Source organism: Electrona antarctica, assembly GCF_951216825.1.
Source record: "Electrona antarctica genome assembly, chromosome: 18".
Classification (NCBI taxonomy): Eukaryota; Metazoa; Chordata; class Actinopteri; order Myctophiformes; family Myctophidae; genus Electrona; species Electrona antarctica.
This window is the reverse complement of record NC_136799.1, coordinates 34,326,896-34,471,074: the sequence shown is the minus strand read 5'-3', so window position 1 is coordinate 34,471,074 and position 144,179 is coordinate 34,326,896. Positions and strand designations below refer to the sequence as shown.

The 144,179-nt window shown below is 42.3% G+C and overlaps 6 protein-coding genes across 16 annotated transcripts; 2 read left to right on the top strand and 4 right to left on the bottom strand.

Annotated features, from left to right (window-relative positions):
* Positions 1 to 7,332: 7,332 nt before the first annotated feature.
* Positions 7,333 to 27,808, bottom strand: exoc5 (exocyst complex component 5). Its single transcript, XM_079528054.1, has 18 exons — positions 27,619 to 27,808; positions 27,070 to 27,164; positions 24,070 to 24,217; positions 23,587 to 23,781; positions 22,137 to 22,201; positions 21,899 to 21,927; positions 21,655 to 21,764; positions 19,693 to 19,737; positions 19,444 to 19,584; positions 19,273 to 19,355; positions 18,777 to 18,986; positions 17,176 to 17,323; positions 15,943 to 16,051; positions 15,088 to 15,208; positions 14,897 to 14,983; positions 14,129 to 14,234; positions 11,749 to 11,964; positions 7,333 to 8,484 (listed from the first exon to the last, which is right to left on the bottom strand). Exons 1-18 carry the CDS (start codon positions 27,643 to 27,645, stop codon positions 8,296 to 8,298), a joined length of 2,124 nt encoding a protein of 707 aa, XP_079384180.1. The 5' UTR covers positions 27,646 to 27,808; the 3' UTR covers positions 7,333 to 8,295.
* A 384-nt stretch (positions 27,809 to 28,192) lies between these two features.
* ap5m1 (adaptor related protein complex 5 subunit mu 1) lies at positions 28,193 to 34,927 on the top strand. 2 transcript variants are annotated; one of them, XR_013792252.1, is made up of 9 exons: positions 28,193 to 28,448; positions 28,604 to 29,264; positions 29,549 to 29,776; positions 29,997 to 30,136; positions 30,607 to 30,692; positions 31,150 to 31,262; positions 31,878 to 31,974; positions 32,079 to 32,827; positions 34,807 to 34,927. XR_013792252.1 is itself a non-coding variant. In XM_079527993.1 (8 exons), exons 1-8 carry the CDS (start codon positions 28,381 to 28,383, stop codon positions 32,159 to 32,161), a joined length of 1,476 nt encoding a protein of 491 aa, XP_079384119.1. In that variant the 5' UTR covers positions 28,193 to 28,380; the 3' UTR covers positions 32,162 to 32,975. The 2 variants fall into 2 exon arrangements, 1 of the variants encoding a protein (XP_079384119.1); XM_079527993.1 differs by lacking the exon at positions 34,807 to 34,927 and having other exon boundaries at positions 32,079 to 32,975.
* LOC306941863 (E3 ubiquitin-protein ligase TRIM39-like) lies at positions 33,142 to 34,928 on the bottom strand (the record flags this gene model as incomplete). Its single annotated transcript, XM_079527500.1, has 2 exons — positions 33,142 to 33,249; positions 33,292 to 34,928. The coding sequence occupies one exon, from the start codon at positions 34,926 to 34,928 to the stop codon at positions 33,339 to 33,341; it is 1,590 nt and encodes a 529-aa protein (XP_079383626.1). The 3' UTR covers positions 33,142 to 33,249; positions 33,292 to 33,338.
* Positions 34,929 to 37,735: 2,807 nt separating this feature from the next.
* On the bottom strand, positions 37,736 to 41,073 carry LOC306942347 (G2/mitotic-specific cyclin-B2-like). The gene is made up of 7 exons (XM_079528198.1): positions 40,881 to 41,073; positions 40,225 to 40,554; positions 39,720 to 39,878; positions 39,382 to 39,624; positions 38,709 to 38,849; positions 38,482 to 38,592; positions 37,736 to 38,053 (listed from the first exon to the last, which is right to left on the bottom strand). The coding sequence occupies exons 1-7, from the start codon at positions 41,028 to 41,030 to the stop codon at positions 37,880 to 37,882; spliced, it is 1,308 nt and encodes a 435-aa protein (XP_079384324.1). The 5' UTR covers positions 41,031 to 41,073; the 3' UTR covers positions 37,736 to 37,879.
* Positions 41,074 to 68,084: 27,011 nt separating this feature from the next.
* slc35f4 (solute carrier family 35 member F4) lies at positions 68,085 to 102,708 on the bottom strand (the record flags this gene model as incomplete). 3 transcript variants are annotated; one of them, XM_079528325.1, is made up of 7 exons in its annotated part: positions 68,085 to 68,967; positions 72,899 to 72,988; positions 73,146 to 73,338; positions 73,873 to 73,998; positions 74,304 to 74,523; positions 78,410 to 78,710; positions 102,398 to 102,708. In XM_079528325.1, the coding sequence occupies 7 exons, from the start codon at positions 102,621 to 102,623 to the stop codon at positions 68,726 to 68,728; spliced, it is 1,398 nt and encodes a 465-aa protein (XP_079384451.1). In that variant the 3' UTR covers positions 68,085 to 68,725. The 3 variants fall into 3 exon arrangements, with proteins under 3 accessions (XP_079384451.1, XP_079384452.1, XP_079384453.1); XM_079528326.1 differs by lacking the exon at positions 102,398 to 102,708 and adding an exon at positions 84,065 to 84,140; XM_079528327.1 differs by lacking the exons at positions 78,410 to 78,710; positions 102,398 to 102,708 and adding an exon at positions 75,196 to 75,648.
* Positions 101,154 to 136,977, top strand: LOC306942446 (uncharacterized protein). 8 transcript variants are annotated; one of them, XR_013792294.1, is made up of 6 exons: positions 101,154 to 101,453; positions 106,046 to 106,168; positions 127,000 to 127,090; positions 128,429 to 128,456; positions 133,646 to 133,757; positions 135,652 to 136,977. XR_013792294.1 is itself a non-coding variant. In XM_079528330.1 (5 exons), the coding sequence occupies exons 2-5, from the start codon at positions 106,136 to 106,138 to the stop codon at positions 135,772 to 135,774; spliced, it is 336 nt and encodes a 111-aa protein (XP_079384456.1). In that variant the 5' UTR covers positions 101,154 to 101,453; positions 106,046 to 106,135; the 3' UTR covers positions 135,775 to 136,977. The 8 variants fall into 8 exon arrangements, 3 of the variants coding, with proteins under 3 accessions (XP_079384456.1, XP_079384455.1, XP_079384454.1); XR_013792295.1 differs by having other exon boundaries at positions 106,046 to 106,172; XM_079528330.1 differs by lacking the exon at positions 128,429 to 128,456 and having other exon boundaries at positions 106,046 to 106,172; positions 133,673 to 133,757.
* Positions 136,978 to 144,179: the final 7,202 nt, after the last annotated feature.

Below are 144,179 nucleotides of genomic sequence, written 5' to 3'. Positions count from 1 at the left end.
ATGTGAAATTGCATTGGAAATAGGTCAAAATCTCCATTCTAAGTTACACTTTGGGCTTTTGCCTCATCCTAGCACTTTCCCTTTATTGTATTGTTGTCTCCACCAGGCCGAAGGCATGGGGAGAGAGTATGTTTTGCACTCCGTCCGTGTGTGTGTGAGTGAGTCCGTGTGTCCGTCCGTCTGTGTACAGCTAATCTCCGGCACCGTTAACCCGGTCGATGCCAAATCTTGCACACACACTCCCTGGATGCCAACGATGAACCTCTGGGTTCGGCCTGTTATAGCGCCACCAGGAGGCCGACTTTTGAGATTATGTCCAAACATCCCGCAAATCGTTACACGTCATATGTTCAAAAAGCCTCAAATCATGAACGCAGCGTGCAATTTACGTGAAATCTTTTACAGACTTTCCTACTAGGCTGAGGAATATATCCCACCCTTTTCACATTGGCCTGTTATAGCGCCACCAACAGGTGGATTTTTGCTAAACACATTTTTGGAACAAGAAGAAATCGCACCCTTTTCACATTGGCCTATTATAGCGCCACTAGGAGGCCACAACCTGACCTGGCCTGGTGGAGACCTGTGAGAACTTTATCTAGTTTTTATACTGTGGCCGTGCTAAATAAAAACAGGGCAGGTCAGGTTGTGGCCTCCTGGTGGCGCTATAATAGGCCAATGAGAAAAGGGTGCCATTTCTTCTTACGCCTTGGATGGCAATTGGATGATTTGAGGCATTTTGTTCCAAAAATGTGTTTTGCAAAAATCCACCTGCACACGGACTCACACACAGATGGAATGCAAAACATACTCTCTCCCCATGCCTTCGGCCTGGTGGAGACAACAATAATGGTAATGGATGGTGACATATTGCTTTTTTGACCGGCGTATCACATTTCTCTTATAATAATGTATTATTGTCATTCCCCTATAAGTGGACTCACACACATTAAACAGAGAGCCTGTTCCTTTCTACCTGGTTTAGGTGACAATTATATATTTAAAAAAAAGTTTTCCAAAAATGTTATGAATTGTTATAATAAAAATATCTGATCTACAAGCTCACAACGTGTCATACAACAGGCTGTGAGCTTGTAGATGGGCCATATTTAAGTATATAGGGCTTAAGTGGTTAACCAGGCACTAAACACACTAGAGATAAGGGGAGATTATCAGACTGTTAGTGCTCCAAAGGGAAGTTCTCTGTCACAGGGACCTGACCACGACCAGGCTCAGTCAGTCAGAATGGATGGATGGTTAAATACATTGGTGATCACTCAAGGCGGTGGGGAAATCATCGCTATCTACTCCCTCTACTGTAAGCACTTGATAACCTGAGTATCTTTGTCTCAGGGATTCGAATGAGATAAAGGGGGATTATGACCTTGTGACATTTACATGTTGAATGGCACCTTTGTTATACAAATGTGTGGTACGGTAACACTGTATATGAACAATTTGAATCATTGATAGCGAATGACTGCTATGTTAAGTCCTTGGCTTTATGTATTCACTATATAAGCCAGTGTCTGAAAGAAAATAATGACATTGTGACATCTTGCAACAGTATAATTTGACCCAAGATGATTTGTTTTCTGTAATATCATATAATATATGCCATTATATTGATAATAATAGGAGTACGGTAAGCTAAAGAATGAGAATGTCATTCAAAATGTAGCCATTTAGATGTAATCATACATTCTTTTTGAGGACCCCCCCCCCCCGCCACACACATCTATATTAATCAGTGATATTTTATAGAGTTCATCTCTCTCTTTACAAACCCGCACACACAAAATAAGTAACAATTTTAAAAGACTATAACAGAAATGTTGATATGTAGCATTAGCTGTTATCATAGAACAGAAAGGTTATTGTTTAGATAGTAGTTCTTTACCTCTCCGTGTGTGACCCTGCTGACCCCTGAGCTTCACTTCTGTCCCACTCCCATAGTAGATAAACGGGATGGATGAGCGCTCTCTGCGGGCATAGCAAACAGGAAGCATTATTTGATTCAGACTCCCTTGGGTGTTATGACTGGGAAATAATTGTACGTATTTTTATTTGTCTCTTTTTGCTGTGGTGTGCTCTGGGTAATTCTTAATACCTTCTAGAGATTATACGGTAACTCCCAAACTCCCATGATTATAATTAAGCCTGACTTGGATATAAAATGAGCAAATACCAATTTAGTTTTGCAACGTGTGAGGGAGCATCTCTGTGTGTTCCTCCCTGTCTCCATACATCTCTAAATAAGTCTTGTTTCACTGCATTTCTGCATATACTTGCATTTACGCTTGAGAGTTTGTGTTTGCATTTGTGTATGCGTGCATACAAAATGGTTGTGTGCGAGCGGGCACGCTTGCCTGTTTGTGAATCTCTGTGTCAGGGGAAAGTGTTAGAGGACAAGCAAAATCTTGAGTGTTTAACTTGGAGTGTAAAAATGGACCTAGCCGTTTTTACTCGCAAAGTGAAACTAACACTCAGGATTTCGCAGCCTATAGAGAAGGTTTGGTTAGGTATGAGACTGCTATCATCTTCCTTTTGGAGGAAAAAAAAAACAAGAAAAAGAAAAAATATATTATTTTTCTGGATTCTACCATCCATTCTGTCTTTCCGTCTTAAAGCCTGATTCAGACTTTGTCACTCAACGGTGTTGCGCACCAAAAGAAGCTGACCTACAAGATCACAAGGCATCACGGATGCGACATCTTGTGAGCTTGTAGGTCTGCCATTTTCGGCGTGCGACACTGTTGTGCGATGGAGCCTAAATTAGGCATTATTCTCAATTGCACGCACACTCTTCAGTTCTCTCTCTCTCTGTATCACTTACAAAGGCAGCCGTTTCCTGCAAAATGAGGCCACGCACGGTAGGTATGCAAATGAAATCATTGCTCGTGGATTAGAATGGGACACCATATACCCTAAATCATGATTGTCAATCATGGCTAGGGATTAAGGGATATGGGCTCACAGACCTAAAAAAGCAACCCCCCCCCCCCCCCCCCTTCCCTCCCTCAGGCAGAGCCCCATTGTGAGGAGCTCTAAGGAAGAGAGGGCTCCACAGGGGACGACAGCATCACTGGAACACTAGTGCCCCCTACTTGTGTCCGACGCTCTCTGCAGAGTTTCATCATCAAGCAGCCAGCCAGGAGGCTGGCTGACACACACATGCACACATGCACACACGCACGCACGCACGCACGCACGCACTCATTTACATTCAATGCAGCTGGAGGCTGAAGCTTGATTAGACAAATGCACATGCTTTGGTGATGTAGTGTTTCATCTTCAGCGGAGAGAGAGACCTCATTTGTTTCTCTCTGGTAAGCATGCAAGGCTTGGCTCAACATCAGTGGGTTAGACAGGCCACTGACCATATTCACATGATGGACATTTTCCCCTTACCACACTCTCTTGCTCTACATTAGTGATTATCAAACATTTTCATGTCAAGGACCCCCCAATTGAAATGTATTTGGCCACGGATTTCCATCTGAAAATATTTTTCTGCCATGGACCCCCATAAGAGAAGATTTGTTTAAAAACAAAAACATTGTTTTCACAATAGCTAATGTACAAGCTCAACGCATCACGATGTGACGCATTGTGAGCTTGTAGTTCGGCAATATTTTAATACCTTAGGTTAAACTGCTTAAACTGTTCCTCATTTTGCCGGGAACCCACGTCACCCACTGCTATACTAAATCCTGGTCTCTAAACCACCTCCCCCTGGCCAGCCGGGGCGCCTGATGGAGGGGAAAGGAACTGGTCGGAATAACGTGTTCCTTCCACGCGCTACGTCCGGCCGGGGAAAGTCTCCCCTGTCAGGTGAAAAGAAGTGGCTTGGACTCCTCATGCATTGGAGGAGGCATGAGGTCAGTCCGCTGCCCCGCCAAGTTGGCAGAGGAAGTGTAGCACCCAGGATTACATTAGATAATTGACACTGGGTGAAAAAATGGGTTGCAAAATCGTGGGATAATAATTATATTAAAAAAAATGAGCTGACAGTAACTAGATATGTCTGATATTGACTTTTGTGCCAATATCCGATATCCCGATATTGTCCAATTCCTAATTTCCGATACAGATATCAACAGCGGTTAACAGATTATGCCTAATTTTATTGTGATGCCCCGCTGGATGCATTTATAAATGTAAGGTTTTCCAAATAAAAACAAACTTCGGAATTTCTAAATTTAAATTAAATAAAACCGATAACGATACTTTCCGAAATTACATGTCGTTTTTATTACATGCAAATATCGGCCGATAATATCGGACATCCCTAGAAGTAAAGGATGTTTTCCCTGCGAGTGTTCAGAACCTCTTTCAATTCAGTTCTGAAAAATGTATTAATAAATGACATGATAGGGATGCCAGGTTGGAAGTGGTTAATCCCCTTGACTAGTTTCTTGCTCTACTAGACTGTGACACTCACTGTGTTGATGTGACCGTAATATATATTTTTATACACAGACTATATACTTTTAAGGTATATTGTGTATGTACTTAAACTGCATCTGTCCATTTAGCAGTGTGCATGTACTGTTGTGTGTATGGCGTCGGCATATAGTATGTTTAAGTGTGTGAGTGCATATGTATGTATATAATATATACAAAGAAAGCGATGCACTTATGCACTGCAAGGCGGTACTCTTAACGTACCGTGTGATTTCTTGCGAGGAGGAAGCAGTCCGATTCCTCACACACAGACGTGTTTAGTAGGTTACATGTGCAGGCCCCGGAGTCCTCAGCTAGAGTGCCAGTCTGTTCCTGTGGAGCAGTCAAACAGACGAGCCCGGCCAAGAGTGAACATGGCAGAGGCATGGAGCCAGGAAACGGCTCCGGAAAACGCTCCACAATGGCAGTGTATTAATAGAGTTTTTATGGGAGAGAAGGGACAGGGGAGGAACAAGAGTAGCACATTGGTTTAGTCATCTTCAAAGGGGAGGCAGTGCATCATGAATCAAGGGAGGGCTCCGTTTAGCCCCAACGGACAACCAGACCTTCATAATGTAAAACTGCAGCCCTGGAGGAGAGAGTCAGAGTTGGCACTATTTGCATCCTGCTCAGCGTAGCTCCCGGCTGCCCAAGAGCAAAGGTGGCATGGCACCTGTGCCATTTTGGCCCCGACATGATATGGGCAGGAGGTCATGGCTAGGGCAACAGCTGCATCACACAAAGTGACATTAACTTAATTTTGGGGACACAGATGCATGTGACACACCTTTACAGTCTATTGGCCGGAAACTCAACTGAGGTGTGCAGCGTGAATACAAAGTACTCTGCAATGGGAGCGATAATTACTACTAATTGAAATGGAAGGGTATTGTTAAGTGCTCCCAGGCTGGCTGGTGTAGCCAGACCACCTGAGTCATCTTTCTAATGGCGGGTAAAATAAACCACTGAAATTGATACAAGCCACCGGCAGACTAAAGAGCAAGTGCTGATCATTATGCATCATTAGGTGAAGATTTAGCTTAAACGTGTTTAGCAGGAATTAAGCAAAGCTGTTGTTGACATGGATTGACTGCTGTAATGCTTTATTGTCAGTGCTCCAGGAGGCGGAGGGAGGGCCGGCCTAGTCAGGGGGCGTGATGTGCCGAAAGCAGGGATTTGTGGGATGGTGGAGGACTTGTAGGTTTTGTAGAAAGAGTGGACAAACAGGAAATGATGCTTGATAATCTGTTGTAGGGGAGACAGACAAGGCAGACAGCTCAACAAGTGGGGATGGAAGGCAGAAAGGAACACTCTGAATGGAATATGGATATATTGGTGCTCTGCTCAGTAATGAAAACATAATTTTACTATTTACTGTAAGTGTCATAGCTTGTAAGCAATGAGCAAACTGCAGCTGACCAACTGATAAAAAAGTACTTTAACTGCAGGAGTAATCCCATGCTTCTATCGTGCACCAAATAGCCGATCTAAAACCTCACGTGTTGCGATTTATACTTTGTATAAATCAGGCTCAACAGCAATTATTCGTGTGACTCAAACAGTACACTGTAAAAATCTAACCACGGCCTATTATATTATGCAGACAGGGAAACGAATGCCTACAATACCAACCTGTGAGTGAGGCTATAATGACAGTGTTCAATGCCACAATACTCGGATAAATGGCACAAATGCAGGATTAACAAGGCAACCTAGACTTGTGCATAGTTGACCTGCTTCAGCACAGTCTGGTGGACAGAGTAACGTACAGCCTTATTGCACAAGTTTTGCATTGCTTCATGACTTAACTAATTATATTATGGTACTGAAGGTGTTGTGAGGTACATGATAATTACTATGGTACTCAAAGGTTGGTGCCTGGTACTTTTGCCTACAGGCAAACAGAATGTTGTGAAACATAAACAGCAGCAGTCATTTCAACCCCCAGACAAGTTCGCTTCTCCTCTCCAGCTAGACGATGCCCCTGTGTGTGTGTGTGTGTGTGTGTGTGTGTGTGTGTGTGTGTGTGTGTGTGTGTGTGTGTGTGTGTGTGTGTGCGCGTGTGTGTGTGTGTCATTACACGTTTGAATGTGTATATGAAAGAGCCGCTCAACTGTGTTCGGGTTGACGAGTAAGAGAGGACAGTCTTATCCAGCTATCCAGTGTTGACAGTATTACTAATCCCCTCCACCTGCTCAAACACCCCCCGCAAAACACCACATACCTCCCCCTCTTCCATCTGCCTGGGCTGGGAGTCCCTGGGGCCAGACTGTGCCTCTGCCTTCGTCTCAACACCAGTTATCGTCCCTGGCCGGGCCTCGCTTCCCCAGCCCCTTCCTGTGCTGCACACATTAATCACGGCAAAAACAAATAGTTTTCAAATGTTTGGAAAAGAACCAGTGTTTGCATCAGGGCCTAACAAAATATTTTTTACAAGCTATCCAGTTGTGATTAGGGCTGGTAGAATTGAATTTATGTGGCATTGATAATATTAATATTAGCCTAATTAATTATGTTGTTTGACTTTGCACAGTGCCGTGTGTACCTTCTACACAACAGCAGCCAGCCGGAGCTGAAGCAGAGCTCTCAGCCGTCTCTATCTCCCCAGCTTGCCTCAGTCCATGACTACTGCACACATTTCATCAACCAGTAGATATCTAATCCCCTCCGCTCTGTTCACTTCCTGAAGACTCACAAAGAACTTTACTCTGGTGGCAAGAATTCCCATGAATACTTGATGACTTCCATAGAAAAGGAAGTTGCACATTTCGTCTCACTTTGAAAGTGACACTCGCCCAGAGAGCGGGCGGAACTTTTCAATTTCCGGATCCCGGCGGTTTGCTAAAGGGAGAGGGATACTAGGATAAAAAAAAAAAAAGTACCGTGATGAATCACATCTTTTTAATGAGTCATTGATTAAGGTAAACAGCGGTACACTGGGAACAGGTTAGCATAGCACGCGGTTTCAGGCAAATGAATGGTCTCCATGCTGAGAACAGAGACGGTGACAGTGAACCTTCAATAATCCCTGTGTGAAGAACTCCACACAAGTTTGATTCCTTAATCAGCAGGGGCCAGCATTTCAACGAGCCTTGACCCAGAAACGCCGCTGATCCAGTAAACAATGGAGGACATGGGAGTGCGGGCACCGCTGGATGAGCAGGTGTTGATCTGTGCAATTACAGTGACAGATATTCACTGACCCATCACACCAGTCATCTCAGCCTAATTTGGGACCACCCAAATCTCCCAAGGGGGTTCTCAGACCTGCTTACGGCTCACATCACAGTTCTCTGTAGTGTTGACCTCTCGAACTCCGCTCTGAAGTCAGGGGTGGAGGGTTAAAGAGGTGGTCATGTGTCTTATCTCATGCTCGGCTGAGATGTCTACAGTCTGTGGCTGTCCCAAGACAACAGTCATAACCTTCCTTTCACAGCAGCTTTACAGTCTGTTCCTGTGCACAAGTGCAACCACATTTTAAGATTCATATATTTGGCACAATCAAAACAACAAGTCTGTTTCTTTGTGTTCAAGGAAATCAATGTTGCCCGTTTACTGATAGGTTAAATTATAACCCATGTGGATTGGTGTTGGGTTAGTATTTAAAAACAAATAAAGTTCAGTCCATAGACATTAGACATAAAAATGCACAAATCCCAGATTGAAGGAGGCTGCGGCCTTTGTCTCGTTGAATGGACAAAGCAATCCTGGAAAATTCCATATGCCTGAGAGACAATCCAAAATGAAATAATGCTCTGAAGCGGGGAAATGAGCTCTGAGGTGCATTGTCTGAAAGCACAGGGGCAACAATGTGATTGGACGGAGGGCAGCGGACGGCTGAGTCGGTCATTAACTGAAGTGGCGACCCAGTCGGGCCGAGCGGTAGTCTACTCTCAGCTGGACGAAGGCATGCAAGAGGTTCCGGTCCAGGTTTGTCAGCTGCTCGCCCGAGCAGACCTGCTTCAGGTTGTCGGGGGCGACCACCAGGAGGTTGCAGAGAGCGTGGAGCGTGTCGAACAGCTGCAACACCAGAGGCACCTGTTGGGACAAATACAAAATGAACAGCTGCAGCACCAGAGGCACCTGTTTGGATAAATACAAAATGAGCAAAACTCTTGCAACCTACTGTAAAACTTCCAATTAGGGACGGCTACTAGTATCGGCCAACTATCCAGATGGGCAGCTCAATTTGGTCCTATCGGGGGGCAGTTTCCAAAGCACCGATAATCTAGACCCCCATACTGAGATCGGGATATTCCTGGAAACCCAGAATATAAACGCATTCTGGCTCCAACTGTATAACGATTACTGTGTAAGAATGTTGCAGTACATAATGTATACCGGTAGTTCAAATTGTGCTCATTCTCAGCACACTCTGTCAGGTGAAACCTATCAATGATTATTGTTTTTTGTCAGGTGAAATCTATCAATGATTATTTTGTTTCTTTTTGTCAGGTGAAACCTGACATACAACAGGCCCATTTTTATTAGTGACCTAGTCATGATTGACTGCCCCCTAAGCCAATGGTATACTCTGAAACGCTGCCTAAGCCTATGGGAGTCTGCACCACTCATCTAGCCAATCTGCATGCCACAACAAAACACAGTGATTGAAGCACGAACAGAACGACGGAAACGGACGCAGACAACGGCCGCGAGGTTGTAACACAGAAACATACACGTTACAAAAATAATAATATGTGGGGGGGGGGGGGACAGGGGACAGGGGGACAGACAGATGCACAACGGAGAGCGCTTGTTTCACCTGACAAATGACTATGTCATAATTTCTTGTTTAGCAATGATTACTATGAGAATATAGACTAGAGATTCAACCTTTTCACAAAAAGGTGTTTTAACCATGAAATACTAATTAAAAAGTTATCTTTATTTTGGTAAAAACAAGTTTGTTGTTAAAGTTCTATATTGTGATAGTAATTATTGCACTTGGAATGGGAAATAGAGCAGGATAAATGGAATAGGTACGGTTTTTATTTACTTTGTAATGCTACCGATGTTTGTGCACAGCAACACTCTTGAAAACAAAATATTGATGATTAATCAAGTCACCTTAATTTTTTAATATTTAAATTAAATATTCTTTAGTCATGTGATCTACCTGCACATCCTTTGTGATGTAGGCTACTGGTAGATTGCGATCTATCTTTTGGGCACCCCTGCTCTATAGCAACGATTACTACCAGAATAGAGCCATTCATTATTCAAGTTCTAAATAGAGAACTAGACCTTAACTGGAGACATTATTTTTAATAAGTTTGAAACGCTGAGGAAGGCCTGTGTGCCGAAACACGTTCGTTTCTCTAGGTGGACTGCTGCTGCATGTGATTTCATGAAATAAAGAAACTCAAACTTTATTAAGAGAGTGCGGATATTCCCCTTTTTCCATTTATCTGTGTACCCGTCTCCTCAGAATTAGACCAATCACACCTCGCTATGTGCATGCCGTCACAAAACAGAGCCGTCTCTGGCCATAAACAAATGCAGCATGAAAAGCCTGCATGTGAAAGTGAAACTCATGAAGAGCGTGGAACTTGTGTACATAGTTAATCAGCATCACCACTGAACACTGAACACAATGTGATTTGTGCAGCTTTGTTCACAATCTGCAACACTGACTGCCAGGATTCAGAGCGTTTTTCACCAAACTTTGAAAAATCATACAATATTCTGTGTCGCTCCATTCCACAAATGGGTGTCCTTAAATGACGCACACAGGTCCTAGAATCGGAATATAATCCTGATCCATACGCAATGATCTGTTTGAAAGCTACAGGCTCTGGTGTAGAATGAGTGGTGCACGCAGAGGTCCCATAGGAATGCATGCTTTTCCACCGGCTCCTACAAGCTTGGGAAAGCAGTTTGGCTCATGTGATCAATGTGTCCCGGGAACGCCCAAAACCAATGGTGACCCATAGGTTAGCGAACAGCGCCATCCAGTGTCAAAAAAACAAAACAAAACTCGTGTTTGGCAGCCAATGATATTTATAGCTAAAAAGATTTACAGAGAGTAGAGGCCATGCCACAGGGAAACTTCAATTTCAATTACAAAATTTTGTAATATTTAACCCATTCAGGCCTGACGTCGAAATTTAAAAAAAAAAGTTTTCTAAATCATGACAATTTTCGGAAAGATTTGAGGCACATTTTAACGATTTTTCAAAAATAGCAGACCTACAAGTTCATAGCGCGCCACTCGGTGGCGCGCTATGAGCTTGTAGATCTGCTATTTTTCAATAGCTAAATTATAACATAATGTTTAAAACGCTAACGCTAACGTGACATGGATGCGTTCCAGGTCTCAATGGATTAATACCAACAATGATGAATATATATTGAGAGTCAAATGATTACATAACTGGATGGTAGTTACTAGCAGAATACTCATCCACCATGGCGGATCAAATACTTTGTTTACAACTGTATTGCTCATTATGCCCTGCTGTCGGCCACAGAGGCACCCACAGCCACAGCCCGACTACCAACAACTTCCCTTCTCTCTTTTGCTCAGTTTCTATTGAAAACCGAAACTGAGCAATGGCGAGTAGTACTATGAAGTTTGAATGTTGTTGTACATGAATTCCTACTATGTAAATTATGGTGAACTGTCCACCAGAGCCCTTAGGGTAATTTAATATGTTTTCTTTACCTGGGCTTTTACTGGGGCCAAGCCTTTATTTGTACATACACACAACAACCCATGTCTGACTATGTTACCCACCAGTCTTGTAACGCAGGCTTGTACATCAAATGTACTGTATGAATTCCCTTTGGTGTGACTCGAGTGTACACAGAATACTGTGTTCCCCACCCCTTGCACACATTTTTGAAATGTTTAAAATGAATAAATAAACCAATAATAATTTAAAAGCTATTCATTAATTAACCCATCTCCCCTCCTGAGCCTCATCTACTAATCAAGGCAGAAACGAGGTACAATTCACAACTCTCCCCTGGACTTACCATGTTGTTGTGTCGTCTTTTTTTGTTTTGTCATCCACCGCTAAATGGCAGTAGCAATAGTTCAGCACAGGCCACCATAAATTTGTTCTATTTTTTTAGAACGAGAGTTGTAAGATTTGTCTTAAGTCATGATTATAATGTTATCAATTTAAGACCCTTTAAAAAGAAGTTAACGATTTTGGCCTGGAGGGACTTTGTGAAAAATCTGTCAAATCAGCACTTGACCTTCAATGAGTTAAAGGATTTGGAAAAGGTTTGACGTGTGTTCCTTATGTTTTGTACATCCATAGAAGTCACCATGCCCCCCCACCCCCGCCGCACCTTGTAGTCCTTGGCGCATCGTCGGTATTCGGCCACGTCGCAGATGGCCAGCATGCCTCCCATGGAGCTGTAGCTGTATTGCTGTAGGTGCTCGTGAATTAGCCTGTGGAAGCGCACGCCCAGCTCCGTCAACACCGTGTCCACGTTCTTTCCGTCCATGGACTTCCGCACACGCTCCACCTGTCGGCTAACGTACAGACACACCTTGGAGCAGGCCTGCAGAGGAGCACGGGGGGGGGGGGTCACGTAACATAATCATCATATGGTAATAAACAACGTTGAAGTTGCTTTAAACACTTCCAACACAGCGTCACTATTTTGGGCAGATCATACATAGGCATACACAGGCATACACAGGCACACACACACACACACACACACACACACACACACACACACACACACACACACACACACACACACACACACACACACACACACACACACACACACACACACACACACACACACACACACACACACACACACACACACACACACACACACGACTCTGAGTTCTGATTTAATGTTTGTTTGTTTCTATCAAAGGTTCATGCATGGCCCACTGGTATATTTTACTTATGAGAATGTTCACCTATTATGACATGGTTTAATAAGTGGTTAACACACTTTCGGTTTTGGACCACCAAAACCAAAATTATTATTGCTTAAATTATTGCTGTTGCACATTTATGGTGAGTCCACTGCAATGCAAAAGCCTCAATCACTGCAGAGATGTGCCGAATACAGCAAAGGTGGGCACTAGGGAAACTGGGAACCATCTTTTTGGGAAGACTGGGCACTAGTAGGGAAGAGATGGCTCCAGGAAAGGTTGTCACCGGGAGAACTGGGCATTAGAAGAGTGGGCATTCTCACTGCCTGTAAGACTGAATTTCAGTGCCGTCACACGCTCAGTAGTCTGTGTAGTTTCACCACAATCCTACATACAGTATCTCTGTATGTAGGATCTGATGTATCTACACCTCTGTCTGTCCGTCAGTCAGTCACACATAAGTCTGTCCCGCATGCTTCTCCTCAGCAGGTTGACCAATTGATCATGGGCATTGACCATTAGCATATGCACAAAATGACAACGCCCGTTTTTTCACTTTCCTGTGTAAGCCGTTTATTAGCATTTTGTGTCACAAACACCGGCGATTGGCAGTTCGGCCTATGGGATCTGTGGTCATGGTTGCAGCCCTTTGTCGTCATGGTTATGGCACATACACAAAGAAACTTATAAAAGACTTCCGTAGTTCCGTTTAGGGCGTTTAAAAACACAGTGTACACACACTGCGTTTTATGAGCAGGAGGGCGCTTTGGATATAATCTCCATAGCACACACACACACAGACACGTGCACTGTTCGAATCCACATTGTGTTAGCTCTTGGTGTCAATAGCGTTAGTGTGTAGAAGATTGGTTGCTCAATGATGCAACGGACCAGAGCATCACTGAGCGCTGCTGCGCCGACATTCCACAGCTGTATTGTGCCATCTCGCTGCGGTTCACATCAACGAGGCGAGCCGACACCGGAGAAAAACGTCTCTCTCTGTGAATGATGAGCTGCACCGTGTGTGTATATATATGCGTGTTGTAACTGTCGGCGATAGGCAGAGATCGAGGCATGGAAACACATGCCTGTTTTATTTTGTCAAACGACTTTTGAAACTGGACATATTCAGAATCAATGTGTGACCTATTGAGAAATGTATTATCACCACTGGATAAAATCTGATTGATCAGCAGCACATTAGAACAGATGCAATATGCAATACTGCAATATGCCTTTCGGTGCGTTCACACGGGCAGATGAAACGACGCGTTTATTTGGAGCGGCTACATGCATCGTTGCGCCTTTGCAACGGCATGTCGCATGGCTTCCTTTGACAATGAATGGTAGACTGCATAGTTTAATGTGCCCTGTGTGAACGCAACATTAGTCTCAGTCAGAGAAGAGTGAATGGAAGAGGGATAGACAGTCCGGATGCTATATTTTAAATCCTGACTCTACAGCACCAGTGGTGGCCTACCATGCACTTTTATGGCTGTGTGAGTGCTCACATCCCTGGGTATGGACTAGTTCAAATAATTATTATTGTTTCATTGGTTGCATAGATGCAACATTGTCATGTTCCGTTCATGCTCACCTAACAAATAACGTTCCCACTCTTGCAGGTGCCCACATTTCCCTAGTGGCCACTTTTCCAGGTGCCCACTCTTCTAGGTGCCCACTCTTCTAGGTGCCCACATTTCCCTAGAGCCCACTCTTCCAAGGTGCCCAGGATGTTGTGATGCCCACCTTGCTTTCTCATTTGTTTAGTTGTGCATGTGAGCCAAGTCAAAGGAGAAGCTACAGTGTGGCTTTGCGTTCCCTTACTGCAGTGTACTGGATCATGACGTTGTTCTCATCCTCTGGCCTGAAGTCGGTCTTCTTCTGCTCCGTCAGGATGTACTTCATCTGGCCCACCATGCAGTTAATTGTTCTGGATGAATGTATAGAGAATATGAACTAGTGTAGTGGGCGCATTCATTTGAGTCTACATATAAATGCAGGACGACACATTTGCAATGTATGATCTTCTCTCACATCGAGTACCGTTTCTGGTATGACGACATTTAAGCCCCTAGAACAGTTAGCCATAAAGGTATATATCTAAAAATAAAATAAAAACACATCACTGCAGCTTCCTATTTTTGATAACTTTGATAACTGGAAGCTCTTAAATCCATTGAGACCTGGAACGCATCCATGTCACGTTAGCGTTAGCGTTTTAAACATTATGTTATAATTTAGCTATTGAAAAATAGCAGATCTACAAGCTCATAGCGCGCCACTCGTCTGCTATTTTTGAAAAATCGTTAAAATGTGCCTCAAATCTTTCCGAAAATTGTCATGATTTAGAAAACTTTTTTTTTTAAATTTCGACGTCAGGCCTGAATGGGTTAAAGGATTCCTCCCATGGAGGAATTTATAAAACGGAAGCCCGACACGGGCATCAGTACAAGGGCTATCATCAGAGGGGAATGTGAGGTGCAGTCCTGACACACTTTGTGCAAAATTCCTTTGATTGTTGAGTCGGACTACGGATGGGAATTAGCATTCTTGCTAAATCCGTTATATTAACTATATAGTTGGAAAACTGACCTGTCAATGCCTGTATCCAGTTTGACTTCCATTTGTTCGATCACTTCTTTCTTCTTGTGCAGACATTCTGCCAACTTTGGGGAGGAGCTGTGGACAAAAATGTCAGAGGTTCCTACTTTTGACTGCAAAAAACAAATCTAGGTGAGGAGCTAACAGCTTCCAGCAGGAAGCACTGATTTGAATGATCTGACCTTATGAGAGGCATAAGGTGGTCGTTGAACTGCTTGTCGAACAGGTGGAAGATCGTGTTGGCCTGCTGGACCACATCCAGGAAGTACAGGTTGGCGTTCTTGGCATCTGCTGAGGGGATAGCTGTAGTTCAAAGCAAGAGGAACAGGATGAATGATTAGCGTACACAAAAAGGTGGATTAACAGGGTTTGATCCCCGCTACTGGCATCATGTCGAAGTGTCCATGAGCAAGACACTGAGCCTTAACTGCTCAGTCAAGCAGTGCCTTGCATTGCTGCCTCCACTGTACATTGACTCCATGAATACATTGTAACGTGCTTTGGAAAATGGTGCTATATAACAGTGGTTGACACTAAGGTCTCAGAGGCACTTGCCCGTCGGGCAAGTACAGGTCATGTTCTACTTGTCCAAAGGTCATGCCCACTTGCCCGAAAAGTAAATTGTCCATTATAAAATTGTAGGTAGAATTTGAATAACTGTGATAAAAAATGTCACATGAATATGACTATTTTATGTTTGTGTTTAGACAGATATCTCGTGTTGTGTTTATAGATTGCTGCGTACCCTCTCAAACGAGCACTTGCCTGGTCGGGCAACCTGAAAGCAGACTCCACCTGCCCAAACGTTTTATTTACCTGCCAGGGGCCTTAGTGTCAACGCCTGTATAAATGCTGTCAGATTTCTCAATAAAGAAAGTCTTTTTGTACCTGTGGTTGTGTGGGCTCCATCTATCATCTGCTATATAAATCATCTGCTATTTATTAGTGAACTTTGTTCAATACCAATCAACAACCACTTGCTGAGACATTCTTTGATGATGGCTCTGTGCTCCACGGAGGAGTTGAGATAGACATACCCGAGAGGCCAATCTCCAGGGCGTAGTCGATGTGATCCATACACAGGTGCTCCACCAGTAGCAGGAAGATGGAGAAGGCATTCTTGGGCAAGTCTGCAGGATCTGACAACTGGATCACAGCAAAAAGAAAAGAGAATGGTGATGCAATTTGCACTCAGCTGAAGAGGGTTTCTTCACTCGGCAAAGGCAGGATTTGCCCTTGCATATACTGTATGTTGACTTGACATAAATGCACGAAAAGAGAGCGGAAAGAGGTGCTGAGATGAGCAGTATGAACACCACTGAGGGCTCCATTGCGACAGATGTGTATTTTTGAGTGGTGCAACCACTCCAAGGAACAGCAATGTCCGTGTTCACCTAACTATGTGACGTTCACCCAACTATGTGACGTTCACCTATGTGACTATGAGCACGAGTACCAATGAGTACCAGTAGGGGCGCTGTTGTGCCAGAAACAGAGAGAGAGTGTTGCACTGTTGCCTGCTAATGAGAGAGAGAGGGAGAGAAAGAGGGGGGGAGGGGAGAGGGGAGTTGCACCACTCAGTTCACACGGGTGTGATTTTATATATATTTTTGGGGGGCTGTTTGCCTTTTATTGATAGATATAGATACAGTAGCTTGACAGGAAACGGGGAGAGAGATGGGAGGAAGACAAGCAGCAAAGGTAATCGGGATCGGGACTCGAACCCACGACACGCAGTCACTAGTTGCCCGGAACGCTATGCCAGTCCGGGGCTGACAGATGCTTTTTTTTTATTGCACCAAAATTATGTGACGTTTCGAGCACAAGGCTCTTCTTCAGTCTGTAGTACAGTTGGGTGCCACCGATATTGTCCCTTATCATTTGACCCATTTAGGCCTGACCTCAAAATTTAAAAAAATCCTTCTAAATCCTCCAGTTTTCTGAAATAAATATTTTCACGATTTTTCAAAAATAGCAGACCTACAAGCTCGTAGCGCGCCACTCGGTGGCGCGCTATGAGCTTGTAGATCTGCTATTTTTCAATAGCTAAATTATAACATAATGTTTAAAACACCAAAAGGGGTTCCCGCCCAAAATGGGTTAACTGTCCTTTTGCGCAGATCACGCAAACCTCAGCAAAAAGAAAAGGACAATATCGATGGCCTCCAACTGTAGCTCTGTGCTCGTGTGCGAGCGTTTTATTTTGTCTGTTTTATTTCCTTTGACAAAAATACAGAATACTCCCATGAACAGGACGGGGGGATTTTCACCTTGTTGCATCTTTCAAAGGCATGTCGTGTCTCCTGCAGAAGGTTAACCACCACCTCTTGGGACAGGAAGGTCTCTCCATGGGTGTCAATGCTCGGGCCCAGGGGCAAGTTGGTGCGCTGTCTTATTCGCTCCTTCAGCTCCTGGATACTGCGGGAGGGGACAGCGAGAGAAGGAGGGATTAGACTCGCTACAGACTTTAAACTTTAGTCTTCACTTAGACCTTTATCCAACAATGTCAGGTGTGTAGCCGAAAACATTGGTTTTATTTAATCCCAACCTAAACTTTGAGAGCCACATTAACGGACTCATTCACACATATTTTTATAATCTGAATATCGGATCAGATCGTTTATATGACTGACTGTCCAGGGAAGAAGCTATTTAGCAATCTACCAACAGTGGCTTCGTATTTGGTTGTGCAGAAGGCAGGTGAGCTTCTCGGTGAGGTGCATGCCAAGAAATTAGAAGTCGCTAACCCTCTCCACTGCTGCGTCATCGATGCAGATGGGGGTGTGCTCTCTGCCCGTCTTCCTGTCGCCACAATCAGCTCTTTGGTCTTGTTGACTTTTGAGGGCCCTATTGTGCTCTTGCCACCATTCTTTAAGATTTTAAGATACTCCACCTTTCTTGTGTAGGCCGTCTCATCATCATCAGCCTATCGCTGTCAGTGAACTTGACGCACAAAGTTAGAGCTATGCGTGGCCACGCAGTCGTGGGTGTATAGAGGTGTTGGAGCCCATCCTTACCACCTGGCGTCATTCTGAAAGGTAGTCCAGGATCCAGCCGCACAGGCTGGGGTCCAATACTTGGTGTCCAGTCTGGAGGGGTTTAACTCTGAGCTGTAATCTATGAACAGCATCATTCTCGCATAGGAGTTCCTTTTCTTCAGGTGGGAGAGGGCAGTGTGTAATATTGTGGCTATGGCGTCATCTGACGTCTGTGGATCCGTTTGGTTTGTAGGAATATTGGTGGGGTCACTTAACTAAAACCAGGACAAGTGAACGCATTACTCCTATTTTAACGCTACACTGGCTTTTAAGATTTGACTGATTGTTTTAAGCTGTTTGACTACATGTGATTACATTTGAGTCCTAACTGGAACCTGCTGGTTGTTCCTGAATGGAGGCTGAAGACAAGTGACCGTGACTTTGCTGTCAGAGATCCACGGCTCTGGAATGACAAGGCTGAGGAGCTCAGGCTTGCAACTCACCATTTTCTTTTAAATCCCTTAAAACTTTTATCTAAAAGGCCTTTCCATAATTTAACATTTTGCAATATTGTTTGATTCCCTTAATGCTGTTATTTCTCACTGTATGTTACACCCAAATCAAGTTTTTATTCTGTGACTTTTATCTTCAGATTTATGTAAAGCACTTAATGAAAGTGTGCGTAATAAAGTGCTTAATAAATAAATAAATACATCATAATAATGAATAGATTACAGAGCAGATTCAGGAGGTTTGGTGAGCCAAGTGTTGGCGGGTTCTCACCCTACTTATGTGGGAAACTCAACCGTACTCAACTGTACATAAAAGGACCATTGTCAGTGTATTTTGGGTTTCACACTCCAATGGCATTAAGAGTGAAACCTAAATCCCACCTGCCGCCGCCAATGGGGCGCTTCTGGTGGTTCTTTGAGTCGTAGAAGCGTTGCAGGATCAAGGCACTGCGAGTGCGAAGGTAGTCTCTCTCCATGTCGATGTAGCTCTCGAGGTAGGAGGAGAAGATGCTCTTGATGAGTTTGGACAGGAAGGTGTGCTTGTCTGAGCCTAGGTTGAACTCCGTCAGCTTGTTTGTCAACGCTGTGGTCCTAGAGGGCACAAACATTGTGATAAAGTCACTTTTTACTGTTGATAAATATATGTCATTGTTTGTCGAGTGACGTGTCAAGCAGAAATTAGCCAGAAAAGAGTGTACTGTTGCCTTGTTGCAACAGTACACTGTTCTCTTGTTCTTTGTTTTCAAATTTAAATTATTGTCCCTTATTGTCCCCCCCTTAGTAATTGACTGTGTGCCCCTGCCCCCAAATAAAACGTTTTACGGTTTGCTGTGAATTTGTGTCAAGCAGACAAAGTTTGAAAAAAGACATGAATTACTTTGTGTAAAGGTCATAAAGGTGCTTGAGGTATTGTTCCACGTTAGAGTGTCGGGTCTCGTCCAGTTTTTCTCTCACGTGGGCCTGTAAAGACAAAAGCTATCAGTCTAACAGAACAACACAGTTATGGTGGGATCTAGCCAATACACAATGACAATGGTAAATAGTACACCTGTAGTTTGTTCTCAAAGATGCTTTGGATGAGTTTGGCCATAACGGCTTCTGGGCTGCTGAAGACCTCCCCCACTTGCTTGTTGACACTCTGGCAGAGAACTGCGGTGTCTTCAAACACATCGTTCCTCATGTATGCCCCCTGGGAAGAGAAACAGAAGGACTAACTCGAGGCCTGTGCATAATACTGGCTATAATAAGAGATAATTGGGATATTATTTGAGAGTATGGGGAACACTGTACCACTCACTTCCTGACACTGTTTGATGTAGACGTCCACACAGTGTGCATAACCCTGTTACAGAAAGAGACGCGTTACCTCTCCATCAATGCAACATTGACACTCCACTTCCATATTAGCTCATTCAGTATGAATTGACATTAACCACAAACTCTGACGTCCACAATATTTAAAGGTTATATATTATATTATATATATGTTTTTTTAACCCATTTAGACATGAAAAACTTGATGCTACTGTACATACTGTACATAGCAACAGCAATCCCAAAAGGGGTTCCCAGATTGAAACTAAGGTATAGAGCGCCAAAGTCCTGACGTCACTCGCTCATCCCTCGGTTCATGGAAGTTTTTCTCTATGGAGAATAACATTGGGTCATCTTAAAATCGTCTCATATAAGAATTGTTGTCCAAAAATAAACAAACTGTCTCAGCGAAATTGTCAGGGAGGTGTCTCTGTATCGTTTACAATAGTCAGTCAGTCATATTTCATGTCTGTTTCTAGCGAAAATGTAACTAATTCAGCAGCAGTAACAATAGCGTTTTCTCTCAGTCAGTTGATTCTTCATATCCATATGAGTGAAACGGCCGGGATGATTTGTTTATTTTTCAAACACAGTTCTTATATGAGGCGATCTAAAATCCCCCTATGGGGATTACAATGCAAATAGAAAGTACATGAACCAGTGGATTTAGCGCCCTCTAGCGATATTGACGTCAGCCTTCGGTGCTGTATAGAGGTTCCCAGTCTAAATGGGTTAAACAGTGAAACTAGCCGATCTACAATCTCACAATTAGCCAATGCTATTATTGTCTCCACCAGGCCGAAGGCATGGGGAGAGAGTATGTTTTGCACTCCGTCCGTGTGTGTGTGTGTGTGTGTGTGTGTGTGTGTGTGTGTGTGTGTGTGTGTGTGTGTGTGTGTGTGTGTGTGTCCGTCCTTCCTTCCGTCCGTCTGTGTACAGCTAATCTCCGGCACCGTTAACCTGGTCGATGCCAAACTTTGCACACACACTCCCTGGATGCCAACGATGAACCTCTGCCCCACATTTTCCAGAACGGCCTGTTATAGCGCCACCATGAGGCAGCTTTTCACATTTACCTAAAACTGCACCGATCTGCGTGAAACGTTGCATGCACACTCCCTAGAGGCCAAGGACAAACCTTTGACCTGCATTTTCTGCATCTGCCTTTTATAGCGCCACCAGGAGGCCGACTTTTGTAAAACAATTTTTTTGATATTACTCCTCCAGATTCTGTCCAAAGATCTCACAAATCGTTACACAGTATATCTATGGTCATGTGCTCAAGTCGGATCTGTCCGATATTTCATATTCCATCCTAATTGGCTATAATTGGCTTTCACAGTTTGCAAGATTGCCCCGTTTTCAACAAAAGCCTCAAATCATGAACGCAGCATGCAATTTACGTGAAATCTTTCACACATTTTCTTACTAGGCTGAGGAATATATCCCACCCTTTTCACATTGGCCTGTTATAGCGCCACCAACAGGTTGGTTTTTGCAAAACACATTTTTGGAACAAAATGCCTCAAATCATCCAATTGCCATCAAAGGCACCCTTTTCACATTGGCCTATTATAGAACCACCAGGAGGCCACAACCCGACCTACCCTGGTGGAGACCTGTGCCCTGAGGGGCACTTTTTCTAGTTAGCTATGTTGTCTGGTTATGCCATATTTTATACTTTGACGTACGACAGTGTTGCATAAAACTGTATTGTGCTTTTAATTTACACCATTCTAGTTTGTCTTACTTTATTTGTATACATTTAGGATTCATCTTTATGTGGAAACAAAAAAACAGGCCGTTTTAAAATGTTCTTTAACAACTTTTACCTATAATGACATGCTCAGAATAGGGATGCTAGGGTGAAAGTGGTTCATAATGTAATGCTGAAGAGAACAAAAGGATCGAGTAATGTAATGATTGCAGAATGTCTCTGGATCACCTTGAAATGTAACAGAACCGCTGCAACCTCCCGCATACGTCCAATTTCACCCCTGCGCTGGGCGGCGGTGAACTCCTGGATCAATTGACGCTCCAGGTCATGGTACTTACCTGGAAAACAAACAAACAAACAAACAAACAAACAAACACACACACACACACACACACGAAAAGTTGTATTTATTTCATTTCTTGTGACCTTGTGCCCTGGAGAATTTAATGACTATAGCTGAAATACAACTCACTTGCAATCTTTGCCTTGACATCTGCAAATCTGTAAAATGAGAACAAAATGATTCAGTCAATTGCATCTTGCAAATGTATGCATTTTTCAGTAACTTACTTTTACAATGTATTATTCTAACACCAAAGCATCGTTGATCCGTATTTGGCGATTACACAGCACGCTATTGGCACTTTCAACTTCCACCTTCTCTGACAGTGCTAGGATGTCTAAAACTGCCTCTAGGACACCTGACTCACCTGTCGAATGGCAGTTCTTGGGCAATGAGATGCAGCTTCTGAATGATATCAGCCGCCTCCTTAATCTGATGAGGAGCGAGGTGAACAAAGGAGAGAGAGAGAGAGAGAGAGAGAGAGAGAGATAGATAGATACACCATGAGTGGACACTGAGAGATGGACATCCAAACAGGCAGAGCAGACAGGCCACTGGAAAACGACTCATTCATCATCTTAGAGCAGCCCTCCTCCACCTCCCCATGTTGGCCATGGAGCTGATAACAAGCAGACGCTGCTCACCTGAGCATCGGCAGAAGCAGTGGTGGCAGCAGCAGCCCTGACTTAGCAGCACGTCCAACTCTTTATTGGCATGCTTTTTTTCTGAATAGGCTGTAATCCCACAGGAGTGTAAATCGCCTTCAATAATCTGTCCGGCCAGGGATATCGGTCTAAAAAAGAGGCCCCTGTCGAGAACCCTCCCCACGCCCCCCTCCCTCCCCATGACATACATGCTGGCTGAAAAAGCTCCGGACCTACGAAAGGCCCGCCGTCCGCAACTCCTCTGTTCCCGCAGATGCCTGCCTCAGCTAACATCATTACTCTGCTCCCGTGAGGAGGATCCAGTCTTTCTGCTCGGCGAAGGTTTTCTAAGTATCTGTCCCCCAGCTAAGATTAGCTAAATCCCATGTAAGTAATGTAGCCGTCTCCCTGCAGTCAGGGTTTAGCAGCACTTGTCTCCACGCTGGCGGCCCAGCCCTCCCTTTCAGAAGGATTAGCAGAGCCATCCCCCTTCAGCTATTCACTTGCAGCTTTCCTCTTTTCCCCTCGTCTGGAGGTATGCTCAGGAAAAAGAATCTGGTCAGATATTCCTGCATGCCTCTCCGAAAGCCTAGCCCCATCTACAGCTCTCGTCTCTGGGATTGACCCCCCCCCCCTCCCCCGCTCTGCTCCAGCACCACTAGCGATGATTCTCCAAGCAGGAATTCATCTGGAGCATCCCAACCTCTCCACAACTAATTACAATATTCCAATGTCAATGCTTTTAGGGGTCAACAACAGTAGGGTAATTTGTCTAATATAAACTTGGTCTGCATTTAGCAGAGATTCACATTGGAGTACCTTGTCTTTAATGTGACGTACTGTAAGTTGAGAGAAACAGGCTCACTCCGACTCTACAATTAATGCAATTAGGCTTGACATGAGCATGTTGACACCCATGCTAGTCAATCAGCCAGCTATTATCAGAAACTTTGAAAGCAACTGACAGTTTATTAATCCAAATTAGCCGAGGGATCCAACTAAAGGGATGAACTTGGCAAATTAATGTAAATCATTTCCATTATAATCCTGTTCACGTGCGTTTCACCTACAGTAACAATCACAGTGGGGCCTCCACAACAAAACAAACAAGGCACCCCTGGTGGTGGATGGATGGTAGGACAGTAAGGTGTGTGTGTAGTGCAGTGTACTAACCTTCTCGGGATTGTTGAATACGTCGCTGCGAAGCTCCCCGTCCAAGAACTCGTTGAAGTAGGTCATGAGACGCTGAGCCTCCACGGCCCTCTGTCGAGGTGTGTTCACTCCCTCCAGCTGGTCTCCCAGGTGACACACTTTGGTGGCCACATAGCTGATGTGCTCGTCCAGTTCCTGGAAATGTTGAAAGGCCACCTGAAGGGACACAGAGCCTGACTGTTTGTAAAGTAGTGTCTGTGCATAAAGATCAAGTGTCAGGATGGCCGACAAAGTGAAAGCAAACATATGTGCGTGCCGGCCGTACAGTACAAGGATTTGCACGGATTGTACAGGACACGTTAGAATCTGATTCAGAATCAACTTTATCGTCACATCACAGGTGTAAAGAAGTGAGTGAAATTGATTTTTGTGCTAGCTGAAAAATCATCTCAAGGAGAGGCGAAGATGGAAAGATATCTACGGTACATTATCCATCCACCTCACCTGATTGCTCCTCTGTAGGTCTTGTACTTTATGTGCAAATTCCTTCGCCTCGCGGTGACACTGATGTTCAAGCTTCTCCACACGGCGCTGGATCTTCTCGTCCAGTTGCTTCAGCTCTTCTATGTGATTCTCAAACTCCTCCAGCAGCCTGTCAGTGTGGGAAATAAAGAAACACATGTGTTATAGGCAAAAATCATCCAAAATTGTCTCTCACACACATCACACACGCACACACGCGTGACAGAGACACGCGTGACAGAGACGCGCGAGACACACACACGCGTGACACACACTTTATTTATGTCCACACAAAGGAGATGCATACAAGGACACAAATAGTAAAAGGTGCAGTAGAGTTACACTTACAAAATCATGGCATGTGTTTTTATGGTACAATAGGCATGTCACTCAGCATCTATCTATTGGTATAAGTAGCAGCGTCTCCGTCATATATGACGGCTGCCGATTATAGCAGAGACACTAAAATACTTTTCCAGCCTTTTTGGGCATCCCAAGTTGTTGGAACCCTCTAACAACTAGTCTGTGGGTATGCCTGCCTGCGGGTACTCCAATTTCCCCCCCACACCAAAGGGCATGCATGCTAGGTATACTACTGGCCGTGCCGTTGACCAAGGTTCTGGAGCGCTGCTCACTACTCATTGGGATGGGTTAAATGCAGAGGACAAATGAAATAAAATCAGATCAAGTAAACTAAGATCCATGACAAACGTCATGTAAAACACAAAACAAATTCATGTAAATGTTAAGTCAGGAGGAGAAATTGGGGAAAAGCGGGGTTAAATCTGTCCCACTGACCCAACACTTACAGTTAATAGTTACAGAATGGTGTGTAACTGGGTGCTTTAATTCCTGGGTCCCTAGACTTAAGAAGCTCTGAAAACTAGGAGCCTCGTCAGCTGCATTTTAAGTGCCATCAGGACGGCCGAGCAAGAGTTCTAAGTCAGCACTACATTTCACGAGTGGGAAACATCCTAAAATGATGAGTATATAATCTCTTGACTAATTCCCTCTGCACTGGCTACAGATTAAGGACGTCTCTCTTCCCTTCTCGTTCCCTGGTTGGTGACTCACAGTATGGTGGCCTCCATACGTCGTCTGACTCTTCACTACGGTTTAAATAGAGCTTGATAGGAGGTTGTGGCAACAGTTTTGTGGAGGAAGCAGATAAGGCTGCATGGATCGACATAATAGTTAGTTGGGGTTCTTCCAAAGGCCTACTGTGTAGTATTTGTGATTAAGAAAGTATTAAGAAAGGATGGATGGATGGATGGATGGAAGTTGGCTACCAAATGTAAACATAAGACCAAGCAACATTCTCACCAAACTCAAACTTTATTCCAACAATGTAGAATGATTCCTGTCAACTTCAAACCCAGCAAGCTCTCTCCAAAACAGAACAAATGTTGTATTGGTCCATAAATCAGTCACGCCCCAAAAATGTTCTCAGACTGAGATCCCTTATTCTGGGATTTTATTTTTCAAAATACAGTTTATAAATACTAGCTGATATCTCTCAGAATGAATAGTGAGTGCAATTAGGATATAAAACACAATCAACTAGCCATGTTGTTATTGCTTCAATCACACAATTGCGCAAAAAAAATCTCCACGGAGAGTGGGTTCCTAAATAGGGCTGTATCAATCGACAATTTCTTGTGATAATTTTAACATAATATTTTTCTATTAATCAATATTTTTGTTGTTACTCTTTTATATACATCAATGAATCAACTATAGATCAATTAATCAAATATTGGTTACCCTATCACGGCAGAGTCCGTCCAAATGCAGTGAAGATCACCTTTTTCGCAACATCGTATACAAAAAGTAAAGGTGGTCCCAGACACCTAGATGTTTGAGGTTTCACCGGAAACTCATTTGTTTTACAACGGGGGAAAACAAACGCTTAAATTGCTTATTTAGTCAGTACTGCCACCTGCCGTTGGGGGGTCTTCCAGGTTGAATGGGAAAACATGGCACAGGCTGACTAAATCTATTTACCGGTAGTCAATTTATTTATTTTTTAACCCCGTCGTAAAAATGTTACTTTCCAGCCAAACCTCAAACATCTGTAGGTGTCTGGGACTACCATGGCTTTTTGTATATGATGTTGCGAAAAAGGTGATCTTCACTGCATCTAGATGGGCTCTACCTCTGGGATAGGGTAACGCAGGACATCATCTCGGAGCTAATACTGGAGGGTGAGGTTCCAAACGGGGCAATATCACAAGTAGATATATCACAAATAAAGAGGCATAGAGATAATTACTAATAATCTGGGAAAAACAAAATTAATCCATAATAGACTGCCCTCTGAAAAGTTGAGTTTCTCCAGAATCCATTGAAAATAGGATGTAAATACGGATGATGTTAACTAAACAATGATTGTGACTACTCTCCCTGGGTTAGTGTCAAAGTGCCGTTGACACTGAACCCTAACTGATCCTGATGAGGAGGTTGGTGTCTTGCATGTTTTCCTCTGCCGTCGGTCGGGGTGTGTGTGTGTGTGTAATGCACATTGTAAAGCTTGTAAAGCACTTTGGATAAATGTGCTATCAACCCCTTTTCTGATAGTAAACAATAACATTATGATGTTTTTCAGTGGGCGCTTCATAAGTGGAGGCAGAACATATTGGTAGCCACTCAATACATCCATCCCAACTGTGCCTATCAGTTGGATTGTTTTTGCTACGCTGCCATCCATAGGAAAATGAGACAAGTCTATGAGTGGTGGGTGTAAATCAGTGGCATTCTCAAACTTTATGCATAGCCAAATGATTAGGTCACGGACATCACTTGGGAGAAGAAATGTGTACACTCTCAGATGTACAGACCTGTAATAAGGGTCCATTTAGTTGCTATAAATATCTCACATTTACCTGGGACCCCCTGAAACCTACTAAAGGACCCCTGGTTTGGTGTCCCCTACTCCCCGCCCGAGAACCACTGTCTACTGGTGTGAACAACACTATAGCCTACCTTTTAGGATCAAAGGCCTCTGCACCTCCTTTGGATCCTCCTCCAGGTGTTCTCCATGCCAACCTCTCAATGTACTCATCTGCATCAAAAGGCTCCTGAAGGGAGGCAAGTGCCAAGTAAACAAATGTACAAAACTGCCATGCAAAAAACCAACACAACACCACACCCACATAAGCGACCTTTAAACCGGATTCTCGTTATGTTGCTCACTTAGGACTAAACACTAAACTGTATTATTTATTACCCACATTTTTTAGATTAAAGAACCTACGTTCATTCTAACATTAGCTAACACCACAACTCAATTAACTCATAAATATAGCACTGTTACGTTATTAATTGAGCTGCGTGATGCAAATTCTACGGCCGACAATAATTAATCTGCAGGTAATTTTCTCATTCACCTCTCTCCACACTGGACAAACAACCTTGCCCAGTCTGTAGTCAGAGTGACATTATTCAATATTCCTGGCTGATACATGAAGCTAACGACAACTAGCCACCTAGCTACCCTGCTAACACAGCACTTTAGTGCACCAGTCATTTCACCTCGAACAGCTGAGCTGTAGTTGCCATGTTCAATCGTCGGCTAGCAACGCAGGGAGATGCTGTTTAGACTTGAGGGATGGTGAATCGGCAACACTGCCGACCTCCCGATAGATTTGCTGCTTTCCCTGCAGTGTTGCCCTTTGTTGACAGCATAGATCCAGCTAGTTAGCGACCCCGCTTCCTGTATGGGGAAAAGGGTGGGGATATGCTGCGTTCAACATGTCTCGGGAAGTGGGAATTTGCAATTGCTCAGTCAACATTGGAACGGTTGTAGTCTGAATAATAATAATCATAATCATAATAATAATAATAATAATAATACGATTATTATTGTTAAAAACGTGGGAATGTCTACATGCCAAGCAGCCAACTGTAATTTGCCAAATAGATATTGTTTAGTAAGTTGTACAAACAGTTAGTAACAGTAACTGTAGGCTACTAGCTATATAATGTTTTTAGTCCTGAAACTGAGAATAAAATAACGAAAATAACTTAAGCCATGCATAGGTCGATTAAACTGGTTAGAATAGAATTCCTACTCTCCGTCGTGTCTGGAACGCAGCAAGAGCTGATCGCAAACACGCATGCGCACAAGTCACCTGATTGGCTCTGGCTGTCACATGAAACAATAGGAAGTAGCTACTTGAAGCAAAAACATGTATCTTTAAAGTCGTTATATATTAACATTTGACAGCATGAGAATACGTTAGGTTACTGTTAAGCACAGACATTTCATCAGTTGAAATCAGTGTTTCTGACCAAATGAGTCTACGTGCATTATGGATTATTTCTCACGAGAAGGGAGAAAATGTGTCTGTTCGTTTCTCAAGGTTTGTAGCTTTGATTTTCACTTCACTTCACTTCCCCCTTTATTTTCTGAATTGGTGCGGACATTGCCCAATAGCTTGTCATCCACTACCCTGTTGTATTGCTTTTTGGTAATTTTCTAATCAGATTATATTCAAATCATTGTGTTATCCCACAGGAGGTTCCCTACAGTTGAGCACCGTGCAAAGTCTCTGGCAGGTTCCTTGCATGTGGTAGTTCCAGAAGACAGAATTTTGCTCCAGCTCCTATTAACTGAGCTGGGTTTGGTGGACTTAGACAAACCTTTTGTAGCTTCGAGAGATGACTGCCTCCACCATCAGCGCTCACCAGCTCTGGAGCTGCACGTGGATCGGCCGGGAAGGGGAATCCTCTGGCCAGTGTTGGCCATTTCACAAGGGCCACTCATCCTTGCTTGTCTGCCTCTGGTAGAGGCCCCCCCAGATCCCCGGCCACCTCTATCCAGCCTGCTCTCTGTCTCTCAGGGCCTCACTCTACTAGCCGGCTTACAGACATTTCTCTGTGGCTCGGGGACTAAGCCTGACAGTGAGGGGCTTGCATCTCGTCTGGCTATGATGCCCTCAGTCCTTCTGCAGGTTTGTCCACTTGGCACCCCACTGGATGTCCCTCAGTCTGGGGCCCCTGCTACATCAGCGGTACCAGCTCCTGCTGGGACCCAGAAGCAACCGGCCTGGAAGACAGGGCTACACAAGGGTCGAGCTGTGGTGAACGTGACACTGGTAGAGATAGTCCGCTCCATGCAGTATGGAAATCGGAATAGACAGGACCTCTGGGACGTCTATGGAACTGTGACTTGCAAAGTAAGCACTAAGTACACCATGTGAAGCTTATACTCTGTTGCATGATGGTGTCACTCGCCAAACATAATGATTTTCAAGAGAATCTAGGTTAAATTAAGTACCAACAATTAACCATTGTTATTAGGACAAAAATGATATAACTGCATTGTCTTTTCTCTTACTCTTGTTTAATGACGATATGAAAACAAACAAATTAGATTTAAAAAGTCCACTTAGAAGAATATAAACTATTCTTATACTTTATTCTCTTATTGTACATTATTTTGTCCTTCGGTCATCATCAGTGTGAAGTTGAGGGTGTGATGCCGAATGTGACGGTGACACTCACTCTGCCACCAAATGGCTCACCGCTACAAGATATCCAGATCCACCCCTGTGTGACATCATTGGATGCCAGTATTCTCACTGCCAGCAGCGTGGATAACTGCGACAGCTCTGCTTTCTCTGGCCCTTACAAGTTCCCCTTCTCACCTCCTCTGGAGCCCTTCAGACTGTGCAGTTACACATCGCAGGTAGTAAACTTGACATGATTCCTATGGCTGATGAATCGGTCAGTTTGGTCTTGGTTGACCAAGACTTTGTTAGTAGATTAGTTGGTTTCTATGCACATCTTCTTGTGAACGCTATATAAAATGTACACAATTTTACAAATTTGATTTGATTTAAACTAATCAAGTAGTTGACAATTGAGGACAGCCCACTCTTAATTGACTGATTCATATGTCTTTTTAGGTCCCCATACCGCCCATCCTCGGTTCCTATCAACTGAAAGAAGATGATAACCAGCTGCGCTTGTCAGTAACGCTCAAACTTCATGAGAGTGTGAAGAATAGCTTTGAGTACTGTGAAGCACACCTGCCCTTCTTTAATAGGTAACCAACAGTAGGAGGACAGCTAGAAATAATGTGTCCTCATTCATTATGATATTTATGGACCTCATCAACATCTTGATGTAATGATGTTTTTGTTTTTTATACCATAACTTTTATTTCAATATTGATAGTTATGGAGAGGTCCTAATGGGAACTCTATTCTTGTGACATACTGTATCTTAGGGGGAAAAGAGTTATTCATTTGCGTGCCGTAATATGACATGAATGTAAGGCGCTATACAGTACCAATGTACTGCAATAGACAACCAAAAATACTCAATGTAAGAGAAAACAGTACAAAGTAGTTAATCTCTCTTCCTCTGTAGAGTATAATGTGTTAACACAAAACAGTTGGTTTGAAATGCCAGGCATTGCAAAAACTCCTTGCATTATAATGTGAGTAATGTTGATTGCTGCAGTGTGAATGCTGAGTTATCACATATGCAGTGTGGTCTCTTGTCTCCTTCCAGGGACCAGATGGGTAGTGTAGATGTGAAGGTAAGCTCTGGGCAGTTGGAGGTGTCCAAGGAGAAGAACCTGTTGGTTTGGGTCCTCGGTAGGTTTTTTGCTGCACAGCATCCATCTAAAAAACATTCAGTCTCAATTAGGTGTGAAACAATCATCAAATTGAATTTTAGTCATCAAATAATTGGTTTAATGATGTGTCATGTTAAAATTCTAATAATGCTACAGCCAACTCAGCGTATGAGTAGCACAGCTTGAAGGCTTGTCTTTTTTCCGATATTATAAAATGAAAAGTTTCTAGAATCTAGATGAAGCAATTTCTATATTATTTGATTGCAGATGGCGTGTGATGAAAAATTTCCATAATTTTTATTTTTGGTTTTTTTAACACCATTTCGTGGTCTAAACTTATTGCATAGATTAATTGCATAATCTCATGATGTCAATTCTACAGATGAATCAGTTATGAAAATAATCATTATTTTCTCAATGTACATGAAGTATTTGGACTGAAAATTAATGACTGAATTTTGTCCGCTGCTTTCCAGGACAAAAGTTTCCTAAATGTCGTGAGGTCACAATGGAGGGTAGCATTGGCTTCACAGGGCAGCTCCCAGGACCTACAGACCCGCTGTGCACTGAATTTACAGCTTACATCAAAGTACGTAGTTCGCCTCCCAGGACTCCGTCTGTGCACTGAGCCCAGTGTCAAAGTGTCCCTGAGCAAGGCATTTAACCCCACTGCGTTTATAACACCCACTGCTCCTAATAGTTAGGATGGGTAAATGCAGAGGATAAAAAAACAACAATAATATTTCTAGTGTGGTGGTTATTAATAGCTTGTTATCCATAATGTATTATAACTAATACATCTCCTGGCCACCACATACCCTTATTATTTTATTGTTTTAGCAACAATGAAATTAAAACTAATAAATAACATTACTCATTGGTTCTACTTTATAAATCTACTGTTGTGGCAATTTACCTATGCATAAAATTGTAACCAGATGGTAGTCTGGCACCATTAAAAGGTGCTTAATAATTGAAAAGTATTATTATTACTAAAGCTTCAGTTTGCAGTGTTGTGAATCCACCACGCTTTCTCTCACACCTCGTGATATATATTAAATAGTCTGTCTTTAACATCACCAAGCTTTGGCGTTAAAGACAAAGTTTGTTTAATCAACATTTTTCAACATTTTGCTCAACTGCTGAAGTCAATGCAGGTAGTGGAGTTGTGTGTTTAACTCTGCCAACCTTCCTTGTTTTCCAGTTATACTTCAAAGTGCCTGATTTGACCCTGTCTGGCTGCTGTGTGGACCAGCATTCAGTGCAGGTGTACTCTTCTGCTAAACCTCGCATTGTAACATGTAAGTGTCAAGTCTGTATTATGTTTTGGAATTGAATCACTCTTTGCCTACAGTATGTTAGTTAAGGTTTTGAAAACTAAAAAAAAAACATTTCCTATCTGCAGCTCGAGAACTAAAGTCGAAAGAGTACTTCATATGGAACTCAACTTCTGCTGCGCCAATATCATCTGGGCATATGATGCTGTAGGATGGACATGTGGAGACGAGATGGACAAATATGTCAACGATATACAGTACTGTTATCTAGATTAGATCTATGATCCCATGATAGGGATTACAGTAAAATAATAATGCATTATTACAAATGTTACAATCCGGGATTATTTTAACCAATCTGTATGGTGGAGCAGGCACCAGGCACAGGTGAAAACCTGTGATTTTCAACCAGTGGTCTGGGAACCACCAGTGGTCCTTGAGGGGGTTCCAGGTGGTCCCCAGCTAAATGGAGAGTTGGTAACCAAATGGATCTTTAACTCTCAAGTGTAAAATGAAACCATTTTACGCTCTCAAGAGTTACATTACTGTTAAACATCTGCTTATTTAATTTACGTCTACACAATTAGAATGTTTTTCTTTTGATCGTTTGCCTGTTGTCTCTCCTATGGCAGGGATTCTCAACCCGTGGGTCGCGACCCCTCGAGGGGTCGCCAAATTATTTTGGGGGGTCCCCAAATTATTTTCACTCAAGTAATGGACAAGGGGCAGCCAAACTTTATCAAATTGTCTCTCCCTGTTTTTTAGGAAATACCTTATTCTCTCAAGATGAAGTGTACTAGTCATTTCATTTAGCCAATGCTTAAATGCAGGAGCCTCCTCCTTTTTCCAGTGCATCAAAATTTGTTATTTTTTTGCTGTAATCAGACCATAAGAGAAGAGTTGTTTCTGTGCTCTCGTCAACATAGACATGGAGTCGGACTGCTCTGCTCTTTCTGATCAATACTGTTTCTAGACACCAGTAATTTTGTTGATATTCTGAATTCTTATAATCCCTAAAATGAGTGGAATCCAGTGACTATGATTAGAAAATAAAACTTAAATAAAAATTAACTGCTTGTTTATTTCACATCAGGTCAAACACTTATTTATTTGGATTTATAGGCTATACCAGCCTTACAGTATAGAGCAGAGAAGTAGTCCATTTTGAAACGAAAGAATGCTTAATAATCTCACATCACATTAAAAAGAAATATCGCATCAATCTATTACAGTGCTTCAACCACAGTTGTCTGAGTAATATTTAGTTAACTATTGAATATTATATATAATATCATATTTCTTTGTGTAAAATCAACACAAAAGAAGCTCACAATAATCCACTCCCTTCTAGGACACTCAAAAGCATGACAGTGATACAAAAAGTGTTTTCATTTTTGCTTAACAGGAGAGATGATCAGAGGAGAAGCTTTCTCATCACCATCAGGAATGAGCGGTGAGAAAAATGGGAAATAGATAATAAATTCGTTAATAAAGCCTTCGCAGTAGAGAAGAGCCCTGGTTTCAACATCATAAAAGGAGATCTGCTGTTCCTCAAAATCCAAAAACACACCAATCTTCTGGACATCGATTTTTACAGAGTCGGGCATCAGACATTTATTCTTAGCTGAGTAGTTTCCTCCATTAACCACCTGCAACAACACACCTGTCAGCCAACTATCTTTTCTGTTGATAGACTCTTCAACCACCCCAATGGTCCACGCAGTCTTCCCTTTAAGCTGAACCTCGTAATAAACTTTCCCTGAAGAAAATACCTCTTTTCCCAGCACACAGGGAACTGTATCAAATCTCTCTGTCTTGTCAGGAAGAATCTTTCTCACGTTTCCATACTTCACTTGCTTCCCGTCCAAAGACAGGATGAGGTTGGGGTGCGCTGTGTCAGGGTCCAGAGTCACATCTACTGCATACTGCTGCTGGATCTTCTTCAGCATGACTTCGGGGAGCTTCTCCATTTCTCCATCCAGTGTCTCCTGCAGCTGAGCGATAGCTGTGTGTATATTCTTCACACTCACCTCACAGGACAGCTTAACCTCACTCAACATGCTCAGGTGTGCTACGCTGTAGTGAGACGGGAAGCTCTGCAGAAGGTGGAGGTGGTCCTCGGTGTGCGAGAGCTGCTCCAGCTCAGTGCATTTCCTCTGGAGCTCAGTGACCTCTTCCTCCAGCTTTCTGATGAGGCCCTCGGCCTCGCGCGTTGCCGATCGGGACTTCAACTCTATCACCTCGATGAGCTCAGCCTCTGTTCTCTTAATAGAAGATACCAGAGCAGAGCAGACCTGAACAGTGTCCGCTTTTTCATTCTCTGCCATTATATTGTTCTTCTCTACTGTGACTCTGAACTGCTGAATATTTTCCTGTCGCTCCCGGATCATCTTCTCTAGCTCAGCCCTTTTCTCGTCCAGCTGCGGTTGCTTCTCTTTGTACTCTACCTCTATCAGGACCGTGTTGTGAGCTTTATGTTCTGTCATCGAACATGTGACGCAAATGCACTTTTGTTCTATTTTACAGAAGAGCTCCAGCATCCTGCCGTGTTCTTTACACAGCCTGTCCTCCAGTTTTACAGGGTCGACTAACTTGTGCGTCTGCAAGGCTGCAACTTTATGATGAGGCTCCAGATGCGTCTCACAATAAGACGCCACACATGACAGGCAGCTCTTCACGGCTTTAATCTTGGTGTCAGAGCAGAAATCACAGGGCACCTCCTCTGGGATGGGAGCATCTAGTTTAGACTTGAAATAAGCGGCCACCTCAGAGATCAGCGTATTGACATAGAGATCTGGTCTCGGGTCAAAAGCTTTTTTACACATGGGACAGTGGCAGACGTCACTGCTGTCCCAGTACTTTGTGATGCAGGCTTTGCAGAAGCTGTGTCCACACGGAGTAGTTACAGGCTGACTGAAGAGATCCAGACAGATGGAGCAGAGAAAATTGTCCTCTGATATCGCACTGGCAGAGGCCATAGCTGTAGGAGGAGAGGAGAGGAGAGGAGATGTTTTATTAACCCAAATATATCATAGTGAAAAACATACATTTTGTAATAGTGACTGTAAAGCACTCTGAACACAAACTAAATGGCTGCCATATATTGTAAATGTAGAACATAAGATGTGCTGAACTCACGATTAAAGTAAGTTATAATTATTATTATTATATTATAAGAAGAGGCGGAAGAAGAGGATAGAGGGGATATTTTATTAAACCAGAGATGTCAGGGGACTTCTCTTAAGTCAGAACTCCTGTCATACCTAAACGTTTTAAGATTGACTGTAAAGTCCTTGTCTTTTCATCAATAAAAATTAAGTGAAAAAAGAAAAGATTGACTGTAAAGCACTCCGAACACAAGCTGCATGGCTGCCATATACTGTAAATGTAGAAAATAAGATGAGCTGAACTCACAATTATAGTTGGAAAGTGAGTGTTGTTGAATTCTTAAAGTATTTTATAAGAATTATAGACAAGGAAAGCACTTCCCAGTTTACTGTTGAATTCCCACTCAGACATTATTTTGTGTTTACTGGCTTTCCATTCGTTGATAAGGTGTAAGGACAGTAACACATTGCATTATTAATTCGTAAATTTCATATAGTAGCCTACTCGGGCTTCGAATCCACTCTCCTGGCCAAGACAAAAGTGTGTGTGTGTGTGTGTGTGTGTGTGTGTGTGTGTGTGTGTGTGTGTGTGTGTGTGTGTGTGTGTGTGTGTGTGTGTGTGTGTGTGTGTGTGTGTGTGTGTGTGTGTGTGTGTGTGTGTGTGTGTGTGTGTGTGTGTGTGTGTGTGTGTGTGTGTGTGTGTGCGCGCATTCTTGCATGCGTGTGTCAGGCTGTCAGAACCTTTTACCTAATAATACAAATTATACTAATAATAATCTATTACTAATACTTATAGTAATAGTCATAATGGGATACATATTGTCTTGTCATTGTGTGGACCCAGGCTAAGCAATTTCATCATAACAACCACTCCCTATTCCCTAAGTAAGATCTGAATACAAACAAGAATCATGGCATTCTGAACTAACCTGTTTGAATGTAGAATTTCCCTTTCTGTGAATGCAGACTTTCCCCCCCCTTTTTTGTGCACCTTTAAAAAGATAGAAGCGTGCAGCGATCTTCCTCTGATGTGAAAACCTTTCAGAACACTTACAGTTGAGGCTTCAGTAGGCTGAGGTTTTGTTTCTGCAGAATTAATGACTGTAGTGTATAAGTTTCGTTTCCGTGAAATGGGACAACAGTAATGCTCCTCCCCGATCCCTGACCTTCTCTTCCTGATATTATAGTTAACTCTTTAGGGACAAGTCATAGAAAATAAGCGGCATGATCCAGCTGTCAGACTTCAGTTCTTGTCTGACTCTTGGTGAGGTCCTGTGGTCATTGCCTATGATGTTGATCATCAAGGCAATGTTCTCAGTACAGTAGACCAGGGGTTCTCAACCCGTGGGTCGCGACCCCTCGAGGGGTCGCCAAATTATTTTGGGGGGTCCCCAAATTATTTTCAAAGAAAAAACGTTTTTTTTTGCAACTGAATGGCTGTAAAGTGGAAATGAAGAATTTACATATAGTACACATAGTACATGCATACACCTTCCCTAATGATGGTTTCAGTATTTATTTATGGTGTATTGTACCACTAATAATTGCCATTTGATAGTTGTGATGTAGCCTATACTGCAATATGAACCCGTAACTCATTTAAATAAAATGCTCTGACTATCGGCAGTGTGTGTGAACTGGAGTGATGTATTTGCATAAGCATGATTCTTTGTTGGGACTGCAGTGCTGTTGCACAGCATTAGACTGAGCTATGGACCAGACCAACAGTCTCAATACCACAATCAAAACCTAAGATTAAAAATGTAAAGGGCATCATCACTGCATGTCAGGCAGTCAGGACTGTAGAAAATCAGAAACTATTCCTAAATTGTTTTCAGTAGTGTTGTGTTGGTGCCATTTACTGGCTGAGAGCAGATAAGGATTTGGCATTTTCCAGGATTCTCAGAAAGTGGTTCTCAGACGTATTACTTTTGGTTTTGTACACTCAAGACAGTTACATCCGGAACCCGGATTCCACTTTGAGAACCACTACTCTTCTAAACAGCATCTAAATATGGAATCATGCTCGCTTTTGTCCTGAAGAAAGTTCTGATTGGATACACTTGGTATCAGCCTGAAAATGCCCTTTCCTTTTACTAAAGAGCTGGAGGTCTCCCCATTACTGAACTAACATGCTGACTGATAGTTTACAAACAACTGCCAGAGATAACAGATGACTGGATTAATTTATTCCTGCTCCACTACACCTCAGGGGAAATGATTGTACTACAATTAACGTTACTTGCATTTTCAGATTACTCATTAAGATAATTATCACAAGTGCACAATGTGTCGCTTACCTTAAGTCACTCAGGAAAATCATATTTCCGTAATGAGACCTTTGCTACTTCGCTTTGACCTGAGCAAAATACCTTTAAATATTTGTATTATTTGCGCTTTAATCTCAGACATATGCAAGTCTAAGGTTTAGATTAGTTATACTTCAGACAATAGCCATATTTAGAGAGAAGTGCAAGAACTGCTGAAACCCCTGGTCAAACATTAAAAGGCTGCAAATACAATAACACACATTTTAATGGGAATACAAAACAATGATTATTTACATATTTACACATTTACAGAGGCATTTACAAAATCTACAAAATTGAAATAAAACATTTAAATTGATTTAAAATACTTTAGCTATTAAAAAAAAATCATGAATATAATGGCACAAATCTTTCACAGCGAATGATTTTAACTCGTATATTTGCTTCTGGGGGGCCTGGAACAACACATGTTCAGATGGGGGTCCGTGGCCAAATACAGATAATTCCAGGGGTCCTTGACATGGAAAAGGTTGAGAACCACAGACATGTTTTTCAGAAAACTGTTTGGCCAAAATGGGTTAAATAGATAAAGGGGCGAGGGGGGGACGACAGACATCCAGTAGTTTCCAGTAAAGGAGCAGCCAGGCGCTTCAGTACAGGCCTCTGCAGCTCAGGGAGGAGGGCGATCCACATCTGCTTGCTCTGAGAGTACTTGCTCTTGACAGCCTAGGTGGAGAGAGGGTACATTCGCATTAGTATACATCTACAGCAGGGGTCTTACAACATTTCTCAGTTGCAGATTAAACTTTCATAGATTTCAGACTTGTTTGACAACACCATCAGTGTTGTAAATACTTGGTTTTCTTCATCTTCACGTTTACTTGTGGATTTGACCACGATTTGACTGAACTTTATCTGCTCTTTTTTCCCCCACTACACAAAACCTACAAAAAAGCCGATCCACAAGCTACCAACGCCTCGCAGCGGGAGGCTGTGAGCTTGTAGCTCATGCTTTGTCCCCTTCAAAATATGAAGGCTAGGGTTGAAGAGTTTTTTTTTTTAATGTTGAAAGTTCCTATCCCACAAAGATTTGGCAGTCACCCTTAATCATCCCCATGGTGCTCCATTAACTTCCAAATACTTTGCCAACTCACCTGGAACTCTGTTCTCCCCTTGTTGGCGACAACCACATTCTTGATCATCAGCAGCATGATCGGCTTCAGGTGAGCCTCATCATATGTGGTGTAGAACTTTTCTGTAGGAGTCTGCAACACATGAAGCAAAAACAAATTAGAACCAAGATAAACCGTCATTCTAGCCATCTGTAGCCTACTATTATAAACGAACATCCATGTCCCCACATCAGTTCTATTCAACTCACCCATGGCAGGTGATCCAGCAGCATCTGGGAGAGGCAGAGGGAAGCAGCAGAGATCTCAGAGGGCCGGTAGTGAACCATCTCGTAGTCGAGGAGTGTCAACTCCATCAGATACTTGGCCAGTGCGTGGATCTTCATAGTAGTCTAGAACAGAGTATCAGACAAACACTATTCAAAAGCCTGCTTGTATATGAAATGCCAAATACTCTGCAACAATTATTTTAACCACCTATGTTCAATTGCATTGTTGATTGTTGAACTGTCAGCCCAAAACAGTATTGTCATATCCAGATTAGAAATTAGAATTGTTTTTTTTAAAGCGGAAACGATTTTTTTCTAATCAAATATGAACCACATTCCTATGTTAATTGAAATGCAATTTCTGAAGCCGGATGTGACCGATTAACACTTTAAAGGTGAGGTCTATAATGCATCAAAATTGTATTTATAATCCACTTATAAGGCTTCATAACACTAGTTATAAATGTTAGTCATGCAGGACAACTTCTAGAAGTTCTATAAATGTTTACATGTTCTAAGTGCTGGTGATAAATGCAGTAAAGACTTTTACAAATCTACTGTTCTGCCGAGCTTATAATGTATTATGACCAGCACTTGTTACAGAGTTTCCCTACATTGCGGCATTGATACTTTTACTATGTGAACAGAAACTCACGGTTGCAGCCTTGGAAGCTCTCCTGAGGAAGTGCACCGGCAGTGGGCTCCCCAGCTCAAAGTTGAGGGCCATCAGCATCACCTGCTCCATCCGTCTAATCTGAGCGGGTGTGAAGGCGTTGTCTGTGAGCCGGGAAAAGTCCCGGACCTCTGGGGCGCCTCTTCTATTTGACTCGTACTTTGAGGCGAGCAGCATGGCAGTGACACCAACAAGCTGCAGCTTCGTTCGTGAAACCGGCTGAACCTGTAATAAACACACAAAAAACAAATTAAAAATAATCAAATTGCAAAACACAAGAGCAGATAAAATATGCACACAAATGTGTAAGTTGCCCTTACCTGCAGAAAACGATCCAAGATGGCAACTGTTAGGTACAGTGTCTCCTGTAGAAGCGGCAACATTGAATGAACCTGGATCAGCCAGTCGATTAGGCGAGCTCGCATGCATGGCGTTATGTCGTAGCCCTTCATGTACCCGGGTCGCACAGCCTGACGTACCTGTAAAAACAAAATATGTCATTACACTCCTGCAAGACACCAAGTCACATCATGGAATACAACACTCACCCCAAAACATGCTCACCCGGGGTCAAATCTGGCAAACTCACCACCAGGTATTCTTAAACATTAACCTCAGTAAATCTATAGCTAAACCCAACATTATTCCAAAACGTAACCTCAGTAAAACTATGCAGTCTCTAAACTTATTCGTAACCTTAACCTCAGTAAAACGAATACAAGAACCGCTGGGGGAGAGCGGTCCGGAAGAAAATGGGGTGTGTGTTTTGGGTCGAGCATTCCAGGTACCACATAAAAAAAGAAAAGTGTCTCTGGCACCACGTACCTCTAGATCCATTAGGTATGCATATATGTCTTTCACATATTCAGAACATAGCTCGGGCATGTCCGAGTCCCCTGCATCAATGTCCATCACCCATGTCTGCGGATCATCAACATGCGCAGGTTCTGGAACAGGAGAGGGAGCAACTTGAGGAAGTGGCTGTGCTGGCTTATGTGCAGGTTCTGGAACAGGAGAGGGAGCAACTTGAGGAAGTGGCTGTGCTGGCTTATGTGCAGGTTCTGGAACAGGAGAGGGAGCAACTTGAGGAAGTGGCTGTGCTGGCTTAACAGCTACTTTGGGTTTCTTCTTCAAAGGCTTGGTCACTCCATTCTTCTGAGAAGGACAAAAAATATATATAAGAAATTAAAACTTCTCTTCTTCAGGGTTAAACTGTAAAAATATTTTAAATTATTGATACGTTAGTCATTTGTATATTTAAGTTATTTGTCATAATATGCCCAGTGCATAATATATGTTAATTTCAGTCACATGTTCCAATGTCCAATGCCAATAACACAATTGCATTGTTAATCCGATTATTTGTATTGACTCTTGATCATCAACTACAGTAAAACTACCAGGAGTGCAAATGGACCCTTTACAGTAGGTGTGTAACTAGTGTACAGTATGCAATGCAGTGCAGACTAGCCAAAACTCACCCGTAGGCACTCCAGGGTCGCAGCCCTTGTCGCAGCCCTCGTCCACACCTTCCTATCCAGCATCAGCTCTGCAGGGTCACACTGCAGTGTGTCTACATGGGTGGTGGGCCTCTTTCTTTTTCTGGCTGCACGTCTCCTGATGACAGGCATGCAGACACTGGTGGAGTCAATCGACTTCCTCCCCTCTGCAGGGTCACACGGCAGTGTGTCTACATGGGTGGTGGGCCTCTTTCTTCTCCTGGCTGCACATCTCCTGATGACAGGCATGCCGACACTGGTGGAGTCAATCGACTTCCTCCCCTCCTCTGCATGGTTCTCCACGCCACTCCACTGTTCAGTTTTTTAAAAAAAGAGAAAAAAAAGGGTTTTTCCAAATGCATTTAAAAGGCAAGTTACATTTATTTATACATGTTAAATAAAATAGCTCTATATTGTGATAGTAATCATGTTGTGTACGTGTTCAGTCACAGGGGTCTCCCTGTCTCTCCAGCTACACTAGCATGACTGAAGTAAAAGCAGACAGAAGTAGCATGTGCTTAAATTCATATTTAGAAAATATTTCAGATGTCAAAAATGTTGGTCATGGAAGGGGAACCTTCTGAAAGCTTCATGGGCAAAGATAATCAACTTCAAAATGACCTCTCAGACATGAACAGAAAGTCCATTTTCAGATCGGATACCAATGTTATCCAATCAAGAGAGAACTCAAACAGGATAAATGAGTGGAAGTGATTTGGAAGTGATGGAGCCAAAAAGATGTGCATGTAGATTAACATTTTAGCTGACATTACTTCCACCACTGAATTAGAATTACTCCTGAAAGCTGAAACATGACCGTCATAATCATGCCAACTTATGGTCATGACGCAATATCACCCCTTTGTGCACCTTGCTACATTTACAACGTTAACGTCTACAAAAAGGTCCAGACTTAATATAAAGTGCTCACCCCCGGGCCACGGATGTTAGAATGTTGCTCGGGCGAGTATTAGCACCGGTGCATTCCGTATTGTTCAATAAAAAGCATTTTAATACGATCGCCGGCCATTTTCTCAGTCTTTGCCAGGCTTTCACCTACGCGCCCCTATCGGTGTATGGACGTTAATACATTTGAATGTTAACGTTATTAACGTTGAAAGTAGCAAGGTGCGCAAAACACAGGCAAAACAGAGTGAAGTTCTGACATTACGCTCGTGGGACGAGCACCGTGGACCTGTGACTGGACTGGGAGACCATCTTAACGGTTTGCGCAAATTCGCATGAGAGAACCAGCCTCAGAACCTATAACTATGGACGGAGACGAGAGAACAACGCCACAGGATGCTACAGGTTGTTACTTGTTGTAGATCGTATTTTGACCGTTGAGTTGAACGACGGTGGCATTGCATTGTTACATTCAAATAAAGAAGCCACAATGAGTCGAGGTTTTTCCACGACAAAACATGACCGTTGTCCGTTGAGTTGAACGACGGCGGCGTTGCATCGTTACATTCAAATAAAGAAGCCACAATGAGTCGAGGTTTTAAACATGGCCTAGCTTAGCGGTGAGCCTACTTGCCTGGTCAATGTGTCGGTGCAGTTCAGGGTCGTGGTGGACGCTGATCCGCTTGGTCCCCTTTCTGGAACGTCCTGCACTTACCAAGGAAGATGGCTCGTTGATCACCTGGATGGCGTACTGCATTCTGTACCCAGTAGGAGAGAGACTAGAGAGAGAACCGGCGAGATAACTGAGAGATGTGTTCGAAATCTGGTTGAAAACGTTAAATATTTTCGAAAATAAACTAAGGTTTCAATCAATTAATCAATCAATAAATCAATCAAAATCTGATGGAGTTAGGAGTTGGTTCGTTGTAGGTTGGTTGTAGCTTGTGTGAGATGTGATGAAGAGCAAGGAGTAAATGCGTCTGAGTCCGATCAAGGTTTCAAAGCATCTGGTGGGCAGCACTGCGCGGCCGGTTTTAAGCGCTGGGGTCTCGAACTGTGATTGGCTGAGGAGCATTGTCGGCTTGTCCAAATTTGGGCGTTTGACGTGCACAGGAGCGCGACGTAGGTCGCGGCGGCCCGCCGATCCAATCGGCGTCGTGTGTTCGGGGGGTTTCCAGGGGGGTTTCCCAAGTTCAAACAGGCAGCTACGTCACTCAACTGTCGCGTTTAAACAACCAATCAGAACTGAGAGGTAAACTTTAAAAAATGCATTTCTAACGGATATCACTGATACGTGATAATACTGTCCGTTTACGTTTAAACAAGTGTTTGTACTAGACTTTGCTATCTAACCAGCTAACTATAGCTAGCTTGCTAGCTAGCTAACTAGCTTGCACGTTAAGCTAGCAATTGAAACTAAAAAAACAACTTTAAAAGAAAAACTTTAAAATTAATTTAAAAAAACTTTTTTTTTTAAACTTTTTTTAAAAATACTTTAAAAAAATCTTTAAAAAAAACTTAATTAAAAAAAAATAGAACTTAAAAAAAACTTTAAAAAAAAAAGAAAGAAAAATCATTGTAATTGTTGCAATTTACGAGCTGCGTTCGCTTCCCGCGTTTGCGCGTCTTACTCGTTATTATGCATTAATAATGGTCATATGCAAATTATGCATATAAATCACTCAAGTGCAGCTGAAAGCCTGAAACCAAATTCTTGAGACTGGAGAACAGAACGGGAACATATAACTCCAGTTTCGTGTGCATTATGCTAAACTGCTTTATTTATCATTGTGATGAATATTCATTCTTTATAGATGCATGGCAACACGAAACAGTAGCACATTTGAGTACTGTTGGCCATTTATTGTATTTGCTTGTAAGTAGGGAGATAAGTGTTTCAAACAGGTTTCAAAGCACCCACATCGACGGGGGTGCATGGGTGCTGCTGGGCCAATGAAACTAATATGAAAAGAATAACAAAACGCGATCGCTCCAAAACAGTACAGCCCACACACCACTTTCCGTTTAAGAGCTGTTCTGACTGACCAAGTCACCAAATAAAACACACACGACACACCTTTCCATATCCCCCTTCTAGCTCTGGTCCATAGCTCTAATGGAATGCTGTTGCATTCTAAATTAAACAACATTAGAGCTATGGACCAGAGCTATTCCCCTTCCCACAGCACTGTGAGAAGCTCGGAGCTTCTCTGTTCACACATCACAGGCAGCTCCACTTCCTCCATCTGAACACTGCAAGAGGAGAATGAGATGATAAGGGAGAATACCATAATAACAATTTATTAGCATGTCAGCCAATGGTCAATATAGTGCTTTATTGTTTACAACCGGCACGTTCTCTTTCTCAGGGTACAGTGCTGGTGTGATGGTGAAGAGCATCGTGAAAGGCAGTGCTGCTGTTCATCAGAATGGATCACCGTGTTAAGTGGTCAGATGGGTGGGCCACGGACACTTTCAAGATTGTCAAGGTGTTGTTTTAGTTATTTTCATTTATTGCATTGCTTGCTGCATCTGCTACATGTTTCAACTTGAGCTAATGGTTAGTTATAATTATTACACGGCTTGGTTGAATGCTTGATTCTGAATGGTCAATTGCTGATTCAGCAGTGTGTTCTTGATAATGACTGTTCCACTCTATAAACAGACAGCTGTCTAATCAACGACTCAGAGCACCTGGCTGTGCTGCTTGGAAGTTGGATTTTATGCTGACAGCCATGTAAACACAATGTAATTTACAACTAAACATTGCTCTCAATAACTATCTGCCAAACCAGCTAACTATATATATATATATATATATATATATATATAGGATAGCGTGGCACGTCACTTTGTGCCATGCTATGAACTTGTAGCTCTGCATTTTTTATCGTCATATTTTTTCTTTTTTTGCAAATCCTTGAATATATATTATATTTTTAAGCGAACAATTTTAACTCAAATCTTTGTTTCTGGGGGTCCCTGCTGGAACAAAATATTGTGGGGGTCGGCGGTCAAATACATGTGATTTTGGGCGTCCTTGACGTGAAAAGGTTTAATAACCACTGATATAGAATCATGAGTTTTTACAGAAAACTGATTTTAGCAGACATTTAGTAGAATCGGCGGTTAAGGCTCTATAAAGTAACAATGTAATTCAGGGTGCCGTTGATGATAGTTATTTGCAGGGTTGACTTGAAACATGATCTGTAGTGCTTCTCAAACCTTAGATTGATATGCAATGCTTCACATTTTTTGTGTTTTTTTGTGACTCATAGTAGTGATGTCATAGACTGCTCACATGGAAGCCACGGCGTCGGGTTTAGTTGACTCAATGTTTTCTGTTTTCCTTCTTTTCGTGATCTTGTTGGCAGTGAGCACACTGTTGGTTGAACTTGTCATGGCTACCAGTTCCCACCTGATATTGTGTGGGAGTTCAACTTCAGACTGATCCAGATCGTACTGAATAACCGCTAGCTTGCATAATGTCTTCAGGCTAGGACTCAAGTCTAAGACATACAGCTCATCATAGAGTATGAGAATGCGACTGCGTTTGTAGCGTTTGTAATATCCTCCAAAGAGGATGACATGATCTCCAACCATGCAACAGCACATAGTATCCATTAGACCCGGGTATTTCCCGTTGGGCACAACCTTCTTCCAGGAGAAGGTCTCTAGACTGAATTTCCAGAGATCACGGAAGGTCTGATGCAGTCTCTTGCCACCAAATATGTACAGCTCTCCATTGTAGGTAAAGGCTGAATGAACCAAGTGTTTATCTGGAAAAAGCTTTGCAGGATGTGTGTCCAGCCAGAGGTCAGTCTCTGTGTCAAACACTCTGATGGTGGTGGTGTAGCACCTCAGGTTCCCCACGCCCACAACAAACATCTTTGTCCCAATGACGGTGGCAGAGTGACGTGAACAAGCAGGTGGTGGAGTTCCTCTGGTGTTAATTAAAGTCCAGACCATTGCGATGGTGTCCAACTTGTACGTGGTATTAATCCATCCAGTCAGCTGGTTGTTTCCTCCATGGATAAACATGACCTTCCCCAAGACACAGGCTGAGTGGTCGCTCCTCCCCTCGGGAACAGTGCCAGAAACCCTGCTGGGTTTCAACCATATGTGCGCGTCGACATCAAATGCATAAAGCACATTGTCGTACTCCCCTTCACAATCGCCTCCCCAGATGTAGACTGTATCTTCTAACAGAACAGCTGTGTGGCTGAAGCGCATGGAGGGAACCTCAAGGTGACCGTCTCCTCTTCCAGGAGGAGGTAACTTCTTCCAGCATAGAGACATTGTGTTGAAGACATGGATATCCATCCGATCCTTGATGTTGTAGGTCGCTCCATCACAGTAGCCTCCAAAGGAATAAAGCTGGTTTCTCACTGCTACAGACGCATGATGAGCTCGTTTTGGTCCTCCTGCCTTGGTAACGGTCCAAGAAAACATCACTCTGTCGGTCTGTCTGTCTGTCTGCCTGTCTGGTTCTTGTTCTCGTTCTCTCCCTCAGTCACTTTCAACACAGCGCATCATCTTATATATTCTGGTGTGACACACCAACACAAACAGTTGCCATGCACGACGCCAATTTGTGCAGCTGTACTTCACCTTCACCCTTTGACTCCATTTAAAAGCCTGTTCATTCACACTTACTGTAAACTGTTGGTATATTACAGTTCTGAGTCATGTGTGAACGTGCTCCAATCTTGTACGACACAGAGAAGAACTCTGAGAATCTAAGAGATCTTCTCTTTGCAGCTGTGCTTCCTGGTTCAGAACACGTCTCTGTCAGGTGGAAACCTCATATGTCCAAAACTGTTACTTTTCAGGATAAAAATAAGGCTGATCTACAAGCTCAAAGCATGTCGCGTTGCGTGCGTGCGTGCGTGCGTGTGTGTGTGTGTGTGTTAGACTGGTGCCCGGCTGCCGGTGCACCGAATCGGTAACGATGGAAGTTGGAGATCCATGCCCCACCCGGCTATGCAATACCCGTGTCAGAGTACCCATTCCACCCTTCTGTCTGTGTCCCTTTTATGCCCATATATGGAGATTTCTGTATCCGTCTCTCTGTGTCCCTTTAGTCCTATATATGGAGTTCTGTTTCAGTCATGCCCAAATATTAAGTGTTGTGATGTCAGAACAGGCCAGATCCATATATGGAGATATAGGGGTGATCCAATCTTCAAGGTATGTTGATGCCATCATCAGTAGTGGAAAGTAACTAAGTACATGTAATTAAGTACTGTACGTAAGTACACATTTGAGGTATTTGTACTTAAGTTGAGTATTTCCAATTTCCAATACTTTTATTTCTACCGCACTACATCTCTGATCCAAATATTGTACTTTAACTCGACTACATTAATTTGAAAACTTTAGTTACTAGTTACTTTATAGATTTTGATTATTACTACAAAACATAAGCCCTATACACATTTCGCCATTTGAAAATCGATCTACAAGCTCACAATGTGTCGCAATATGACGCATTGAGCTTGTAGATCTGCTATTTTCAAAAATATTTTCATACATTTGAAAACATAGTTTTATGCACACCTGATAGGCTCAGAGACGGGTCCGTACTGCGTAGGCAGGGCTCAAAGTATTAAAAAAAATGCACAAAAAGTAGGCCTACACAATGACCCGCACACCGTCTGCACTTGCAATATGAACAGTAACACTAATATAACGTAATATCAACGTTTGGTCAAAGACCTTCAGACATCTGAATTCTGAAACATTTGAAAACTTCAAATGGTGATTTCATCAGGGAGGAGTCCAAGGAGAACATTGTCATCTTTCTCAAAGAGGAGTTTTACTGATGCCATGCTGGGAGTCTCTGCTCAGATGTAAGTAACTCCTGCAATTACTACCAACACAACCATGACTACTACTCTCCAGGGCCGGTTCTAGGGGGGGGCAGGGGTGGGCATAGCCCACCCAAACGTACGTCCTGCCCACCCAATGTGGGTTTGACACCCCACCCGCGGAGTCGCCCCCCCTTACAATTCTGTCTGCCCACCTGAGTGGGGCTGGCTAAATCCGGCCCTGCTACTCTCAATGTCAATTCACCGTATTCACACTGCGGCTATTGCCACCAGGGTGGCATTTCCTCCAAACCCACAAATGTGACGTGAGAGCAAGATGGCCGTTGTGCGAATATAGTCAATACTAGTAATTCTTGCAGATGACCCGGTCAGTCTTTTAATGCTGAGTTTGTTACTATACTGACACCTGATCTCACCACCTTTTATAAAGGGGGAGGGGGAATCTGTATATTTTTAACACTGACTCAACTACCACCATCACAAACTTCCACAAACCACACCATCCCTATACATCCAATAATCTAGTCTAGGCAATCTAGTTGTTTGATGTAGTAATGTTGTCTAGTTCAGTCTAATCTACCCTAGTGTAGTCAAATACTATTTGCAAACTAATCTAATCCCTCCTTTCTAGGAGGGTGACTGCATTATGAGCTGTCTGTGGACCTGGGCCATACACTATGGATGATGATGACCACGAGAAAGGGCACACCCCAACCTGATTGATTTGATCTGTTTGCAACTTGTGAATGACATGACTGTTCTGCTCTGTTCTATTGTAACCCTACACTTAGTCCGGGAGCAGAAGGCTGATTTTTGGCTGAACGTGGTTTCGTCAGTAAAAGTTTTTTTCTCAACTGATTCTTGTAGCTTGGGGTCACCTCTTAATAATTCAAGAGGGTGCCCACTGCCCAGTGATATCCCTTGGGCATTTTTGGTTATTAACCCCGTAATGCCCTAAACACAAAAAAATCCACCCAAAATAGAGTTTTATGGCATTTCATGCAAAATACTTGGTCTAAATGCATCAAATTTGCTTTCTACAGTGTTTATGAAAGTGGATATGCACAACGTATTTGATTTATGATTAATGGATTATTAATTCATGCTTATTAACCCCTTCATGCCCGGAAATCCCCAAATTCCATAAAATATATATATTTTGAGATTGTAGCATATTTATTTTCAGGTGGTGGCATATTAACCCTTTTAGACCATCTATCGTAGCATTTTGTAAATCATTAAATCATTACAGCTATGAATATGATCACTTCATTGCTGTAGGCTACAGATTACAACCACAATTTATACATGTGTAACCTTTTTCCTGCTATGCTATGCCTTGATGATTTTATTATACAGTATGGGCCTACAGTAGGTTCACCATTAGCTGAAAGTGGGCTTTCTGGTGTTTTGTCAGATGTTTTTGCCAAGTTTGTTTAATGGGAAAGAAGTTCCTTGAGAATGTGGCCACAGTGCAGGATGGAATATTTGAATAACATTGAAGCAAGAGACCATGAAGACCCTGAGTTGTCACATCTGCTCGAAGATTGAGTCAGACATGAAAGATATGGAAGAGGAGGACAGAGATACTGCAAAGTCTTCTCCCATGTCTGATTTCCACACTCTCCTCATCTTGTGCTATAGGCATTCCAAGTGCCATTTGGACCTTCAGGTCCTGTTCCGTTAAGGAAACTATGGAGGAAACTAGACTACTATTTTGGGAGAAAATAACCTACAGGTAGCTGCTCTACCACCAACACATCAACCATTCATTGAGAATGTTAAGAGCCCACTTTTAAGCAGCTTTGTGGCAAAATGTCGATGGGCATCTTCCACCAGCATGGGACCCAGAGTAGTTTGGATGGAAAAATAGATCTATCAGGCCACTGAGCCCTATACAAACCTACCCCAGATTACATTTGTGCAATTTAAAAGTGTGGCTGGCTGTAAGTAAGAGTGAAAACCTGTGTATATGGTTTGTCATGCACATAATGTTCTGTTGATGTTTTAGTGTAGAATGTTCACGGATAAGCCTGCGTTAATCCATAGGAAAGGGGATGTGGTGGACATGACCACTTCCAAATAACAATTTATTTTGCAATGCAAATGTGTTACATGATTATTGTATTTTATGGTATTTTCCTGTTTTGCATGAAGGGGCTAAAAAATGCCCTGTTCTGAAATCAAATATACATGTACATATCCACATTCATGAATAAACACTATAGAAAGCAAATGTGATGCATTTAGAACACCAAAGATATATGTTATGGGATTTGGGGGTTTTCGGGCATGAAGGGGTTAATATGCATTAATTAATAATACATTCAACATCAATCAAATACGTTACGTGCATATACACATTCATAAACACTGTAGAAAGCAAATTTGATGCATTTAGACAAAGTTTTTTTGCATGAAATGGGTGGATTTTCAGTGTTTATGGCATTAAGGGTTTAATAACTAAAAATGCCCAAGGGATATCACTGGGCACCCTCTTGAATTCTTAAGAGGTGACCCCAAGCTACAACAATCAGTTGAGAAAAATTTTTACTGACGAAACCACGTTCACCCCCACGGCTCCCAAACATGGTTAACATGGGGTTTGAAGTTAATGAGCTTATACAGGAAGGGGACATGTCTGATCAAATCACCCGCTTTGAATGTTATCAACCCATAATCACCAGTAGGTTCAGTACATTCGAATCCACTAATCAAATGAATATCAAATATTGATATATTCTAAATATATTGAATCAAACTACTTTCTGGGGTGCACACAAAATATGTTGAAATTACCCCAGAGGTTATTGAAAGTTAAATACACCGGGGCATTAAAACTGGGAAAGCTTCTGTTCCATTTTCGATTTTAGGTTAAAAAAAATAACGGGACTCGAACCCACTGTCATGTATGGGCCTATATGTGGTATCCGCCTGGACCGCTAGGCCAGCAGGCGCCCCAGTCTTAATGTGTCTTAACATTGTTTTTAGGTTGCACTTTGTTTTATCTGTAAGCGGAGACAAAGTGTGACTCCCCCCAGTGCCCCACCTATAATTTTCTCACCCTGTTATGAGTTCAATACAATCCCTTTACTGTGAATGAAGAATCAAAAAACGAAGAAAATACTTGAGGCCAAGATTCACAGCAGCAAATCTATATTAAAAATCACTCATGTGAAATGAGGGGCACCTTTCGCCATAAAAAGTCCATAGACTTGGCCACACACATGACATCACGGACAGAAAACAAAGACAAGCGTTGGAGGGGCTAGTTTAGTGCCCCTCAAAAATCTGATTATAATCCGACACAGCTCTGTGTGATCCCTAAGTGTCTTCTAACCAGTCATACATTGCTACTTTAAAAACATTTATTTTGTTGGAGAAAATAAACTTTTTAATTACGGCTCAAACTGATGCATGAGCAAAGACAACAGGAGCTCTTGATTCATATTTGACATGTATTTGTTATGCTGGATTTAAGTAGTTGTTCACAAAAAAGCATTATCGATCAATTACATACGGCTACGCCATGAAGTCTTGAAGTCATGGGAATTTCTTAAGTCAATAATTTGATGACCAGCACAGTCATTTTAGTTTTTGAGTGGCGCTAGCCCCTCCTATATTCAGCTAGTGTAGATTTTCGTCTTACAAACATTAAATTCCCATTGACAATGAATGGAGAATTTACGTCATATGTAGACGAGCAAATCGGCTATTTCTGTCCAATATGTTACGAACTGTTTAAGTCTAGGGGTTTTACTGCCCGTAACATGTATGAAAGAACAACACGGCTCATAAAAGAGTATCTGCTTTAATACTCAGTTCACAAATAACTTACAAAGTGGCATAGTGCATGATGAATGATAATGACAGAGTGGCTCTGTGAGCCCAGAATGAATGAACACTTACATGACTGAATGAAGGGGAACAGATGACCAAACAACACAACCTAACAGACAGACAAATGGAACTACAACTAAACCGGACATGAAACACATAAGCAGTCGGCTGGAGGGAAGGCCACACGCTGGCGTGCTCCCACACCACACGCAGCAGTGTTCCCACCCCGAAGTCCAGGCACAGAGTGAGCTTTATAGTCCAGGTAGCGAGGCCTGAGCTGCCACAGGACCAATCAGAGGGCTGATCAGGCTCCAAGCCAGGCCCTCCTCAGGACAGCAACACATTAGGGACAACAATGCTCAGCACCTGCAGGGGACAGAAGCAACACAGGGATATACACAATATGACCCACAAGGCCATAACACTATACAAAGATTAAATTCCCATCGACAAAGAATGGATGATATACGATGATAAGAGTGCCCCTCACTTCACACAGGTGTGATTTTTTTTGTTTTTGAGTGGCGCTGCTATGCACAGCTTTGTGTTTGTATGAGCACGGAATGTGCTCAGCTGATTGGCTGAGCACGGAATGTGATGTATGATGATGAAGTGAGGGGCGCTACATCATCTACATCATCATCTCATAGGTGACCTAATTTCTCCTTTCATTGTCGATGGCAAATATGAGACGTGTGTGTATATATATATTATATATATATATATATATATATATATATATATATATATATATATATATATAGGGAATGTCATGTGGTCTACCTGCACAGCCTCACAGCCGTTGTGACTGGTAGATTTGGGCACCCCTGTTATATAAATGGATTTAGTAAAATAATCAATCAAATGGCAAGTTACACCAGCTTCGCTGATTGGCCAGTAATAAACCAATCAGCTTTAGTGTATATGCCACGTAAGTCTGTGACGTCACCAATACCATATATGAGTTTGCGTTATATGGCTCGGTAACACATCTATGATAGAGAGAATGTCTTTTGTACAGTTGCAAAGTGTAAACAAGAAGTCAGCATATACCGTAGCCATTAAGGAGCAATTGAAGTTTAACTCCAAAAGCTTTGACCTGGAGTTTAACCAAGAGTGTTTCAGGACCGGGATCGCTGCAAAGGAGAAAAAGGAACTGATTGGAGAACAGCAAGTTATGTCTGGAAATCTCTGTGTTGCAGAGCAGAAGATTAAAGACATGGAGGAACGTGTGAGAATAGCAGTGAATGAGTTCCAGGCAGGGGAACAGACGAACCTCTTGAACAAAAAGGTGTTGGGGGAGAAATGCAACTTGATGGAACGTGATAAAGATGCTGCTATCCGAGAGCAATTCAGGGAACAAATGGTTCAAAAGAAGCTGATGGATAAAAGACTACAATCACAGCCGAACCACATCAAAACAGAATTCAGAACCAAGGAGATTCCTTGGGCAAAGGAACGTAATGGAATACAAGAGTGCAATGAAATACAAGAGTGCTTCAGGATAGAGATGGCTGCAAAGGAGGAGACATGGGATAAGGAGAAAAAGGAACTGACTGGAGAACAGCACGATTTGTCTGGAAAGCTCCACACTGCAGAGCAGAAGATTTTAAACTTCTGGGAGAACCATCTGAAAACAGCAGGGAATAGTATATCATTGTATCAATCAACGCAAAAGACTGACACCTTAAATCAAAATGTGACTGAAGAAAAATGCAACTTGATGGAACGTGATAAGAATGCTATCCGAGAGCTCTTCAGGGAACACATGGCTCAAAAGGATTATGGCTTTGATAAACCACTCCAATCACAGCTGAGCCAGATCACAACGGAATACAGAACCAAGGAAATTATTTGGACAAACGAGCGGAAGGAAATACAAGAGTGCTTCAGGATAGAGATGGCTCTAAAGGAGGAGAATTGGGATGAGGAGAAAAGAGAACTGATTGGTGAACAAGAAACCTTGGCTGGAAATCTCTGTGTTGCAGAGCAGAAGATCAAAGATATGGAGGAACATCTGAGTACAGAAGAGAATGACTTTCAGGCAATGCAACAGACTCACCTCTTAAACCAAAAGGTGTTTGAGGAGAAATGCATTTTGATGAAATGCAACCAGGATGCTGTCCAAGAGCAATTCAGGGAACAGATAGCTGCAAAGGAGCATCTCCTTGATCAACAACTGCAGTCACAGCTGAACCACATCACAACAGAATTCAGAAAAAAGGAGAATATTTGGGAAAATCATCGTAAGGATATTGAACAGTGCTTTAGGGCAGAGATAACAACAAAGGAAGAGAACTGGGACAAAGAGAAAAGGGAACTGATTAGAGAACACCAAGCTTTGGATGAAAAGCTCGGTGTTGCAGAGCAGAATATTAAAGACATGTCAGAACGTCTGAGAACAGCAGAGAATGAGTTCCAGACAATGCAGGAGACTCACCTCTGTAATGTAAAGTTGTTGGAGGAAAAATGCATCTTGAAGGAACATGAGACGAATGCTATCCGAGAGCAATTCAGCAAAGAATTGGCTCAAAAGGAGCATAGCATTGATAAACAACTACAATCACAACTGAACCACATGAAGACAGAATTCAGAACCAAGGAGATGATCTGGGCAAATGAGCGTAAGGGAATACAAGAGCGCTTCAGGATAGAGATGGCTGCAAAGGAGGAGAAATGGGACAAGGAGAAAAGGGAATCGTTTGCAGAACAGAAAGCTTTGGCTGAACAGCTCCGCTTTGCAAAGCAGAAGATTAGAGACATGGGGGAACATCTGAGAACAGCTGAGGATAGCTTTCAGGCAATGCAACAGACTCACCTCTTAAAGCAAAAGGTGTTGAAGGAAAGATTCATCTTGATGGAACGTGATCAGGATGCTATCCAAGAGAAATTCAAGGAACAGATGGCTCAAAAGGAGAATAGTGATAAACTCCAATCACAGCTGGACCACATCAAGACAGAATTCATAACAAAGGAGAATATTTGGGAAAGTGAGCGGAAGGAAATACAAGAGTTCTTTAGGAAAGAGATGGCTGCAATGGAGGAGATCTGGGACATTGAGAAAATGGATCTGATTGACGAACAGAAAGCTTTGGCTGAAAAGCTTCGCGCTGCAGAGCAGAAGATTAAAGACGTAGAGAAACAGATGAAAATGTTGTGGTCTGAGTTCCAGGCAGTGCAACAAACTCAACTCTTAAACATAAAATCGTTGGAGGAAAAATGCATCTTCATGGAACGTGATAATGATGCTATCCGAGAGAACTTCAGGCAAGAAATACGGTCACAGCTGAGTCATATCAATAAAGAATTCAGAAACAAGGAGACTCTTTGGGCAAATGAGAGGAAGGAAATTCAAGAGTGCTTCAGGACAGAGATGGCTACAAAAGAGGCAAAGTGGGATGAGGAGAAAAAGGTACTTATTGGAGAACAGCAAGCTTGGACCGTAAGGCTCTGTGTTGCAGAGCATAAGATTAACGACACAGAGGAGCATCTGAGAACAGCAAGGAATGAGTTCCAGGTAATGCAACAGACTCACCTCTTAAACCTAAAGGTAATGGAGGAAATGGTAGAAGAGAAGAAAAGGAAAGATGAGGAGATTGTCAACCTTAGAGAGACTGTTTGCATTCAGCTGGAAAACCAGAGATTATACAGGAACATCACAGAGGAGAATAGAGAACTCCTGTACCGACTGGACAGTGCCAGGGAAGAGATGGCTACAAAGGGGCTGAACTGGGAGAAGGAGAGAAGGGAACTGCTTGAAGAACTACAGGCTTTGGCTGGAAAGCTCCAAATTGCAGAGCAGAAGATTGAAGACATGGAGGAACAGGTGAAAAGAGCAGAGAATGAGTTCCAGGAACTGCAAGAGACTGACTCATTAAATGTGAAGTTGTTGAAGGAAACATCCATCTTGAAGGAACACTATTTTAGGATACTAGAGCAAGAGCAATGGAAGAGAAATTCCGGGAACAGATGGCTCAAAAGAGGATGGCTCAAACACAGCTGATATTCAAGGAGATTCTTTGGGTGGATGAGTATCAGGAAACAAGAGTTCTTCAGGACAGGGATGCCTGCAAAGGAGAACTGTGGAAAAGAGACTGATTGGAGAACTGCAAGATTTTGAAGTTGGCTAGAAAAGCTCCACATTGCAGAGCAGAAGTTTAACGACAGGGGAAGGATAGTTGCAAAAGGGGTTCTATTGCTGATAATGCTGATGTATATATGTAGTACATCTTATAGCAGATTCTAAACTACCCATCACCCCCCACCCCGCCCCCACTTCTACAATAAGTTAACTTGCTGCTAGAGTTCCTTTGTGTGTGGGGGTCTTTCTTTCCTGTACAGTTTAGCCTTATTTCTATATTTTTCTTGTTCCGTAGTTTCCTTGAAACCCAGTGATATCTTTTTGTATTTTTGGCTGCTGTTGCCTGTTGTCTTTGTACGCACATCAACATTTTTTGTCACTTGTGAGTGAGTGAGTGACAAACAAAACCTTCTTCATTCTCTCTTGAGCAGAACTGCTTGGCAGACTTTGCCGAAAATGTTTGTTCTACACAGCAAAACAAAAAAAATATTATTTGAGCAAAGTAGTTGTAATCAAGATGGCTGCAAAGCAGGAAGCTTTCAAACAGCTCACTGTGAAGAGCATGCTGCAGTCGGCACAAAAACCTTTGGCCATTGCCCCCTATTGTGAAATGGTTTAAGGAAAAATAATATAATAGTCAATCCACAACCTCACAAGTTGTCACAACGTGTCGGAAAATAGCAAATATAGCTCTACAAGCTCACATCAGTACATCGCAAAGTGTTGTGAGCTTGTAGATTCTATTTTCTCTGAGGTTGAAAGTGGTTAAAATAGCACAATAATCTTATCAAATTTTCACATCGAGACAATTATTTTAAATATTACTGATACGGATTGTCACGCACATCGGTGCACATAATCTGTAGTCATGTGTAGAGAAGTGTACAGTAGGTGTCTAAGGTGTTTTTGTAGCACGGAAGTGATGATTTGATTGGCTGATGTACGATGATGTACAATGATATTAAGAGCGTCCCTCACTTCACATAAGTGTGATTTTTAATACCTGGTCTGGCAAAGATCTGTACTCATTTTTCTAGTTTTTCTTTTTTCCCCGTCAACCCTGGCACCACCGACTTTGAAAACCACTGCCTCACTTACAACACCCTACAAGTCAAAAGCATGGCTTAAGAACAAACCCCAAAAGCTGAGCTACAAGTCCATCCATCCACTATGAACCCATCCATCCACTATGAACTATTGGGATGCAACAGTAGACAGGATGCAGAAGTTCTGCATCCTGTCTACTGTTGCATCCCAACAGTAGAATTGCATGGTCATGGTAGAGAAGGTCTGTGTAGAACCAAGGTTTACATCATCCAGCATGCAGGAGAAGATTACCGGAGAAAGTCAAACATGTCTTACCTATAGCCAACGACTCCCAGATCAGCCTGCCCTGCCCATTGCCCAATAATAATGCAGGCATCAATCTAAGCTCCAAGCTCGCAGCGTGGCACGAAGTCATGTGAGGTGAGCTTATATCTGCCATTTTTGAATAGCCAACGAAAAAATCTAAATCAGAAAAGACCTCCGAACATCGCCGATCTGATCAACACCACAGACAGCGCATTAGTTTCAGAGAAAAAAGCCTGCAAAGGCGCATCAAACTGCTTTCTATAACATGCAAGGACTAATGTTTAACTAGTGTGTTGAAAACTGTATGTTCACTGATTTGTTGGTTGTCTCTCCTGCACTGCTGGTGGAAATTCCCTTGATTAGGAATGGGCCAAGTGCTGTGCAGGTGAGGGGTGTTTCTTATGCTTTGAGTAATTGTCATTGAGTTTCATTGCTGATTTATACTTGTTTAATTGTAACACATTATTTAGGAATGTATAGGTTACTTTTATGCAAGGCGTTATTTATATTTATATTGAAAGTATTTATTGAGAAGAAGGGTTTCTAATTTTCTGTGGTAGGATCCACTCCTATTTAATTGAGGCTGCAGGGACAGACAAGTGAGTTGGATGTGGGCTTTGACACAGATAACATCCCTGAGGGAGAGCTACAGGGCCTTGTGTGATCAAGGTACAGCCTGAAGAGAGTTCTCATCCTGTTTGGGTTTTGTTAAGGAGTGTTGCCCAAGTATTTATTTCTCTTTTTGTCCTTTCTTTATTTTGTTGCCTGTAATATAGTTTGCTATTGAGATTTATTGCACTGAACAATTGTCTGGACTTTTGGTGGAGGAGTTTGGGGAAAATAAAAGCCCTCAACTATAATTTTCTTGTTCTTGGAGCCTTGGCCGTTCGGGCAACTTCACAGGTGCGGCTGTAAAAGAGAAGCTAACGGCTATTGAGAAAACACCAGTGCAGGAGGGGCCCTGGCAACCATGCATAGCAACCGGAGTGGTTCAAGAAAAAAACACAGCGAGGCAATATGTCATAGCGATATCAAGCGCCTTAAGACGAGCCTGCTCGTCATCTGTACCCAGCGTCAGGTAGGTATAGGACAGGTATACGCGTCATCTGGATCCAACATGTTAAAATATGGTTTACTACGTACAATATGCACAAAGATTTCCATATATGTCAATCTTTCCAGTCTGTACAGTGTGTGAGAGTGTGAACAAAGTCGATTAAAAGACCTTCATGAAGTTATTGGGAATGATTAATAGGCTTCCCTTAAGAGACGATTAACACGTTGGTCAAAAAGGTCAAGGGTCAAGGTCACTATCAAAATCATAGAACCGATAACCACGTGTAGGTTTTTAATTTGTGATTTTATAGTATACTAGTCAATAGGGGTGTGCTGAAATATCGATATGGCGATATATATCGATACGTCCTCCCGCGATAAATAATCGATATTGATTATTAAAATATCGATATTATAAAAAAAAAACTTTTTTATTTTATTTGAAATGTTGTTCATACTGAAGTGATGAACAACATGTTTAGAAAAGGAGGAAATGACAGCTAAAATAAAGCAAATCCCACTATCAGATTCCACAGCAACCAGAAGTACTGAATTACTGGATGGTGATTTGTCCAAACAGCTTTGTGGGAATACAAAATGCAGAATGCATTTCCCCAGCAGTGGACAAGTCCACTGACACCAGTGATAATGGTCAGTTGGTGGTGTTTGTGAGGTATTATTATGATACCAGTGATAATGGTCAGTTGGTGATGTTTGTGAGGCATTATGATGATACCAGTGATAATGGTCAGTTGGTGGTGTTTGTGAGGCATTATGATGATACCAGTGATAATGGTCAGTTGGTGGTGTTTGTGAGGTATTATGATGAGGCAAAGGGGGAGTTTATTGAGTATTAATTTAGTGTTTGAGTGGTGCAACCACTATAGACAGCTATGTGTGTGTCCCTCCTTGTGTCCGAGCACGAAAATAGCGTTTTTTCAGTTCCAAGTATTTTGTAGTTGCAGATATCATGATACATCGTTGATGACATTTCATACAATATATCGATATATCGCAAATATCGCAATATATCGAATGTCGTGATATTATCGTTATCAAGGGCCTAATATCGCGATTTATATCGTATCGTGAGGTACCCATATCGTCCCACCCCTACTAGTCAATACCCGGAGACTTGGGACTGCAACTACAGATCCATGGCATTGACTGGCACTGACTGCACACCCATACTGTACACGAGTATATAGCCCACAGTGGGCATGCTGTAGCGGTGTGCACTGGGATCCGGAGACCCCCAGGGGTCCTTAAAGGTATATTCAGTGATTTGACTTAATTCAAATATCACTTATCTTTTCTTTTTTTCTGGATAATTCTCCCTACTATAGAGTGTGCTGACCATATAAGGAGTTCCTCCCTGTCCCCAGTGAGCCCCTGGGGTCAAAAAACCCTAGTTTCAGTTTGGGCTTTGGGTGGCAAAGCCTTCATCCAATCAGGATGAGAGGGGCCTTCCTCCAATCATGATCGAGTGGGGGCGGGCCTTGGTGCACATGCTGTTGGCCTGTTGCACTTCCCCCCCACTGTAGAGCGTGCATGTGCACATTTTGTTACCGGGGCGGACTGGGTGGTTTTCCAAATCTCCCAAATCACTGAATGCTCCTTTAAGAAGTGCCAGGGGATCCCCAGCAAAATGAGGAACATAGTTTAAACACATAACGCCCTGTTTTATTTTTGGGCTATTGAAAATAACTGATATACAAGCTCTTTGCATATGATGCATAGCGAACTTGTAGATCTGCTATAAAAATGTTGACAAATATTGACAAATGTTAACAAATCATCTCTTATACGCATGTCCTTGGCACATAATCTTTTTGGACTCCTTGGCCTAATACTATACATGTGAAAATGATTCAGAACCACTGGCTAAGAGGCCGTATGGCAATCGGAAAGTAATTTTGTCATTTGAAGATTGTTGCTGGGCAGCTATAACATGTCTACTATGAAACTAGCATTACAGTATATAATATTGAGTTTCACATTTCACAAAGGGTTAAATAAGAGGAGATTGTTTCACTATTCCAGTGTGTCCACACCCTAAAACCCTGAGTGACCCTAACAGGTCCATGTGGTGCCATTTGTACACTCTGAGTTAAATGAACCCTCAGGATTTTACCGCGCCATCCCCTCTGAGAGCTTCATTGTCTGCCATTGGCCCCTTGTGCCCCTTGCTGGTCCCAGTGCTACATTCTCACGTGGATTTCCACTCGGAAGGCTGACCATGACCAATCCTCTGTCAATTGGAACCAATTGCTCACACGGCATCCTTCACCTTCTTTTTATGTAGCTGTATGGAGTGACAGACACCAGGACCCCTCGCCACCTCCCCCCTCCACATTGATTTGGCTTTAACACCCAGTGTGTGTGGCCAGTGAACTGTAAAAGAAGAAGTTTCTTGAAAAGTCAAGCGGCTATAATTCTCAGTATACCAGTATGTGGTCACTCCTGAAGTCCGCAGTCATTAGCCTTTCACCATTTGCAGACTTTGCTTTGTTTATTGAATGGCTTGGACTCGTTTTAACTTTCTTACGTGCACCTCTTGCTTGTGAGCTTTTGGACAAAACATTTCTGTTGCAAACAAAACAATGTTTTTAAGATGTTCATTTACTGTATACTGTATGTGCATCTTCAAAGAATAATGGAATTCTTACAAACTCAACACAGGTTTACAAGAAATAAATGACTATGAAATTATGTGACTTAAATGAACATTTAAGTTGAACTTAAATGTTCAATATTTATACAATATTTTATTTTTTAGCTTGTAGCCTTTCTTTCTTTTTAAATGAATACCTGTTTAGTACAGGTATATGAATTCATTTTAACGATTGCTATGAACCAATATATCAAAGAAAATAACGGTAGTGCGCATCAGTGACACTTTAGGTCACCCAGCGGTTTTGCCGTACTCAGGCGGACATGCATACATGGAGACATACATACGGACACAGCTATTCATTGGAGCGGTAGGCAGCGCTCAAAAATACACAGTCACAATTCATGTTAGCATACAGTAACATAGTTAATGTTCATTACTGAACATTTTAATCGGTTATTATAAAAGTTATACCAGTATGCAACTGTACCTACTGTAAAGAACACAGGGGTGGAGGGAGGGAGGGAGGGATACTTGAATCCCATTGAAACAGGAGCACATCAATGCTCACCTGATGCCTGAGGAGGCAGCCGATTCGACTGTTTGCAACAGGTGCTTGCATGGCTCCTATGGCCTCAGGTGTTTGGAAGTAGATCATTTCCAACTAAGGCTGCAGCCTTTGGGATGCCACTTGAAGAGTTGCACTGCAATTAGCAATTTCCTCTTTAGACTGTTCATTCTTGAAGAGCCATACTGCAATAATTGGTTTTAATAGGAAAGAAGTATTCTTCTGTAATTTCTCATTGACATGCATCCAATTATACCTCGAAGTTTTATAGATTTGTAGAATGAGCTTTGTCTTCAAAGCTATGGTTTGAACCAAATTGGAAGCTTGATTTTGGCTCTAAAGTATCATTGTGTGAGCACAATGCACATGCATAGATGCACACATCATTTGCCTTCTGTTTTGCTTGCCTGTTGCCTCAGAGTATCACTGCTACCAGTAGATGGCACCATCTACTGCCATTAGGGGGACGATTTAACACACTACAGTACAGTAGTACCATACATGAGAAAATGTACAACATGACATTCAATGGGTGCTTTTGATTTAGAAAATACTGTAGTATTAGGAAAAAACACTTAGCGAGTACTTATATTGTGCCTTCGTTGTCAGTGGTTGAAATGATGCAATAGCTGCTTAAGGTAATTAATTGCCTTTACTTAACCTCAGGTTTCAGATCCAGTCTAATCCAGTTTATGAAACGAGACCTGTGTGCTTACTCCAGCTCAGAGTCCCAATCCTCTATCCTCATGACATACATTGCTTATCCACTTAAACCTTGGCTTACAGTATACATATCTATATTATGAAATGACTATACCACCCTCACCCATAGGACTGAGGGTGAGGGATTCTACAAACACATTAACCATAGCATTAACAGTATATGCTGGACAGACAGTGGACAATGTAACTGAACAAGGTAAGGTTCCCCAATTTGCTACAGGTTCAGAATGAACAGAACCAGAGGCTGATGTAACAAAGTGTCAAGTTTAATCAACGTGTAGAAAAATATATTCAAGTTAAAATACTGAAGAGGGGTTATTATAGCTGGGAAATCATGATTCTAAAAGTGGGACTGAGCCCAAGGGCAGGTGATATAGGCTGAAGGCTTCAGGGCCTACTGGGTCCTCCAAACTAAACATACACCGCAAATAAACAAATTAAAACAATATAAATACGCAAAAGCAAATAAAGTAATCACAGCAAAACAAAATTCAAACCATGCAAAATTAATGAATGGCCCGGTATACACCGGGCCATTATGGCATTATGGCCTCAACACCACTATGGCACACGATGGCCCAAACAAACAATCTGACAAAACACAGTCTCAAATACAATATGGAACGGTGGGAAAAACAGTGAAAGGTTGTAGGTTAGGTACTGTAGGTTAGTTGTCCTACAATAGATTAATACAAATTCATTACGCAAAATGACTAAAAAACTAAATACCAAAACATACCCAGTCAGTATACTCAAGGCTCCCACTAAATACTGTGGATGTGGTTAACCTAGGAAGGACCTGTAGGCTCTGGAAAAACCCTGGCATTGGTACGACCTCATTCGACCATTACTAACCTTACAAACCCTATCTCTAACCCTAACCTAAACATAACCGCAAGCACGAGAGCAGAGCATGTTCGCCAACCTTAATGCATGTTCGCCAACCTTAATGCATGTTCGCCAACCTTAGTGCATGTTCGCCAACCTTAATGCATGTTGATGTTCACCAACCTTAATGCATGTTCGCCAACCTTAATGCATGTTGATGTTCACCAACCTTAATGCATGTTCGCCAACCTTAATGCATGTTGATGTTCACCAACCTTAATGCATGTTCGCCAACCTTAGTGCATGTTCGCCAACCTTAATGCATGTTCGCCAACCTTAATGCATGTTCGCCAACCTTAATGCATGTTCGCCAACCTTAGTGCATGTTCGAACTAACGGGAGGTCGAACCACGGGGCAGCCCCCCAACTCTCCCTAACAAATATCACATGATCAGCCGAACTCTGTAAATGGAAAAGAAAACGCCCCTAATTAAAATATGTCCCCATATAATCAAAATGAATGATCAAAGCATCAAAATTTGTTTCAGGTTTTCTTACCAAGTACTACTGTACAGTACACCTCATGCCTCCAGGTCCCCAACAAACCCTCAAATCAGGCTTCTGGCCAAACATGAGGCCTCAAACCTGGTCACCCCTTTTATGCACTACCCTTAAAGGGGCAGTGCTGCACATAGTTGACTGGGGTCCCCCTGAGCTCTATACTATGTCAGCTCATCTTTTCCCTATGCACAAAATCTCTTCACTGAAAATAGTTGATCTATAAGCTCACAGCTCATCACAGCGCAACACATTGTGAACTTGTACATTTGCTGAATGTTCGCCCCGGAATAGGATGCTATAGGCTTCATGTGGCCTTGTCAGGGTGCTGCCCCAGCCACCCTGTGTCGTATGTCCCTTTGTTTTACTTATGTTATCTCTCCTTTCATATCAACTGCCCATGTTGAGTGTTTTTGTCCACAATCGCCTGTGCGTCTGGTTTGTTGTATCTTTGATGTCAACCCTTGTGGACCTTCAGCTCGATTGCTCCAGGCTGGGTTTTCAACTTTGCACTGTAGAAGTGAATGAATCTGCTCGTGTTGCTTTGCTTCTTGCCGCAGGGGAGGCAAAGGGCTTGGTTGCAGCAGGTGCCTGAAGTCCAGGCTCTCTCCCGTGGACTCATCCCAGAAAATGTCCTTCTCTGTGGGCCTTCTCACAAGATGCAGCCTCTGGATCCCTTCCTTGTTGAGACCAAGGATAGTCTAAGAAGGATGAGACGCGAAGACCGTACGGGCGACGCCATGTTGCTTTGGAAGGAAAGAAACATGCGCAGTTGAGACCAAGGAAGCTGAACGCGGAAGTGTTGGCTGCATATAGCCCATTGCGCATGTTTCTTTCCTTCCAAAGCAACATGGCGTCGCCCGTACGGTCTTCGCGTCTCATCCTTCTTAGACTGTCCTTGGTTGAGACCTCCCAGTGTAGAAGACAGAAAAAAAGAAACATGACAGACTAAAAGCTTTCACCTTATGCAGTTTAAAGAATGTTCTTTAAAGAGAGATGCATACCGTAGATACAAATAATGTGGGCAAAGGATCATAGAGGTGAATACAAAATGGTGTGGAAAGTTCAGAAGTCAGAAAACAAGACAACATCTAGTGACAATAAAATATTTTAGAAGAATGTAATCAAGAGTGATGGAATGTGTACCATGCTACCATTAGCAGTGTAGACGGTTTTCTGTCTCCTCTGCTCTCTGGCTTGACAGTGATGAGCTCGCCGGTGTCGATATGTCTTTTGACAGAGGGCTGACTGGGCGTCCAGAAACCCTCCCTATAAACCCACACAGTCACAGGAATACATCTTCAAGTTTCACTGGTTATTATTTAGTTAGTTCCTGAACAATATATACCGGTTTATTAAGTCCTATACTTGGAACCTTTTATTATTGTTATTATTTTTGGGGGCGCCCGCTGGCCTAGTGGTCGTGCATGCGTGCGTGCGTGTGTGTGCATGCGTGCGTGTGTGTGTGTATTCCGGTATGTGTTTTACTAATAGTGGAGGTCTTCCTGTTCTTTGTACCCTGAAAGTGGGTCCCATTGAGGGCCAGTCATGGCTGCCCGCCCCACTTTCCACTCCACTGGCACTTTAATCAGACCCACAGGGACAGAAGGGAAAGGACACACATTTCACCAGCTGTCTCTCTCTCAATCTCTCTCTCTCTCTCTCAATCTCTCTCTCTCTCTCTCTCTCTCTCTCTGCAGCTCTCTGTTTAAAGCATTCCTATGACGCTTTACGTTTACGTCTCCCTTTATAATAATAACTGAATTATTTATGAGCGATTCACATGCTTCTCTTCCACATTGTGTCAGTACACTGTACCTGTATGAGTCTGCTGGTGCCAGACAGCCCTGTTGTTTGGCTTCTGGAAGAAAATCGCTGGACACCCCCATCGCTGCATTCCCTGACCTACAAGAAACCATCAAATCCATCATTATCATAGCACACTGCCACTGCACACCCAGAGGTGGGCATGTGGGCATACACAGTGACAACAAGGCACTGGCGGTGAGACATGCATTTTACCATGGCAATTTGATTGGCGGTGACTGTGTGGCCAGTTTGAACGGAGAGCGGCTGCAGTGCCTGAAGAGAGATAATGGTGGATACGAGGTCTTTTGGCAAACAACAGCACAATTTTCTTCCACTCAGAATTACAGACACAGTACAGATCAGACAACAGGCTATTGAGATATTAACCCAAATTAACAGTACGAGTACATTGACTTTGGCCAACCTGTGGTCTCCTAGGTGGATGAGAATGAATGATGCTCGGATTGTTGCTTAGGGTTGAGGGCGAGGAGCTGCCTGCAAGGCTCGATTCTTAACAACACACATGCATACACATCAAGCAGCTTGTGATGTTGCAACACAACATGGATGCTGCACTGTTACAATGAACTACAGGCTATGGCTGCTAGCCTGCTACAAATCTGAATAATGAATAGAAAAGCATGCATGGGGATTGGGGATAGCAAAGCCTAGCTGTCACTGACCTGAGAGAGGTATGGTAGTTGCACATTTCAAAGGAGGTAAGGCTGTCTTCTTCTGTCCCAGGGGCTTCTGGTCCAGTGTGAGGGGCAGAGCGGGCAGGGTCCATTGTGGTTGTGGATGCCTGTGCTGCTGGTTCTCCTCTTCTTGAATGAGAGTCGGGGCCACCTGGCTCAGCCGAGGCCTGGACACTGTGGAGCCCATTGCTGCCGACTGCTGTGGTACTGTGGCTATACAGGCCGAGATGCCTTGCCTGGATGTCAAGCAAGACTATTATCAAGCAACAGTCCTTTGATCACCCTACTCAACTACTTTCTAAGTTTAACTTCAGAAGGAACAGTAGAAATATGTTTTAGGTTTTCGATCACAACAAATTCTCACCTTCCTTGTTTGGCGTCTTTGTTGTTTTGTCACGTTGATGTTGATCAGCAACACTGCAGATCCTTTGGATTATATAGTATACTCCCGGCTGTCTTTCCTTTGTTGACAGCAAATCAGTATGGCTGTTCAGTCCCTTCTCTTCTATGTAGGACATCATAAGTTACCGAATAACTACTTCTGCTCTCTCAAAAACACTGTCTATTTAGCCTGACTGGTGCCAGTTCAAATCCAGGGATTTGCCCAACTGGCAAATAGAAATTCTGCACAAATGCAGTAAACACTTTTGGTTGCAGTTCAAATAGTGGGTGTGTTCTCCAAATACCTGCCTTCTTCATACTTGACTTTCTCATTATAACGAGCTACGTTTCTATGGTAACTCCCCCTATAGGTTACTTTGTAACTCGTAAGTTAATGCTTGAAAGATTCAGTACCTTTTTTCTGTCCTTTCCCTCCGAGAGTTTTGCCCTGACAGGAGTAACGACGGAGGCAGGTACTCCAGGATTTCAGTAAATAGCTGAATGTTTAATTTAATTCAAAATTCAGTAGGGTGACTTGGGCAATTGGGCATACATCTTTCTTTGTGGGCATATCAGTTGAAGAATCGCACAGCTGTCACTTAAGGCCACTGATGGTTTGTCATCTGTGGGTATGTGGTGTGAGGCAGTAACTCATGTAATGAGGATTTCCACATCAACTGAGCCTCTGCCTCCTCTACCTCATTTCTTTTAAATATGTCGGCCACCATCGTGCAGTTGAAACTGTCACCTCAGAAAATGATGTGTGTGTGTGGGTGTGTGTGCGTGTATGTGTGTGCGCGAGCACATCCACATGTATCTATGTGGAGTGACGATACCGCAAAATTCTCTCATTATTTGAACAGGACTATTGGCCCCGGACAGCTGACATAGCGGTCCGGGCATCTAGGCTCAATGTACTGTAGCCTGACAGTGCATCGTAGGTTTGAGTCCCGATCCCGAAGACCTTTGTTGCTCCATGTCACTCCTTCGCTCTCTCTGTTTCCTGTCACACTACTGTACTATCAATGACGGCATAAAAGCCCCCAAAAAAGAAAATACCGGTAACTATAATAATTAAAAGATTTGGTTACCCTAAAGTTACTGCAGTGATAAGAGCATAGAGGATTTTTTTTCTTCCAGAAATTTCACACAGACACCTTTTTAAAAGAAAGTTACTTTTACTTTAAGGCAATATATAATGGTATGTTGGCACAGATCAGGGCACCACATTGATTAAGAAACTTTGCACACAACAATAAAGGTAGTGCATTAAAGCAAAACGTGTGAAAAGACTAAAATGCCCTTTTTCAAGCATGCAAAAATACTGTAACCTCTTTTATAAAAAAATATCTCTTTTGGAGATAAAAAATAACATTTAATTCCATTAAACGCTATGGAACTCAAGATTTGTATCTCCCTACAGTGTTTAAAGAGTTCCACTAAAATAGATGTTAATACTTTTTAAGATTCTCACTATGCTCACCATAAATTAATTAAGTAATTTGCAACAGTTTGTTCATAGAACTCGTGTCTCTTATGCGAGCACCGCCATGACGCACCGTCATGCTCATGCCGCAACTTGTCAAGTGATGCTTTGCATTCACACTCATGTGCCAGGATAAGAATGCAGGCACATTCTCAGTAGGTTGGATGATGTGATATTGACTGTTCTCACAGATTGCCAAAATGTTCTCTCTCTCTCTCTCTCCCTCTCTCTGAGCATGCACTGTATGTGCCCATGCAGTTCATCTGTGCAGAGATACAGTATTGAAGAGACTAGCTGAAGCTCTGCCAAGTTCATCAGAGTTGTTTGAGCTGTGTTCCACTCTGAACAAAACTGACTGAATCAATCAAAATGGCGTTTACATTTTTTTTTAAATCATTTTCTAATGTTTAAGACTTTGTCCCGATCATAGGCGGGTCTAGTAATACACAGCAATAAATGTGGGTGGGTCTTAATTTATTTATTAGAAAAGAAAAAAAGCCTGTACATTACACATAGTATAATTTTCATTCTTGTATACTATTTAAGTCATAAAATGTAAATATTGTCTAATTGAGACCGCTCTAAATAAATTCAATAAATACAGGTAGAGTGAGCCAAACAGGCCCTGCTAATATTTATATTCACAGAATACAGTCTGCAGATCAGTTTGGGGAGGGCTGGGTGGGGCAGTCAGCTCTGTGAGGCCGACGGGGAGGCGGGGGGGGGGGGGGGGGGTGGGGGCGTGCGAGGGGCAGGACTATGGGCACGGTAAGGTGCTCAGGAAAGTACAGGATGCTTTCTACCCTTTCACTTAGCAAGATCCATAAATGCTCAGTTTTTTCGTCTCCTGCAGGGAAGTGAGAGAGACAGAGATGCATCAACACAAAAAAGAACAGTCGGGGGGGACTGCCCATCTTCCCTGTGCACACACACAGTTCAACATAATAATTCCTGTCTTCCTGGCCCGGAGGACTTGATGTTCATGAGCACTAGGCACCCATCTGCACTTCCCCGATGGATGCTGGACAAACATGCGAGGAAGGGACTTGGACATCGAACAGGGTTTTACAGGCTTGGCGGCCGACCCGGGCGAGAGCTTCATGCCAGTGGTATGGAGACTGCGCCGTTGGCTCGGCTGCGGCTGCGGGTATGGACGCTGGACTCCGTCACCTCCTCGCCGTGCTCCTCAGACTTCTTGTCGGCGATGGTGGCCAGGAAACGCAGTGTGACCGAGTCCCACTCCTCCGGCAGCAGGAGCAGCAGGAAGCCCAGGCAGATGATGCAAGTGGCTGTGAGACGCACCATGCTGAAGATCACCTCATGTTTCAACACGTCTACAGCTGCGATGGTGGGGATGGGGTGGGTGAGGGGATGGGAGGACGAGAGAGGGGGCAAAGGAAGGGAAGAAGATGACAAAGATGGAGTAGAAAACCACGACAGGAAGAGGGAGAGTTAGGGGAAGGTGGGTTGGTGGGATAGAAACAAAAACAAATTGAGATTAATTACATAAAGTAAGCCAAACCACAGGATACTGGGGCTGTAGGAGGATGAACATAGCTTAGCGGTGCAGCTTACAATCAGCACAAATGGGCGACTCTGTCCTTTGTGTCTCTGTGGTTAAAAAGCCCATAACCCACTGACCTTCATACAGTCCATTGTGGTTAAGGAAAAGAACCCATCTGTAGGCATTTAGAGTCGCCTTAGCAACCCGATCCTCCCTCGGTGAGGGGATAGTTGCAGCGTCGGTGGAGGCACATCGATGATTGGGTTTCCGGGGCGTGAGAGCCAGACTTGCTGTGTAATCTTTTTGCTACAGTGGCCAGAAATGCTGACCGCTCAATACAATGCCATTGCAGGCACGCTCTGTTCAAAGTGGCTGTTTTACTCCCATACTGAAAAATCTTGTGTTACGGTGTTACTTTAACACTGAGCGACCTAAACAATCTTACAAGCATAAACAGACACTGTAGGTAGCTACTAGCTCCACCACCAAAATGTATGTTTTATTGTCTCTAGGTGATTGACTCAGCTCTTCATACAAGGACTAACGGAACAATTACATGATTTGTTTACGTTGGTCATTATTATTATTTTTTTTAATGTTTTTTTTTTTGTGGCTTTCGCCTTTATTTTTATATTTTTTTATGGAGGGACAGACAGTAGGCTGACATGAAATGGGGAGAGAGATGGGGGGAAGACATGCAGTAAAGGCCGTCGGGATCGGGAGTCGAACCCGCGGCACACTGCCAGACTGGATTACCAGCCAAGGTGCCTGGACCACTGAGCCATGGCCCAGGCCTACGTTGGTCATTATTGTACATTGGAGTAAAACATACCTATATTTTCATATGATGGGGTTAAAAAAAGTTCCAAATACCGTAATTTCCACCTGCAAATGTAACTATTTAAGAATGTACAGTAACTAGAATTCTTCCTAGCGCCACACGTCGCAAATGGGAAGAAGGCAATAGCGGGAGTGCGATACTGTTTTCTTTAGCAGCAGTAAAACAAACAAACACTCCTATGCAAAAGAAGCATTTCAACTTATTTTGTGAGTATGGATGTTCCATTTATTGCTTATTTATGTTTAAGATCTATGTATCTGCTCCTCATTAATCCAAGTCTTGTGAGTGTGCCAGTCCTGCGGCCATAGATGAATGGGTAGTAGAGGCTGTCTGTGAATTCACCCTTTGTCAGACTTCTGATTGGTCCCTGACTGACTAACCATCAAGCTCTTTCTGACTTGTTCTGCCTTGTTTATGTTGAATTTGCTATAACATCATTTTTGGAAAAAACTAAAAACAAACATGATATGCCCAGTCACCATGCTGCACCTGTGATGTTCCTTTTTACTGACACCAAGTTTAAAATAAGAATTGAACGCACAGAATATCAATACGAAGCAACTGAAAAACACGTTATTTCAATGGTAGTGGAGGGAGAGAAAGGATTTTTGTCCAACCACGAAACAGCAACCAATGGGTGCGAAGAGGGGCACAACCATGGGCGGGACTTGAGACAGGGTGAATTGGAAGGTCACCGGTTCGACCCTCAACTCACCCAGTCTGTGTCAAAGTGTCCATGAGCAATTTTGGGCCCGATTAAGCAGGTGAAATCTAATTACATATCATATTACAGTTTTTAAGACGTGGAGGCGTGGGCAATGTCATATTACAATTATGGGCCTGGTAAGAAGCGCTTTCGACACCCCGTGGTGTGAGCAAAACGGCCTTGAATTAGTCATGGGAGTGTTTAAGGGAGTTGTGAGGCTTTACCCAATCAACATGTCCGTACTATTCTCTTTACGAGTCAGCTGATGTCCTCATACGGAATGCGCCCTTTTCTGCAAGTGGTATTACATTTCTGCAGACTGGCACCATAGACATGACATGACTTTGTCACATTTGGGTTAATTATTCCTATTGCACTGGATGCTGTCACCTTTATGCCTCAAAAGAACAGATCCACAAGCTGTCACAGCCATGATGTGCATAGCTTGTAGGCCTATGTCTCTATTTTGTTAAGTAACTTGCAGTGTTCATTGGAAAGTCATTACAGCGGCGCAGCCATATGCTAAGGGAGGGAGATATACGCACATCATCACTTCATTTGTTTCTGTTCTAAGCATGAAAAACAGCTGTACAAATCTTTATTCTAGTTAATTTGATTCATAAATGAATAACTAAGCCTTTGAAATGGCACCTACCTATACCTTTCAGATCGGAATGGAACTGCGAGTAGATACGCAGCATTGGCTGGCAAATTGGCAATCCATGCGTAATGTTCCCAGAATCGTCTAACCCCCGAACATACAAGTTCGTTTGATATTGTTTAATTCGATAAAAATATTCCCCCATATTCCTAAGGAATATGGGGATTTGTACATTTTAAAAAACGGTTGAGAAATGAGAGAACCATGAGTGTTTATAATATCAAATATTATAAGAATAATATGAAAGACAAACGGGCTGTGAAGACACTGAAGAGCTCACCATCCCGACAACGAGGAAATATAGCATATAGTGCATGCACGTATATGCACTGTTGCACACACGCTCTTTATTTGTTTCTATTGAAAAACACCAGTAAAATAACGTTTATTTTATTTCATTCGAGTCACGACGAAGGAATGAGTTGAAATGCCATACGTGCGCCATGCGTATTGCTGCGGCCCCAATGTTATGGTCTTCGCTCGTAGCATTTTATTGAAGAAGAATTGAGTCGGGTGTGATACAGCGTATGAAAGCAAACCACCCAATGATTATGGAGATGTTTTAATTTTTAAAAAAGGTTTTTAAATGAAGTGCCATGTTTTTATTTTCTAGATAGTGAGTCTGCCATATCAAGATTCCTTTTAATGACACCACATTAAAATTTCCAGCATATTTTGATTGTCCACAAATATAAAGTTCTCTTTTTACATATTTTCTTGCACATTGTTATAATGAGCATTATAAATATATATCCCCCTGCAGTCAGAGTTCATAGTTTTAATGAATGAATGTGATGCATTGTGAGCTGGTAGATCTGCTATTTTCAAAAGTAATCTTTGAAAAAAGTGACAATTGTGGAATATTTTTGAAAAATGTTATTGAAACATTTAAAAACACAAATCTGTCATGGAGGTCACTGGCTTAGTTGGGCAAATCATTCATCTGGGGGTCCTTGACATGGGAATGTCGCTGTGTGAGGATCACTGGTTTAAACAACATTAGGAGAAAAGCCCAAATAAGCACTTTAGAAACAAGAAAAGCAACCACAACTACCAATATTTACAAGCAACTTTGCAGAAAAAGAAGCCGCTTATAATAAACAGCAAACAGACATGGCAACACTCCAGCAGCACTCCAGAGCCGCTCAAGTGTAAAATCAAACAGTGCCTTTTGCATTTAAGAGGTGGTCAGACGGTATGCGCTGAGGGTTTTTAGGTCAAGGGGCTTAATAGCAAATAGCGCAAAGCGAAAATAATTAACATATGGACACTCCCCCAATGCTAAAATATTCAGGAACGTGGTATTCCATATGAGTGAGCGTTCACCACGGCTTCCATAATACGAAAAGGCGCAGAGCGAGGCCAAAATCTGTATTACCGCATGGGTTTTTTGACTTGCTTAATCGGGCTCTTTGTCCCTAACAGCTCCCCCTGTGGCTCATCTGAGCCATCTGAGCAGGCATCTGCTGGGTGAGAGCAGTAAAAGTAAAGTAATTTCCCCTCCCCTGGTGATCAGTAAATAATTCCTTTCATTTCCTTACATAATAAAGTCAAAGTACCTGCATTGCCTGGCACACTGAGCAGTGTTCCTATGGAGATGAGGATGGGGTAGGTCAGCACGACACCAACATTCACCAGGACGTTGAACACTGGAAACCACATGGAAAAGGGTTCAAACTAGTAATGTATTCAGGGGAATCAATTTTATAACTGCTTCTGAAAGTATGTAGGTGATACAAGCATGCACAATTGGTGCGTGCGTGCGTGCGTGCGTGCGTGCGTGCGTGCCTGCATGCGTGTACTCACCCAGCCATAATCCAGCGAGTCCACAGAGATACCCCCAGGGCAGTGAGGAAATTGAACCCCAGTGCTCTACCTTGGTAAAGTAGAGGACGAGCGGCACACAGGAGATGAAAATAAGATTGAAGAAGCCCATTGTGGAAAGGAAGTGAGCCACCTCTCCCAAGTTGGCACTGCCCAGGAACATCTTAAACAGCACCTGTGGCACAGTGAAGGAAACCATATTAAATTCCTGCTGATCGTTCTCATGCAGGCATTTTTGGGTTATTGTGCTGCAGTGTTTGGCCGGATGTCAATCTGGTGTCTTTTCTGAGTAACCTAATCCAGTATTACTAAAACTGCGGCACTACAGACTCAGTAGTGCTGCTGTAGTCAGGATGCAGTTTGGATAAAGCCTGATACTATACTCAAGAGGTTCTCAAAATGGGGTCTGGGGGCCACCTGGGGTCCTTGAGGGGTTTCCAGCCAAATGAATGATAGCTAATCTTCACCTACATGTATAAGTAAATACAACTAGAATGTACAAGAACAGCTATTTTGATCAGGGTTTCACTGTTATCTCTATACATACAGTACATAGACAGAAAATAAAAGTATGGACCATATGACCAAATCATGTCGTATCACATAAAAAATATTCAGAGTTTGGGATCCCAGAGTCCATAGCCCATGGCCTAGTCAAGTGCATATCAAATTAGGGGTCCTTGAAATAAAATCCAAGCTATATGTTAACCTTGTAGAGAGCTGACGTGGATGCAGAGCCGACAGCCAAGGCCACACCGACAAAAGAATCCCCATGGAATCCATCTGCATAAGCCATCATGACAATACCTGTGATGGCCATTATGGCAGCTACAATCTGAAGGCAAAGAATGAACAAATATCAGCACAATATGAAAAAGACTAAGCTAATATGAGTACGTCCAAAAGCCCCACTATATAGAGGTCGTGCTGCTCCAAGTTTCATGGCAACCCACCCTTTAGATTTCATGATAATGATCTGTGTTGGATGGAACGACCGACAGACATTTCTATCCATAAGGCCCCACCACTAATATCTATTACAAGTTATACTCCATGACTCCAAACTACCGGTATGTCTCAGTAGAGAATGGATAAAGTTTGCATTGGTGATGGCTTAGTTAGTATACTGAGTCTACTGACCCGAACACCCATGAAGCGGTCCTTGAGGACGATCCAAGACAGGAGAAAGACGAAGGCCTTGTGGCAGCAGTAGAGGGCTGAGACGTCAGTGGCGGTCAGCTTCCTCAGGGCCAGCAGATACAGGTAGTTAGTCAGGGTCCACAGGATGGAGAAAGGTGCTGTCCTCTTCAGGAAAAGCTTCAGTGTCATCCCATCCTCCCCAAAGAGTTTGCTACACTCCCTGTTAGAGAAGGGAAAAGGAAGTATGCAACAATAAATTGTTCTGTTACTTAGTGAGAGTATACTTTAGAGAAATTGCTGAACATAAGCCATATAACCCCACTGTTTCCCCACATTGCAGTCAATATCTCCACTTACAGGCCTAACTGTAAATGCCAATTAAAGGAGAGATATGTCATTCCAATGTTGTGTCACTAATGCTGTAAACTCTGTTTACGATCAGTCTGCTTGCCCACAGAGGCTCGTATTAGCAATGCTGGCACACAGTTTATTAATCCCCTAAAACTCCAAAGGATTAGCCAGGTCTAAGAAGGCAGATATTCAACCATCGGGACATAAACAACCTTCCACCTCCTCACTGACATTGCCTCTGCATGGCATGCTGATGTTAGAGACGGTACGATGCCAGCTGATTAGAGTTGCTTGTCAGTGATGATATATGAATGGCATCTCCACCATGGAGATGACTGTCAAGAAGAAGCCATGTTAAACCCCTGACAACATCTCAGGAACATACCAGACCCCAGCTATGGGCAAACAAGCTTGATAATGACCTCCCTCCTATAGACGCCTTATCAGACGACGTCACACTGATAAGAAACGGCATGCGCGCGCATAAAGGCAGCACACCAACTCTCATAAGATGCAATGGAAAAGTTCTAACTGCACTCACGTGTAAAAAATGCCCCATCAAACTTTCAGATGCTGTTTTTCTCCCAGTGTGGAGGAAGAATGATTAGGATTTTTATTGTGATCTCTCGCCCTTGAAATATATAATCCTTGGTTTCTGTTGTGTTTGAACAATAATAGCAATTCAAAACAGTTGTCCTCAAAACCACACCTCCAGTCGCTGTCATAAGAACGGGAGGTGCGCTCATGATCACGGCAGCAGAGCCTATTTGTGCACGGCTGCACGCGCACCTGCAGCCCATCAAATATAATTTATGCTTCGTCCGGCGATGGTGTCGCGCACGCAGACCTTTACGCTCACAACAGTCGCATTTGCGATGTGAGCTTGTATATCAGCTGTTCTCTGTGCGCAACACTGTTGGGCTTTGAAGTATAAATGTATCCTAGGGTGCATCTCACTAGCCAAGTCACAAGAGGAGGTTGAATGGACTGAAACCAGCGCTCCCCAAAACAACAGGTTTGGAGATCTGTTGGGAATTGATTACATGAAACAGTCACCCGTGCGCCCAGTCCCAATGTTTGTAAACAAATAATTGGTCTATAGACATGGGAATAGCATCTTCTGATGATCTCCCTCCTGGCTCAGAAGCATCATAATGTACAGTATGTCCGTGGAAAACACTCAACTGCCTGAGAACATGAATGGGGCGACCAGAAGCTGCTTTGGCCAGATGGTGTACAAATTCACCACCTGTGAATGTGAAAAAGCAGACCATACCATGCAGAACTGCCTTCTGCCCCTGTGCAGCTTAAACAACCTTGCAGAGTTCTATAATGATGCAAAGGCCTCTGTACATAAACGGGAAACTGGCATATAACTAACTATACTGTGTGACTAATTTCGGATATTCTTCTGTGGAGAGTGGAGACTACCCTGCCCATCAAGAGGAACAAGACCGCTCACATTTCCAGATGTTCTGAGTAGGGACACAGGACTGACTGTGAATGAACTTGGTGTGGCAAATGGCAATGAGCAACAGAGACCAGTGGAAGCAGCTAAAAACGTATTAAACCACACCAAACCCATGCCTAAACTTAACTATTCAGTGCCTAACCTGATGATGCTGCAAGCAGACCATGCAGTAAGGTTTCACTATGGTTTTCGCCATAAGTCATAATCATCGTCAAAATCACTAAATGATTACAGGCAAACTGTATTGTGTACAGTAGGTTTTGACAATGTAGCTGAATATTAGATCAGCTCATGTCCTGTACTGTAGTGTTTGTCAAAGTGGGACCCTGGGACCCCTAGGGTTCTTTGAGGGAGTTCTAGGCGGTCCCCAGCAAAATTGTTGACAGTTGGAAACTTTGAGGTCACTGCTGTTACATCAATTAGAACCGCTGTCTAGTCTTTCACATACCCCACTCCACTAACACAGCATTGATGGCAGGCTATACTGTATGCAAGGAAACAACCAACACTTGGCGAGGGGTGCGACCGAAGAGGTTCTCAGCCCTCAGAGACTCTGAAATACTCTTCCAAGAGCTATCCAGGAGGGGACCACCATGATGAGAAGATGGTGGTCACACTCCACCCTGCAAAATGCTGAGGCAGTCTCACATCCCTGAAAACAAACAACCGTAAGCCCTATAACTATTATAGTTATAGAGGTTATATGGGTCCTTTGCCTAATGCATAACAAACTGGGTCTCCTTGAAATTATAACGTTTGAGAACCACTGCCTTCTTTCCTTTTTATTAAAATATTTATCCCACGTTTTGTAACCCATTTTTTATCATCTTGCAGAGCTGATCAATGATCAGACATTATAGTCTAGTTATGTGGTCTAGTGGTGAGATTTTCATGATTGATGAAAATCAATCGATTGATAAGCCAATCCCTAGCCAAGCCCTATACGGCCAATGGGACACTAAGCCCGCTCTCGTCTCCCCCACCACACCATGACTAGAGACTGCAAACGCGACACTAAGGTACAATATGCAAGAGAATGGAATGCAAGCTGATATATAATGACTTGAGTCATTTCTTGTTTCACCCAGTGTCAATTAATTGTCTAGTGTAATCCTGGGCGCTACACTCCCTCTGCCAACCTGGGGAGAGCAACGGACTGACCTCATGTTTCCTTCAATGCATGAGAAGTCCAAGACGCTTCTTTTCACCTGACAAGGGGGAGTTTCCTCAGTTGGACCTATAGCGTGTGTAAGGAACATGTTAGTCCAATCAGTTCCTTTTCTCTCCATCAGTTTAGAGACCAGGATTACTGCATGTTTTTTTGTGAGGGTACCTACCTACCCTATAGGGGAGAACATGCAAACTCCACACAGAAAGGCACTTTCTAGTGTTCTCTCCTCCCACTGATGATGCGGAGGAGAGAACACGCCCCCATCGCCCACAGTGGCGCAGTGGGGATCGAACCCAGGACCTTCTAGCTGTGAGGCGACAGCGCTACCGACTGCTGCCACCGTGCCCCTGAGAACCACTGCTTCCATGTCCTTGCTCATCCTCTCATGTCCTATAATGTCCTCTAATATACATCCTCTCATGGCGTCTAATATCTCTCGTGTCCTCTAATGTATTGTAATATCTTTCATGTCCTTTGATATCCTCTCGTGGCGTCTAATATCTCTCATGCACTCTAGTCTAACATATTCTTCTACCCTACTTCTAATATCCTCTGATGTCCTCTAACATCTTGTAATGTCCTCTCATGTTCTCTAAAGTCTGTATGTTATATGAATCAATTATCCGTATTGTATAATGTATTTTAATGAAGCAGCCTAAATGTGATGCAAAATGTCATATGTAATTATCATATGTTAAATATTTATAAAACCCGCAGACTTAACCACTTTTACTTTCTCTTAAAAACAAAATGTCCAAAAAGCTCTGAGCTGGCCTGGGCCATGGCTCAGCGGTCCAGGCACCTTGGCTGGTAATCCAGTATGGCAGTGTGTCAAGGGTTCAACTCCCGATCCCGACGGCCTTTACTGCATGTCACCCCCTCCCCCCCATCTCTCTCCCCATTTCCTGTCAGCCCTCCATAAAAAATATTAAATAAAGGCGAAAGCCACAAAAAAAACAAAGAAATAAAAATAAATTAAAAGCTCTGAGCTTGTAGATCAGCTATATTTTTGTAAGGTAGTAGGGCATTAAATTACAAATAAATAAATAAAATAAAGATATTGAAATATGTAGATAATAGGTTTCTGCCCAACAGCAACGTTATGTTACTCACCTAAACTTTTGGATGGGGGTCTGCTTGTCCCCTGTGGTGGCCACGTGTCCAGAGTAGTAGATGGGAAAGAAGAGGATATTCCAGTTGCTGCTGAACCAGGAGATGAAGAAGGGACAGGAGAAGGACTGGAAGGTCAGCTTTACCAGCTGAGTGGTGCCCACCCAGGACGAGCTGACGCACAGCACCAACAGGAGCCCCCCCAGTACCTTCAGGACCGTGTGGGCGCATGTCTGGTAGGACGAACTCTCTCCGCTGGCCTCACTGCCCGGAGTCTCTGCATTGGACTCAGACCCCTCTTCTCCTGGTTGAGTAATAAGAACATTAAATAAAATGTAATATTCCCACTTGCAGGCTTCTGTAAACAACAACTTAACTTCTTCAGAGAAATGTGGCATTTTCTTTGAAAGTGGTTACCAATGGTATTGGTTACGGGCAGCCATGACGAGAGGACAAAGTCCATTTTTACTTACCACGGTTCAGCAGATTATTTTTTTATGTCACTTCGGAAGTGATAACATTATTCATGTGGGTTGTATCACCCCACATGTTATGAATAGTAGTCAGTGTACTCAAGGCTAGATGTTGTAGGATGTAACATTGTGTGATCCCTTCCTCAGGTGCAGTTGGTAAGCATGTATTGATCCACTGTCCTTAGTGAGCACTCCCGCAGCGCAGTTTGCATTACCTGCTGTAAAGGCACTAACACAAAAGGCAAGACTTTGCTAAAATGCATTGGCTTAGCATGGTGGATGCCTGTGTCATAAATAGCATCATAATACAGCGTAGCATGAACAGTTTGAACACCCATGTTACGTTCAGATGTGCCCAGAAACCTGACACTGAGAAAGCAGGAGTCAGCCTGACCACATGACATTCCACAAGAAAGACACAACAACCTTGTCGCTTGTGGAAGCCTGTATTTGGACCATTATCACCGTGCTGCAGTGACTACATTAACTTGGGGACATTGTGATATAAATAAATCAAGGTTTATTCGCTAAACAAACTAGGCCAACATTATTTTTAGACAGATAGACAGATAGCATATCAGTCAGTCAGACAGACAGATGAATAAATAGACCATATATTTAGACGGGTAGAAAGATAGGTGGCTAGAAACTACAATGATTATAGAATATACTGTCTACTGTATAGTGCTGACTCCAGTTATGAACACACACTCTTTTGCACACTATTGAGAGCATGGTCAATGCCACATACAGTACATCCGACTGACAAAAGAAAAGCTGCTAAGGATTTATTTCAAACACATTTCTCTGCATCTGTCCCTCCCTCCAATGCAGAATTGCAAATGGTGCATAGCCTTAATTGATTGTGGAACTGAATTACTTTTATATCTTAATAACTCAGCTCAGTGTACATACTGCATACTCACACACAGGCACACATACATGCATACACACACACATTCTCTCTTACACACACGCGCACACACACACACACACACACACACACACACACACACACACACACACACACACACACACACACACACACGCATCACTCACTCACTCACTCACTCACTCACTCACTTGCACGTGTCGTGCAACAGTATGAGCGTGTTTCTTGGTTGATGTGAGGCCGTTTCCGGACAGGGAGAGAGAGCCCAGATCCGTTGTACACTCTAGCTCTCAACAGTCCGATCAATTTACACTAGGACAGGAATAAAAGATGACATGTGCTCGGTGTTTGCTGCTCGTGCCCTCTTTGCTGGCTCAGCACAAGAAGCTCTGCCATTTCCACTACAGACAGTGCAGAAATGTCTCTACTGCAGGGCTTCTCATGGGTGCTCATTATTACCCTTTTGTTCACTGCAAACGGACATTAGCAGGGGTTCAAATGGGAGCAGCAGCGTACTTATCGAGTAATAATTGATTGCTCCTCTGTGTATTAAGTCTTCCGTCAGAGGCACAACAACCGGCCAAAATCCAATACATTTCACACTATTAAAGTCATACATCAAACGAAGAACATTTCTATTGCACCATGAACTTTGAAAAGAGATATGGAGGCTGTCGTGCTCCGTTAAGTGAGATCCATGCAAAACTGAGCAATATAGGAAAGCATGAGCTAATTTCTGACTGGCATTCCTTAAAAGAGCACTAAAGGTGATGAATGTAACCTTTTAACCCATGTTACTATTGAATTAATAGTGGTGAATTTAATAGAAAAGGGAATAGGCCTTGAATATGCCCACACTACAATGATGAATGTCCAGACCCCAGAGTAAAGTCTGGTGATAATTTAACTTCTGTATAGTTAAATGTGGTAATGAATTAAAATAATGTTGATATATGGGTAAACTTAAGAAAGTTTTTGAAAACTATACAGAGTAAAAAGGACGATCAAGTTTTAGTGGGATTTTTGGTTCAATTGTTTAACTATCTATGAAAAGTTGCTTTTTTACTTGAACATTGCATTGAGTGGAAATAAGCTGCATGAATTGATGTGTTTGAATACTTGGAAAAGGTGTATACAGATTTGTATTTATTTTTTAAGTTAAATAACAAAAGTGTAGACGTAATAAGCTTAGGCTGCTTCAGTCTATACTCGTTTCCCTCCATAATATGAAATGTTATGTGATGAATTAAGAATGTTTCGATGGGGGAAAAAAAGAATAAACTAAACTAAATGCATTAGAGTCTTGCAATATTAAACATGTGCAGTCCTGCTTGCATTGCTATAAAGGTTTCAATTGACTTGGTTAAATTCACACTCCAGATTTTACTGTGCATTCTAGGTGTGGCGTTATACACACCAACAGGGCAAATCGTTTTATGATGACAAAATGACAGCATCAGGCATTTAATCTGTTGCAAATTAGAGGTCTTGCATACATTGAGTCCAAGATTCAGAAAAGACTGACAGATTTGTGTTATTAACAGCTAGAGAACTATAGGCCAGCAACTGTATACATGTCCTACCTTGACCAGGATATGTAATGTACATATAACACTAATTGCATCTAACATTCTGTATAGTTCAATGCATTAGAGAATGATGAGGATTGATACATCAAAAGGTGTGCACTGTGCTGTAGTGCTTGCAGTCCCACTGTATTTACTCAGTTATAAAAGTTTTAATTTTACAGCATCTCATTTGGGAGCAGGTTCTCAATAAGAGGTGGAAGCAAAACACTGAAGACTAATCTAGACTCAACCAAGACTCATCTAGGGATTTGGTTTAATCAGATTGTGTCTTAGAAAGGATTCTTAATCAAGCTTATGAGCCCAGTGGCTCCTTACTTGAAATGAAAACAGTCTTAAAACAGATGATTTCTTTCTTATTTTGTTCCCATTTCTCCTTGCCCACCAAGCAGAGTGGTATTCATTATTGGCATCAACAACAATCACTGATTTCTCTGTGCTATGAAGTATAAACTGTCCATTGCCAACATGAAAAAATATTAAAACTGAACTATTCCCCTTTCTCATTAATGCACTTTTAATGGCTACTGTTTATTTAATTTGTTACTCATAACAGCCAACATTATTGCAGAGATGCTGACTAATAGTGCTGCTAAGAAAAAGGTGTCCGACAGCCTGGTGCTGCAGAGGAACTGAATTAACTCTGCATTGCACTTAGTCAGGCCACGTGACTAGAAAATCACTCAAATTAAACGGTTTTGTCACTTTAAATTAAATTACAATTAAATTGTAATTACTTAAATGTGATCGTGAAGATCATTGGGAATTTGTGAACGCTCACATTTTTATGTGCTCCAAATTCAATCGGTCATCCTTAATTTGTTGGCTCATATCATCAACAAATCTATAGTACAACTATTCCAACAAATAGTCCAACAAATAGTTCTCACATACTCAAAAAGTAAGTTAGCTACTGGGCAAGTGCCAGTGAGTAAAGTAGTTTTTCTAGTTAGTTACAAATCAAGAATCTAAAATCATGGTCCTTATAATGGTTTCTTATAGTACACTGAGTGTTTATTTAACTCTGAGTGTACAAATGGAACCAAATGGACCCATCCATTTGGACCCCTCCACACAACCATTTGTGTGCGTAATAGGGGCTGACTGTGATAGTCCCTTCAAAGATGAGCAGGCAGGGATTAACACATTTATCTTTTAAAACATTGACATTATCTCTAAACTATACAGTCATAACTTGCATGACAATAATGCATTAAGTTAATGAAATTACTGCAGATTCTATGCAGGTGTTTCTTCAATAAATAATGTAGTATACGCCATACTATTGGCACATAGCTCATTAAGAGAGCATACTCCCCCTGCCAGCATGACGCAGTACTCTGCTGGAACCTCATATTTCAATCCATTCAGTGTTTTATACCTACCACAGAGGCAGCCCCCTGGCGACATTGATGGATAGATCTGTGCTGCATCCAACCTGGACGGCACATTGAGCCTGTAGAAATGTACTACATGGCATGCCAGAAACTGCATCATCTCCTTACCCAAATTAGGTGAGTGGAGGTGGTACAGCTAGGTAGCTTAATGATAAAAGGAGGATTAGTGGAATCTTTCTCTAATCCCAGGTACATCATCAACTGTAGGTTAACGGAAGCCATGAATTTCAAGTCTAGGGCAGCTAGAAGTACAAGTACAGGTCTGCATTCTGAGAGTCAAAGCAAAAATGTTGAGAAGCAGCGTTCAGTTTTTGTATATCTGGAACAAACTTCCAAAAAGTCTGGAACTATTTTTAATTATATTTATGTCATTGTATGATGTATTTCCTTTACACTTTTGATAATGTTTAAAGCACTTTGAATTGCCTTGCTGAAATGTGCTACTCAAATAAAGTTAGAAGAAAAAGTGCTTTTGCACACCTACAAAGACGGAGTCTTCACTTCGGGAGTGACTGAAACGTTACATCCCTATTACATTTTTGTAAGTGAAGAGTCTAAAGACAGTGTGCAGGACTCAAATAGAGTTGCCTTGCCTATAGAACTCCTGCCAAAATGAATCACATAAAAGAGGACGGCAGAAATGAACCGATGTGAAAGCAGCTGACAGGGGCCTATTTCGGTTTGTTATGTTGAAATTAATGGTGTACCGCAAAGGGGCAACTAAAAACAACCAAGCTTGTGTTACTGCAGGTCCTATTCAATATCTTAACATCCGTTAACAAGGAATCACAAGAAACATTAGGCTACTCTTTATATGGCGGCGTAATGTTTCAAGAAGGATCATTTTAAGAAACACTGCAGTGATACATTGCCAAGTATTAACAGAGCTCTCACACTACATTCTGATTACTGATCACTGTAAAGACATGGGAGTGTTTGTTTTCCAATCCCAGGTCTTTGATACATTCTGCAGGGTATGTAAGGTTCTACAGTGTATGTAGAAGCATACAGTTAGTGAGAGAACTATACAGCCTTATTTATACTTCATCACACAGCAGTGTTAGTGTCAATAAAAGCTGATCTACAAGCTCACAATGTGTCGCATGCCGCAGTTCACACAAAAGGACATTCTTCCGGTGCTTTTCAAATGTTACTGCACCCTGAGTTACCTGAAATAATAGGGATTCATTCATTTGATGCTACCCAACGGGCCAACCGCCAACCTCCAAACCAGAGACATACATATCTACGGACACACACACACGCACGGTGTGTCTCAGCCTCAGGCCCTTCCAATACGTCCAGTTTACCTTCAGAGATGGGGCAGGTGAGGACCTGGGTGCTGTAGGAGCTGAGAGGAGCCACTCGGGCCGAGTGTTTCTTCATCCTCCAGTAGGGGGCGCAAGCCACAGTCCCTCCCTGGGGTGTGTGTGTGTGTGTGTGTGTGTGTGTGTGTGTGTGTGTGTGTGTGTGTGTGTGTGTGTGTGTGTGTGTGTGTGTGTGTGTGTGTGTGTGTGTGTGTGTGTGTGTGTGTGTGTGTGTGTGTGTGTGTGTGTGTGTCGCCGGTGTGCCCGGACCCCCGCAGGCTCAGTTCAGCTCTTCCTGTTGGCTTTGAGCATCCTCAGCGTCCCGACTCCTCCGCTGATTTTGTTTGTTTGTTTGTCTGTCACTTTTGCTTGATTATCCACCTTCCTCCCAGATCTCTGTCAACTTCCTCTGCCTTCTTCCCAGTGCTGCGATCCTCACTTTCACTCTCTTTCAGTCTCTCTCTCTGTCTCTCTATCTCTCTCTCACTCTGCCTCCCCACCTCCTCCTCCTCCTCCTCGCTGTCTCTCTGGACAGCCGTGACACGGCTCGGTGGAGCTGCGGCTCGGTGGAAGTGCGATGGAGTGGAGACTCTTTCAGTGTTGCACTGTCATGCAGTGATCCAGCGCCTGCCACCGTCTCCAAGGGAGACTGAGCTTCAAGTGTGTGTGGCACGGCGCAATCACTACCCTCATCTCTTTCTGTCCATCTCTCTCTCTCTCTCTCTCTCTCTCTCTCTCTCTCTCTGTTGTCCCCTCCCCTTCCTTTGCTCCACAAATCAGCAGCTTTGTTTGGAAGGTAACCCAGCAGTACCCTGGCTAATTATGTTACTTTAGCAGCTGCCCCCTTCTTTTCCTCCTTCCTCTACATACCCTCTACACACACCCCCGCCCCTACTGTACCTGGCCACCCCCTTCCCTCTCTCGTTCTCATCCTCTCTCTTCCAATCACTCTCTTGTTCTCTCTTAGTACTGTACTTGGCACATCTCCCACAATAGCTACTCCTTGAGGTCCTTTTTTTACACCCAACAATGAGGATTTTTTTTGTGTATACAGGCGTCTCAGGTTCTGCAATTTGTGCCATTGCAGCCGTTAACGAATTGACCAGTGAGATGGTCACACATCGGACAACATGGACACATGTAAACGTGGTCATCAATTTAACCACTTTCAACCTGATATCTGTATTTTCAAAAATGTTGACCTCACCCCTATTTGCCAGTTATTGGCACAGACTCTTTATAATTATACAAGATAGTCTATTAACTCATAATTTAAATGTATGTTCGCTCCTACATGCAGTTCCCTTCACCTATGCAATCCACCTGAGACGTCAGAGCTAAAGGTCAGCCACTGGGCACAAGCCAAGGGCACTTTGGCTGTCTAGGCACCGTATGTTTCAGCCAACATACTCTCACTCACCAGTTTGAAGTTGCAATACATCAGTGCAGTGAACCAGCAACCTCTCAGTCAACGGTCAGCTTCCCTAGTCCCTACACAAAGAACAACCTGCCATCTGCCACACATGAAAGACAACACAAACTGCAAACAAACTGCAACTGCATGGTGGCAGTTCACCTCTTGAGCAAGACCCTAATCCTGCATGGTGGCAGTTCACCTCTTGAGCAAGACCCTAATCGTGCAGCCGAGCCCTTCACTCCTGCCTATACCTTTAGCCCCCTGCAGTGATGTGCCAATTGGGGAAGGGAATCAACATCACATAAGTACAAACAAAGGTACTTCTTTGTGGCTAAGGAGCTTGATAAAACAATATTCAGACATCCTGTCTTCATTTTTTATGTTGCAGGTGTCTGCACTATGATACTTAACTGTAGTTCTAAATGTGGCCAGTCTATGATGTCATCTACACTCACACGCCAGTATGATGACTTTGAATATGAATTTTACCCTAGACAAATCCGGAGCGCTGCCCTGTGTAGGCCAGGCATGATTGCTGCAGTGTCAAGCTGCACTTAACTCAGAGCCCGCCTTTGGCGTAGATCTGTGTCATTTGAATAAATCTGACCCAGCGCCAATAGCTATCTATGCCAATTGGTCTTTTATAGTGCTTATGATCGAACAAGTCGTGATGCTATATTAGCATTGGGTTGCTAGGTGATGTTGTCAACAGCAATGGCGCGCCCCATCTTGAACTGCGCACGCATCCGCGGCATCTGTTTCTTTCGATCGCCTTTATCTCCAATTCCTTGTCCCAGATGGCATTTCTGGTCAAAATAAGGTTTATTCCACGGCCCATACCCGACGCTGTAATCCGATCAGCCTTTCTCATCGCCGATCGCGAGACCGGAAGTAGATGCGACAACACACACACACAGTAGTAGTAACATTTGTAACATCCAGTTGCGGGTTTTGGTTCTTCAAAATAAGGGTTGAACGGGGGAAAATCCTGGCAGTACATGGTGAATTAATTAATTCATCCTGGCGGCCAGACCGTTTAATTTGACACCGCAGCTATGATTGCCTACAGGGCACGGCTCTGCGGATTCGTCTATAAAGTTAAATAATAACTGCTTGAAAAAACTGCATGTTACTTCCTTGGCCTACCTGCAGTGTGCACAAGAATCTTTGCGTTGATCGGTCAAGTGTTCTGTCCTGGACAGACAGACAGACAGACATGCCCATCATCACCCTCAGGGTGTTCTGTCCTGGACAGACAGACAGACAGACATGCCCATCATCACCCTCAGGGTGTTCTGTCCTGGACAGACAGACAGACAGACATGCCCATCATCACCCTCAGGGTGTTCTGTCCTGGACAGACAGACAGACATGCCCATCATCACCCTCAGGGTGTTCTGTCCTGGACAGACAGACAGACATGCCCATCATCACCCTCAGGGTGTTCTGTCCTGGACAGACAGACAGACATGCCCATCATCACCCTCAGGGTGTTCTGTCCTGGACAGACAGACAGACAGACATGCCCATCATCACCCTCAGGGTGTTCTGTCCTGGACAGACAGACAGACAGACAGACATGCCCATCATCACCCTCAGGGTGTTCTGTCCTGGACAGACAGACAGACAGACATGCCCATCATCACCCTCAGGGTGTTCTGTCCTGGACAGACAGACAGACAGACATGCCCATCATCACCCTCAGGGTGTTCTGTCCTGGACAGACAGACAGACAGACATGCCCATCATCACCCTCAGGGGCATTGCAAGGGTTTCCAGCCAAATGACTCATCTGTCTGTGGTTTTTGCACTTAAAGATCTTACGGGCTTCACTGTCACTGGGGCCTATACATTTGTACAGTTGGGTGCCACCGATATTGTCCCTTATCATTTGACCCATTTAGGCCTGACCTCAATTTTTTTTAATCATTCTAAATCCTCCAGTTTTCTGAAATAAATATTTTCACGATTTTTCAAAAATAGCAGACCTACAAGCTCGTGGCGCGCTATGAGCTTGTAGATCTGCTATTTTTCAATAGCTAAATTATAACAATGTTTAAAACACCAAAAGGGGTTCCCGCCCAAAATGGGTTAACTGTCCTTTTGCGCAGATCACGCAAACCTCAGCAAAAAGAAAAGGACAATATCGATGGCCAACTGTATGTGCCTGTAGTCAGACACATACGAGTCTTTGCACGCTGTTATATTATCTTAATGCTAACCCTCTCACCACTGAAATCAATAATTGTTCAAATTGTCTGTCTGTCTCTCTGTCTGCTGACTCTGAGTATGACCTACTGTATTGACCCCTGTCTAAGTAGGACCTATGACCCCTGTCTGAGTAGGACCTATAGTTTTCGCCGGCTGCCGGGCACGGCTGCACTAATAACTTTGGGGCGGGCCTGTCAAGAGTTTGAATGGACAGGTATCATGTCAGAACAGGTCAGCTCCATATATGGAGATCTAAGGGTTTGAGGTTTGAGGTCACATGTAGAGTGTCTGGCCAGCTCCATACTGTATATGCAGATCTAGGTGACGATCCAGTCTTCTCCATGTATGGCTATCCAGGGTTTGATGAGGGCAGTGTCGTGATATTCATATATGGAGCGTGTCACGAGGTGTGACGGAGTGACGGCCATATATGGTGGCGTGACGTGTCACGAGGCATGATAGACTGACAACCATATATGGAGGCGTGACGGATTGACGGACTGGATCGACCTTATTGGCCGGTGGAGTACACCGACATACATACATTACATACCCAGCCAATCGCAGTACTTGCGCGCTCTGCTTGCGCAAGTAATAAAAGTATAGTTGCACCGCTCAGTTCGCACGGGTGCAATTTTTTCCTCATTATTTAAAAATCACAATCGTGTGAAGTGAGCAGTGCCTTTTTATCATGATGAACATGTATGATGATGAAGTCGTCAAGTGTCATCAATGTTCCATAAAAAGTCCATAGACTTTTTTTTAAAAGTCCATAGACTTTTTACTGCGTTTAGCACACACAAAGTCATGTTTTGGAGAAGCACTCAACAACTGTTTACTTTGTAAACATTGTTTTCGAAAAGCGCTTTATAAATAAAGTTTATTATTATTATTATTATTAACTGTGTGTCCAGATCCCCAAACTCACATGTCATGTTGCGAGCTTGTAGACTGGCTTTGTGTGTTATTTATGACAAAGTAGGGCTTAAGTAGTCAAATACACAAGCAACAGCAATAATGTCCCCATTCCCTCCATTTGGTTTGATTCGACAGTAATCTTACAATCATTTTATTCTATCATTTTATAAGTGTCACCCTGGCCTGAACCACCAACACCCCCACCTCCCACCCCACCCCTCTCATGTATCTTTACACTGCAATGTGCATCACTCCATTTTGGCACTGATACAAAGAGCATGGCAGATCAGAGTACTGTGTTCATCAATCTCACAGTGGGGAGATGCAGACAGGGAAAAGCATGCAGAGTATTGTCGCTTTCACCCAAACTACATTAAAGGTATTTATTAGTTTGAATGCTAGAGTCTGCTAGTAGAAAGGGGCTATTGGATTACAGAGAGCTTCCACTTCTGAAATAATGGCAGTGTGTGCATGCTTGATTCCTTTTGTCACCGACTCAGTATGACTCAACGAGCACACGGCAAATGAAAGTAATGTCGTGTGGAAAGAGCTTGGATCTAGCAAGGGTTAAAGTGCTTGTCGTGTGTCAAGTGAAGTGTGGTACGTGTGTACTAGGCATGGCTCAAACTGATTGGTCAGGTACCGTATGTGCAAGCAGGGGATGGGTTGGGGGGCCAGGGGTGTACAGTAGATCCCCAGAGACAAAGGGCACTAAACTTAAAAATAGCCTTGCTGATGTGTGGAGCCAGACGGGTAGACAGAGAGGAGAGAGAGACAACCGTCCAGTCAGCAGATCTGGGCCCAGGATACTAATCACTAAGAGGCCGATATAGAGCACAGGCATTATTGGAGGCTATGTGGTTCAAACTGAAGGACTAGATCAATGGCTGATACGTTGCAGCAGGCACACTGGTGATTTGAACAGCATGGCGACAGATCCATGTACAGATGCACACTCATAAATATGATGGCTGTATATTCTATCATAAAATATAATGACAATAATTGAATTTATTTGTATATATAGTGCTTTTCCAAACAAGGTTACAAAGTGCTTTACAGAACACAGCATAATAACCATAAGTTAAAATAGCATACATACAATCAATGGGTAGCATAATTAAAACTAAAGTAACAGAGAAGAAAAAAACGATTAAAAACAACACACACACATAATGTATTTATTAACGAGGTGCTGTATAAAAGTACATTCAGCAAATCTTCAGCGCCATATTGGCGGCTAGCAATGTCGATAGAAGAGATTGCACTGCATTGTGCAAGCCATTTAGCTGCTTTCTTTGGCATCCCAAGTTGTTGGGAGCCTCTTACAACCAACCTATGTACATGTCCTAGGCTGGCAAAGTTAAACACAAGTAGATTGCACCTATGGTATGTAGGAGCGATTGGTATTTAGTAACTTTAGTCATAAAAGCTTCCTCTAAGTTAAAGTCAAAGGTGCAGGCCACTTCAAGAATGGAAACTGATTTGGAGCCTTTGTATACAGTGTGCGTATATACCAGATTTCGTTGATCCGACCAATATGTCTGAGTCACAGTGTCGGGGGCTTTGTCAGAGTACCGTTGTACCCTTATGTCTGAGTCCCTTTTGTGCCCATATATGGAGATCTCTGTATGTGTCCATCCATACCAGTATGCCTTTTATGCCCATATATGGAGATCCCTGATGTTATATTCCTATATATAGACCTCCTCTGCACCTCCATAGTAACGGACGGTGATGTCCCTGTATACTGTAGACCAGGCATACTGACGCAGTCCATTCAGGCCCTTTGTCATTCAGATCAGCCTATTTTTCCTCAATCCTGGCTTTGTCTGTATGCATCTGTCTCTCTCTCAATCAACACATCTCTGAGAGAACCAGGACGAAACTATAAATACCACATCATGGTTGTCCTCCAACAAGTTGCAGTTTACACCCATGTCCAGACTGGTAGACTCATATAGCATATGCAGAGAAGACTTAATGAACGTACAAATGTTTTGAGGTCCTTGACCTCAAAACCTTTGACCACCAAATTCTAATCAGTCCATCCTTAAGTTCAAGTGGATGCTTGTGCCAGATGTAATCAAATTTCCTTAGGGCGTTCCTGAAATATCACGTTCACAAGAATGAATTCGTACTTATGGCAAGGAACGTACATACGGATGTATGTATGTATGTATGTATGTATGTATGTATGTATGTATGTATGTATGTATGTATGTATCGGTACGTTACGTATGTACGTACCGGCAGATGTATGGATGGACAAGCCTATGCCTCTATCCACAGCTGTCGTGGGTGGAGGCATAAAACATTGAAAGAGAGAGAGAGAGAGAGAGAGAGAGGGAGATACAGAGAGACAGACAAAGAGAGAGACAGAGAGACAGAATTGTAGTCATTGTAGTAGTGTCTGGACAAAATATCAAATTAATTACTGTTTAAAAGATGTTACCAGTAACTTGGAAAAGGAGGACACCCAGTGGTAAGCAATAAGTATTGCATTCGACGCACAATACATTACAGTATTACCTGTATGTTCACTGACCAGACAGTTGTCTCTGCATGAAAATAAAACATTTTCTCATTTTGTACAAAAGACCACAACAGAGTGAATTTGGCTACTTTTCTCCTACGGATGCAATTTCATCTCCACAAAATATTTGAGTCATTCACACACATATATTAAATAGAATTGGATTCATATTAGCAATAGAAACACAGCAAATGTTGTGTATTAGCTTCTTACTGTTTATCTTGTGTCAAGGATTCTTTACACATGGAGGTAGTAATTAGGGTAAGTACTTCAGACATCCCATCACAAGAGCACATTTACTGTCTGTCTGTCTGTTTATTGGAGTATGGATTGGATGGCCAAGTAATCCATTTATAGACCACATGAGGGCACTATAAGGCAACTGACAGGCTGACAAGCTTTCCATATGAACAGTAGTAGAAAGTATGCTGCATTGGTCATACAAGGTAGTACTGAAGATAGGACAGAGTGTATTATTTTTGCATCATGACAATAATCGTCCACAGGGCATTGTGAAAGTTAAAAATCACACCTGTGTGAAGTGAGGGGCGCTAATATATTAAAGTCTAACTCATGTTGATTAGGTGATGTAATGGTGATGTAAAACAAACGGTGCCAACACAAACATTAAACGCCATTACCAATAAAGAGACAATATGACGTAAATGGCACATTATGACGTACATTTTCCCTTCATTGTCAATGGCGTTTACAAAACAAACATTGAACTAAAGACAAACATTAAACCTGTGTATAGGAGGGGCAGGCGCCCCTCAAAAATACAGAATTCTTACAAATCATGCCATGTTGACTTGTGAATTACAGAACAAAACTGCAAAGAATTTAAGTAGGCTGCCTTTTAACAGGGTTTAGGTCTGGGAGCCTGGGTGCCAGAACTGTTGTTGGTCTCCCCTGTTCCTAATCATTTATGGGGGTAGGGGGTGGTTATATGACCAAGTTATATGTAACGCCTCTGCACGCACCCGGCTGGAATTTCTGCACATGGCATGCTTTGTGCTTTGCATCGTTACCATTTCATCAGTTGGCCAACATTAAGATTCTACTGACCTTTTATCAGAATGTTATTGAGAGGATGGCCCTGTACACATAAGTAAGACATTACATACAGTGCAATTTTAGACTAGATTATATTTTATGGAGGCCTAGTGATATATAGTGAAGATAGTGATTGATGGTTAATAATAATGTATGTTGCAAAAACTGTGTTTTGTTGGGTCCAATGTCTCCGCCCCTGATGTAAGGCCAGGGTCTCTCGCCACCTCTGGTCTCCACCATTCCATGCCACTGTATTTCAGCGTGGCTTGCCTGAACATTCTGCCACTTGCCATTGTCCAGTGATACAGTATACTGCATGTCAGCAGTCGTGCAAGTCTCACTGCAAGAAATATTGCACCCATTACTTAATGGGTGTTTTTTTCTATTCCCCAGAGAGAGCACGAGGCACACGGTACTTCAGCTAAACAGCAGTTCAGGCGAAAGCTCAGATCCTGTTTGATTCTAGCCGTGCTATAAATAGCACTGAGATTGAACAAGCCTGGGAACGGGACAGGGCCCAATTGACTGTGGACATATACTGAATGTTAGTCTATATCTACCGGCCCTAATACTTTTTCATTTAAAAGCCAACCATATCACATGGTGAAAAAATAGCCTACTGGATTTTTTTTTATAGTCATTTCTTATGTCTCACTTTTTCTCTTCAGAGACACACTTTGTGTACTACACAAATTGAGTAACTTACGCTTGCTTGTGTGCCTCCATTGTCAAATTTTCCCCCCTTTTTCAGTTGACTTCTCCTTCTGTGGTGTCAGGGATGAACCACAAGCAGTTGCTGAGCGAGGCTGCCTTTAATTAGCTGTCAATGCCCCTCTTACATAGAAATGTACCTAGCAGGAGCTTGCCACTACAGAGGGTTGGCCTTCTCAAAAATATGGTACTCGCACACATGATACACAACAAGGGCCTGCCTAACTTGGATGTAAATCAAAACAACAATGCTGTCTCTAGAGCATATGATCATTATACAGGCAATATGTGTACCGTGTCCTCTGGTTCCAGGAGAGCTCCCTAGAACAGAAGATCAGTACGACCAAAGAGCTGTGTTGTGGACAATGACAGGCACATGCTGACACCACACACCCTCTCTCGGGACTGCTCAGGCTTGACGGGCAGGCGGTGGATGTCAAGATCTTTAAGATCTTTTACCTGCACTGAAATCAACTACCACCTGTCCTTCACCTGAGGAGGCTGAAGGACATTTTAACTGCAGCATTCTGGTCACACAGTCTCACTCCTCACATTCAACATTGCATGAGCTGGTACAACTTCTTCACAGAGAAAACCAGACGAAATGTATCATCAAGCATGTAATCAAAACCACTCCAGTTTTGGGCACAACTCCTCAGACTCAACTCTCAGACCTGAGCACTGACGATGATGAGACAGCCTGCAGGAGAGAGGTCAAGAACCTGACCGCAGTGGAGAAGGCCTTGCTCTGCAACAACATCACTGTGATTCACTGACAAACTCGCATGGGATATGCACACAAAGCATGTACAGCAACACCTCTTTCACTTCAGGCAACTGACGTTTGGCATGGAGCCTAAGGTCCTTCTCCAGAGGCACCATCCTGGTTGCATCACTGCCTGCTATGGGAGTTGCACTGCTTTTAAAGCATTGCAGAGAGTGGATGATGTGAGCTTCCCTCAAGCCACATCCATTTCTGACCCATGTTGGGTCAGAAAAGCATGCAGGCTTATCAAAGAACCTAGTCATCTCAACCACAGATGCTGCTACGTGGCAAGTGGCTTCGTGGGCCATGGCCACAGAGCCACTAGCAGTAGGGTGCTAAATAACTTCTTCTCCAGGATAATCAGGTTTATGATGCGTGATGCGACGCATTGTGAACTTTTGAATTTGTGAGCAATTTGTACTACTTTTTCTTGTTTGTTTTCCATGGGTGATGGGTGTACAGTATGTTTTTATGTTGTTTGTAAGCCCCTAACTAAAGACGATTTAATATCATTATGTGATAGACAAGACTGTTAAATCTTGAATCTTTTCACCTTGAATCTTTTCACTACAGTAACATTAACAACAACAAAAGCCTAGGAAAATAGGGTATGTAATGTAAGGGTCAAGGGATTTTACCGTTTACCTCTCAACAAAAGGCCATCAACATTTTGACTTTCATTTGAAGGTGCAATAGTTAGAGCATGGTATGTATTACACCAAATGTAGTCCACAGTCTGCCTTACAGGCATATTTAATTCAATACAGATGGCAAGTAGCAATAATAACAAATTGGCAGCAGATTCTTACTAAATATATAATTACCCCATAGGCTTGGCAGGATATGTCTACTGTTCTATTTATGCTTCTCTTTGTGTTATCCCACTGATCAGCCCTTTATGGAAAATGATATGCAACAGCTCAAGGGCCATGCATTTCTCCACTCCAAAGTTCACGATTGTGTAAACAAAACAAGGCAAACTAATATATTTGGCATAGAATATAGAAATAATTGAGACTCCATACCAATTGCGTTTGGAGTGTATAAAGCCTATATGACATAAAATAATTAGGCTTTCGCAACCTTGGAAAGATGGGTGAGCTCTTCTGTACTCCCGCACAGTGACAGGACAAGAGAAATTATGTTTTTAAAGCTTGTTTGAGCTGGCTGTATTGCAACAAATAGAAGATGCGCTTTGGATCATCACCTTCTGACATCTCGGGCATGACACCACTTTGTTGCTGGAATAGAAAATATATGGGTGGCATACTTGAGCTGTGTCCCACGTGCCACGTGTCAAAACATGCCTCTCTGCGAGGCTCGTACTCACCATGGCTTTCATAAGCTTGCTGTGGGGCTTATTCCCCTCCACACCTGCTCCATGTACACCTTGCAGCAACCACACTTTGCAACTTTTCTAGTTTCATAGGCGTATTTGGAAATAAGCACATTTATTCATATCACAGCAGGACTATTTACTGAATGATTCAGTTCTTTTGAAACCCCATGAATGAATTTGTTAAACACATTGCATCATATTTTCACTGGGTGCTACTCTTTAGCAAATCAATCAAACAACAAATTAAACTAGACAGGTCGGCAAATATCTCATCAAAAGTGTTTGATTACATTCTGGCTGGAAGTGACACTATTGATAAACAGAGCACACAAAATGAAAGACAGGTTCATTTCCTTTTCCCCTGGCTTCTATCTTGCAATCCATCAAGCCACACTCAGCTCATGCAGGAAGCTCAGCTGTAACAGGACAGAATAAGGTCCTAATTGCATCTTTCCATTACATTTAAGATTCAAAAGAAGCATGGTGACAGTCGGATATTCAACAGGAGTGATCCATTGCTCTATGGATGTGGGGATGAATATCTTAGCATGTACCGTAAAGTATGAGTACTATCCATTCAAAGTTGTTCATTTGTTTGGACTTCGAACAGACTTTTGAGCTTTCCTGACAGGTCCAATTCATTTGGGGTGTATGGTTGTACGCCATCTACATCAGTGTGGTGTCCAGGTGTCTATGTGGGGTCCGGGGGACCCCGGGGGACCCCAGGGGTCCTTGGGTTCACACTTCGCACTCACAGCTAAATAATTGATATGGTAGGAAGTTAGGAACCAAATCGTCCCTTTGGGTCTGATCTGTAGGGTTGGATCTGTAGGTGTACAAATGGACAAGCCCATTTGTATACTCTGAGTTAAAATTACCACAGATTCTTTTTACAGTGTAGATTGGGGTCCATGAAAATAAAAAGTTTGAGAATTACTGATTACAATGGCTAATTGGCTATCTTTTTGGAGACAGGAGCATGCTAAAACCTCATTACCTTTACAGGGAGACAATATCATGGAGCAGTGGATACCAATTACATAACACTGAAGCAAGAGCCTCTGACCATTAAAATACTCAGCATGCCTGCCAGTCTTACCCTCATGAAATACAGACCTACACAGTAAATCCCTTATGGTTCCATACTTCCATTTTACACTCTCAGAGAGTTAAACAAAGACTCAGGATTTTGAAGTACATGCCTCATTTGATATGCTTGGATACTAATAGGCCATATGGTGGATCACTGGATTGCAATGGTTGTTATTCTCTCCAATGTAATACCACTGTCGTACATTTAACAAATACATGACATTTTACAGATCATATCTGAACAGTCAGTGCACTGCATTAAGTAATACGTATTCTACCCAAACCCCTCCAAGGCTAGAAAGGCAATATTGGCAACCGAATCAAGATGATATGAGTTTTCTATCAAGCAAGAGAAACCCAGACAAATCAATTGACATTGCCTTAGCTGGTAGACTTTATCAGTGCTGCTATGAGATTAAAAAAAGAAATACCAGGTTTAGTGGTTACAGTATAGTGTATATACTGAATGATGCTGGCCATACACAATGAAATGTATTTCTGATAAATGGTTCAATGTGGTTCACACACACCTATAGCTCAAACATACAACACAGCTTAAGACATGCATCAAAATAATTGATACTTTATGCATAAAACTGACTGCATTCAGGGACTTGCAACTTTTTTGGGCACAAGCTTTACTTTTAAAGTAGAAGGAGGAGAGACCTGCATACCGCCACTTGCTGGTTCAAGGGTTTTATTTTTAAATAAAAGTCATAGCAACGTTTCGGCCTTTTGGCCTTCTTCCTTCTCCAAGCGTTTGCTGTTCTGCCAGGACCTATACGCACCTGCTGTAAAATTATACTGGGTGTGCGGAAGTCATCTCTCTAATAAGATGTACCATTTGAATTCACTGAAAACCACCACTGCTTTACATCTTAGGCTGCCATGCAAATTAGGTAATGGGAAGGGAAAAAAACGGACTATATGGGGAGAAAAGCATTATGCATTCTGTAAGAACAATGCAAAAAAACCATCTTGCCACACTAATTGAAAGCTGTGTGCCCGTTTATACGTCCGCCTTCTCCTACCAAACCACTCCATTTGTACACATCTCTCTATGCACCTACTGCATGCCATAGGAAACAACACAAACACACTACTTTGCATCCATGCAACTGTCATATTTACTGTACAAATATTGCTTTTCTGTACCATACTGTTATTGCACAACCATTTGCTGCGATGCAAATTACATCACAATTTCCACATTCACCGACCCCTCTCCTACACACACACACACACACACACACACACACACACACACACACACACACACACACACACACACACACACACACACACACACACACACACACACAGGGCGGAGGCATTTGTCCTACGTAACAGCATGGTACAGCACAGTACACTATGGTACAGTACAGTACAGTACACAGGGCTTGACATTAACTTTTTGAGGCACTTCTCGTTCGGACAAACTGTACATTTCCCATTCACTTGTCCGGGCACAAAAGTCACTTGTCCGAAGCACGAGCACACACAAATACATACTAGGGATATGTGGCCACCTGGACAACTCGGCACATGGTCACTTGGACAGCTGGCCACCAAAACCAACTGGCCGCAAGGGACTGATGAGTGGCCACCTGAACAAGTGGCCACCCTGGACAACTGGGCACCTGGAGTCTGGACAACTGGGCACCTGGACGAGTGGCCACCGTTCTGCCCACCTGGATGAGTGGGCATCCGGACAACTGCCCACCTGAATGGCGTGGTGTGGCGCTAGAGCGAGACTGGCTGAAGGCCGGTCGAGTTCTAGTTACAGTAATACAAAAGTGAACCACTTAAACCATAATAGCTGGGACTCCCCGGGCCAGGCCTCTTCTTTAAATATAGCCAATACAAGCTGATTGCCACACTTTGTGAGCTTTTAGATCTGCTATTTTTATCCAATTCTCCCCAGAATAAGAAAATATAAATTAATAAAATAATAAGTACATTCATACAATTTGAACATACTAGACATTAAAAACTCATTCACTGCCACCTAGTGGACACATAAGTGTAGAGCTTGTGCCAGAAAAAGGACAAGAATAAATAAACGTGCACGCATCCGTGTTTGGGATGAGCGAGCATTCTTGTATTCATTCAGACAGAGTCCATATACTGTAGACTTGGCCACACACACATGATGTCACGGGCGGAACACACAGAGCCAGGCATTGGAGGGGCTAGCTGCCCCTCAAAAACAAAATCACACTTGTGTGAAGTGAGGGGCGCCTTTGGGGGGCACGCAAAATATGTGATAGTAAAAGACTTGGCTGCCACATGACATTGCGGGGCAGCGGGGGGCAAACACAAAGCCAGGTGTTGGAGGGGCTAGCGGAGTAGCGCACCTAAGAAACTATTCTTGCCCATACATCTTTTTGAGGGCTATATAGGCCTACAGCTTTTCGTCACAACACGTGGCACATTTGCCATCGACAATGAAAGGAGAATTTACATCAAATGAGGACGAGCAAATCGACTTTTCTAAACACATTGCAACTGTTTTAATATATATATATATATATATATATATATATATATATATATATATATAAATTCAGAGCGCCCCTTACACAGGTGTGATTTTTAACAACTTAAACCCCATATTTGTGAGCGGGGACTGCCCATAACTCCGACATCCCGTTATCCGAACATATGCTTCCGCATGCAGTTAGGTTTAGGGTTAGGGATAGTAATGAGGTTAGGTTTAGGGTTAGGGTTAGTAGCGGGAGGTCGGACTAACGAGAGATCAGACTAATGGGAGGTCGGACCAATGCGTCCCTCAGGGCTCTATACTAGTGTATTTGCATTTTCTGTTATTGTGGGGAAAGCTTTCGCAGGAAATAGCTGATCGACAAGCTCCCAATCCCCACAATACGGATGTTGTGGTTTAAGTGGTGTACTGCACTATTTGGGGATATTTGGGGGAATAGGCCACAATATTATTATATATGGGCACAATATTTTGGTGCCCACATCTATTCCAAGGTCAAGGTGGATGTACATCTGTCACTGTTGATCAGTGAGCTACTTTGAACTGAAAGCCTTAATGTGAGAAAAGACAGACTTGCATGTTTGGAACGGAACGTAAACGTCATGGGACATGGCAACACATCTATCACAGGAGCCTATAATACTGTATGTTCCTTCCTTCCTACCTGTACAGTGCTTGCTGGTGTAACAATCCAATCCATAGCAGAGAAATTGGTCCGTCATTATGGAAACAATATCCATGATGACTGCATGCATGCATGGGCAATATCCCCACTTTGTGTGACTTCACGTGTCATTGGCTTGTGGTAAAATTGAGTGCTGCCGTGCACACACAACAGGACTGAGAAGGCCGAGTTAACATTTTGATTGATTGATTGAAGAATTTATTAACAGTTTGCAGAATTAAAGTACATTTCAAGCACAAACTCAATACAAAGGCTGTTAACTGTGAGTGGACGACCCAATTAAGCATTACACTTGTTTCCAACAGGGTCCACCATGTTCAAATCATCAAAACATTTAGAGACGTACAAATAGACACTTCTATAGACAGAACAGGAATTCATCAAAAAAGAATTCATCAAAAAGGAGGTAAAAAGGGAAAAGAAATATATACAGTGAGGGGAAAAAAAGGGGGGGGCGGGGGGGGGGATTCAGATTTTACGGGGGCCAGTTTCGAATTGCAGCCATCCGTAGGTGCCCTTTGAGAGCGGTTTTGAAGGAGTCAAGGGATTCGCATGTCTTAATGACAGTTGGTAGGGCGTTCCACATTTTGGTGGCATAGGAGCGAAAAGAATTTAGTCCCTTGTTTGTGCCGAATCTGGGTTGTACATGGTTCGTTGCACTCCCTCTGGTGTTGTGGGTGTGGACTTCGTTAACATTAAGGAAGTATCTAGACAGGTACATGGGTATCTTGGTGGTGTATCGAATCTTGTGGACCAGACCCATTGCAAGTTGCTGTACTCTGTCGTCGACCCTAAGCCATTCCAGCCTGTCGAAGTGGGCAGGGGTGAGGTGGGTTCGGGGGGCTAGATCAAGTAGGAGCCTGACCAGTTTGTTTTGGGAAGTCTGGAGCCTGGTTTTAAGGGCCTTTGAGGTGCTGTGGTACCAGGAGGTGCATGCATAGTCAAAGAAACCCTGTACAAGGGCTCCTGTTAAGGTCTTCAAGGTGTTTTTGTTGACCAGTGAGGAGATCCTGTAGAGGAATCTTGTTCTATGGTTGACTTTTTTGATTACGTTGGTGGCCATTTTATCACCGGAAAGATTAGCCTCCAGGATGGAACCTAGGTAGGTAATTTCATCTTTACGTGTGATAACATTGTCACCCACTCTAACCAAGAAGCCATTTGCCTTGCTGAGATTACTAATAGAGCCAAAGAGAATGGATTCAGTTTTTCCCAGGTGTAAAGATAGTTTGTTATCAGCGAGCCAGGTGCAGATTCTACCGAGTTCAGAGCTGAGGGCATTTTCAACCTGCAGTTTGTCCCTGCAGTTTGTCCCTGCAGTTTGTCCCATGATCAACCAGCTTTGATTACACAGGTCACGTCACGTGTGCTGGTTTGAACGTGAACCCAAAGAATATCAGGGGATAAGAGAGCGCAGCATGGACACATGATGGAGCTTTGGAATTGATTGAATACTTTAACAGTTTGCAAAGTATTCTGTACTAGTATAGTACAGATTTATGCAAAAGGATGCTAAAACTTATGGGTAACCCAAAAAAGGACAGGTCAGGGCTTATTTCCATTGAGGTTGTGTATTCAATTCATCGAGACATTTAATTGAAAAGACAAACAATAATATACAATAATATGCAAAACATCATATACGACCGGACCCGACTATGGATAAGCGGCCCGTTGAAGATGGATGGACATCATATACACAAGTAATAAAAAGAGAAATGTGTAGGCCAAGTTGGCCTAGCCAACAGTAACCTACTACGCATCCTGCCAACAGGGCACTGGCTGCAGTACGTGCCCTGTTGGCCAGGTGTAGCTAATTAGTGCTAATTAGTACACCTCAGTGGCTGGCGCCCATGCATCCCTCTGTGGATTCGTCAGACATAAGTGAGTTTATTGTTAGCAGCCAGGTGTGAGCCTGTGAGGGCAAACAGTAGGCTACCCTTTGCTGTTTTTGGGATGTCTGAAGCCTTGTTTTTAAAGCCTTTGTGGTGCTATAGTCAAAGTGACATTGAATGAGTGCTTCAGCTAGAGCCCTCTGTATTTATTCGTACTGACCAACGAGGAGATCCTGTACACAAATGTAGTTATTTTTACTTTGATTACTTTAGTTGCCATTTTTTCGCTGGAAAGAATTTCCACTAAAATACAATTAACCCAGGTAGGCAATTTCTTCTTTCCTTGTAAATTGTGATTGATATTCGAGATTTCGAATATAACCGTCCGACCCTGCACGCAATGTTCCAATCCCTGGTGAGTGGTGTGAGGTAGGCTATAGGCCTACTATAGGCTACTTTGCAATTGCATTGTTTGCATTTGCACTTTTGCCACCACAGCTGGAGACGTGAGCATGATTATTGGACGGCGTGATAATATGATTGGATGTTTTTGTCTGGGGTTTCAAATAGCTTGCAATCACCAAAAAGCCCCTCGACCGACCGGTCGATCATGGTTGCCTTGCCCACTCCTGCATTAATTAATTGGAAACATCTGCAGTAAACAATTCAGGGGGGCGGAGTAGCCTACATGCAGGGTGTTGACATATAATATTTGGTCTGACTCAGGCCAGAACATATAGTTAGATATTGCTTGTTGCACCATATAAATGTGTCTGTGGGCTATACTGTGGGCTATACATTTGCAATAATTGCAGTCTCTCTCTCTCTCTCTCTCTCTCTCGTTGACATGTGTTGCGTCTCTCTCTCTCTCGTTGACATGTGTTGCGTCTGAAGAAGTCAAATAACGGATAAATCAATGTGGAAGCCGACACAATGATGTTGGCTGGATAATAAGCTTCTGCAGAATATCAAATGTGTTAACCAATAGAGGACATTCATGACAGACAATATATTCCCCTAGCTCTGCATGTCCATAGCTCTAATATATACGAGAGCTAATATTCCCCCTATATGTCATACATTAGCTACTATAGCGAAATCCGGCATATAGGCCAACTCAACTGGGACCAAAGGAACCCGAATTTGGTCCCTTTGAGATTTTTTACAATGCACTGGCCTGGGTCTGTGGCCACAGCCACACCTGGGCGAAAGGTGTGTTCACTTCGTACCCATGTGTAACAGTGTAAGCATACTTTGTTTTACTTACTTTTGTGACTGGTATATCCTGGAAAATATCCATAGTAGCCCGTAATCCTCAAAATCCGGTCCTCAATATCATGCAGTCCGTTGGCCGTCACTCTGGGGTCCCCGACGAGAGAGGGACTGTCACCGGTCGACGTCGCCTCCTTGCCTGGCAAGGTTGTGCTCTTCAGGGGTTCCAGCCGAATGCAAGGCTGGTCTCCACTCTCCTCGAGACTTTCGGTGCTTGTCATTGTTGTAGGTCCAAAAGCGGACAAAAATTGAAACTACTGCGAAATGTGCTGTGATCAGCATGCGAAGGGAGACAGGAGCAGCATCACCAATTAACAGCTAGAGGACAACGTTCACATTCCATCTGATAGCCTGCACTACTCGCTGGCGGGCGCGCCAGGCGAGGTGAGCGAAGTTAGGGGTCGTGTCAGACATTGAACGCTAGAGGGCGTGTCATTACTATCACATGCACATTGCACAGTAGTATATCTGAATTTTACAGTAGTATAGAACCAATAAGCAGGAATGAGCAGTAGGCTATTATGCTCAGTTTTATTTATCAGAAGCGTTTCATAGCCTATATTCCATTTAGCTTAGCTATGGACCAGAGCTACTGCCATCCAGTGTTGGTTCTAACTTCTCCATTACTTTCCCCAGATATAATACTTATGGTTTATGAATACATGTAATAAATGCGATTTGATTAACAATATAATAACAAATACATAACTGCATACATGTAATAAATGCGATTTGATTAACAATATAATAACAAATACATAACTGAATAACTGCACTGAAGATTGAAGAACAAAAGCTACCCTCTCACCTGAGAAATGGATGGATAGATCTATCTTTCTAGCTAGATCTATTATCTACAGTATCTCCACACCTCCATGGCTTTAGGTGGTGTTTGATGGTTTGAAATAAAATCTATAATGAGCATAAGGACAAATCTGTCCACGTATCCAATTTAGCCTAGGCTACTACTTACTTGCAATAATGATTTACTGTCAGCTTCTATTAACTTAGAGTCTTATAAGTTATGGTGTACTTGGATATTATATCAGACAAATGGTCAAGAATAAAAAGAAAAAACAAAAACATTATTCCAATTGCATTGTCATACAATTACAGTGTGTGACATATTTAAATCCAAGGTAAACCCCAGAACAATCTTTTATTCTGCCGGCCAAAGCCTGCATAACTGGCTTGAGGGAAGCTCCAGTTGACTGGATCAGTCCAGACTGTGGAAGGAGCCCAGAATGTGCTGACTACTGTGCTCCAAATCCAATAACAGAAGATGCAGTATTTCAGTGTCTCTGCAATACGCCTCTGTGTCCAAGTCCTCAGCACTTTGTGTGAAATTGATTTCCAGTGTGAGAATTTGCACCCCTGTTGGCATTGTGGTGCAGACATGCTGGGTTTTACGATGCCCCTGGATGCCAGAAGTGATTCTTTCTCCCTCTCTTTACTTAACATCTCAAACTCATGTTCTTTTGTTCTGTTTGCTTTCGCTCCAAACATGTTATCTCTCACATTCCCTATAGGGATTGCTTTGTGGCTACAACAATGAAATGCCAAAGCCCAGAAACTTTCCCCAAGCTTTTTGTGAATTGTTAATTTCTTATTGGCAACCACAGAACAAAAACTTTGGTTATGCTTTCTTTGAAGAGGTTCTTTCTTAAATCATACAAAATGCATCCATTGTTTTTCAAATGACATGGCACCAGGTCAATAATCATTGATGACATACTCATTACTCACATAGAAAAAAATCACACCCGTGTGAAGCTCTTATCGTACATCATCATATCTCATTCCGGCCAATCACAATTTGCGTCCTCACCTTCGTCATCAATGTTTGTGTTACGCAATGTTTGTTTACACAAACTCAAAAATGTCCATTGTCAATGGCATTTTAATGTTTGTGTAGGACAAAGTTTGTGCACACACACCAAAAGCTGGACATAGGCGCCCCTCAAACATCACACTCATGTGAAGTGAGGGTCGCTCTTATCATCATACATCATCATATACCGTGCTCAGCCAATCAAATCATCACATTCCGTGCTCAGCCAATCAAATCATTTCCGTGGGACACACACAGACACACAAAGCTGGGCATAGGAGATACTTATACTTGACATCTTAGAAATGGCAACATTATCTGAAGAAGGTGCTAAAGTTGCTAAATCAGAAGTCAAATAATGAAAATGTATTTAACAAAAGCTACTTGATATCCAGGGTGGCAGTTTATGCTCAGTATAAGTGCATGTCCTGCTCATATATATATATATATATATATATATATATATATATATATATATATATATATATATATCTCTCTCTCTCTCTCACTGATAGCGCCCATGAGAAACCAGTTCATGCAAATGTGAGCTTGGCTGATTAGATTGCAAACAGTGTGTGGAAGTCTTGTCCAAATGATCTCTGAATCATTAAATGTCTGGACCTACATCTAAAAGGCCATCCAATCCTGCTTCTCATTTGGCTGCACACTGCAATGCAGATGGAACGAGGCTGATAGTACCGTCAATCTCAATGACGGTATGTTTAGCATTCAGAACACCAGCCCAGACCCCCATCACGTATGCATGTTGAAGTGTCCAATAACGATTAGTTGCTTAAGAGATTTCTTGCCTTTCTCTTCCTTCTCTCTAACCTTCATCCCTTTTTGTGAGGCTCAAATCATAACGGCCTCAAATTAAGTTTCAGCAGAGCTGCTTCTGTGTGCTGAGAATATATCAACAGTGAGATATATGCTCATAGGGGATGAGGAAAATAAACTTCAATAATAAGATTTACTGGAGCGATGTAATGCTTTCATTTTTAATCCCTGGGTCTGATATTGGTGCTAGGGGCGCTCTATGTAAGGAAATCAGACACATTGCATGAATCAAATGGTAGATTGATCACACTCCACTCTACTCTAATGCTTCTCTCAACTTCATAGGGGTGAATTTGCAGTAGGTACAGCAGCCATATAAAACTCAATCCCTTGTCTAAATGGAGGGAAAGGACACCTTGAGGAGACATGGGTCCCATGTGACACCATCCCAACCAATCCCTGTGCACCATCACCCCCTACAGAGGCTCGACAAGTCACCTTAGCGATCAGTAACCGACTCCCCAGCCCCTGTTTTATAAATATTCAATGCGTACTAAAGATAACCTAGCTTGTGTGCTGGGGAGAGAGAGCTGTTTAGAATGACAGATTTGTCATTATATGCCACTTTGGCCTACAAAGGTCAGGTTTGATAAATATTGAATGGCTTTGGTCACCATATGTCTCTGTCAATGTATGGCTTTGAAAGAAATGGAATGACAAGCAGAATCAGCAATCCAATCAGAGCATATTGTTTACAGTAAAGTAGGTGATCACATAAGTATCACCATCTGTGAACGTGGGATTTATCAAGAGCCTCCAATACATGGCTTTTGAACATTATTATTATTTTTATTTAAAATTTGTTTAAACTAGAGCACTAAATAAATCGTATTGCCAGCCAAGTCTATGGAGTTTAGTGTTTGTTTAGGGCAGTAAATGACGACATAAGACGTCATATGGCCAATATAAATACATCTTACGCCCCTCACTTCACACAAGTGTGATTATTTTAAAACAATGTTGCCCTTCTGTCAGGCTGGACACGAGGCGGAGCTGAAGAGACAGGGAACGTACCAGCTGGGGGGAGGAAAAAGGGACAGCCCAAAACCGTGTTGGATAGAGAAGATGGCCTACTGTATGCTCCACTGGGAGCACTGGGTAAGTAAGTATCCTTCTGTCAGTAGTTTGTAATACTTCTCTACTTGCAGTAGGAACCATTATCTTGCCAAAAGTCCCCCTATCCAGTATCCACATACACTGGCTGTGTACCTGATAACATTTCATAATCATGTCCTCTTCCAAGCCTGATGTATGTCCTTGAATTATTGTGTCTGAGACTCTGCCTGAAAACAAAAGTGAAGTAAAAAATAAGTCTCGCAGCACTTTGGCTTCTTGGCCAAAGTGCTGGCTTTCCCCTCCGGTTAGCTTAAAAGTTGATTTCCCTCTAGAAGGCAATTGGCGAAGTAGCCAGCCAGCTCTGCTGTAAGCATCCCAGTCTACGTATGAATAATATATGTAGTGACCACCATACTGCATTTTTAAAAATAGAGGATCTACAGTGCTTAGCTACCCACAACATACCAAGTCACTCGCCTGTTAGGTTTCATGCCTATTTGAACACGCTTTTAGAGGAAGATGGTTGAATATGTACACACGCAATAAAGGCTCGCTCGGTGTGGTTGCTCAATTCGATGCCACGACTGTTCATCGGACCTAGATGGCCATGGCCTCAATAAGTCAAAATCACATGCCATCTATATGTTTCTGCTCTAACTTATTCATACGACTTGCCAATAGCCAGAAGTGTTTGTGCACATGAATATTTCATCAGCTAATATCCATCTATAAAGGTCAGTGTCTTGTGGGGCCGTGTATTGTAAACCATGTAGAAATGATTTTAAACCAGCTTGACAAGTGCCACTAGTCGCATGTCACTGACACTGTTGGTATGGGAATTGGAATATGTCTTATGTAAGTGAATGAATGGTTTATTTTCGGTCTTTGTTTACAAATCAAATCAAAACACTGTACTTGTGTGGACTTCAAAATCATCATCAGAAATGTATCCAATCACATCACAAAAAAGGCATATAGGCTGAAGCACAATGCTTATTATTTGCATATCCTTTACAATCCCTAAAACATTCAATTTTTAATATTTAAAAATAAAATCACACCCGTGTGAAGTGAGGGACGCTCTTATCATCGTAAATGATCATGTCTATTTGCTCAGACACTATGATGTAAAATTGTCAATTTGTGACAAAAATAGACACTTAGCCAATTTGCTCAGACACATGACGTAAATTCTCCATTCATTGTCAATGGGAATTTAATGTTTGTGTGATGACAATCTACACCAATAGCTGAATATAGGAGGGGCTAGCGCCCCCCAAATATAAAAGCTAAAATATGAGCAAGATAAAAGGCTTTTTTTACTTAAAGGAGCATTCAGTGATTTGGGTGGTTTGGAAAATGACATGGTCCGCCCTGGTAACAAGAGTATGCACATGCACACGCTCTACAGTGGGGGGAGACACAACAGGCCAACAGCACACGCACCAATGCCCGCCCCGCTCGATTCTGATTTGAGGAAGGCCCCCTCTATCCTGATTGGATGAAAGCTTTCTCACCCACCACCAAAACCGAAACTAGGGTTTTTTGACGCCTGCAGTTCACTGGGGACAGGGAGGAACTAATTATATGGTCAGCACACTCTATAGTAGGGAGGATTATCACACAAAAAGAAAGAAAAAAGTGATATTTGAATTAAGTGAAATCACTGAATATACCTTAATACTGTACTTTCCTTCTCTTAGTTTAAAAAGACTTTGAAGTGTGTGTGTGTGTGTGTGTGTGTGTGTGTGTGTGTGTGTGTGTGTGTGTGTGTGTGTGTGTGTGTGTGTGTGTGTGTGTGTGTGTGTGTGTGTGTGTGTGTGTGTGTGTGTGTGTGTGTGTGTGTGTGTGTGTGTGTGTGTGTGATATCTTTTTAATGTAGTGAAGTAAAAAATGAAAGTTAATTGTACTGTCCTGCAATCTGCCTGTTAATAGCCCCACTCTCCCATATAAAAATCCAGCAAAGGCAGTGGATATAGTCATTCACATATATGGCCTCTTTTGTTAAGAAGTTGGTGTCTATGATGATGACTGTTATGGATACAGTATGTAATACTTGTGGGAAAAGTGTCTAAAGCACACAAGACTAGACTTCATAAATCATGAATCCAGTCGGGAATCAGGATGAAGGGTTTTTTAAATGCAATTTTATCCACTTGGAAAATGTCAACTGGTCTGTCAGTGTGCATATAACTGTCACTGGCGGGTTTCTTCTGATTAATCTTTGGTGGTAATCCATGCATGTAAATGGTAAATGGTGCATTTATATAGCGCCTTTATCCAAGGCGCTTTACATAGATTGTGCATTACGGCCTGGGCCATGGCTCAATGGTCCAGGCACCTTGGCTGGTAATCCAGTCTGGCAGTGTGCCGCGGGTTCGACTCCCGATCCGGACGGCCTTTACTGCATGTCTTTCCCCCATCTCTCTCCCCATTTCCTGTCAGCCTACTGTCTGTCCCTCCATGAAAAATATAAAATAAAGGCGAAAGCCATGCAAGATACCAACCAGCACATCGGGAGCAATTTGGGGTTGGGGTTCACTAATGCAACACTAATGAAATACTAAACGCTAATGAAACACTAAACACTAATGAAACACTAATGAAACACTAAACACTAATGAAACACTAATGAAACACTAATGAAACACTAAACACTAATGAAGCACTAAACACTAATGAAACACTAACACTAAACACTAATGAAACACTAAACACTAATGAAACACTAATGAAATACTAATGAAACACTAATGAAACACTAATGAAACACTAAACAAACACTAAACACTAATGAAACACTAATGAAACACAAAACACTAATGAAGCACTAAACACTAATAACACTAAACACTAATGAAACACTGACACACTAAACACTAATCTAACACTAATGAAACACTAAACACTAATGAAACACTAAACACTAATGAAACACTAATGAAACACTAAACTAATAACACTAAACACTAATGAAACACTAATGAAACACTAAACTAATAACACTAAACACTAATGAAACACTAATGAAACCCTAAACTAATAACACTAAACACTAATGAAACACTAAACTAATAACACTAAACACTAATGAAACACTAATGAAACACTAAACTAATCACTAATGAAACACTAATGAAACACGAAACACTAATGAAACACTAATGAAACACTAATGAAACACTAAACACTAATGAAACACTAATGAAACACTAATGAAACACTAAACACTAATGAAACACTAAACACTAATGAAACACTAATGAAACACAAACACTAATGAAACACTAATGAAACACTAAACACTAATGAAACACTTAACACTAATGAAACACTAATGAAACCCTAAACTAATAACACTAATGAAACACTAAACTAATAACACTAATGAAACACTAAACTAATAACACTAAACACTAATGAAACACTAATGAAACACTAAACTAATAACACTAAACACTAATGAAACACTAATGAAACACTAAACACTAATGAAACACTAATGAAACACTAAACACTAATGAAACACTAATGAAACACTAAACACTAATGAAACACTAATGAAACACAAACACTAATGAAACACTAATGAAACACTAAACACTAAACACTAATGAAACACTAAACACTAATGTAAACACTAAACACTAATGAAACACTAATGAAACGCTAATGAAACACTACTTCATCGTCGCGTTTTGGCATTTCCAGCGATAAAAAATGCGCATCGTCGCGTTTTGGCATTTCTAGCGATGAAAAACGTGCATCGGCGCGTTTTGGCATTTATAGCGATGAGAAGCGTGCATCGTCGCGTTTTGGCATTTCTAGCGTTGAAAAACGTGCATCGTCGCGTTTTGGCATTTCTAGCGATGAAAAACCATACCATACTAAACACTAGTACTAGTGTTTTAGTATGGTTTAGCACTAGTACTAAACACTATAGTATGGTCCATACTATAGTATGGTCCATACTATAGTATCATACTATAGTATGGACCATACTATAGTATGGTCCATACTATAGTCCATACTATGGACTATAGTGTTTCTAGCATTTCTAGCGTTGAAAAACACGCATCGTCGCGTTTTGGCATTTCTATCGATGAAAAACGCGCATCGCTGTGTTTTGGCATTTCTAGCGATGAAAAACGCGCATCGGCATTTCTAGCGATGAAAAACGCGCATCGTCGCGTTTTGGCATTTCTAGCGATGAAAAACGCGCATTGTCGCGTTTTGGCATTTCTAGCGATGAGAAGCGTGCATCGTCGCGTTTTGGCATTTCTAGCGTTGAAAAACGTGCATCGTTGCGTTTTGGCATTTCTAGCGATGAAAAACCATACCATACTAAACACTAGTACTAGTGTTTTAGTATGGTTTAGCACTAGTACTAAACACTATAGTATGGTCCATACTATAGTATGGTCCATAATATAGTATGGTCCATACTATACTATAGTATGGACCATACTATAGTATGGTCCATACTATTGTTACTAGTGTTTCTAGCGTTTCTAGCGTTGAAAAACGCGCATCGTCGCGTTTTGGCATTTCTAGCGATGAAAAACGCGCATCGTCGCATTTTGGCATCTAATGCATTCTTCTGACTGAAAAATGATAAATGATAAAATGTTGAAAATGTCACCCAGCAGCTCAGATTCTGCAACGTATTTTGTGTCTGCAATGTCAGGACTGTCTCTAATGCATTCCTCTGACTGAAAAATGATGAATGTTGAAAAAATGTTGAAAAATGTTGAAAATGTCACCCAGCAGCTCAGATTCTGCAACGTCTATTGTGTCTGCAATGTCAGGACTGTCTCTAATGCATTCCTCTGACTGAAAAATGATGAAAAATGATGAAAAATGATGAAAAATGATGAAAAATGATAAATGTTGAAAAGATGTTGAAAATGTCACCCAGCAGCTCAGATTCTGCAACGTCTATTGTGTCTGCAATGTCAGGACTGTCTCTAAAATGTAATCATTTTTCATCATTTTTTCAGTCAGAGGAATGATTGTGTCTATTGTCTATTGTGTCTGCAATGTCAGGACTGTCTAATGCATTCCTCTGACTGACAAATGATGAAAATGTTGAAAAAATTATGAAAAATGTTGAAAATGTCACCCAGCAGCTCAGATTCTGCAACGTCTATTGTGTCTGCAATGTCAGGACTGTCTCTAATGCATTCCTCTGACTGAAAAATGATAAATGTTGAAAAATGATGAAAAATGTCACCCAGCAGCTCAGATTCTGCAACGTCTATTGTGTCTGCAATGTCAGGACTGTCTCTAATGCATTCCTCTGACTGAAAAATGATGAAAAAATGATGAAAAATGATAAAAGAAAATGTTGAAAAAATGTTGAAAAATGTTGAAAATGTCACCCAGCAGCTCAGATTCTGCAACTTCTATTGTGTCTGCAATGTCAGGACTGTCTCTAAAGTTTCATCATTTTTCATTTTTTCAACATTTTCATCATTTTTCAGTCAGAGGAATGCATTAGAGACAGTCCTGACATTGCAGACACAATAGACGTTGCAGAATCTGAGCTGCTGGGTGACATTTTCAACATTTTTCAAAAAATGTCGTCATTTTTCATTTTTCATCATTTTCATTTTTCAGTCAGAGGAATGCATTAGAGACAGTCCTGACATTGCAGACACAATAGACGTTGCAGAATTTGAGCTGCTGGGTGACATTTTCAACATTTTTCTAAAAAAAAATTCAACAAGGTGCTTTGGATTTACCAATCCAACGCACCTTTGGTAAATCCAAAGCACCTTTGGTAAATCCAACGCACCTTTGGTAAATCCAAAGCACCTTTGGTAAATCCAACGCACCTTTTGGTAAATCCAAAGCACCTTTTGGTAAATCCAAAGCACCTTTGGTAAATCCAACGCACCTTTGGTAAATCCAAAGCACCTTTGGTAAATCCAACGCACCTTTGGTAAATCCAACGCACCTTTGGTAAATCCAACGCACCTTTGGTAAATCCAAAGCACCTTTGGTAAATCCAACGCACCTTTGGTAAATCCAAAGCACCTTTGGTAAATCCAACGCACCATTTTTCAACATTTATTTTTCAACATTTTTCATCATTTTTCAGTCAGAGGAATGCATTTGAGACAAGGGTAAATCCAAGCCACAAAAAAAAACATTTAAAATAATACATTTTAGGCATTTTACTGCCTGGACCACAATCGTTTAAGTTTGATATTTGTTATTTCTTCCCAACAACTGATTTGAGAGCAGTGAAGCCGAGATCACGCCTGTTCGAGAGAAGAGGAGCAGAGATCACACCTGTTTGTGCAGCATTAGAAGAAAAAAAGTCTTACTGGAGCATTACAATGCACATCCCCCATGTGCATCCACCATCCCTACAGGCCAATGAAAACACTGCAGAGCCTTTAATTATCCGGTATACCAATAGGAGGCTATGGTTTCACAGCCATTTTTTTGAGCGGATGCTGGGAAAATCTTTCTTTATTAGCCTCAGCCATAGCCAAAGATCTACTGTACTGTACTGTATGGATGAGGGAGCAGTTACATAGGCTTATAGAGCAGAGGAGACTCAACATTTCCCCTGAGCAAGCATTTTCCTACAGTGCCAAAGAAAAACCGCCCTAAAACAGGAAGAAGCTTCAATCAGAACACAACTCTATGGTAGGCCATCTGCCTTGACCATGTCAGGGGAAGAGAGAGAAATACAGAGATACATGAGACATATACCAAGTTACCTCGCTTATATCACTTATTTCTACATACACTACACTATATATATATATTTCTACATACACTACACTATATATATATATATATATATATATATATATATATATATATATATATATATATATACAATATATTGATTTTTTTACTGCTATGCGCTGACACAGCTCTGTTTACACATTCCTTTATTCCTTTTAATTGTAAATTAAATTTTGACTGTTTTATTTCACACTTGCTTTGGCAATGTATATGTATCTCATGCCAATAAAGCAGGTAAAGGAAGTAAGATATTGGGTCCTTTACTCCTTGTCCATACAGAGCAAAACTTGGAGCAGAATACAAAAGACTGACATCCACTACTTAATTAAAGTTCATTATTCTGCGAGAGGTCACATCTGAGGTTTCTGATATTAATGCAGCAGTCTCCTTGGCGAGAAACTTCAATGGCAGTACGCTGTAAAATTGTGAGTGTTAATTTAGCTCTGAGAGAGTGTTAAAATATTCATGTACGGCCATTTGTACCAATAGGCGTCCATGATTTCCCTCTCGGACTTAATTCACCAAGGATTTTGCAGTGTAGCTCATTCAGGCTAGTTGGCTGCCGAGATGGGTGTTTCTCTCCCAGGATTAATGGTCCCATAGAACGCCCAAAATAAAGCCACTCTCCCCACAGCTCATTAACTACGATCTAGTACGGAGGGAATGGGAAATCAGCCAGGGGGGTCAATCCTCAGAGTCAAACTCGTTGAACTCTGGTGTCGTAGAAACACAGTGACACCATATAGGAAATTGGAATCCAAGGTCGAAACGGCGATCGGCTTCCTGAGCGATCTACCGTATTAAGGAGAATTGGGAATTCTCCACACCTCTGTCTACAGTACCAGACATGGCTGAGGAACGTTTTTTGGAGACTGGCGTTGTTGGAGCACAGACGTCTCCAGCGGCTGGTGCCCGTGGTGTGGCAGCGTGAAGCAGCCTCACGGGTCAGGACCTGCATCACTCTAAATCAACCTCTCCCAGCAGCTTCGGACCCTTTTAACTCTATGTCCACATTCCATTAAGCTGTGGATTCTCTGTGGTTCCTCATGCATGCAGGGCTACTGACGAATTGAATAAGTGTTAGTGTTGTCAGGACTCAGGCGTAACTCCTCCACGGCCACTTGGAAAACTGTCTATATAACACTCCAACTCAGCCACTGGGTGTCCAAGCAATGAAGTAAAAGCCATGACGTCACATGGTGAATGACATTTTTGATGATTAAAGGGTAATTTTAGAGATTTTTGCTATAATAGCTATCAAAGTCCTAGTCGTTGAACATAACCTAAATTAAGCCAGGTGTCATTGAACTACTCTCTGGCCCCGTTTCCACCGTGGTTGAACCAGTTCCGTTATTTTTTCCCGCCTAATTTTGTGTTTCCACTGAAAAATAATTTGTTCAGAACCCTAAAAGTTGTTTCGGAATGGTGCTTTAAACTGGTTTGCAGTTTTCAGCTGGTTCCATGAAAGCACCACGGTTCCAAGGATCTAGAACGGAACCAGTTCTAGAACATACGTTCTTTTGGTGGAAAAGGGGCCTTTGTGATGCAGGGATATAGGTTACATCTGGCTATATTAAATGGACCTAAGCTAGTTGAGATTCACCATCTGTCTTGATTTATACTTGATTGTGAGCTGGTAGGGTGACCAGATCCAAACTGTTCATTTGAGGGACAGAAGTATCGCTTGTGTGGGACAAGTGGGATGGGGGGACGGTACTGGAGTACCGGGTTAGCAACTTACTACTTGAGTTGCTATTAAATGCCTTGATGTCATATTCGACCATAGGCCTATTGGCTATCATTTATAAACTCCTCTGGTATTTCACATTTTGTTTTAAAATTGAACAGGCTTAAAAACACATCTTGCATGAAGAGACAATGAGAAAGCTTTATTATTATTAACTATTAGGGAACTAACTATTAGGGCATTTGAACACTGATGCAATTGTCTACCAGGCACAATGTGGGACAGGATGGGTGTACAGACATCTCCAGTGGCTGGTGCCCGTGGCGTGGCACAGTGCTGGTGTCACACATCAGATCTAGCTACAGTATAAGTGCAACCATCACGTCAGTATAAGTCAGACTTTATTTTCTCTTGCATCTTGTATGATATCTGTGTCCAAGAAGATTACTGATTGTGACTGACTGAGATTCATGGAGCAGCAAACCCAGGACATTTCTAACCAACCTGTTAAAATTGCTTCTTCTTTTTTTCAGAGATCAGCATGTCTATACAAAGCAAATTGTAGTCCTAATTCTATGCACTCATTTGATTAAAGTTTTTAGGCTTCCTAATTTTTGTAAGTGCAATTCCAGGTTCCATTTGAGTCTGGCAACCCCCCCATCCCTCCCATTTCTTATTGTACATTGATCTGTTTCACCACAAGACACAATTCATCTTTATTTATTACCCAGAATGTCCCATCTTACTCCCAAGGGGGGCACCCTAATTAAACAATTTGTCCATAGTGACTGTATAGGCAGGAGTCGCGTGGTCTCTCCCATGATAACCAGTGAGGATTTAACAGGGAATCAATGCTCTCTGATATATACCTCCCTAAGGTCAGGAAGTAGACTCCAGGATAGCTCTGTAGTCTACTAGAGTACAGACGTTTCACTGTGCAATTAAAGGAGAGTTTCCTCTCCTAAACAGCCATGGAAGAAGTACCGTGGCCTGAATTCAAAAGTATATTGGCATCAAAATATACTTACAGTAGAAAAGAAAAATATTTTTTTTCTACAATATTTGCCTCTGGAATGTAGTGGAGTATAAGTATAATGTATTTAAAAAGTAGCTAAAAATTCTCCTTAAGAGTACTTGAGTTAAATGTGTTACTTACACCCCTGCTAGACTGATCTACAGTATGAACACCAATGTCTTTTATTACACCTTACAAGATACTTAAATGTTCTACACACCAATTACTTTTATATTATAATTAAAATTACCTTTTTTTTAATCCATACATTGCATTGTAGTTTCATACTCAAATTATGAGTCTCCATTGTTTTTTGTCGGCCTAATACTGTACATTTTAGTCAAAAATTCACACTTTTTCCATTTACAACATTAATATCTACATAAACGTTCAGATTTCAAATATGAAGTACTTGATGGCGTCACAAAGCCGGGTTTATGTCCACTATATTTCACCTTCTTTTTTGTACTTTGTGACATGTTGTACTCGGGGTGTCCTTGAAAAAGAGAGCATGCTCTCAATGGGCTCTAATCATCGTACATCATCATCAAGAATGGTGGTCCCTTATTGGCCAAGGGTGCCACCGACATACATTTGCCGATTTGCTCAGACACATATGACGTGAATTCTCCATTCAATGTCGATGGCATTTTATGTTTGTGTTCAGACAGAATCTACACTATAGCTGGTATAGAGCACACACACACACACACACACACACACACACTGTGGGAACCCCCCAGGGTACCGACCCACAGGTTGAGAGCCACAGCCACTGCTCTATAGTATCTAATTTATAAACTATGATGAGTCAGGTTTTGACTGGCAGTATAAAAACCAGGTTATCTCCAGGTTCTGCAGCAGGACATCCAGCTCACAAGATTGCCCTGCAAGTCGTTTTGAATCCCGTGTGTGTGTGTGTGTGTGTGTGTGTGTGTGTGTGTGTGTGTGTGTGTGTGTGTGTGTGTGTGTGTGTGTGTGTGTGTGTGTGTGTGTGTGTGTGTGTGTGTGTGTGTGTGTGTGTGTGTGTGTGTGTGTGTGTGTGTGTGTGTGTGTGTGTGTGTGTGTGTGTGTGTGTGTGTGTGTGTGTGTGTGTGTGTGTGTGTGTGTGTGTGTGTGTGTGTGTGTGTGTGTGTGTGTGTGTGTGTGTGTGTGTGAGAGAGAGCTGTTGACTGCCACTTGAAAGGCTGTTACGAGAGTGCCACCCTCTGGTCAACCAGTTCTTTGCAGTGAGATAGTGTAAACAAAGCCAATGCCTCGCAATTAACACACGTTATTACTGTAAGACAGTGGTTCTCAAACGTTCTTCATGTCAAGGACTCCCAAATTAATATGTATCTGGCAATTGACCTTGTCCCCCATACAAGATTTGTGTTGTTAAAATCATTCAAAAATACTACTATAAGAGGTTTGTGAGGAAACATTTGTAGACGTTACAATCTTCATTTTATTTATATACTTTTTTTTTATAAAGTATATTTATTGGTTTTAACAAACTTAAAGACAACAAACAGACATTACACAACAAGAACATAATAACAAACAACAAAAGAAAAGAAAAACAGCTCAGGCACAACACCATTATAAATAAAAAGATTGAACATACAAAGACATGGCAAAGACAATGAACCATAATGACTCTTGAGTTTTGATAGACTCCCATTCACGGAAAACCTCCAAGTATTGTGGCAGACAATGTTGGTCCAATATGATCTAAATAAGGGTCCCAAATTTTGTAGAAAGTGTCCAATTTAGAATGCAACATGCATGTAATGTATTCACAAGGAATACAGTCCATTATAATGTTATGCCATGATTTCTTTGATGGAGCAACATCCTTGATCCAAAACAAAAGAATATTTGTCCTAGCAGCAAACGTTAATAAGTTGAACAACCTCTTATGTTTGACATCAATAACATGATCATCTGGGAGACCAAGTAAAATACACAACAGGTTTAAATCGATTGGGACACCAAAAATAACAGAGTTCTGATACAATGTCATACCAATAGTTCTGAAGCTTCACACAGGACCAAAGACAGAGAACATAATTACCAATCTCTGTCTTGCATTTAAAGCAAAATGGGGACGCACTGACATCCATTTTATTCTTGAGAGCAGGAGTTATATGTATACGATGTAATATTCTGAACTGGATGGATTTAGTTCGGTTACAAACTGAAATCTGTTTTGCATAGGCCCACATATCTGCCCAGTCCTCAGCATGAATAGAGACGTCCAGGTCTTTTTCCCAGGACTGCTTAGTAACCTGAGAGGATATAGATGAGTAGGAATTCAATACGTCACAGAAAATTTAAATTTGTTTCTTGGAAAATTGCAAAGAGAGGGCTCGTTCTACCTGTGAAGCGGAACTATTGGTTACAAGTGAAGTGTCCTCAGTAATAAAATGTCTAATTTGTAAATACCTAAAGAATTCAGATTTTAGCAACCCATGACGCTGCTGCAATTGTGTGAAAGACATCAAGGTCTGGCCATCAAACAGGTCTCCAAGTTTGGTAATGTGATCTTCATTTTATGACTCCAGAACACTTAGTTAAACACTTCAGTTAAAAGTGTTTCTGTATTTGTGTACAACGCAGTCACACATCAAAAATAGCAGATCTAAAAGCTCACGATGAATCACGATGTGAGGCGATGTGAATCTGACTTACTTGACCTAAGCCCTTTGCTCCTCTAGGGTTCATAGGCCGTTGACAAATGTCCTCCATTTCACTCGGCTTTTAGCCGTTCTTTCGAGATCTCCCCAGTTGAGCCCACTCTCTGCCATTTCTGCCTCGATACTTCTTCTCCAGCTGTTCCTGGGGCGACCTCGTTTCCTTTTTCCTTGGGGGTTCCATTTCAGGGCTTGTCTGGTGATGTTTGTCGCAGGTTTTCTGAGGCTGTGGCCAATCCAACTCCATTATGTATCTAATTATGGGTAATTTCTGAAACAAAGTGTAGGTTGTTCTCTCTCCGTTAACACCATTGAGGAGTCTAATTTGATGTCCTCTTCTTTACAACTTTAACCAGACACCCTTGAGGTGTATAGGGCTCTCCAGTCATAGTCTGGCTGCCTCCATTTCTCGTTCCTTTTGGAAAATGCCACTGTGAATAATCACTCATTCTTTGCACCATTTACGTTTATTTAATTTGTTTTATTTCACTTAAACCTTGCATTTACAATACTGACTTAAATATTATAATCTTTGGTATCATTTACCCTTCATCATGCTGTACTAATAATCACATTGCATTTGAACAGTTCCAATTTGCAGTCCCCATAGTTGAAACTAATCTACATGAAGATGGCGGACTGGTCACTCATCCAACTCATATGAAAATGTGCTGGGGCCATCTCCAAAAATCTGTCCTGCCATAATTCCTTGAGGTTATTACAGTTCAAGACTTGCATTGTGCTTGGATTTGGATGGAAGGGATGCTTTATCCATCATAAAATATACAGTACTGTATATGCCGGTGGACGCAACCATAGCTTTTAAGACTGAAAAGCCCCCACCCACATTGTATCAACCTACATGTTAAATATTTTATAAGTTGTGTTGTTCAAAGACTTGTCAGAGGAGACTAGCAAACTGGAATCCATTCATATATATTTTTTTAAATAATTTGATCCATTTGAGGTCACAGGGGAATGGAGAACTATTTGGAAGGCAAGGCAGCGAGGCATCCTGAAGATGTTCTTAATTACGCCTACTGGGCAATTTAGGGGAAATTTAGACCGCTGTGATTTTTCTCTGCAATGTTCTAAGGATTCATTTATGCTCTGTCGTACGACAGTGTCACGCCCGAACAACGCATCCATGGACACTTTGAGATTGTAGATCTGCTATTTTAGTATAGTATAAAGTGGACTTTCTAATGTCTATGGACTGTGGGAAGAAATTAGCCCCACGAAAATGTAGCAGTGGCTCAGAGCCCCTGCCTGATGGCCTCAAAAGTCTAATATCTCCCACGGTCCATAGAGATATCACTTTGATTTAGTGGTTAAGATGTTGGACTTTCACGCCAGAGACCCGAGTTCGAATCCCGGGCGTTACATTGGTGCCGTGACCCGGATCGGTTTTCCCTGTGGGAGGAGGTCAAAAGGGGGGTGAGTGTAGCAGAGTGGCTCAGAGCCTCTGCCTGATGGCCTCAAAAGTCTAATATCTCCCCTGGTCCATAGCGATATCCCTTTGGTCTATACTCTAGTGTTTAAGATGTTGTACTTTCACGCGGAAGACCCGAGTTCGTATCCCGGGCGTTACACAAACCCCATGCAGAGAGGGCTAGAAGCTTCTTGCTGTAAAGTAATTTCACTTTTCATAAAGCAACTGGAGGTCAAGGAGACAGTCTGGAAGATCTCAAGTCTTTTGATTTGTTCAGTGCATATGTTTACTCACGGTAAAGTATTGAATATGATGTCCTACCAATCGTATTGGCACCTTATGAAAAACAAACATTATTTACTGGTAGAGTGACCCAAGTACCTCTGACTGTACTAAAAGATAGCATTTCTCAACCACTTTCTGGGAATCGAGATTCTGTGTAATTTCAGAGTTTGTAGTCTTTGCCAGCTGCCTTTTGGAGTATAAGAGCCCTATTAAGCAAGACGAAAAACCCATGCGGTAATACAGATTTCGCCCTCGCTCTGCGCCTTTTCGTATTATGGAAGCCGTGGTGAGCGCTCACTCATATGGAATACCACGTTCCTGCATAATTTAGCATTGGGGGAGTGTCCATATGTTAATTATTTTCGCTTTGCGCTAATTTGCTATTAAGCCCCTTGACCTAAAAACACTCAGCGCATACCGATTCCGCCTGGGTCTGACCACGTCTTAAAAGCAAAAAGCACTGTTTCATTTTACACTTGAGCGGCTCTGGAGTGCTGCTGGAGTGTTGCCATGTCTGTTTATTATAAGCGGCTTCTTTTTCTGCAAAGATGCTTGTAAATATTGGTAGTTGTGGTTGCTTTTCTTGTTTCTAAAGTGCTTATTTGGGCTTTTCTCCTAATGTTGTTTAAACCAGTGATCCTCACACAGCGACATTCCCATGTCAAGGACCCCCAGATTAATGCATTTGCCCAACTAAGCCAGTGACCCCCATGACAGATTTGTGTTTTTAAATGTTTCAATAACATTTTTCAGAAATATTCCACAATTGTCACTTTTTTCAAAGATTACTTTTGAAAATAGCAGATCTACCAGCTCACAATGCATCACATTCATTCATTAAAACAATGAACTCTGACTGCAGGGGGATATATATTTATAATGATCATTATAACAATGTGCAAGAAAATATGTAAAAAGAAGGAAGAACTTTATATTTGTGGACAATCAAAATATGCTGGAAATTTTAATGTGGTGTCATTAAAAGGAATCTTGATATGGCAGACTCACTATCTAGAAAATAAAAACATGGCAAATCATTTAAAATAGGTTGTAGACCCCTGTTATATGCGATTCTTTTGGGAGTATGTTTATAGACCTATTTACTTGTTTCTATGACACATGGCAACAGCGAGTTTTCTGGCTTTCTCGTTGAGATTATAAAGGGTCATATATCGCTCATTTCTCAACCTTTTTTAGAAATTAAAACATCTCCATACTCATTGGGAGGTTTGCTTTCATACGCTGTATCACACCCGACTCAATTCTTCTTCAATAATATGCTACGAGCGAAGACCATAACATTGGGGCCGCAGCAATACGCATGGCGCACGTATGGCATTTCAACTCATTCCTTCGTCGTGACTCGAATGAAATAAAATAAAATAAACGTTATTTTACTGGTGTTTTTCAATAGAAACAAATAAAGAGCGTGTGTGCAACAGTCAGTGCATATACGTGCATGCACTATAGGCTATATTTCCTCCTTGTCGGGATGGTGAGCTGAGCTCTTCACAGCCCGTTTGTCTTTCATATTATTCTTATAATATTTGATATTATAAACACTCATGGTTCTCTCATTTCTCAACCGTTTTTTAAAATGTAAAAATCCCCATATTCCTTAGGAATCTTGCTTTCATTCGCTGTATGGTACATGGTTCTATTTTTATCGAATTAAACAATATCAAACGAACTTGTATGTTCGGGGGTTAGACGATTCTGGGAACATTACGCATGGATTGGGCGTCCAATTTGCCAGCCAATGCTGCGTATCTACTCGCAGTTCCATTCCGATCTGAAAGGTATAGGTAGGTGCCATTTCAAAGTCTTAGTTATTCATTTATGAATCAAATGAACTAGAATAAAGATTTTTACAGCTGTTTTTCATGCTTAGAACAGAAACAAATTAAGTGACGATGTGCGTATATCTCCCTCCCTTAGCATATGGCTGCGCCGCTGTAATGACTTTCCAATGAAAACTGCAAGTTACTTAACAAAATAGAGACATAGGCCTACAAGCTATGCACATCATGGCTGTGACAGCTTGTGGATCTGTTCTTTGGAGGCATAAAGGTGACAGCATGCAGTGCAATATGAATAATTAACCCAAATGTGACAAAGTCATGTCATGTCTATGGTGCCAGTCTGCAGAAATGTAATACCACTTGCCGAAAAGGGCGCATCATCAGCTGGTGTCGTAAAGAGAATAGTACGGACATGTTCATTGGGTAAGCCTCAAAACTCCCTTAAACACTCCCATGACTAATTCAAGGCCGTTTTGCTCACACCACGGGGTGTCGAAAGCGCTTCTTACCTGGCCCATAATTGTAATATGACATTGCACCCGCCCCCACGTCTTAAAAACTGTAAAATTATATGTAATTAGATTCCACTTGCTTAATAGGGCCCTAAGTGTTTTATGTGCGACTCCTACATAACATAGTCATGATCACTGCGATAAGTTCACTCAGTACAACATGAATCAAGGCTATTACATGGGGAACCGGTGCGCACAGTTTGATATTAGTGATGACAGATCAGATTCAGTAGAAGCCAACATCTGTGTCCTAATGGCACTATATTATATATTGGGTAATATGACATAGATTGCTCAAAGTAATGTATAAAATCACACCCGTGTGAACTGAGTGGTGTAAGGTCTTATATAGACTGATCAGCTGTGGTCTGACGTAATGTCTGACGTAATGAAATCACACCCGTGTGAACTGGGTGACCATAGCAACCGTGCTCATTTTTTGAGCACAGACAGACAGACAGACAGACTAACAAAGCCAGTTGTAGGAGTGGTTTACACCACTCAAAAATAAGTTACCAGTAAATTACCGGTATTCCCTAAAATCAGTGGAGATAAGCTACAGGCTGCAATTGTCCGTGGTAAGCCAATCTCTCAAATCTCACAAGGTGATTTTTAAGTCTTGCGCAAAAGAACCATGATTGTAGAACACATGTGTCCACACCCTTGCCAGTTTGTGCTACTGGCCTGTATGGTGCATGTTTTTTAACACCAAAATAATCCCACAGCCAGTTTCTTCTCAGAGACGTACAGCACAAACTCCCTACTTACTAAAATTGCTACAGTATATCCAAACCAAAATGATATGTTATAGCTGTCATCAGTGACTATTGTTTATCTTAGTAAAACTAACTAAAGTACTCCATAGCCTTCCATCAACACTAGCACAAGAATAGAGGATGAACCAACAGTGAGCAACTTGCTATCTTCTATTCATATAAATGTCATTATCACTTATAAATAGCCTGCTTGTATTTTCCCTGGGGGAGATCTCCTTATATGGGCATATCAGCATGCCCATATGTGGGCATATACTTATACTGATGGATCTCCATAAAGGAGATTATGCCAGGGGGGCCTCCGGGTTCCCCATGACCTTTCATGGGGGGAAATACACTGAGCAGTGGAAGGCAGAGTTCATAAAAAATGAGCGGGAAAAAGCTCCTGGTCTACAAGTCTGATCTGGTGAAATCCTTACAGCCTAAGATCTAATGCCCGATGGCCGGCTACTTTGTGGATCCGGACATCCCTCAGACAGCTACATTAAGAACACAAATGTCAAAAACACTGCAGAAGAGCTCAATGGTCGTATCAATATGAATTCACCTGGCAACAGGATGTGGACACCCTGGCCAGGTGCTGCATTAGATCTGGCCCTCGCATTAAAAGACCCAGACAGAGACTTGGTGGGTCCATCACCAATCCACCTGACGGCACGAAAGAAAGGACAGATACTCGTGTCTGGATGAGCTGAACAGAGCCATCAGCCACGAGATCTTCAGAAATTGCCGTTGGATCCAGTTCTATTTCAAATGGGCAGGATTCAAAGACTATACAACATAGTCTTTGAGGGGGGACTTTAAGCCTGTGCTCGACGGCTATGACTACATGGTGGACTTCCTTCCTCGATCTCTCCTTGCCTACCGAGAGGCCTGACAGGACCCACACCTACTGTATGTGGAGATTCAAAACAAAATCGGAGTTGTGAGACACGTAGTGCTGAACAGCCTCCTGCAGGACGACGTGTACATCGGCTTCCAGAACCGCATCAGCAGACAGCCAGACGTCTATACCAGGAACCACTTCCAGACCCAGCTGTCTGTCACCAGGCCAAACTGGAGATAGTTCCTCGGGCAGGCGGCTGGACCTGAAACACATACTGTACCAGAACCAAGTGAAAAGGAGCAGAGCTGTGTATTGCCATGATCGTACTTATATGGTCGCTGTCGGGGTGAGACCAGTTCTTACCATTTTGCAGTCTACATGCATTACACACATGACATTCTCTAACTTATTCACATTATACTCATTTATTGTATGTGTCTTACTGAAAAGGATGATCCATACAACCAACCATATTAACTCTGTGGAGACTGCATCATTAGATAATAGCGAAAGCTAAAGTACCAAATTGCGTAACCGTGCGGCTTCCCCCAGCCAGACCATGGGAATGACCATTCTTTGTTAATTTGAGGTCTTTCACTTATTTCCTATTTCCCAAGACAATTCCTTGGGATTGCTTGCTCTTGGCTTGCATGCATCATATCATTTCAGATAGCATCTGCTGTGGCCAGGACAAAGACTGTTGTACTGTCTGTATCTTTGCAATTATGAAGTACACTCATCTCTTCCTCTATTCCACTTTCCCCCAACTTTCATCTCCTCTCCACAGCAAGAGATTATACCAGGGGTTCCCAACCGTTTCCATGCCAAGGACCCCCAACTACCCTTTGCCTCTGGCTTCTTAAAAAAGGAGATCTATGAGCTCACAATGCGTTGCAGCGTGTGAGCTTGAAGATCTGCTGTTTTTGCTAAAATATATATATATATTGGAGAAATTATTTGAGGTTTATGGAAAGTTTTCACAATGGCATACCCAAAATAGCAATGCTGATTGAATGAAATTCAATGAAATTACATGTTGAACATGTTCTGCACGGTTGTACATCAACTGTCAACAGCGGTTGAGTGAAATAGGAATATAGATAAATGTATTAACAGGAAAACATCATGACCAGTGGGATTCAAGCAAATGCAGTGAGAATAAAAGGACGTCATACAGTAACTATCATATAATCTCTATTTCTCATAACTCACAGTTTAAAACTGTTGCACTCATTTCCCATGGTGTAGTTATTGATGTATCCCAGCTGTTCAACATCTGCAGATTTGTGTTTCCTGCCCAGTGTAAATAGGCCTGTCGATTCATGTGCACACATTTCCCATGATCGCGTGCTTTGCAGGATCCTGTCCCACTGTACCCCTAGCCCTTTACAGTGCCCCTGACCTAGTACAATCTACATAGAAACATCTTGACTGTCAGTTGAACACTCCAGACTTTGCTGTGTACTATGCAGATCTTACAATCCAGAACGCCATAAGTCTCTTGTCCAACAGTTATGGGACTCATCTCAGTAATCACATCTCTTGTCACTACGGTCCCCAAAGGAGAAGCAGCATGCAGACGCCTCAACTTAAGATGGCATTTCCTCCTGTGACTTTTCCACATTGATAAGAGCCATCCCAGGAGACAACAGGGACTAAAGGGGAGGGAGGGGGGACTGCATTAGAGGGAAAGGCAAGCTAGAAGTATAATTGGTGAGTCCCTCAGAATCACGCGAGTGTGTTCTGTGAATGCAATTGCCAGGAACCATTTGTCATCACTTATCTATTAGACGGAGGACAGCAGATTTGGGACAGCGGGTCCAGTGGGAGTCCCCTCCCCCCCACCGTCACGAACCCCAGCAGACCCATAAAAGCCACTGGATGAGCCAGTAGTGAAAGTGGATACAGTCACGAGAGAGAGAGGGCCCAGAGATCCCATAGATCCCCTTTCCTCACAGTGTGGGAATACAAACTCCCTGACACAGATGCACGGGGGGGGGGGGGGGGGTATACATTTGTTTCTTGAAATTGTTTTTGTGTTTGCTTTTGACACTGTGTGTGTGTGTGTGTGTGTGTGTGTGTGTGTGTGTGTGTGTGTGTGTGTGTGTGTGTGTGTGTGTGTGTGTGTGTGTGTGTGTGTGTGTGTGTGTGTGTGTGTGTGTGTGTGTGTGTTGTGGCGGCATCTCAGCGCTCTTTAAACGGCATCATCAAAGCTGACACACCTTTTAAGTGGGGATCCTGGCGGCGAATTCTAAATGATGGTCTCCATTTAGTCTCTTGCTGTCCCGTTAAGTCTCACTGCCACCCTGCACATGTCAGCATGTTGTGACAACACTGTCAAGGGTTCTCATAAATCACGCCTGCTCTGTGATTCATCTCTCCATCTGTGCTGTTGCTTGCTGTACAGGTGCCTGTGGGCCTGGTGTTCGCTTCCAGCCAGGTGTGGTGCAGGTCGAGCGTGCTTTTAAAGACCGCAGAGGGTGTTTTTGTACGGTGGGGCATTAGAGCAGAGTAGTAATTGTCCTATACCAAAATATGTCACAATAGCATTATGTTATGCTTTAGCTATTGAAAAATAGCAGATCTACAAGCTCATAGCGCGCCACCGAGTGGCGCGCTACGAGCTTGTAGGTCTGCTATTTTTGAAAAATCGAAGAACCACTGACATAGAAACATAGCTTTTTCAGAGAACTGTCAGGATTTTAGAAGACATTTTTTAGAATCTGATCTCGGGTCAAAATGATAAATGAGGCGAGTGGGAAGTGTTTGCTTTTTTGGTCACGGGGCAGATACAGCATCAGACGGTGTTGATTCAACAGGGCCATAATGAGGTCTCTTTACAAGTGCAAAATACATTCAAAACATCTCCAATTGTCTTTGAAAATGTTTTAATTTGTATTCTTTAGTATATTATTTATTTATTTGGGGGGGCTGGGGGTCACATACCCATAATATGAATGCTAGGGTTAAAGTGGCTCCCGTCACATTCTGCATTGTCTCATGTCATGTCATTAGATTCTCCTATTATAGATGATTGTCACCTACCGTACACTATCATCTTTAGTGTTATCTGTAATCTGCCTCTGTTTATCCAATAGGCCTGCACTTTGCAACCCTTTGTCCTCAGTACACAGTCCAGACTCCAGGATGGGAGGCAGCCACTGTGCGTGACCACTCTGTGACCCAAAGGTGATTAAAGACATTAACCACAGCCTTCCAGATTCAAAATGAACTCTGATATATCCCCACCTGGTGCAGGGTTATTATTAGCTCTGGTCCATAGCCTTCTACTGCTTCTACGATTCTGCCCTGCAGTATAAGGCTATGGGACTTTCGGTTTTAAATCTCAAATCGAAATCAGACCAGCCTCTCCTCTTTAGTGGAAATCTCACGAACGTTTGACCTACTCACCAATACAAAGACGGGTTGTGTCAATAGATAGCCTACTTTCCTTAGTGGACGCTCTCTGAGCCCCCCACCACACGTATAAACGGTACTTTTTGGCCAAAAAGGGATTTTGTTTCCACCGGAAAGAAAATACTTTTAGTTACTCCAATGCGCCCTCTTCCGATATTGCCCAGAGAACTGCCTCATAGAGAATATTTTTCCTCCGGTGAAAAAAAATCCCTTTCTGGCCAAAAAGTACAGTTTATATGTGTGGTGGGGGGCTCAGAGTGCGTCCACTAAGGAAAGTAGGCTTTCTAATGACACAACCCGCCTTTGTTTTGGTGAGTAGCAAAAACGTTCTTTTAAAATACGCTAAAGAGGAGAGGCTGGTCTGATTTCGATTTGAGATTTAAAACCGAAAGTCCCATATCCTTATACTGCAGGGCAGAATCATAGAAGCAGTAGAAGGCTATGGACCAGAGCTAGGTTATTATTAAACAATGTTAGAATCCTTGTATTTTAGATGTTCTACAGATGATGGCTGGGCATTTTACACAAAGTACACATTATGTTTCAGTGTGTTTATTTTCGGGACAGTGCATATTAATTAACATTTTCAAATTGTTTTCAATCAATACAAGCTGGATTTAGCTAGAATTTCCATCCGTAGTCCCACATACAAATGCACAACAACATGATGAATCTGACATGCTGGTATTTAATCTAGGAACAGTTCTTTGGCTGATATGGCCATTCAGTCCACATACTCCAACAAGGCATGGTGACAGAAAACACTTGTTGGCTTCCTGAGCACGGCCTTTACTAAGCTTTTGCTTTCAATCCTTCATCGGCACCTATACAACATGTCTGTCTGTCTGTCTGTCTGTCTGTCTGTGCTTGCACGGGTGGGGGTCGGTACTCACTGGCAAAAATAAAAACGTGGCACTTCATGTCAAACATTTTGCAGACCCCCATGGTCTATATACCATCAAAACACCACCAGCCTCTTCTTAATCCCTGTCATTCAACTCTTAAACACTGAGCCGCAGAATGTAAACACAGCCTTATTAACACTGATAGGCTTTGATGGCAATCCTTACCTTCAACAACTTGGGGTTTCGTCTTCTCTCCAATTTGCAGCTCTCAAAACATTGGAATCATGGTGGCTGTAAGTAAAGCTGAAACAATTGACCTACATTATCCATCTTTGAAGTGGTTTTATAATTCAATCTCATTTTATAATGTCTTCAAAAACAGACATGACAGCTTTGCTATTAGTATTAAGGTAAAATAGGTATCAAGATAATAATATTAATAATAATAAGTAGAAAAAGTGCCCCTTGGGGCAGGTCTTCACTGGGATAATAGTGTTTGATGTTTGATGTTTGGACAAAATATTAATATAAATTTTATTTTATTTTATTTTGGCAATAATCTGTCTGGTGGTTGTATAACAGGGCAATACAAATAAATATATAACACATAACAGTGTATTCATAATGTTAGTATTGCGCATACAAAGTTGTACACAGATCGGTGCAATCTTAACCAATGGGGATGGGCTATATGGGGAAGCGGACAGGTCCGTGTTGATCACATGACTATAGAGATAGTGTATACCGATTTGCGTGATGTATGGATAACATTTGTACGAGTAAAATAAAGAAATGTGAGTGTGAGTGTGAGAGAGAGATTCGGATTGTACAATATGAGAATAAATCATTGTATGTGAACAACTAATTTCTACCCAGCAAGTGGAAACTGAAATAGCTGTTCACTTTCTGTTAGCCAAAACAACACAGCCCTACTAGTTTGATAGATGTGTTTGTTTGTTTTTAAGGGGCACTAGCCCCTTCTATAAACAGCTTTTGTCCCCACACGTCTCAAGATTTGCCATTGACAATGAAAGGGGCATTCCCGTCAAATGTCCGCTAAATCTTGTCCCCGCCCGTCTCAATATTTGCCATTGACAATGAACGGAGAAATGACGTCAGAATTCCGCTAAATATGACGTAAATTAAACATCAAAACATTAAACGACATTGACATTGAAATTTACGTCATATGTAAACAAGCAAATCAGCCAACCAATCACAGGCAACATGCATTCTGATTGGCCAGTATGAGATGATGCATGATGATGTATGATAAGAGCTGATAATTCCGCAAAATATGACAAATTAAACATCAAAATATTAAACGCCATTGACATTGAAGGGAAAACTTACGGCATATGTAAACGAGCAAATCGGCTAACCAATCACATGTTGGTGGGAGCGCTTGGCCAATAAGGGACCACCTTATGTACCTTATGTAGCAATGTCAAATGTCCGCTAACATAAATTGATGTACGATGACAAGAGCGCCCCTCATTTCACACGGGTGTGATTTTTTTAATATGTACGTCTGTTTTGCACTGAGACTTCTTTTTGGCAAGTGACACCATCATACCAGGGTGTATACATTTGTCTTTAGTCTGTATACCCCAGGGAGGTCCCCGTCCTGGCCCTCCTCTGGTTGATCTGTTTACAAATTACAGCCAAACACCCTTTGACTGGCGCATGGAGAACTGACTGTCTGTTTACGGTATGCTTCCAGACAGACTCATGTGCATCAGTATTGGGTCAGAGGGTGTCCGTAGACCAAGGGGCCAGGCAAGGATTGTTTGTAACCCAGAGCAGAGGCAGGTGCACAGGGTGTAGTCAAAGACTCACACGCGTGCATGGGTACCATCAGTACTGATGCCGGTGATAGTAGTGGTGGGTGGGAATGATCGAGAGAACCGCTATCCTTTCCCCATCTGAACTCCATGTATCCTCATCCTGCCAGGGGTCAGTGGGGGTCACACACAAGATCAACAGTGGACACAAAATAATAAAGTCCAAGTGCACTTGGGAGAGCAGGCCTACCTTACAGACAGACATAGTTTACCAACCCTAAGTGGGAATCCACGAAACATGACGTTTTTAACAGAGTGCCTTTTCTGTGTGTTTCCATGAGAAAGTCGAGAGCGCTTGGACCAGATCCACGTGCTAACGGCTACCTAAAACGCACTGCCTCCCACAGCAAGGCCCCTTCGTCATGTGGAGGGGCCTGGGGACATCTACCCTTCCCATGGTGCCTCATGTTCCTCCACTGACCCCGGGGAGGGGATGAAGGGTGAGATCTGACTAAAAGAGCTAGGGAGGGAGAGAGAGACACAACAAGAGAGACAGAAACGGAGAGACGGAAGGAACAGAACAGACATCTGCTTCTCATCTCGATGGGAAAATTCCCCTGATCCCGGCGATAAGACTGGAGTCCCCCAGATAGAATAGGCTGGCTCCTAGGAGGCTCACCAATCGTAAGCAGGCTCCCTGAGGCCTTGTTGGACGCAGTCCAGGGTAACCCTTTTAGCCCATGGGGTGAGTGAACAATGAACCCCAGCCTGCACAGTAGCAACTAGCGACACACTCCCCATCAACAATTGCAATAGAAAGACAGCCACACAAAAGCACCCAAAGTAAGTAAGCCTGATTTATACTTGGCTGTGCATTGTGTCTCACACCACAAAATAGCAGATTTTCAAGCTTGCAGTGTGTTGTAGATCAGCTATTTTCAGTGCGAGACACTGGCGTGCAATCAATTTACAATTACAATTTAGGCATTTAGCAGACGCTCTTAATCCAGAGCGACTTACAATAAGCAAGAACAAAAAGCATGGGAATACATCACATATGTAAAAATGCATTTATCGCGAAACATGCGTAAGCTAAGAACGTGACTAGAACATATCTATATAATGACACTATACATATAAACTATAACTAGAACATATCTATATAATGACACTATACATATAAACTACACATATATGCTATACTATGCTGTACATATATACTATGAAGTGCTATGACTACATACAATGCACTTATTGTGCTGTCTACATGACATGCTATAAGTCTGTTTCAAATGCTATATAAGTCTAAGAAGTGCTGTCTAAGGGGGGTAGGGTAAGTGCTATGGGCCATGATGGAGTCTGAAAAGGTGGGTTTTCAGACTACGGCGGAAGATCGGGAGTGATGCTGCAGTTCTGATTGCAACGGGAAGTGCATTCCACAGTTTTGGGGCCAGAAGGGAGAAGAGTTTGGGACGTGTGGAGCGTTGTCCCGGCGTGCAACTAAGTATAAATCAGGTGTTCCGACTGTGATGATTAGAGATATGGTGATGTTGCATGTGGTCATGTGGCCAGACTGGCCACAGTCAATGTGTGCACAATCATGAGTAGCCCACACGCTCTATTTTTTTAAATCTGGAATTAGATTAGATGGCTAGGCTGATTGCAAGGCAATATCTGGATGATGGGCGTACATGTCAACATGTGTAACACAATGACTTTGCCTCACTCTGTCACGGCCCCATGCATCAATTGTTGCCATGACGCCCAGGGGTGCTGCTCTGTTTATTTTTCTCCTGATTAGGGCTGCTTATTTTCACTCGTTTGGGCACACTCGGGGTGTGTGTGCTGTAATGGCAGTTTTAGAATGCCAATTCTACTATTCAATAAGAACTATTATTGTATTCCATTCGGTCAAATAGGATGAAACAATCATTCACTACGCAGTCAAACCAACCAACAGCTGTCAATCTGACAGCTGTCACTATTACCTCTACCTACTTGGGTGTGTTCTCAAATTAGTTTGTTTCCTGCTTGCCTCCAACTATCCCCCATTTAGACTATGTCTAAATGTCGTCAGCAAACACCATGAAGGGAGATGAGTGAGACCACCTGTTATTATCTGTCCATGTCCTGTTGTATTTGAATAAAACACCTGTCACTGACTGTCAATTTGGGGGGTGTGTGGTTGGGAAATAAAGGGGAGGGAAAGGAACAACTTGGGGAGGAACGGGGTGATGCTTCACTTTTGACTGTACTACGATGAGCAACCATGCTACCATTCTGCTGTACTGAGATGATCGGAACGAATAAAGAACGATGATGACGATTATGCCGGACTCCTTGATGCTGTGTCCTGCCTTCACCTCTGTCTACAGTCACATATGCTGAGACCTCATAATTTCCATAACAGTGCGTGCGTGCGTGCGTGCGCGCGTGCGTGCGTGCGTTGAAAGTAGTCTGGGTTAATTCTGCCCTGCCTTTGGTCCAACATCTATCAAGCTCGCCCCTCATAGTGGCATGTCACAGACGCAAGACCCATGTCCTGCTTAGTAACTCTTACTGCTGCATTCGAACATGGGACTAAATATGTATTTTTTTTACAAAGAATTATGGTGATTTCTTTTTTTATTATTTACTATAGTCCTACTAGCTACCTAACCAGCTCAGTGGCCTTGTGGTTAGAGTGTCCGCCCTGAGACTGGGAGGTCGGGGTTCAATCCCTGATCGGGATCATACCAAAGACTCTGAAAAATGGGACCCGGTGCCTCCCTGCTTGGCACTCAGCATCAAGGGTTGGATTGGGGGTAAGTCCCTACGACATACTAGCGTCATGTCCAGGGGGTGTACTTGTACATCAAGCTGCCTCACACTACAGAAACAGGAGATAGGCTCTTGCCCTATGGCTCGGCAAGGCTTACTTACTACTTATACTTATACCGTAGTCCTACTAGACCCCAATAAATTGCATCTGGCCACAAAAGATCACAGGATCTATTGAATATGAAGAGGAGGTGACAAACTGACATTGAGCGACACACAGTATGGCATCCCCAGAGTACCTCTACCTTCACATTCAGTAGATCGAATGCCCCCGCCCCCTGTCGAAAATAGCTAAAATTGCTAAACCAAAAGAAAGCAGCAAATGAAAAACAATATCTTATACTTTCTATAATAACAACCTAAAACCTAAAACATGAACCTTGGTTGAAAAAAAATACAAAGTTGTCCTTTTAACACTTTAACCCTATAGTACATAGTCTGTTTATAACTAGCTCACAATGCGTTTGTAGAGCAATATTTTCAGATGGGGGTCCGCGGCCAACTACTTGAGCGAAAAGATAGCCTCCCTGTGCTCTGCACTGCAGCAGTGCAGGGAGCTCACAGTTGGTTCTGTTGGTCTCCTCGGTGCCAAAGAAATGAATCCCGGCTCAGCTTGATAGCCTTCAGCTGAGCACAGCAGATTACTAAAATCCCTACAAATGTAATTAGGGAACTGTAGGGTCTTAGACTGTAATATGATAGCTGTAAAGGCTTGACAGCGCAACATCAGCGATCAGCCTTTGTTCAGATTTGGAATCCCTTTTCAGTTGAAAATCAGTCAAATCCGATAAGTAAATCAGTGCAGATACCATCAGTTATGACATTCCTTATCCTTTAAGTGATACCAAATCCTTGAGCGACACACTCTGATTTCTCAGCATTTTGGCTCCGGGTTCTGTTAGTAGTGAGACGGAGAGAACACCAGAACCTGAACCAACAGAGCAGACTCCTCCTTTCTCACAGCCTCAGCCTCGCCATCCTGAAGTCACGGTGAGTTTATTCATTTATTTATTGCACCTTGTACGATCATGGAAGATCAAGCATCAGTAAAAGTGAGTGATCATTTCTGACACGTGGGAAGACAGCTGATCTACAAGCTCACAATGCGTGTAGAACATTTTCAACACTCACCTAAAATTACATGCCCAAAATATGGTTCACATACAGTTGGAGGCCATCGATATTGTCCTTTTCTTTTTGCTGAGGTTTGCGTGATCTGCGCAAAAGGACAGTTAACCCATTTTGGGCGGGAACCCCTTTTGGTGTTTTAAACTATGTTATAATTTAGCTATTGAAAAATAGCAGATCTACAAGCTCGGTGGCGCGCTATGAGCTTGTAGGTCTGCTATTTTTGAAAAATCGTGAAAATATTTATTTCAGAAAACTGGAGGATTTAGAAGGATTTTTTAAAATTTTGAGGTCAGGCCTAAATGGGTCAAATGATAAGGGACAATATCGGTGGCACCCAACTGTATGCTTTGGCACTATATACTTAATGTAGTGCATGTGCATTCTGCAGCCCCGGTGTTTTATTCACTCCGGTGGTCCTCATTTAACTGTCCCCTCTGGGCACTGCGCCATGATCTGGGATTGGTTGTCTCCATGCAGCATCTCCCTGTCAGATACGCTCCATGACTACTAGCCCCTTATACGAGCAGAGGTATAAAAGAACAAAAATAACACACACATTGTCAGGGGCAATGAGATCCACTGTCCCAGTAAGTGCACAGTAGCCACGGAGCAGAAACCCCAAGCACTTATTATTATTATTTTTTTTAAATTGAGGCACAGTGAATTGACAGATAATAATGGATGGCACGGCTGCCAAATTCCCATCAGTTGGTTGTATTGTTTATTAGTTCAAGTTATTAACTCTCCCCCAGTTCCCTGACCTCCACCCACCCTCTCTCCCCACTGTCCTCGCCAGTCCATGTCCCTTGTTCTACAAGCTAGTTATTTGGGTAAAAGTATTTCTCTACACATAAATAAATAAATCTTCATGCACAATTTTGCTTGGCTTCGGTTTGCGTAAACACTTGAATTTCACCTTACACTTGTCAGACCGTGGCCTACTTTTTCAGTCTCCAGGGCTCCTCATCGTCTGTCCCTGTGACAGTCAATCGGTCACTTCACCATTGACCACGACACCACCCAATTAAAACACCCTGGGTTGCAAGTCTCTGTGGGTTAATTAGGAAGATTCATAGAAGTCAGTGTGAGGGTCATTCTGTTCTACTCTCACCACTGTAATGTTGATGTTTTCTATTGGAATACATGCATCAATCTTTATTAGACTACAGTCATCTATCACTAATCCTGTAATCAAGATATGTGCTATTATGTCCAGCTATCGCTTATGAAAAACGAGGAGAGAGAAAACATGAATAAGTCATACTTACAGGCAGCATTAATACTGTACTGTAATACAGGTATTAGGCCTACATGTCCCTCCCATCCAATTATTGCAGAATAAGGGAACCTATCAATCAAAATAACACTGTTTATTTACATGAACTGCGTTTGCTTTGAATTCATAAATTTGCTATTCTATGGTAAGTGATACCTTCCTTACTAATATTTTTAATGCATTTTGCAGCAAATTGAGCAGGTTTATTTTATGGCTGTGGTTGATGTGTTTTCAAAAGAAGCCTTTTAAAAAGTTTCCCTTTAGCCCCTGAGGGAGAATAAACTAATGTGAGGTTGGAAAAAAAAGAACACTGCCCTGAAACAATAAACAGCAGCAGGCTGCAGTCCACTAAATCTCCCTGCCTGATGAAAGATTTTCCTAAGCGTCTCCTACTTCTTGAAATAAATCTAACCTCTAATCTAGTATATTAAAAGTTTATTCCATTAGCCCCTCTCTGTGTCTTTTCTCTCTTTTAAGAACGGAGGACTTGAGAAAGCCTCTGACAAGGAGCAGTGGGTAGAGAGGCCGTCTGGTAATCAGAAGGTCACCAGTTCAGCTCCCGGCTCTGGTCTATGTGTCAAAGTGTCCCTCAGTCCCTGAGCAAAACACTTAACCCCTAACTGCACCCCCTGACTGCTCATTCTAACCATCCGAGCAGCCGTCAGCTGGGTGAAGCTGAAAAAAAGTGTGTGTTTGCTTCCTGTATAAAAACAGAACCAGGTTTACTTTATCTAGGAGGAAGAGCATTATTGAGGCAGTGAGTGTTATCGGATAGATAGATAGATAAAGAGATAGACCTTTATTGATACCATGGGGGAAATTACAGTTGTCAATGGCAGTACAGCAGTAAGAAAATGTACAGATACAGTATTGTGATAAAAAATGGACATTAAAAAATATACACTATGTACTAACAGTCTAACCCCCATTTAGAGTTTTGAGCGATGTCATGCGATGCGAAAGTGTGGACAGTATATGGCCCCTGGTACTATATATGCCAGTGTCAAAAGCTTTTTGGAAGTCGGCCCAACTGTTGTACGCTTCTAGGGTGAAAGCCATTCTGAGTTTCAGGAGGGTCCAAGACGGGTCTATTAGTGGACAGTAGCAATGGTTCTGTCCTCTGTGTTGACTGTGTCATTATTTTTGTTTTCTTGGTATTGAGATGGAGGCTGATCTTTCTGCACTCCATTGCTACTAGTATTTCCATTACTTTCTCTGCTGTGTTACTAAGACACTACGGCAATTAAGGCAATATCATCTGTATAGTGATTGTGATGGCATGTACTCGCTGAGTCTTCCTTGGGACCAGCATGAAACATAGTGTCTTCTCACTGATTAGTGTCAGGGCATGGTCCAGCGCCAAAGGGCCAGGGTATCACTCTGTAGGATGCCCGTGAGTATCTCAAACTGTTTAATCATAGGTGAAAAAATGATTTACCATGCAACTCCTTGTAACATGCAACTACTTTGCAACCATTATCCCCAATGGTAGTTGCAAGGAGTTGGTGTGGTTTGGGCTTAAACCGCTTAACGCTATGTACAAAACTCTTGGAATGGCCTCTAACACATTGAGGAGATTAAGGTTCTGGCAGAGTTTAGGACTTTAATTTTTAGCCAGTCTCAAGCTGTAACTGTTTTGATTTAATTTTATTTATTTGTTCTGTGATTGATGTTTTCTTTTATCTGTCTGCTTGTTTTAATTGCATTTTATTATTCTGTGATTCATATTTGTTCTTTGGCTTGTTTAAAATGTCTGTAATCTCAGTGATTGGAAATGCGGGAAACCTCAACTGTCTTTGTCTTTTTGTGAATAAATGAAATTAAATGGAAATCATTGAATGCTCATTGCTTTTCTATGTGATTAACCATAAGCCCTCTTCCCCCACACTCCATGGCTTATGGTGGTGGTGGTGGTGGTGGTGTGGGTATTATTGATACATATACTGTACACAACACATGCTATTGAGCTCAGTCTCATAGCTGCACAGATCATCAGCATCTGGCATGGAGAACTGTTGCTTGTTAGATGTAATTGAACAGACTGAAGCAAAGTTTCGTATAATGTTAGGATCTGTACAGTATAGCCGCTGGCATTTGTCAAAGTCACAGATACAGATACTGTACATCAAGTTACATAAAATGTGTATGCTGTGCATATTGATTGTTTCCTACCTTCAGACAAAAATAACCTCCTACCATCACTTGTGCCTGACTTCCTATGAAGCAAAACAACACGCACGTAGAATGGACCAGGCATGAAAACAGGATGACACCTGTTGACGCATGACATAAATGTGACTATATGCGTCTCAAACATATGACAATGTATCACGGAAGTGTAAACAGGATTTGACTAGATTGAAATGAAATGAAAGGTGTTGTTATGATGCTATTCACCTCAAGCAACAATAAGAAGCATTTTACTCATGGCTGGAGCACTTCCCCCTGACCAATACCTGCAGTTGGTAAAGGAGGAAAAATGTCATGGTTTGTTGGAGCTAATTAATGGCAGGAAGGCAGAAGGTCTGAACACTGAATAACGCCACATCCTGTTTAGATATTTTGTCCAGGTGGACCAACATGAGTCAAAACCTCACAAGATCATATCATAGATTCATGGTCGTCTACCAGAATCATCATGTTAAAGGGTTTCCCCCATTTCAGTCACACAAAATTATTTTAACCACTTAAACCGTGTCACAAATGTGTTGTGAGCTCATTTCACAGATTGTTAGCCTATTTTACCAAATATTGGCATGCCCAGAAGAGGGATGCTAGGGTGGTTATAGTGAGCACTGAATGATCAAATTAAAGAATCAATATGAGATTACAGTGCAATGATGAGTGGTTCAGTGGTCTTACTCAGCTTCTCTTTGCAACTTTACTGAATGTTATTCTGGTCCTTCTAATGGTAGAAGGGGGTTCTCTGGCGCTTTACCTTCCCCTCAAAGGCCCCAGTGTGGAGGAAACCAGAGCTGCCCCAACAATGATGAATGGACATCATTACTGTTGTTCATCTGTTTACCTTTTACTCTGCAATAGTGGAAAATGAGGGGTAAATGGTAAAAAAGGAAAAAAAAAGTGTATTCACTGCGACACCCTAGTTCTTATTTGGGCTTCAGAACATCAATAGACACTGCAGAGTATATGCAGGGCACCCAGCAGTCAGACACGACCACCAGCACTCCCCTTTATCAGTGCTCTCATCACAATTATTTTAGAAGCACCAACAGAGTTGCTTTTAGTACTTTATAGTAAATTCTCTTAAGAAAATGTTCCAAGTGATAACAGACCTCGCATGATTAGACAATCGGCAAAAACATTGTGGAATGTATTAAACGCAGCATGTGAATGGATGAGTGTGTATATATATATATATATATATATATATATATATATATATATATATATATATATATATATATATACATGTACTGTACTGTACTGGCTTGTCCAGGAAAATGACTGAATGAGTCTTAACGCTAGAATTGTAGTCTCTGCTGCCAAAAGGTTATTTTCGTTCTCTGAAATTGTGCTTTAAAAATGTGTAATCTGAGCAGGAATTATATACTTTGGCTTAACCAAACACACTGTTGACATACTGTAGGACAAAGAGGCCACAAGAATAACATTTAAGCTCCAGCAATATGTATAGCAAAAGCACTGATGACTCCCAACTTAAGTTATTTCAAAAGGAGATGTCAGCGCAGACACAGAGCTACTTATCCCATGGAATAACATCACTTCAACCAGGTGTGCTTGTCTTGTCAGCATGTATTATAATGACAACCAAAGTGACCTAATTAGGTCGTATCAGCCAGTGTGGGTTTGATAACGTGGATATATCATTATGCAGTAAGAGCCCAGCTCTGTCCTCTGACAAAAACATGCACATAGTATGGGAGTGCTGCTGATTTTAACCCTCCATTTTATACTTCTTTCTTTCTTTCTTTCTTGCTTTCTTGACATGATTTATGTTTTAATTGTATTTTAAATGCAAAAAATAAAGCTACTGAATAATAATAGCTGTGTGCCCAACAGATAATACAGAATAATATAATTCTGAAATTCAGTGCAATATCATAATGAATTATAGTCCCATATTGAACATGTCCCTTATTTATCCCTTTATATAGGCCTACCTAAAACAAATGTAACCAATAACAAAAAGTGAACAAAGTTTTCTATTCTTACTTACATGCCCTAATACATCTGTTGGTCATATATTGATCATCAGTTAGAGGATATTGGACATTGTTTGTGCTGAAGACTATAGTAGGCCTATAGGAACACAAAAACCGCCAGTGTCTTTTGGCAGACATTGTTTGTGATAGTGGGAATTGGGGTTGTAAACTGTCCAAGAACATGGCTGGCGAATGAATGGTCGATATTTGGACAGATAGAGATGAATTCCATATAGATTCCATATGACTATGAAAAAATAATTTCAGTGTCTGGGCAAGGATAGTAATGGAGAGGTGGGGAGAGAGAAAAACAATACGTACTAGGTAAATAATTCTCTGAACAAGAATGGTTTCCTTCTTCTATTGTTAAAGCCATCCAATCTTGCTAGATGACATTTTATAGCCTAAAATAATGTTTTGCCTAGGTGTGCCAGTTGACTTGATGGTTTAGTGCAGTGGTTCTCAACCTTTTTGCAGTGTTTGTGGCCCACCCATCTGACCACTTCGGCTGCCGTGTTAAGTGGTAAGAAAGATGAGTGGCCGTGTGCATTTTTAGAGCATGTTTATTTTACTGATCAATGAATCGAATGTGTTGCGGCATGGACCGATGGAAATTAAAGTTCCTATGTATTGAATGAAGAAAACATTTTCAAGGTTTTTTAATATTAAAGTTATATTATCATTAACATCTTTACCATCTTTACCAGCACACTTATATCCTCAGGTTGAGAAGTGTGTGTGTGTGTGTGTGTGTGTGTGTGTGTGTGCGTGCGTGCGTGCGTGCGCGCGTGCGCGCGTGCGTGCGCGCGCGCGCGGACACTCCGGGATGTTTACAAACACCATACCAACCATCCTAAGTGTGGTCTGTACAATAGCAGATGGTACTAGAATCATTCAGCACTGTTGGAGGAATGTGGAGGAGCCAGTGAGGAATCCTTGCATTCCAGGTCTACAGCAAACATAGGAGTTCCATACAGAAGATTAAACTCTACGTGTCAACAATGATGGAATCCCATCCCTTTCTCTCTCTGCAAGCTTAGCTAAATACTGCAGTTGCTCTCCCCTAAAGAGGAAAATCCCCATGTATCCTGGAGCCCAAAAGTCATCCAAAGCGATGGGGTGTATGGCGACTCCAAGTGTTTACCTTGCTCAAATGGCTCTTACAGAACATCCTGAGTACTCAAGTGGAGAAGTTTCTCAGCAAGCTTGAGAAACTCCGACCTGCAGGGTGCTTGTTCTGTCTCTCTTCATAGTAGGCCTACACACAATTAAGGCATTGGAACTAGTGTTAAATAATGAAGTTCTGATAAACTATTACATTATTTATGCTGTATCTTACAAAGTGCCAGAAGTTCCAGAACCACATTTAAGAAAATATCATCACTGCACACAGTGTCAACTCTTCCCTTGAGGACAGAGATTGACACTAGAAGAGAGGGAGGAAGAGAGAGGGGGAGGAGATTTAAATGGCCAGCATTGAAGGGGTAGTCACTCACTAGTCAGGCAATTAGTGGCAAGTATATCATTCTACCGACCAAAGGCTCAGAGCAGGACCGAAATGCAAAGGTGGTTACAAAACAGCAACTTCAAATGCGCTCTTGAGAAGATGACCAGTTCAAACGTATGGACATGTATGCTCATTGTTTTAGTTTCGTTTGTTTCACGCTATTGAATTTGTTTTTTGAATATGTTTTTATTTTTTATTGGGAAATTCACTGGATTTAAACATTTTTAAACGGAAAAAACTTTTCATCAACATACAGTCCACATTTCGCTCTGGGGCCTTATTCATTAGTTAACACACACATCAGGTTACAGTGAGCGACAGGCTACGTGACTGTTCACCACACTGCATGTGGGACGGGTGATAGATAGTTGGTGCGGCTTTGGAAGTTCATTGTCATCATCTTCCTACGAATATTCGGACTTCAGTGGATTTCGTGTGCGCTGCAGGGACTCATCCTCATCTCTATTTACAGACTTCCCGAAATGAAACTGTGCTTTTTCATCCAGATTGCGGTGACGCTTCACCTTCAACAGCCCACACCTGCTCAGGTAGGAAGTGTATTATGTTATGCTCAAGTCAAAACTGAACTCATGTTTTGTTGCAGAAAAAACGTCCGTACTAGCCTATAGTTTAAAAACGTGCTTCATAAATCGATGTTTTAGTGAGTTACAAATGATCCTTTCAACTATAGTTTAATCATGTTAGTTTAAAACAAATGCGATTATGTGCCGCAGACTATAGGTTACAATAACAGCCCAAATTGGCACAATACCATGGTCTCATGTAGCCTACTGTAACTGTACTGTCGCAAGTTATTCATAGCAAAATTCAAAACGGGTGAGTCAGCAGAAGTTCCCCAGGGCAGCTTTGATGCGACGGTCGAGTAATAGCCCATTGTGTCTTTATAAGTTGATCCCTCTTTGAATGTGTGCCATACCGAAAGCAGTGCATTCACTGGTGGAACGTGACAAACTGCATCACCCTCTCCCTGGCAGAGATGATGCAAGCAGACTAGCTGTTACTTTTATGGAAGCTTACTAAGCTTGTAATTACAGACAGACAGATCATACTTTAAGAGACGGTTTCACAGAAATGGATTGTCATCGTCCCCAGAAATAAGCTTGTGCAAAGAACATAAATGTAGTTTGTTCAGGAATTATTTGCTGGTTATATGCGAATATAAATTATGTTACACGTTCTGTCGAATTTGCACCACATGAGAATTAACTTATTGAACAAGCTTCTTAGTCTAGTAGCCTAGATTTATAGCAGCTGTCAAATAGGCCAGCCTATAACCTACTGTCAAGAATGTTTTAAAGTTTGGGATGTGTCTATACTCTCTATAAGTAGACAAATTGCTGCTGTAGCCTATTGTCTTTATCTTTTTATCTACATTTTCTGTGTGTGTGTGTGTGTGTGTGTGTGTGTGTGTGTGTGTGTGTGTGTGTGTGTGTGTGTGTGTGTGTGCGCGCGCGCGCACATTTGTGCGTGTGAGTACGTACGTACGTCAGTGAGTTGAGTGAGTGAAACTATTGAAACTTAATCACTGTCAGGCAGGAGGGGAGGTTTAACACAAAGCTGGTCTGTTCTCTGTGTGATGGCAGTGCCCATCTTTATTCTTACATTGAAAATGTGCCAACAAGGAATAGGTCTGAGCTGAAACTGTGAGAGAGTGAGTAGTAGTACTCGTTCAAAGGCTTGTGCCATCCTGCAGAAACATCTGTAGTGGATGTGCCGCCGGACATTGGCACGTGTGCAAAGAGCCACTCCAGCACTATTCAAATCATGCGGCCTAATTCATGCTCCATCGTATGACGGTATCGGGCACCCAAAATCACAGACCTACAAGCTCACAAAGCATCACATGCATGATCCATTGTGAGCTTGTAGATCGACTATTTTCGGTGCGCGACACCCTATAACTAAGTATAAATCATGAAGGCTTGGCTCCAATTTCCTCCCATTGAAGGTGGCTTAATGCCAGCGTCTGTGGTGTGCCTACTTCTCATGTTTAATGCAGGACCAGGCTCTACCTACCAGGTCCATTCACTACAACTATCACACAGTTCATACAGTTGGGTGCCACCGATATTGTCCCTTATCATTTGACCCATTTAGGCCTGACCTCAAAACTTTTAAAAAGCCTTCTAAATCCTGAAAAAATCCTTCTACATTTTCACGATTTTTCAAAAATAGCAGACCTACAAGCTCGTAGCGCGCCACTCGGTGGCGCGCTATGAGCTTGTAGATCTGCTATTTTTCAATAGCTAAATTATAACATAATGTTTAAAACACCAAAAGGGGTTCCCGCCCAAAATGGGTTAACTGTCCTTTAGCGCAGATCACGCAAACCTCAGCAAAAAGAAAAGGACAATATCGATGGCCTCCAACTGTAGCTTGACCCAAGCCAGTTTACTGGACTGAATGGCACTGCTTCAGTTTTACCGTCGCCTCTGTGTTTTGTATGTAGTAGTCTGTAGTGTAGCCTAACCTATGGAATTGCAAAGGGGAATCTGTCGTGGCCAAGATAAGTTATACTGTATAGGTCTGGGCTTCAAGATGTTTTTTATGGACAAAAAGTACATAGGCCTACAGGTACATGATGACCCTATATTTGCACTGTAAAATGGCTGTCACTCCCGGCCCGCACTCTATCCTTTATAACTCGTCCACCATTAACATCATCGGTTTTTTTATTTAAAAAAATATATTATTTAGATTTGTATTATCATGAGAACGATGGCTTCCATTATCGCATTGCAACTTTTCAGGAATACAAAGCCTGCCGTTTCTATTAGCTTGGATTCCTCATCGATGATGTCACTGGTGGACGGTTTTCTGAACTGCCCACAGCCCTCCTATATGAGACACAGACAAAAAATTGTGGCATTTTATCATGAACATTAGTGAGGATCAATTATATGAAGGTAGGTTGAAAAGTGGTGAAGTGGTCCTTTAATGATTTTTTGGGGGGCCTTTATTTGGATACAGTGCATGGAGAATGACAGGAAACGGAGAGAGAAACAGGGATTAACAAGCAGCAAAGGTCTTCAGGCTCGGGAGAGTCTACTAGAACAGTGCCAGTTGGGTATCCATATATGGGCATGGCCATATATGGGTGGTTCTGGAAAACCGCCTATCCGACCAACTCTACACCAGGCATGGCACGGCGACACACATGCTGAGTTTTAAGTTGGTCGGTATAGGACGGTTCTCAAGATATGTGGATTACGACCTGGTCCACTGGCGTAACGGTCCAGGACAGTGTGTTGTCGGTTCGAATCCCGACGACCTTTGCTGCGCGTCACTCCCCA

Excerpts from the sequence above, each read along its gene's own strand:
- exoc5 (XM_079528054.1), bottom strand. The coding sequence starts at position 27,645 with ATGGCAACTACAGCTCAGCTGTTCGAG. Across the intron at positions 23,782-24,069 it reads ACCTACAGAGGAGCAATCAG|GTGGCCTTTCAACATTTCCA; the intron begins GTGAGGTGGATG and ends GTGTCCCTTCAG. Across the intron at positions 15,209-15,942 it reads CCTGGAGATTGGCCTCTCGG|CTATCCCCTCAGCAGATGCC; the intron begins GTATGTCTATCT and ends TTTGAACTACAG.
- ap5m1 (XM_079527993.1), top strand. The coding sequence starts at position 28,381 with ATGAGTCTACGTGCATTATGGATTATTTCTCACGAGAAGGGAGAAAAT. Across the intron at positions 29,265-29,548 it reads ATGGAACTGTGACTTGCAAA|TGTGAAGTTGAGGGTGTGAT; the intron begins GTAAGCACTAAG and ends GGTCATCATCAG. Across the intron at positions 30,137-30,606 it reads CACCTGCCCTTCTTTAATAG|GGACCAGATGGGTAGTGTAG; the intron begins GTAACCAACAGT and ends GTCTCCTTCCAG.
- LOC306942347 (XM_079528198.1), bottom strand. The coding sequence starts at position 41,030 with ATGCCTGTCATCAGGAGACGTGCAGCCAGAAAAAGAAAGAGGCCCACC. Across the intron at positions 40,555-40,880 it reads CGACCCTGGAGTGCCTACGG|AAGAATGGAGTGACCAAGCC; the intron begins GTGAGTTTTGGC and ends TGTCCTTCTCAG. Across the intron at positions 39,879-40,224 it reads CATACCTAATGGATCTAGAG|GTACGTCAGGCTGTGCGACC; the intron begins GTACGTGGTGCC and ends TTGTTTTTACAG.
- LOC306942446 (XM_079528328.1), top strand. The coding sequence starts at position 106,136 with ATGGCCTACTGTATGCTCCACTGGGAGCACTGGGTAA. Across the intron at positions 106,173-126,999 it reads CCACTGGGAGCACTGGGTAA|GCCTGCACTTTGCAACCCTT; the intron begins GTAAGTATCCTT and ends TTTATCCAATAG. Across the intron at positions 133,758-135,651 it reads CTCGCCATCCTGAAGTCACG|AACGGAGGACTTGAGAAAGC; the intron begins GTGAGTTTATTC and ends CTCTCTTTTAAG.